Source organism: Cavia porcellus, unplaced genomic scaffold (assembly GCF_034190915.1).
Source record: "Cavia porcellus strain 051 isolate PalLab524CR breed Dunkin Hartley unplaced genomic scaffold, mCavPor4.1 scaffold_2, whole genome shotgun sequence".
Taxonomy (NCBI): Eukaryota; Metazoa; Chordata; class Mammalia; order Rodentia; family Caviidae; genus Cavia; species Cavia porcellus.
The window spans coordinates 255,895-400,073 of NW_026947485.1; the positions used below are offsets into that span (position 1 = coordinate 255,895).

Genomic DNA, 144,179 nt, shown 5'->3' on the forward strand with positions numbered 1-144,179 from the left:
ACCCTCTGGGAACTGGCACCAGGAATAAGAATTCATTGCCACGGTCTCTGGGGGTTGAGGACACCCTATCCAGAGTTGTTCTGAAGTGTCCTGTTTGCAGACACCTGCCACAGTGCTGTCTCCTTTGGCTCAGTAGCAGGTATTAGATGAGACTTCCATTCATCCTTAGTCTGTGTTATCTCCCTAAATATTGTGGTTGCCAAGTTCTCAGCTCTGTTTCCCATGGCTCAGTAGGAGGCATCAGATGAGACCTCCATTCATCACAACTCTCCTTTTCCCCAGCATACCTCAATAAAAAAATTTCTTTTCCACCACAGGCTGAAGACTGCAGGGACCAAATCATCAGTCACTCCTTTAGCTCTCCTAGAGAAGCTCTCCTTAAACACTGGGAAATATTAGGTTGCCAGTCTTTTAAGAAAAAAGTTGTCATTTTTATTATACTGAGGCTTGGATACATTGTCCTTTGGGGGACTAGGTACAGGGGTTCTCAGATGGCCATGACACAGAATGACTAAAACTAATAATAATGTGCTTATGTATAACAAATTAACCAAGAGAAAGGGGTCTGGTTACTTTTACAAGACATCATGTTTCAAGTGATACACAGGGCAGTTATTGTGACTTATCTGTATAGCATAGATATACATTTAAACTTCACACTGTACCCTATAATTAAAATGACATATTAATTAAAATGTAGAACACACACACAATTCAACTTGTCCTTATAGCAGAAAATTTCAAAGCCACTCGAATAACTAAAACTATTTCGGTGTGACATGAAATGGGAAGGACAGGTCAAGGAACACAGCACAGGCAATGAAGGAAACAGCTACAACGCATGTGTAGATCTGTGAGGAACTACACATCAATGACACATTTGAGATAATTAACATACGAAAACAATTGTTCTTTAATTCAGAGTCATGTATACAGTCATAGAACGGGCATTATCTGTGTATGCATAGAATTAATATCAATTACCTTGGATTTTTCATTCTCTTACATGAAGCAAAGAGTTCATCCTAATATGAACACTTTTCTAATAATTATGGAGTTTCTGTTATATACTTAGAACTGTTCTGTGAGCTTATGTCCTAGAATTTAAAAGAATTTTAAAACAACTTCATGATTCATGAAGTCTCAGAAATTTTCATTTAAACTGGCTCCAGGCATACTTTAAATTTTCTGTTATGGTCTGAGTCTGGATGTCCACCCAAAGCCTCATATTGAGGTAGGCTCCTAGAGACTGTGAATGACTCACAGTCCATTATGGGGATTAGGATTATGCTACACCCAACTGGGTGTGGCCTCCATACAATATAAGGGAAAGTCTTCTCTCCATGCTTCTTCCCTTTTGCTCCTGTTGCTTGTGCTGTTTTCCACCATCATGGACTATTGCCCTTTGCCATGTACCACTCTGCCTTGGAACCAGCTGATCATGGACTGAAACCTCCACAAACTGTGAGCTAAATAAATCCTTCCTTCCTTCCTTCATTTTGGGTGTCAGATGTTTTGTCTCAGCAATTAGAGAAAAGTAACCAAGACACTTTCTAAGGTCATTAATCAAATAGAAGAACATTAAGTTAAAATGACTCGAAAGGATTACTTAGAAGGAAACAATGGAACTGCATAATTAAAGAAAATGCTTCAGTATAATTACCATGAACTATTTTTACAAATTAACTTTGGAAGCAAAAGTATCAAAAAAAAAAAAAAACCTCTAAATACTCTGAAGATTATTTAATGAACTCTGACTAATTAGGTTCTCCATGAATAACAAGCCAAAAAGGTGGGAAGGCAGATAAAGCAGGAAAGGACTCTCAAGGGGATAAAATTATATTTTTTTCATAAATAAGTCTTTTAAAATTATCTTTAGTTAATCCCCTTTCTGCTGGGCATACTGGACATGCCTGTAATCCCAATATTTCAGAGACTGAGGTAGAAGGACTATTATAAATTCAAGGGCACACAAGGCTACATAATTCAAGGCCAGCCTAAACTACATAGTGACACCACCTCAAAAGAATTCTCTTTATTCTCCATAGGTGATATACAAAAACTTACACAAATACAGTGATTCTATATTTTCCTATGCCTGAATCTTATAAAATAGTAATACAGGGCTGGGGATTTAGCTCATTGGCCTCAGTACTTGCCTGGCATGTGTACCAAACAAACATATATATATATATATAGTAATACATACAATGTCAGATAACATAATATCAAACTTGTGTGTCCTTTATAGTCCCAAAGGGGTGAACTGTGGAAAAAAAAATTTTCAGTAGGTTAAAAATGTATAAACATGAATCAAGAAAGCAAAGGCTTTATTATTTCTATGCCCACTATATTTCCAATTACAAAAAGAATGAAAGAGTAAAATTGATTTATGGAAATAATGGTTTCAAAAGTATGTGAAGTTAAATGACTCTAGGACAAAGATTATGAGACATATCACTATACTGTTAACCCAGCAGTATAATTATTACCACCAGATATCTACAACCTTGAGTAAGGGAAGAATTTAATGTTCATGGTAGACTAACAGGCCATCCCATACTCAAAACTAGTAATACATTAGGAAACACTCATTTTTCTTCAGGAAAAAAATAAAGATTTCATAGGCTCAAACAATAATTCAAAATTCACTGAAATTTCTGCAGTAAATAGACATTTAATTAACTATTAAGAAGATTTGTTCTTTCAGTAAACTGAGTATAAGTTGTTCTTTATCTGGTTTACAAAAATGGAGCTAAAAACAGACATTTATATGAGCTTCAAGTTTTGATTAAAGATTCTGCCATAATCTTTGTATTTATAGTCTTTTTCCCATGCAAATTCTCCAGTGTCAGTAAAGGCTGAAATTTGACCAAGGCTGTGCCACATTTATTACATGTCTGTTTCTCTCTAAAACATATTCTTTGCTCAAGTTCTGCCACAACCATTCATTTGTGTTTCAATCATGTTGAGTTTTTTGGTGTCTAGTAAGACTAGAACTTAGATTAAAGGCTTTGCCACATCTGGTACATTTGTAGGGTTTCTCTCCAGTATGAATTCTCTCATGCTGCATAAGTGTGGAACTTCGAGTAAAGGCTTTGCCACATTCTTTACATTTGTGGGGTTTCTCTCCAGTGTGAATTTTCTCATGTTGAGTTAAGTTTGAGGAACTATGGAAAGTTTTGCTACATTCTTTACATTTGTAGGGTTTCTCTCCACTATGAATTACATGGTGTTTTTTAAGGGTTGAAGTTTGGTTAAAGGCTTTGCCACATTCTTTACATTTGTAGGGCTTCTCTCCAGTATGAATTCTTTGGTGTTGATTAAGGGCCGAGTTTTGATAAAAGACTCTGCCACAATCTTTACATTTGTAGGGTTTCTCTCCAGTATGAATTTTTTGGTGTTGATTAAGTGCTGAGTTTCGATAAAAGACTTTGCCACACTCCTTACATTGGAAAGGTTTCTCTCCAGTATGAATTCTCTGGTGCTTCGTAAGATTTGACCTTTGATTAAAAGCTTTGCCACATTCTTTACATTGGAAGGGTTTCTCTCCAGTATGAATTCTTTGGTGTTGATTAATAGTTGAGCAGTATTTAAAGGCTTTTCCACACTGTTCACATTTGTAAGGTTTCTCTCCACTATGAATTCTCTGGTGTCGAATCAGAGTTGAGCAATATTTAAAGACTCTGTCACAATCTTTACATGTGTAGAGTTTCTTAAGGGTTGAGCTTTGATAAAAGGTTTTGTCACTTTCTTTAAACTTGAGTTTCTCTCCAGTATCAATTCTCTGGTGTTTATGAAAGCCAGAATCATTAGCAAATGCTTTACCATGTTCTACACACTTACTAAGCTTGTGTTGAATATGGGTACTTTGATGGACAGTAAGTTTTGAGCACTGATCAAAGACTTTGCAACACTTATCACATTTGTAAGTACTTGTTTGAAAATGCATACACTGATGCTTACTAGGATTTGAATAATGGCTTATGTTTTTATAAATTTCACCACACTGGTAAAATTTCTGTCCAATATAAATATCCTGGTAATTATTTAAGGTAGCTCCCTCACAAAAGGCCTTCCCATGTTCATTATGTATGTCATGGGTTTCCATGAGATCTATATAAGAGTTTTGCTTACACATTAATGGATGTGTAAACACCTTGTACTTATCCAAACTGTATATTTTTGCACACAGTACACATACTTGTTGATTGTAGAATGAACTTTTCTTAAAGCATATGTCAAGTTGACAATATTTAGAACTTTGTTTATCCATTTTCAATCTCGTGTCTACAGAAATGTTTGCATGAAAATTTAATCCAAAACTATCTTTGAAATTGTTCAAATAGTTAACTGAATCACTGACTAGATCCATTTTTGCGTTTTCCAAGTTTTCTATGAAAGAAAGATTAATAATTGGATGTGAATGCTTACTTATACAAACATGTTGCCCATTCAAAGTAAGTGGCAAATATTTAAATATTTTCTGAGTTGTTATGTGTTCTTTATCACTTTTGGCAGTGATATTTTTATTATCTTTAGTTGTCACATATTGGTTATATCCATTAAAACGTGGGTTCTCCCCTTCATACTCACCAACAATTTCCCAGTCTTTTCTCAAGTATAATTTTTTAATGCCACAATCTCCATATTTTTGATGCATCACTTTTTGAAATGAATGTTTTATGCCTTGCTCTGCTGAAAATCCTTGGGCATAAGACATAGCTAAAAAAATTAAGACAACATGACATCCCACTTACTAGACTTGGGTCAATATATCTTATAGATATAATAAAATTACAACACATTCAGTATGTTAGTGGGATAACAGAATACTAGACACAAGGTCCTCACTTCCCCACAGATATAAAAACTGAGCAACAAAATGTTGATCGGATTACCTTTGTGAGAACTCTCAAAAACAATTAAAAGTTCATAGCACTACAGTTCAGCACGACTTTGAGGGTCACATACTTTTAGAAATGAAATTAACTAGTGAAAGTTAATCTTGCCAACCAAAATCTTCCTTCTCCTTATATAGCACTGGGTAGTTATGAGAAAACTTCCAACACTTTAATTCTCCATTAGGAAACATAGAGAATGTAACATACAGACACATTTCTGGCTTTCATAGGAGTTGTATTAAAACTGATTTCTATCCACCTTTAACCAGAGGGTGAGTGATCACAGGTATATTTTGCATGATAATTTGGGTCATATTGGACTAAATATAATATTAAGACTATTAAAACAAGGGCAGCAACATTGTCAACAAGTATAGAAAAGAATATAGTATTTTAAAAAATATACATTCCTTATTATCATATTACAGACATCTCTTAAATGTTTTATTATCTAAAATTTTGTTACCATTGACTGACATCATCCCAATTCCTTTAGCAAAAATGATAGGCCCTGATTAATTTATTTCACTGTATATGAAACAAACTTAGACTTCACATACAATTGAGATTATGTAGTAACTGACTGCCTTGGACACAGTTCATTATTATAATTTTTTTTTTTTTTTTTTGTCTTTTTGAGACAGGGTCTCTCTATGCAGTTCAGGCTGGCCTTGAGCTCACTTTGTAGCCTAGGCTGGTTTCAAACTCGCAATAATCCTCCTGCCTCAGCCTCCCAAGTGCTGGGATTACAGGCATGAGCCACCATGCCTGGCTATAAATTCTTATAAGTTTGCTTTTACTGCACCAAATAAGAAATTTATTTCTATTGCTGAATTATAATTCATGGTATATGAATAAATATGCTTTTATTTATTCATTCATTGAAAAGAACTTTCATTCCATATCATGCTTATTATGAATTTATGGTGCGCTGAACTTTGCATGATAGATATATCTTCAACAAAGTGACTTACTTTCCTTTAGCTACAGATCTTGTATTGTTGTGACATATGGTTGTTATCCTCTTTGTTGTTTCTGAGGTCAGACCCATCGACTTTTGCTTGTTAAGCAAATGTTCTACAATTGAACTATATTCCCAGTCATTTTTATAATAATTTTGAGCAATTTTCATATTGTTTTTCATGATGACTATATTAATATATGTAGGCTGATTCAGTACACAAATCACAACAAAAGCTAACCCACTATAACAAAGTGCAAGAGAAAACACTGGCCACTCAAAGAAAAACATAAGACAATAGAAATTGGCACAGAGGAAAAAAAGACACTTACGACTTATCCAAAGAATTCAAAACAATCATTTAAAAGATAATTAGCTGTGGGGCTGGGGATTTAGCTCAGCGACATAAGCACCTGCCTTGCAAGCAGGCGGTCGTGAGTTCGATCCTTGGTACCGATAAAAATGAAAAAGACAAAAAAAAAAAAAAAAAAAAAGATTATTAGCTGAACAAGAACACAGTAAACTAAAGAAAATCAGGAAACTGATAACAGATAAAAATTTAAATTAAAAACAAAGAGAAACAGTATAGTTGAGAATTCAAAACATAACAATGCCAAAGACATTCTTTGCTATGAGGAAGGAAAAAACATCTAAATTCAAGTAGCTCAATCATCACCAACAAGAATGAACATAAGGAACACACTAAAATTAAACTTTCAAAAGTCACAGTCAGATAATCAGAGCAACAGAAAAATGATGTGTTGCATGTAAACTTGCTAATGTTTGTTTACCAAATGATTTCTTTGTAGTCTTTGAAATCAAGAGAAATCAGAGAATATAAACAAAATGCTGATAAAAACAAAAGCTACCAAAAATATTGCATCAAGAAAAACAGCCCTATAAAAACAAAAGCAAATACAAGATAGACAAATGCTTAGAATGATTAACATCATTAGAAATAACATAGAAATGCTAAAGGGAGACCTCTGGAAAATTAAATAATGATACATAGTATCACAAATCATGAAATTTTAAATCTCTCAGAAGAATAAATATACACATATAGAATTCAGTAGCACTAAAATGAAGGTGAAAAAATATTTTCAAGTTTGCTATGTAATTGCAAAGGTAAAAGTACACAAAACACAATTTTAATATGTGTAAAGTGTAATGATAGCTGATTTCAATAATAAGCTGAAAAGAGATATACACATGGTATTTTTATACAGACTTTGAGTTCATTTGCTATGAGTTTAAAATGTTTTATAAGTTAAAATGCCTTTATATAATCCCAGTGAAATTAAATACCTACATAAGATGAAAAGAACAGGAAAATAATACTAATGAAATTAAATACCTACATAAAATGAAAAGAATAATAATGTGATTATAAGAAACAAAGAACCATAGCTAAAGCAATTAAAGGAAAACAACAATTTCTTTCTTTTTTTTTTTTTTTTGGTCTTTTTCCTTTTTTATCGGTACCGGGGATCGAACTCATGACTGCCTGCTTACAAGGCAGGCGCTCATGCCGCTGAGCTAAATCTCCAGCCCCAAGGAAAACAATTTCAAGAAATACAAAGATAATATAAAAACAGTATTAATTTCTTTGTTTTCAATAATTTGTTTACAAATAAATGAATTAAACATCACAATAAAAGTAATATATTCACTATTAGGTGTAAACTTTAAAAGTCCAAATATACTATGTCTAAAGAAGATCCTTTTTTTAAAAAAGATACTTTTTAGATGTGAGGATATAGAAAGTGAAAGAGTAACTATGATATTTTATACGCTATCCAAAAGAGAAGTGTCAAAAGTGATATTGAATAAAATATACTTTAAAATAAAACTATCTATGCTGAACCACAATTTAACTCTAAACATCAGAAGAAGCAAAGGCTGCTATATAAGATGCAACTGTCAGCACATGCCTATAATCTCAGCACTTGGGAAGCTAAGGCAGAAAGATTGCCAAGAGTTTGAGCCTAGCCTTGGCTAATAGGGAGTCCAGGTCAGCCTGAACTACATAGCCGGACCCAGTCTCAACAACAAAACAGATCAAATTGTCACTATTTTTGATATACAGGGTAAAACTAAAAAATTTAAAAAAAAAAAAAACTAACAAGGGAAATTAATCTAAAAATTGGAATACAGAAAATGAAATTATAAAAAAGAAAAACAAAATTTACCCCTTAAAACTCTCAAAAAAAACCTTAAAAATTATCCTAGGCAATGGAAATATCTTGATGTGATTATATATACTATGGTGAATAGCTATTTTGTTACAGTGACATTAAGTTTATGGCATAAAAATTTCATATTATAGCCATTCTAATTATTCATGAAGTACTCTTTTGACACGACTTTAATGAATATATGTCAACTGTATTAAAGAATCTTCTTTACGTCATTAATACACTGCAGTTGACTAGCATGGAGGTCTTAAAATTTGGGCAGTGTTTCTAAGGGGCCCACAAGCAGTGAGAAGTCATAAATGAAAGGGAAGCCTTTGGCTATCACCTCAGTGTCCCAGGAAGTCACTGAAGGCAAAGGAGAACCCTTAGAGGCTTTAATGAACACAAAGCAAGAAACGTCCTTTTACAGTATAAGGGATAAACTTCAGCCTCTGAACTATCATTTCTATTAAAACAGAGCTTCTTGATCTATAGCTTAAAATCTGAATTTCTCCCTAGGAAATGCTCTTATGTATTCTTTGATTAATTCTTACAAACCTGAATGCATAGCTGCTGCCTTCTGACATTTCACAATCCAGGGTTTTTTGCTTTGTTCCAGAAGGGTAATCAGGTATGGCTTAGAGACAGCTAGACCTGTTAATTGAAAACAGAATATGACACTTGCTTTATATTCTCCCAATAACTGACATTTCTTTCCCAGTACTATAGTTAAAAGAGAAGAAATCATTAAGATCCTCAAAAATTATTTCTTCTAATGTTTCCAAACAGACATTAGACAACATAGAAAGCATTTGTACATACTATGCTTCAGTTTCAACCACTACTATACAACACTGTAAGGCAGATTTGGGCTTTAAATTAGAGACAACAATATTTTCTGCCACAGAATTTCTACAATTATCACACTCTACCTAAAGGATGGATACAGGACATGAAAGAATACATGACATGCAAAATTTTGTATCTATACCAAGAGATCACCACGAGTTTTTTTCTTTGAAAGCAGGAACCTGAAACTCATTCATGCAAAGCTCCCAGGAGGCATTCTTTTAAAAAACAAAGTGAGAATTAAATATTGATTGTGAATTAGGAATTCTACAGGAAGTTAGGCTCACCCAGGAAGACCAAGTTTCTGTAATTCTCTAACATCACATCCCTATACAAATTCCGCTGAGCCGAATCCAGACATTCCCACTCCTCTAGAGAGAGATCAACAGTCACGTCCTTGAATGTCAACAGTTCCTGAAATATTAAAAAAAAAATCACATTTATTCTATGGTCATCAGCAGAGCTTTCTATTTTATCTAATATTAAACAAGAGTGAGGATTGCTATAGACATAGGTAAAATACTTAATTATTTGAATAGAAAATGTACTGTCTAATTTGTAGCTAATATATACAAAACCAGTGTAGGTACTATATTTTGACATAACATATACAAAACCATTGTAGGTACTACACTTTGATTAAATTTAAAATGCAAGGAAGTACATTTTGAGTTTTATATTTATATTTTATACAAGTTCAAGATTTTTCTCAGGTAAGAAAGTCTTCATGTTAGGTGAATACTTCTCAAATTTTAATATTAAACCATATATTGGAGATCTCATTTAAATGTACATTTCAATTCAGTTGTCTAGGAAATGCTATGGGTGTCAATATGTAGCAAGCTCACTTGTGATGCAAAGGTCAGTGGTTCAAAGAGAACACATTTTGGACAACTGAAAGGTAGAACATCATTGAAGAATTCATCGATTAATCTGACTGAAATGATTGTACCATATTAACATTTTAATATATTAGCAAGAACACTAGCCCCAGAACCCCCCCCACACACACACACCCTTTTTTTTGGTGCAAGCTATTTAGAAAATCCCACGAAGATACTTAATGATAGGGAAACAATTAAGTTTGTAAGAAAATGTGATAAGCAGGATTTTTACTAAGTAAATCTAGTTAAATATTCTGTAAAGAGATAAAGTTGTGCCAGGTTTGAATACACAGAGATAGAACATCAGCAAAGTCATATCAGTGACCACGAAAAACACTAAATAGATAACATGAGACAGAATCTTAACCTATTCCTGACAGAAATATCAATCTTGCATTAATTCCAATGTATGTGTGTGTACTATGGTCTATAGCCTCACATAGTATACATACAGTCTTTGCAAAGCATGATAGAGATTAACATTTTTTGTTCTCCTTTTTTCAAAACTTCTTTACCAATTTTTTTTCAAATGTGAGAAAATTTTAGAAACATTATTTGGAAACAAAAATAAAATGAACATTTTCCAACAAATTAAGTGTGTAATGCAGACTGAGCATACGCTGGTGGTTCACAGGAAATACATTGTGCCAGATGGTATGTGAAAGTGTTTTCAGCAGGATAAAAGAGAGCATATAAAGTAAAAACAGCCTTTATTCCAAGGACGTAGAGAGAACTCCATGACCGCTGGGGCCTGGCTTTCTCTGCCAGAAACGCAGGGCATGGGATATGCATATAATTTTCTACAGGGGTGGCGCTTAGGGGCTTAGGGCGTGCATTGCTGATGCGCGAGCAGCTGACTGGAATTTTCTTTGCGTGCAAACAGAAGCTGGGGAAGAAGCAGGAAGTGGTAGGCATTCCCACTTTGGCCTTCCGCTTTGTTAGACCACCACCATAATTTCTACGAGGCAAGAACCTTTCAGTGTGAGTTGTTGGATAGCAGGAAGTGCAACCTACTGAGCACTCTGCCAGATGGAAACTAAAGCTGAAGCACACTACACATTGTAAAAACTTCAGTGTGATACTGTACTGGGGCAGAGACCAGCTGAATGTGGTTTTGTAGTATCCTGTGCCCAGGATGCTTCAACTGGAACTAGTAGAAAGCTTGATACAACCACCTTTAACCCAAATATAGACCCATGGACACTGAAAACTGCCCCACTCCAAGGCATTTAGAGTACGTGGATTACTGGTCATTTATGACTCTGAGTGTCCTGGCTAGAGAACTGTGGTACCTGACAGCCAAAATCTGGATCTATCCCATGATAGGCAAGAGAGCATCTTCAAACCGGCTCCAAATTACCTGTCCTCCTCGCATTCCTATAGGCTAAAACACCCTGAGATATTGGGTATAAGTCAAGCCCCACCACTGTCACCTTCACCTTAGCCCTTGAAGTGATTCTGCCTACTTAAACATAAGCTAAGAAGGAATGTTCTGGATGAAACAGCATTCTATATTCCTCCTAATATTTGGCAGATTTTAATAGAAGTTCAGCAAATAAATAAGCCACGTTTTCAACACAAGAAAATCTTAGTCTTGTTCTCATTAGTTTTTCTTTCATTTCCATTGTGTTTTCTCTGTCCCATTCCTGTGTTTTGCCCAATTAATGTTTTTCCTGATTTTTTGGGTACTTTTTCATGTCATCTGTGTTCCTCTTTTTTTATTTTTAACTTATTCTGTCTCTTTTCTCTCTCGTTTTTAAAATATATTTTAGAAATAATTTTAATGTGATTATGCATCAGTTTTTAATCTACTCTAGTACTGTCATTTCTTTTCATGGATTTCTGGAATTTAGAAATCAATTTTATTAAGATTTTTAATTGGTTGACAGAAACCGCTTTTAGCTATTGATAGAATTATTACATTCTCCTCTTAAAACGTGTCTATGGATTGACCCTAGCACCTTGACCATGTTGAGTGGGAGCTTTGACACAGATATACCTGATAGATTCTGCCAGCCAGAGGGTTAAGCTATCTCTAACATGACATCCGTCCAACTTGGCACCAGGCCACAAGAAACAACTTATCTCTCCAACAGTAACTTCTGTGTTCTTTCTCTAGTTCCAGAGATAAACCTTCCACTTCCTTTATGCACATGTGCCAAGCCTCTCTAATCCCAAGATTCCACAACCCCACTCAAGTGCTCCACCCCTGCCCAATTCCATAAAGGCCATTCCCTAGCTCCCCATTTTTGAGTGTCCTTAAAGTCTCTTGCAGCCATCCCATGCCTGCAATAAAAGCTTTTTCTTATCTCTGTCTTTGTTGCTCAACTGCGCCAAAACACCTAACAATACCCACAAGGGACAGGACATTATAGGGAAAGATGCTTACTACAGGATCCTCACATTATATATAAGTGATATCCTTCCCAAGAGATGTGCAAATCTCAACTTAAAAGACAGTAAGACAATAAAACATCATCAAAAGACCATGACACCCTAATAACAATTCATAAATAATATAAGTATAGGAAATATCAAAGAGTTAAAGAAAGCTTGATTGCTACAATGACCAATGAATTCAAAGATAAAAATAAACAGCTATATGAATTAATTCAGACAATGCAAAGTAGCAGAGTTGAAAATCAACATAAAAAGATCAGTACCTTTTCTATACACCAGCAATGGAACTCACCAAGAAAAGGAAACAATTTCAGTCTCCACAGCAAAACCTACCACCTCCAAAAAAACTTAAATTATGAATCAACCTAAATAAGGAGGGAAAAGAGTTAAATGAAAATTATGGACTACTGAAGAAAGAAACTGAAGATGAAAAAGGCAGATGGAAAGATTTCCCATACACATGGATTAGCAAAATTAGTAATTTTTAAATAGGATTTTTACCAAAAGTGACCTAAAGACTTAATATATCCCTTTTCTAAAAAAGCAATTATGTTCTTCAAAGCACTAAAGAAAACAATCACAAAATTCACATGTACAACAGCCACAATAGTCAAAACAAACCTAAAAAAAAAAAGAGCACTGCTAAAAAGAATAGCACAGTATCTAATATAAATGTATACTTTATAGCCAGAGTAATAAGATCATCACTTTACTGGCATAAAAACAGACACATAGACCAATAGAGTAAAACAGATGACAGAGAAAAACAGCACTCAACTACAGCCACTTTAATTTTGACAAAGGATCCAACAATGTGGATTGGAGAAAAGATAACTTAATAAATGCTGAGAAAAACATATCCGTGTTTAGAAAACTGGATCCCAATTTCTCCCCACAGAAGAATCAAATCAAAACAGATAAAAAACCTGAAAATTTGAAACTGCTAGAAGAAAACATACAGCAAGGGCTTTGTGACTGGGACTCTAATCACATAAGAAATAACAGAAAGAATTTTAAGGAGGACTACATCAAAAGCTTTAAAAGCTTCTAAAAAGCAAAGGAAACAACAGAGTGGAGAGACAATCTACATAATGGAAGAAAATATTTGCTAACTATTCTTCTGATAGATGAATACACAGTATAAAGAACGTTTTTAGAAATAACAAAAAAATTTCCTAATCAATAAATAGGCAAATAAACTGAACAGACACTTTTCAAAATACAAATGGGAAATAAGTATTAAAAACAAGAAAAGTTTGACTCATCAGGAAAAGGCATATTCAGATTTTATCTAATTCTATTTACATTGGCTATCAAAAAATATAATAAATGTGGTAAGGATTTTAGGAAAAAGGAAATTTTATATACGGTTGATGGGAATGCAAATTACTACAATCACTATGCAAAACGCTAGGGATGTTCCTCAAAAAACTAAAACCTGAACAACAATCTGATGCAGTTATATAACATCTCGGTATTTTCCCAAAAGAATTAAAATCAATTTATTGTAGAAACCTGCATACTTATGTTTAAAAGAGCACAATTCTTAGCAGCTACACCATGGAAACAGTTCCTTATCAACTGATGAATGCATGAAGAAAATGACACATATGTACACGAGGGAGAATTGTTTAGTCATAAAGAATGAAATCATGACATTTGCAAAAAAACTGATGAAGATTACATAAAAACTAGACACAAAGAAAGTCTTATTTTCTCTCATATGTGTAATCTTTAAAAAAATATAACATGAAAGTATACGGGAAGAGAAAATATGGGGGAGGAGATTATAGGGCAAGCTGGGTAAATGGCTAAATTATAAAAGTATTTTATATACACAATGAATATGCCAGATGAAATTCACTATTCTGTGTGAACATGCACAAATAATAAAAAAAATTAACATTAACTCAACATAAAGACCTGAACTGAGTACACACCTGGGTGGTCTAGAACAGCACATGCACAAAAGATTAAGAAACAATAACCATAAATTTTGTTATAATATTTGTGGAGTAAGGATGGTAATAAGTTATTGAAAAACAAGGCAAAATAATGATTTTTTAGAAAAACATTATGAATCTGTAACATGAAAAAAGCAATACAGGTCTACTGTCACTTCAGGGTGCAGTGGGAGATGAGACAGGCAAGTATGCCAGCCCTGCATAGAGCCTATTATTTTTCTGGATAGGTGGATAGGTTCATAATTTAAGCAGTATAATACAGATAATTTTTTTTTATCCGTACCGGGGATTGAACTCACGACTGCCTGCTTGCAAGGCAGGTGCTTATGCCGCTGAGCTAAATCCCCAGCCCCCAGACAGTTAGTTTACTAAAAGACTATCTCTGCTTATTCAGATCATCATTCAACCCACCGACATATTCAATAAGGAAAATAATATCTTACACTCAAAATATGGAATAAAGTCTGTAAAATTATGGCCAAAGTGAAATTTCAAGGTACCAATGCTATAAAGCAAACTCAGATAAATAGCCTTTCACACCCATAGTTCACAAGAAAACTCATTTACAAAGTTGTATGTGCATAGCCCAAGGCTATGCACCACTATCAGTGGGGAGAGGTAGCCCAGTAAAATTCATACCTTAGAACAAAATGAGGAAAACCTGAGTAGCTGGGAAATTTAATTCTTTGAGTTCCACTACCATACATCATCACTCCACAGCGCATATGTAATTTGCCTCTTTCTTCCCTGGTCTCAGTTCTCACTGATCAAACATACACTTGAAGTCAGCTGAAGATTCTGACCTCTGGCAATGTTTCTGTAACCACTTGCAATATCAAATGTGTGTAGTTTGCTGAACATTAATAGATTCTCCTGCAATAATGGGCCTATCAATTCAATTTTGACATACAAGCCACAAGTTTAGGATTCAACTGATCAGCACTTTCCACATTTTCATGAGAACTGCAAGCCTCAGAGCATTATTTACATTCTCAGTAGCTGCCTGAAAGTCAGGGCCCCTATAAATCCCAAATTTAATATTTTTGTGGAAACTGCAATCAGGAAAGCTTTATCTTTACCAGTTTGTCATGAAATATTTACTCAATAAGCTCCCAAAATGTAAGATAGTGCATATTTCACATAAGGAAGGCTTCTGTTTGCAAACAATTTGGTTAGCAAACAAGATAGTTCTGCAAAAATTTTCAATACTGTGTGAAAAACATGGCTATAACCATCTTCCCCACACAGGGATCTTCCCTGAAACTGTAAAATAAATTTGAGTTCATAAACTGAGGCGCCACTGTGCATATCAATAAAATTTGCATGGAAAAATGACGAATGCATATAATCCCAAGAAAGGGCTATTGGCTGAAGAAATTTCCCTATCTTCTGTGTTCTGTTAGAGCAGTGCCCTGTGAGGAACACTTTCCCTGGATTGGGTGATTCATTTTTTTTTGAAACAGGATCTCACTTTATTGTTCAGGTTGACCTGCTGACCTTAAATTTGGTATGTAGCCTAGACTGGTCTTGAATTCATAGCAATCCTTTTGCCTCAGTCTCTCAGGTGCTGGGATTAGCAGCCACCACTCCCAGCTGACTTTTCTTATTACCCATGACAAATTCAGACTGATTCTAAATGTTCCAAATTTTTTCATGAAAATTACTAATTTCTCTTCTGTGGTCAGATCAAAATAGTTGATAACCAAATCTGAATTAAGTTTTTCTCCTTCCTCCTGAACTTCAATCACCCTCGTTCTGAAACAAAATATGCTTTTATGATCCTTCCTAAGAAGAGGCTGATGCCCAAGTCATCCCACACCTACCTGGTGTTTTATCCTTCTCTCTATCAAAGTAAACTCATTTCTCTGCCTAACCACTGAGGTACTTTCATATATTATACAGGCTGTCTCCCCTTTTCAGTAGAGTAATTCTTCACAATAAACCAGTATGTGTCTTTATAAAATAAACAGAAATACCCTGAAGAAACTAGGTATTGAAGGATTTTGCCTTAACATAAAAGTTATATTCAAAACATCCATAGCCAACACCATACTGAATAGAGAAAAACTAAAAATATTTCCTCTAAGGTAGGGAATGAAACAAGGAGTTTGCTATCACCACTGTTATGTATCATAGTACAGAAAGTATAGCCACAGCAATTAGGAATGAGAAATAAAAGTATAAATAGTAATCAAAGAAATTTCCAAACAACAGTCTTGCACATAGTAAACCCTAACAGCTCTACTGGAAATATTCAAATTTGAGAAATTCAGCAAAACAGCAGTGTACCATCACCATACAAAAACAGCATTTTTGGGCTTCCTGCTGTGCTCGGCCAGCTCCAGGGATCTTGGGGCCGCCTGCACCTTCGGTTCTGGAGGCTAGGCGGCTGGAGGTGAGTGTCCGCGCACTATCCTGAACCCCAGGAGTTTGGGATCATCACCCTCTCCTATCAGGGAACTTCCCGGATTCCTGCCGCACTCGGCCAGTACTGTGGGTCTTGGGCCTGCCTACACCATCTTCCCAGCTTCCTGACATGCTCAGCAGGATCCAGGGATCCTGGGCCTGCCTGTGCCCTCAATTCTGGAAATTGGGTGGCCAGAGGTGGGTGTCCCCACACCATCCAGAGCCCCGGGAATTAAAGATCATTGCTCCCACCAGCAAAAGAACTTCACAGATTCCTGCCACACTCGACTGGCTCCACAGGTCTTGGGCCTGCCTACCCGACCCCCAGTGACTCTCTCTCAATCCAGGGAATTGGGTGGCCAGAATCCCAGGAGCTGAGGGAATAGAAGAGGATTTCCAACAGGCCCAGGGGAGGCCTTAGAATAACAATTGAAACATGAAAATATAGGAAAATAACAAAACAAAAGACCAAAATACAATCTCAAACCTCCAGCCCATCCCAAGAAGCTTTAGGAGCTATGTACATATAAGAAAATATATGCCGTATACCTGAAATACCTGAACTAATAGCAATGGAAATAAGGAAGCAACTCCGGGAAGCTTTAAAGGAATTCAAACTAGAAATAACCTGCCAGGTAAAAGAAGAAATGATAAAAGTAATGAAAGAGATGCTGAACAACTCTAAAGAAGGCACAGTTAAAAAATTAGAGGAACAAAACAAAAAGATAGAATCCCTGGATGAACAATATAAGAAACGAAAAAACACATAAAGCAGATGCAAAGAGATACACAGAAAATCAAAAATTCCATTAAAAGTTGTAAAAATCATGTCAATGAAAGTGAAGATAGAATTTCAGACGTCGAAGACAAGATTGCAGCCAGTGAACAGGAAAGGAAAGGTCTTTTAAAAATAACAAGAAATCAGGAATTAACAATTTAACACCTGCAAGATGATTCAAAGAAAAGCAACATAAGATTGATAGGGATGAATGAAAAAGAAGGGGACAACATAAAGGGTGTCAAGAGGATATTTAGAGAAGTAGTAGCTGAAAATTTCCCAAACATGAGAACAGAAACCGACATCAGGATCATTGAAGCATATAAAACTCCAAATAGCCATAACCAAAATAGAACTACACCCAGACATATAATAATCACCATCCCAGAAATCCAACATAAAAATAGAATATTAAAAATTGTTAGAGACAGATCACCGATAAAGGAAAGCCTATAAGAATCACAGCAGACTTCTCAGCACAATCAATAAAGGCAAGAAGAGCACGGAGTGAAGTATTTAAGAACCTAAAGGAAAATTATTTCCAACCTAGGCTGATGTACCCTAAAAAATTGTCCCTCAAAAATCAATGGAGAAATAAGATACTTCCAAGACAAAGAAAAGCTGAAGAACTTCATGATCACCAAGCCAACCATGCAAAGAATACTGAAAGACAATTTAGATACACATGAGAAAAAACCACTAAACAAAGCACACAATTAAACACAATGGAAAGATGAAGATGCAGCAGCAGAAAGATAACATGTCAACAATAAACCAATATATAACAGTTATAACCATTAATGTAAATGGTCTCAATTCACCAATTGAAAGAAACAGACTGGCAGAATGGATCAAGAAACAACATCCAACTATACGCTATCTACAGAAACCCATCTAATCCAAAAGGATACTCACAGACGGAAATTCAAAGGATGGAAAACAATACTTCACGCAACAGGAACCCCCCGAAAAAAGCAGGGGTAGCAATTCTCTTTGCAGACAATGTGAATTTCAAGCAAAGAATGAACACAAAAGATAAAGAAGTTCATTATATACTGGTTAGGGGAAAACTTCAAGAAAAAGAGATACAATCTTAAATATATATGCACCAAATTCCAAAGCACACAGTTATATAAAGCAAGTACTAATAGAAATGAAAAATCAAATTAGCAATAACACAATTATAACAGGAGACCTTAACACACCATTGAAACCAAGGGACAGATCAACCAGAAAAAAAAAATCAGCAAAAAAATAACAGAACTGAATCACACCTGTGAATAAATGGACTTGATAGACAAATACAGAGTATTCCAACCAACAACATCAGAATACACATTCTTGTCAGCGGTACATGGGACATTCTCTAAAACAGACCATATACTAGCCCACAGAACATACTTAAATAAGTACAAATGAGTTGAAATTATCCCATGCATGTTATCGGATCATAGCGCCATGAAACTAGAAATTAATGATAGAAGAAACTGCAAAAACCCCACAAACACATAGAAATTGAATAACACACTCTTGAGCAATCAGTGGATCAAATGGAAATTAAAGAAGAAATTAAACAATATCTACAAGCAAACAAAAATACAGCTACAACTTAGCAGAATCTGTGGGATGCTAAGAAAGCTGTCCTCAGAGGAAAATTTATTGCGGAGTTCCCACAGCAGGAAAACAGAATAAATACAAATAAATAACCTAATGCTACACCTCAAATATCTAGGAAAAGAAGAGCAAATCAAGCCCAAAGCCAAAAGAAGGGAGGAAATTATAAAAATCAGAGCAGAAATTAATGCAAGAGAGACTAAGAAAACAATCCAAACAATCAACAAATCAAAGAGTTGGTTCTTTGAAACAATAAATCAAATTGATAAGCCCCTAGTCAATCTTATTTTTAAAAAGGGAAGAAAAAGCTCAAATTCATGCAACAAGGAATGAAACAGGTGAAATCACTACAGACTCTATACAAATACAGATCAACACCTATTTCAAAAACCTATACTCTCTAAGGTTTGATAACAAAGAAGAAATAGACTGATTCATAGAAACATATGAAGTACCAAAGTAGATGTAAAACTGCTGAATAACCCAATTTCTATTAATGAAATTAAAAATGTAATTAAGTCCTTACCTACAAAGAACACAGACGATTTACTGTGGAATTCTACAAGAAATACAAAAAGGCTTAATGCTGACACTCCTCAAACTCTTTAATGAAGCTGAAAGGGAAGCAACCCTTCCTAAGTCATTCCTTGAGGCAAATATTACTCTAGTACCAAAACCTGAGAAAGACCCAACTAAAAAAGAGAACTACAGACCAATCTCCCTAATGAACACAAATGCAAAAATCCTCAATAAAATATTGGCAAATAGGATGCAGCAAATCATCAAGAAGATTATACACCATGACCAAGTGGGAATCATCTCAGGCAGGCAGGGATGGTTTAACATACATAAATCAATAAATGTAATCCACCATATCAATAAAGCCAAAAGTAAGAATCACATGATCATTTCTATAGATGCAGAAAAAGCTTTTGATAAGGTCCAACACTCACTCATGATAAGAACCTTACAGAAAATTGGAATAGATGGTCTTTACCTCAATATAACAAAGGCCATCTATGACAAACCAACAGCCAGTAGCATACTAAATGGCCAAAAACTGAAGGCTTTCACCTTAAAATCAGGCACAAGACAAGGATGTCCCTTATCACTACTCCTGTTTAATATACTACTAGAAATGCTACCCTGATCAATTAGATAAGAGAGAGAAATAAAAGGGGTAAAGATAGGAAAAGAGGAAGTTAAATTATCATTATTTGCAGATGACATGATACTCTACATGGAAGACCCCCATAACTCCATTGAAAGACTCTTAGATATAATAAATAAATTCAGCACTGTAGCTGGACACAAAATCAATACTCAAAATTCAATAGCATTCCTATACATTAACAACAAAATCACTGACAGAGAAATAAGAGAAGCCACACCCTTCATACTAGCAACCAAAAAAATGAAATATTTATGAATTATTCTCATGAAACAAGTAAAAGATATATATAGGGAAAATTATAATAGACTGAAAAAAGATATTGAAGATGATCTCATAAAATGGAAAGACATCCCTTGCTCATGGATAAGAAGAATAAATATTGTGAAAATGGCCATTCTCCCAAACCTGTTACACAAATTCAATGCAATCCCAATAAAAATACCATCAACATACCTCATAGATCTCAAGAAATCACTCCTGAAATTCATCTGGAACCAGAAGAGACCTAGAATAGCAAAGACAGTTCTAAGCAGCAAAGGCAAGGCAAGAGGCATCACAATCCCTGACTACAAAGCAACTGCAGTAAAATCAAAATGGTACTGGAATAAAAACAGATCTGAAGATCAATGGAATACATTAGAAGATACAACCACAACTACAAACACACTCAACTACCTTATCTTTGATAAAGGGGCCAAACATGTTCACTGATAAAACGACAGTCTCTTTAATAAATGATGCTGGAAAAACTGGCTATCCATATGTCAAAAACTAAAACTATACCCATGCCTTTCACCATGCACTAAACTAAAATCTACATAGATCAAAGATCTGAATATCAAAACACAAACACTAATTCTGTTGGAAGACAAAGTAGGTAAAAATCTTGAAGACATAGGGGTAGGTAGAGAATTCATGAACAGGAATCAAACTGCATGGGAAACACTTCCCTGAATCAAGAACTGGGATCATGTCTTATTAAAAAGTTTCTGCACATCAAAAGAAATCTCCAGCATAGTGAAAAGAAAACTCACAAACTGGGAAAAATCTTAGTGAACTGTCCCTCAGACAAAGGACTGCTATCTAAAACATATAAAGAATTAAAAAAAATCAGACCCCCAAAATTCAAAGATCCAATGAAAAATGGGCATCTGAGATGAATATACAATTCTCAGATGAAGAAATACAAACGGTAAATAAATACATTAAAAAATGTTCATCATCACTTCTCATTACAGAAATGCAAATTAAAACCACAGAGATTTCATCTCACTCCTGAAAGAATGGCCAAGATCAAGAAAACCACCAACAAATGCTGGAGAGGCTGTGGGGAAAAAGGAACTCTCCTGCACTGTTGGTAGGAATGTAGACTGGTGCAACCTCTGTGGAGGTCAGTTCAGAGATTCCTTAAAAAGCTGGGATTGGAAGTCCCATTCGACCTAGCTATTCCACTTCTGGGTATATTCTCAGAAGAACTGAAAACATCATACTACACTGATATATGTGCATCCATGTTTACAGCAGCACAATTTGTAATAGTCAGATCTTGGAAACAACCTAAGTGTCCATCAACTGAGGAATGGATAAAAAAGCTGTATTTTTATACAATGGAGTACTACTCAGCTATAAAGAATGATCACATTGAGGTATTTATAAATGGGCACAACTTGAGAGCATACCCAAGCGAAATAAAGCAAACTCACATGTACAAATACCGAATAGTTTCCCTAGTATAAGAAATGGTAAGAATACATAAAAGTATGTGGTAATCATGATTCCCCATTATATTGCTTTAAAGCCTTATAATGTTTTCATTCATTAGTTAGAGTGGTTTTATTCTGTATTGTTTGATTTTATTGTCTGTGATGGTATGAACAGCTATTTTGAAGAAAATAAGACATTATGATAGCTGGTGCTGATTTAACATCATCTTGTTTTGAAGTCCCACCAAGCTTTTGTTCTTCTGTCTCCATCAGTTTTATCTTGTTGTATCTTATTGGATTTTATTAGATGTGATAGTATAAACAAAATTTTTTACAGACAAAGAGATAATATAGTAACCATTGTTCATTTTCTGTTAGTTGGTTCTGCACACCCTGTAATACTTTCATTCTCTTTGAATGGTTTTATACTGTCTTGCTATTTTTGATATTATAGTGTATGAAGGCATACTCAAATATTTCAAGGAAAGAGACAATATGGTAACTACTGTTATGTCAGGTTGTCTTGTGGTAAAACACTATGTTGCTTAAATTGCTCTATTCTGACCTGTTTTATCTTTTATTTTAATCTTTTTTTTTAATTTAAAAAAACAGCATTTTTTATACAAAAAGTTAATTAAAAAATCAGGAGAACAACACTGTTAAGTTTTCCTTGGTGAAGTAGAGAAGCAAGAGCAGAAAGAAAAAACAATGGAAAAAATGCTTATTGCAGGCACAGCAGAGGTGCAGAAGAGGGCAAGATCCCTCTGAGGCAGGCAACGAAGCAGCCGGGTTTCATTAGGTTTGACAGGGGATGGAGTTTGAAGGGGTGGGCAGAATGATGTGTTGGCAGTTGACTGAGGGAGGGCTAATGCCTGCAAAAAATGGGAAGTTCAATTTCGGCTTGGAAGAAGAACATGGAAGTCCACATGGAGGGACACACTGTCGCTCCAGGGTCCATGGCCATGTTGGGCAGGCACTACGCTGAGCCTTGCAGAGCTTCAAATGGGCAGAAGCCATCAAATATCTCTCAGAGTAACTTCAAAAAATAAAATAAATCTAACAAGGTGAAACATATCAACAATGTAAGTTTCAAAATGCTGAAGAAAGAAACTAAACATACCAAAAGTTGTAAAGAACTTCAGTGTTCATGAATTGGCAGAAATAATGTATTATATGTATTATAATATATAATAATATTCCAAAATCAATCTAAAGAATCAATGCAAGACCTATCAAAATACCAATGCATTTCTTCACAGAATTGAAAAAAAATGAATATTTAAATGGAAGCAAAGAAGAGCTTGAAAAGGCAAAGAAATTCTGAGCAAATAACAATGCTGGCAGTATCATATTTGATTTCACAATATACTATAGACCCATACAAAGAAAAAAAAAAGCATAGTATTCACATAAAAACAAACAAATAGAAAACTAAACAAGCCAGCCAATGGAATAGACTAGAGGACACAAAAGTAAACCTACAAAGCTACAGCCATCTGAGTGCCAACAGTGACAAAAATGTAATATTGGAGAAAAGACAAATTTTTTAACAAATGGTACTAATAAAACTATACATCCAACTTCAAGAGACTGAAACTAGACCTTTCTCTCACCCTTCACAAAAATCAACTAAAAATGAATCACATACTTAAGTGTAAATCTTCAAAATTTCCAAAATGCTAAAATAAAGCATAAGAGAAACACGTCAAGACACAGGCACAGACAAACACTTCCAGAATAGGAACCCCACAGCTGAGAAGATAATAGTAAGAATCAACAAATAGGATTGCACCAATTTAAAAAGTTTTCACACAGCAAAGGAAACAACAAAGTAACAGTAAAATCTTAGCTAGCTACACTTCAGAGGGCTAATATCTAGAATACGTAAAGAACTAAAAAAGATAAACATCAAAAAGCATTGCTGGGCATAGTAGTACAAGTCAGTAACCCTAGCACTTGCAAGGCTGAGACAGGAGGATTGTTGCAAGTTTGAGGCCAGGCTGGGGTACATAGTGTGTTCAGGAATAGTCTGAACTGTATAGTAAGATCCTGTCTCAAAAACAAACAAACAAACAAACAATCAAATAACCCAATCTATAAATATTTAAATGAACTGAATGAACACTTCTCAAAAAAAGTACACATGGCCAAAAATATGAGAAAATATTTAATATCTTTTGCCATTAGAAAAATGCACAACAAAATCATTTTGAAGTTTCCTCTCTCCCCAGTCAGAATTGTTACCATCAAGAAAACAAAACAAACAAAAAAAACTTTAATATTGGTAAAGATGTGAGGAAATCAGAATGTTTTTATATTGTTGGTGGCAATGCAAATTAGTACAACTACTATGGAAATATGAAAATTACTAAGAAAACTAAAAACAGAAGTACCATATGTTCCAGAAATGCCTTTCCTTGATATATACCCAAAAGAGTGTAAGTCAGCATTCTATACACATATATACATATTCATATTTGTCACAGAATAATTAATAATAGACAAGGTATGCAATAGCCTAGGCATATGGAAATGGGCAAATGGATAAAGAAAAACTGAAGTATATAGTTATAAATATGAGACTAAGATTGATATATAGATACAGATAACGATTCGTGTGTATATATACACGAATCGTTATCTGTATCTATAATGGATATAGTGATATTATAAAGAGAAATACTGAACCATAAAGAAAAATAAAGTGTCATTTGGGAGAAAGTTATTTTTGTTTTTGGTTTGGTTTTCGGATTTTGTTTTGTTTTGTTTTATTTTGAGACAGGATCTCACTAGGTAGTTCAGGCTGCCTTGAACCTTGAATTCATTATGTGGTCCAAGCTGACCCTGATTCATGGTAATAGCCTGCCTCAGCCTACTGAGTGCTAAAGTCACAGGTGTGTGGCACCATGCCCTGTGAGATATGTAAATTAAAACTACACTGAGATTACAACTTATCCAGAAAGAATGGTTAGCATCAACAATCTCAAATAGGGCTGAGGATTTAGCTCAGCAGCACAAGTGCCTGCCTGCAAGCATGAAGTCATGAGTTCGATCTCCTGGACCTAAAAAAAAAAAAAAAAAATCAAATAAATGCTGGGGGGGGGGCAGGAATCCTACATTGTTGGTGGGAATTAAACTAGTACAACCATTATGAAAATCAATATGGAGTTTCTTTAAAAAACTAAAACTAGAAATTCCATTCAATCCAAGTATTCCCTTTTTAGGTATCTTCCTAAAAGACATACTACAGTGACATAGCATACCCATGTTTATAGTAGCATAACTCATAACAGCTAAATCTTGCAAGTGGCTTACACATCCATCAACAGAAGAATGGATAAAAAGAATATGATACATATAGACAACAGAATTCCACTCTGCCCTAAGGAAAGATAAATTTGAGTCATTTGTAGGAAAATATATGTACCTTGAAACAATAGCATTAAGTGAAATAAATCCGACACACAAGTTTAAATATCATAATTCCTCTTATATTAATATATATAATATAAATACAAAATATGAACAAAGAGCACAATAAAAGACAGATAATAGGGATTAGGGAGATAAATTTTTTGGAAACAGGAAGGGAACCAGTGAATGGAGGGAGGGCTTAGAATCCTACAGTGCCTCACCACGGTTTAGTAACTACAGACAAGGAGTCTGTACCTCCCCCGCCTGAGGGAGAGGCCCATACTCTGGCCAGGTATCATTCTCTTGCCAAGGACCATACTCTTGTTTGGTTCTTTCTAAACAAAACAATAGTAGTATACTTAGAGAAAACCTGGGCCTCAACTAATAAGGTGCCAGCAAGTGAACAAAGAAATCAGTGACAGCGATGACAAACCTTTTCGAGCTTTCAATGATTACAAACAGCCCACGGCAGCATGTATGCCCTATGTTCACCACCAATGGTATAAAAGAACTCTCAAATACAGAATTTAAAACAATTGCTTTAAGTAAACACAATTAAAGGAAACAAAATGTTATAATACATTAAAACAAGATTTTCATAAAAAGATAGCAATTTAAAAAATCAGTTTTAGAGCAAAAAAACACTTAAATGGTATTTAGAATATTACTGAAGATGCCAATTTAAGAACAGATGAAATTTAAAAAGTATTTTAAAAGTATTAAAAAAGTTGCCTATCCTTAGCCAAACTCTGAAAGTTGTTTCAAACTTTCCAATAGCGTCCCAGTCATTAATAGCTTCTGGATAAAGCAATATTGCCAAAACCTTGCTTACTGTAGGCAGCAATAATGATTTTGGTCATTCAAAACAGAAACTTCCTATTTCTGCTCAGAAGGGTTAGTGAGAGGGTTCAGGTTACAGAGATCTTCTTTAAAGTGGAATTCCTACATTTGAAGCCCTCTTCCTCATGCTATGTAAGAATTATACTGTCTCAAAGAAAACAAGGCCATCAGCCAGGCATGATGGTGTACACCTATAATCCCAGCACTCAGGAGGGCTGAGACAGTAGGATTACAGAAACTTCAAGACCAGCCTGGGCTATATAATAAATTCAAAGCCAGCTGGAACTAAATAGCAAGAGCATGTCCCAAAAAAAGAAAGAAGCAAAAGAAAAGAATAGAATACCATCATCCAGTATCTCAATATCCTTGATAAAGATTCCTGTCCTTGGAGACTTAGATTTTATAAGTGGTAGGCAGGCTAGTTAGTGGAGAATGGGGTCAGAAATTCTACTTCTAGGAAATGAATCAAGAAATCCTATATTTGCAACTACCACATAGTAACTTAAATCAAGAAACATCACACAATTATTTCTCTGGGAATTCCACGGAATTTGGTACTATTATAGGTATGGTTATATGACACATGGATAAAATGAAGGTCATGCTAGTTTGTAACAAAACCTTTCAGGGACAGAGTTGAATGTGAACTCACACTGCACATCTCCCAGGATACAGCTTCTCTGCACAATCCTGGATCCCACCGCACCATCTGCAGAGCTTCTGGACCCAGCTCTTCACATCTGGAAGCACATTACCAGGAACAACTCATTAATTCATAGCACATCCACAGTTATGACTTCTCCACTGCCTGCTCAGTGAATCTTATGCTAATGTCACACTCTGGTGCCATATATCCACAGATTAAAGTAAAACCCCCTCAAAATTTTCTTCCCCCACTAGGTAGCGCCTGAAATCCCAGGGCACCTCTTTCACATTTTCAACCACATGCAGGAACAAAGAATACAACTTTGACTGTTGAGTTCCCAGGCAAGAACTACAGTGTCAGGAATTTGTAGATAGAAGGCTAATGGATATGTTAATTGTGTTGATTATGGGGTTGACTTCATAAATGTGTGATATAGCAAAAGAAAATGTGTATAGTATACTTAAATATATGCAGATTATTGTGTCAATTATACTTCAATAAATCCGTTTTTAAAAATAGCATGCATATAGGTTCAAAGGAAAGAACATCCTTAAATAGGTAATTTTTTAAAAAAAGAATTCAATACATAGTCATCAATCTCATAGCTACTTAGAAAACCCAAATTTTGTAATGGGAGAGTGAAGAGAACTTTCCATAAAAGAGCAAAATTTAATCATTTTGAAAATAAACATACTATATAGAGTACCAATAATGACAAATATTGTTTCTTTTAAAATACCAATGCAACTGAGTTGGACATGGTGGTGCATGCCTGCCATCCCAGCACTTTTAAGGCTGAGGCAGCATCACTGTGAATTCAAGGCCAATCTGGGCTACACAGTGAGTTCAAGGCCAGCCTAAACTACATAAAGACCCTATCTCAAAAAACCAAAAATAAAATAAAATACTAATGAAGCTGAAAGAATTCTGGTAAATTTAATTATGGAGAAGTATGTATTATTATGTAACTGTAACATATGTATGTGTATATATAATCATATCTCATTTAATGATGGGAATATGTTCTGGCAAAGGCATTGCCAGGCGACTCCTTCATTGTACAAACATGCCAAAGCGTACTTCCACAAACTCAGGAGGCAGAGTCCACTACACACCCAGGCTACATGTTCTAGCCACCAATGTATAAATCCATCACAAAACAAAATGCAACTCTGCAGCACATGACTGCATTTATAAACCGTATATACCTAAAGAGGAGGTGAATAAATACCTGCTGAACTAAGAAGACAACACTTATGCAGACCCTTTCCTTTTAGACACAGGTGACTGCTGGGGACTGTACTGTGGAATACAAATGGAACTCCCTTTTAAATGAAAGTTTCTGAGAAGACAGGCATCCATGTGGCAAGTAATGCTTCTGTATTCTTTCTTCATACCATATTATGAATAGTTTTCAGAGGTAAGAAATACACAAATATTAAAGGGAACTATAAGACATTCAGAAGCTGTTTTAGAAAAGTATTTCTTTTCAGACTCACAAATCAATATTAAATATAAAGTATTCATAAAGTAGACTACATAAAAATACAAATTCTATTCATCAAATGAAAAAAGAGTAAAAAGCCAGGTGTAGTAGTACATGATTATAATCCCAGCATTTGGGAGGTGAGACAGGAAGGCCCTCGTGCCTGGGCTACACAGTAAGTTCCAGGCTAGCAAGACTCTGTCTCAAAAGTAAGCAAATAAATAAATATTTTTTAAAAGTACAGAGACATGATACAGTTGGAAAAACTATCTGTTTTATATCTGACTAAACAATGTAAATAAGCAAGAAAGACCGGAAGCCCTGTTAAGAAAAGTAGGCAAGAGACTTCCAACAGTCACATTACATAGTTAATATTGGATGCTCAACAATTACCAAAAGTCTCAGTAGGTCTAAAAATTAGAAAAATGAAATGCAGTCACATCCAACAAACATAAAGAATATTCATAATGATATGGAACAATTGAACTCTCATGAACAGAGGATGAGAGCTGCTATTTTTAATCCACTTGGGGAAACAGTTTAACTGATGCACCCCCCCCCAAGAGGTGCAGATGTACAAAAATTAGTGCACAGGAGTATGGTGATAGCACAAAGGATATAGCAGTGCAAAGAAGTAAAATCTAGGGGATGTGCACAGGAGGACGCACATTCAGAAAGCAAGACATACTCAAATGTAATCTAGTCCTTTCCAGTCCAGTTTAACAAGTAAAATAAAACACTGTGAGTTTCATATGGAATGTCACATGTATGTATATTTAAAGATGAAGTACACAGAATTTATAAAAAATAAAAATTTACAAAAGCACATAGAAAAATCTGATTACACATACATCCGATGTAGATAATAAAACTCATAAGACATTTCCTCCCAGATTAATCAACACCATCCCATAAAAATTTCAAAGCGTTTAATTTGTAATGTAAGGGATGAAAACCTAAAATTTCTCAAATTCATGTGTAAGATTAAAATATATGAATACATATAATAAGCCAAGAAACTTCTGAACTGTAAGAGGTGGGAATGTACCTCAGCGTGCAGGCCCTGTGTCCAACCCCAATCCCCCCCTTAAATGTAGCTCTAAGTAGAATATGTGCCCAAAATGTGCAAGGTCTTTGGTTCTCTCATCACCAAAAATAAAGTAGAGAATATGGGTCTGGATCGAAGTTAAGGAATCTGTTGCCGGGGAAGGAGGACCTTAAATAGAAAGGAGCAGAGCTCAGAACGTGAGACCCTGCTTCCCACATATTTAGAAATCATAAAGGAAAATGACTAACCCTAGAAAGGTAGGAGCTGAGGAGCATAGGGTAGGGACTTAGGTAGGGACTGCAGCTGCTGTAACAGTAGACCACAGAGCTGCAGTACTCCCTAGGATCCTGCAGCCGTCACCAACCGCCGGGAGATGTGGGGCTGCAGATAAAGGACCAGCATCGCCACTGAGGGATGCGCGGCAGAACCTCGGGTTCTAGCTGCTGGCCTCGTCCCCACCCAGAAGGCAAAGAGGACTAAGTGCCGCGGGACGGTGGGGGAGGAGGGGACAGAAGCGGACACCCAGCGTGCGGGCCGCCGCCCACAGGGTCGGCAGGCAGCAGAGAAGTCCCCTCGGGGTCCACAGGACACTGGCCCGCCCTGCCCGAGGGTCCCTCACAGCCTCCCTCAGGTTCTCTCCCTGTCCCAAGGTACTACCGCACACTCGCCATCTCGGCTTCCAGGCTTTCCAGTGTTCTCTCTGCAGACCGACCCCTCACTTCTCAGGTCACAGGTCTATAGCTCCGGGAAGAGCTAAGCGAGCCTCCAGAGCAGAGACTGAGCGGAATGGACCACGGCAATATCGCGAGAAGAGAACGGGAGCTTGAAACCCCGCCCCCTTTACTCTGGCTGCTGCTGGACGAGGATTCAGTCCCCTCTTCTGCAGGCTCTGACAGGCACCATCCCACGGTTAAGGAAAGCCAGGAGAGAGGGGCCTTGGCAACGGCCCCCCACCCAGTTGGGAATGGAATCTAGTTCTGTGGTTAAAGATATTTTTTTAAGGAAGGATTTTCTCTATTTAGGAGGATCTGTCCAACCTGGGAAGAATTAAAAACTTGTATCTAACCTTTATGTAATGTCATATCAGAGCCAAGCATATGCCTGTGATCCCAACACTCTGGGATGCTGGAGAGTTCTAGCATTAGCACCTTGCGACTTAACAGAACTCAATCTGTCTCATAGTAAAACATGTAAAGAAGTGGGAATGGATCTCAGTGCAAAAGCCTTAGGCAGCGAAGAAGGCTTAATTCGTGGTACTGCCAGAAAAAAAAAAAAAAAAAAAAAAGAATCACAATAATGTAATGTATACATATGTGTGTATATATTACTCACAAATACAAAGAATATAATTATTTTTAACTTTCACTTATCTTTTCTAGTCTCTTCTGGAAGCTTGAGACTTAAAAGGAAAGCAGTGTAAAAATAGTTAATTTAGTTAGCTTATGAATAAGGCAGATAGTTAGGGAAAGGACCTGAGACAGAGTTAGGTAATCAGCCATATTGATGAGAACTGAAATGATACTACATAGTGTCTTAGAAGAATGAACTTCCTCCCTACTAAAAGGAGTTGCAATTTCTCCCTACTAAGCTCCTGAGTTTTGAGAAGCTTAAAATGAAAAATAACAATTTTTTTTAAACCCCAGCATCCTTTAAACACTACATGCTGAGTAACTGGGTTAGAGAGTCTGAGTTCCAATTGGCCATTTTAAATTCACAGAGCCTCTTGTCATAGGTGGCCACTAAAAACTAACTCCTGTGCTCCACTTATCATAAAAAGTTCTTGACCAATGGGGTCATATGGCAACTCCACTTTTCAGATTCCTCTCCTAGAGAAACCAGGTACCATTTTTTCTCCTCCTTATTTCCAATAAAAACTCTAATTTCCTCCTTCCAGTTTGTGACTTGATTCTTTCATTTTCATAAAACCATGAGCTCAGGTTGCACAAAAGTAACTGTTTGGCATTCTCCTAAGGCAGCAATGTCCAATGCAAATAAATTGTGAGGCAAAGGTGTAATTTTTAATTTGCTAGTATATTACAGGCAATTAAGACAGAAATTAATACACAACCAGAGAAGAAATGGGTTCTCAAGGAAGTCAGTGGAAAAAAATAATGTCAGAATTGTGACTGCAGACACATCTGAAGAAGGTCAGGCCTCAAGATAAAGATACAGTGTCCAGGTTTATGTGCCTCCCTAAGAGATAAACAGTAACTTCAGATTACATTGTAATTAGCACCACCTGACCCAGTAAGTACAGCTAGGTATCTGGTGAGTCACCAGAGCATCTGGACTCATCCCTTCCCAAAAATGTCTTTGTTTTTTCTTTTCTGATTGAGTGATTTGTACACAATCTAGAGCAGCACAGAATATTAAAAGAGAAGAGACAACTAGATAAGAAAAGAGTTTAATGAGGAGGGTATGGAGGGAGTCACCACAGAGAAGGCTGGGGTGGCTCTCTGCAGACAAAGGGCAGGTTCTGCCTGATATAGGCTCTGATGGGGGTAGGGCTCTCAGGACTGATGTGAGCTGATTTATTTTGTGAGAGTACAGGAGAATGGGTAAACCTTTACATGCCTGAGCTTTGGAAGACTTTTGTGAGGGAGAAGCCATAGGAGCTTCTGAGAAGAAAGAGGTATGCCTTATCAGGGCACAGTTTTGAACTATTGTCATGATGATTGTGCTGTCTCTCAGACAGGGGGATCTAACACTTTCCTGTGCCTTGCTATATGACTCATTTCCCTACAGGATTAGGGAAACAGCTATACTTGTAATTCTATAGGTAGATTGGGGTTTGATCCATTTTGTACATAAATTGTGACTTTGGTGCATAAATTACTCCTGAAAAAGGGCCTCAGAGACCACTTATTCAAGACCCCTCCTGAAAATCCAGGAACAATATTTCTCTCCTTATTTCCAATAAAACTCTCCTAACTTCTTCCTTTGGCTCACAAAATCATTCCTCAATGGTGTGGAACCATGAACTTGGTAAATCTGACATCTAACAGGTTGTGCCCCCCGCCAACACTCACACCATGAGTTAGCAGAGGCCACACCAGCCAGGGGAGAACAATGAAGAAAGTCATGACACATATATTCCCACCCTTCAACCACCACCCCCTCAGCCCTATGAGACAGCCAGCATGCAGGCAGGGAGAGAAGCAAAAACACCTCTCCTCTCCCTTCCACTCCCACTGTACACAACTAGCTATTTCAGAGGAATACAGACTGAGAAGATAACAACTGAAGTAAAGAAACAGCCTAATGCTTGTATTGTTTGACTTTGCAAGCCTAAAGCCAGTAGTCTGCACATCTAGAGGATACCAATGTGCAATATAGTAACTATGTTGGATTCCCTACTGTTTTATTTTTGAAATCCAATATTGGATTCTTACTGTTTAGTTTATTGTTATGTTCTCTTCCTTCTAGATAAATAAAACAAGTTGGGAATTATATTTCTCCTACAACATTTTGGAGGTTTCATCAAGATAATTGGAAGGAGGTAAGAGTTTTCGTTGTGGCCTTTAAATATTTTGACTGGATTCTTAGATTGTGATTTGTTTAGGCAATTAAAAATTGTCATCCATGTTTGCTTGTTGCTTATGGTTTTTTTGTTGGTTGCTTGCACTGTTATAAAGTTAAGAGTATGAAAGATTGTGATGTGGGTTTCTGTAATGGAATACTTTTGCAAACAGGGCTTTATATTATTTACTTGACTTGTTCGGTTGTTATGAGATGGGTTTATTACAAAAAAACTTTTAGAATGGTTTTAGGATGAAACGTTGCAGGAACATGTCTGAGGATTCAGCCAGATGATATGGGACAGGTTCACCGCTCTCAGTGATGTATGCCAGGAAACAGTAATGTACTTCTCTCTGAGATCCTGAAAATCTTTTTTCCCCCTTTCTAATAGAAGCCCCTAGAAAATGAGTGCTCATGTACAAGGGCACTGAAGACAAGCATTCCTTTATGAGCTGCATAACTAACCCCCATCCCTGGATTAGAAGAAAATCAGGATTCCTGCTCACACAGGAAGGCACATATGAGGGTTTTGACAGGAGTTTCTCATGTGATTGGCAAGACAGCTCCTCATTTGGAGACTAGTGGAAGGAACTGGCCTCTGGGTGACACCAAAAAGTGCTGCTTCCAAAAGCACACATATTTTTGAGCCCAAAGCAATGTAGTTTAAAAGAGGATCTTCAATCTGTCCTTTGATTTTTCTTCTCTCTCTCTCTTGCTCTTTCTCAGAAAAATAAAAGGCAGCTGATCAGGTTTGTTGATTATTTGAGTTAATTGTAGTTTTCTTTTTTGGAGACATGTTTTGCTAAGGACTAGAGACACACCTGGCAAAGGTCTTGATTATGAGAGATAGTGAGGATTTGATTCTTGCACCTTGCATAGGGTCACTCTTCTGTTCTGCCCCTCTCATGAGAAATAGCATATTATACAACAGTAGCTTTCTGTCCAAGAATTGTCTTGTCTGTGGCTGCTGAATTCCAAGACTAGGATTCCAGCATGGTGAATTTCCCTTTGCCTGTTGACAGTCATTTATCTCTGGACCATATTCTTTCTTGTTGTTTTGAAACAGGGTTTCACTATGTAGTTCAGGCTGACCTCAAACTCATGGTGGTCCTCCTGCCTCTCAGTGTTGGGATTATGGATTTGCACTGCCACATCTGACTTGAGCCATATTCTTAAACACTGGTCTATGTTTAATCTTTAAACTTTCAAAGAATAAATTTAAAAATTCCAGTCCAAATTCATCAGCCTTTCTGCCATTATTCAGGACCAGAAATTAACCCCTTTCATTTCCCACTCTCCTCAATAATGCTGCTCCACAGGGCAGATTGACTTGTTTTTATAGCACAGATGAGCTCGTTGACAACCAAAAAAAAGTACCTAGGGACATGTTTTAATTTTCTCATTATGTGACAAAATACTTGACACTCAAAGTTAAAATAGGAAAGGTTTATTTAGCTCACACTTTGTAAAGGTTTCAGTTCATAGATGACTGACTCCAGGGTAGGATAGCATGGCAGAGGAATTTTGCAAAGAAGAAATTGTTCATGGCAAGCAGAAGCCACAAAAGCAGCAAGCAACAAGAGATCAGCAACACACCTCTTTCTGTTCTTAATATTTTATCTAGGCTACCCATCTTTGGGGTAGGTAGCATTCATACCCTTACCCCTAACATTACATCCTTAATTGAAGCATCACATACTCACCTCTAAAAAGCCACACCTATAACTGCACAAGGGTTTGGGAGGACATCTAGATACAAGCATCACAGAACCTTATGAATCTGATAAGTTTTAAACAGAAACAGTTATTAAAGAATAGATAACAGCCTTTGTCCCCAAAGGAAACTACCTTCTTGGTATGATTTTTTTCTAGATCATCTTGCCAGGCTAGCAATTATTCTCAATGTATACACACTGAGAAGTTGAAAAAGGAAAAATTATACCTAAGTATGATCCAATAGTCACAGGATCACGAGGAAGGAGGCCCAGGTACGTGATAAGAGAAGATAAACTCTGGCCACATCACATCTCAAGTTTGCCGCCAGTGGCACTAGAAAGGGCTAAACTTTAAGATCACAGAACAAGAAGGATATAAAGAATGCTTTCTATCCCCTTATTTTTTTTTCAAAATGGGAAGAAACTGTCATAGGTAGATATATGCAGGAGAGTAGATTGGAGCGTGGCACGCTTTCTTTTCCCACCTTTTGGAATATATACTCAGCTTCAAATGTGTCACCTGACGTTATAACTTGTATCTAGATGTTTCTCCCCACCCCAAAGCCTATGTGATCATAGATGGGTTTTTTGATAGGTGGCTGGATCTATAGTGTGTGAAGCAATGATTCATGGTGCAATGCTAGGATTAAGGGTATGTGTTATTAAATCAGTCCCTGATTGGTTTGCCACCACCCTAATCCGGGTAGTCTAGGGAAGAAAGTTGCTTACAAAAAGGCCCTTTGTTGTTTTTCCTTTCTTCCACCACCATGAACAGTTGTCCCTCTGCCATGTGCCACCTGCTCAAGAGCCAACTGTTTATGGGCTGAAACCTCTACAAATCATGAGCTAGATAAACTTTTCTCCCTTTGAGTGTCAGGTATTTTGTTTCCACAATGAGAAAAAACTAAGTAGAACACCTAGTCACTTTCTATACCCAAATCTGGCCTGAGCTCTCCCCTGAAAATAGCATAGTTGACATTACCTTTAACAATCTGACCCATTAGCAGAAGCAATTACAAGTGCCTATCAATGATAAACAACTGCTTTGGCTATCAGGTGTGACTATAAAACACCCACGATTATCAGAACAACAGAGGGCCCTGAACAGCCTGTACAGCTGACTATTCCAGTATGATAAACTGTCAGCTTGGGTTTCTTCTTAAAAACAGTCTTTGCTTTCACAGGTGTAAAAGATTTTTTCCTTTCTTACTGTTATTATAAGAAATCTCTGTTAATTGATGATGTCTAAGAGAAATTTTGACAAAACTACTTACAGTTAATCTAAAAACTGTAGAAAGGTTTTTGTAGCTCAGCTTGGTCAATATATCTAGAATAGATTCTGACTTAGATGATCTTGTGTATGTTGTCCATCTGTCTGTTTTATGTGTTTTTATAACCAGTTAAAGCACTGCAGCTGTTTTGTTTAAGAAAAATATTTTTTGAGCTCAATAATTACTTTTTCTATGTTCTATTTTGTTCTTTTTGAGATTTCCATGGAAAAACTATCTGTAAAGGTTTTCAGAGTAGCTAAACTTATTTAAAATATTAAGAGATGAGGACTGAGAGTCTGAAGGCTTACATAGGACATACAAATAAAAACTTCAAGGTTTGATAGCATAGAAGTTACATATGAGTAGATTAATACATATAGTTTTTATGTGTTAACTTTCAGGTATATATTATACTCCAAAATTTCTACTTAAATTAGCTTATAGATAAACACTCAGAACATTATCTCAAATGTTTGGTTCACATACTTAACAGTAGACTAATATAAATCAGTTCATAAGAGTAAAGATGTCTTTAAAGTTGATAATGTATTTCCAACCAGGTCCTTAGGTAACCAAGTTAATATCAAAATACAGTTTTATAAATGCAATGTCTATTACTGTCTGTGTACCATAACAAGCATTTTTCTTGGTCAAAGATAATATATGTAGCTTTTTTAAAAAATGTTATGAAATATCTAAAGTAATCATTTTGGTTAAATTTAAAAGATCAAATTTTCTTTGTATGAAACAATATTTCTATGTGTGAAACAATATTTTTGGTTTTCTAAAACTATTGGAATGCTCTTGATCAGACTTATAAAACTAGACTTAGAAGCAAAGAGTCTGCTTTTACTAAAATAAATTTCTTGATTTTAATTAGGCTTTTATTTAAGAGTTAAACAGTATTTGAATGTCAACCTATAAAATGTTTTAAATAATCATTTCATGACTGGTTAAATGGATAATATGTATTTGAGCATAGATATGTATACATCTAAAAACACGCTATGCAGGAAGTATAAGCTTTAAAGAGCCAGGGCTATGAAAGTTTAATACATACAAAATAACTAATAAGTGCTCTCTTTTATACACCATATGTTTAGACCATAAGCATAGAAAGTGATCAAAATTTAACATCTCTTTAAATTTGGTCCCCGACTGTCTTCTCTCACCCAGAGGGCACACCACAGCTGCCCCGCCTGGAGTGGGGAGCTGGACCGAGCAGCAGGAACCTGCTCTGCCCTTGCTGATCGCCCTCTCTCATCCAGAAGGCACACCGCAGCTGTCCTGTCTGGAGGAGGGAGCTGGACTGAGCCACGGGAACCTGCTGCGGCCTTGCCTGAGACCTTCTTTCAGCCTGGAGAGCACCAGCAATAGCACTAGCCACCGCCTGGAGGAGGGAGCAGGCCTGCTGAGGAGGTTTAAGGCCTACCTAGGCCATAGGGGTGACCTTCTACCAGCCCGGGGAGCTTTGCCATCCAAGGAGGTGGCAACACTCAATCCCCGGGAGAGTATGAGATACTTGCTGTAGGGGGTTGGGGACCCGCTGGGCTTGTGGCCACACTAGATTGGACTTAGTGGGATTTGGGCCTGGCTGGACCACTCCAGGCAGCCTTCTTTCCATCATGGGAGCTTTGCTGCCAGAGCGGGGAGCTGTGCAGCTTGAGCAGGGAGCTATGCTACCAGAGGAGACCCAGGAGCACAGGACTTAAGAGACAATTTCCAATGTGCCCAAGGGAAAACTTTGGAACAACACTTGAAACACGGAAATATAGAAATAAGACAAAACGAAAGACCAAAATATAATCTCAAACCTCCAGCCCATCCAAAGAAAACCTAGGAGCCATGTACATAGAAGAAAATACATGCCATATGCCTGAAATACCTGATATAATAGTAACCAAAATAAAGAAGCAACTTCGTGAAGCCTTAAAGGAATTCAAACTAGAAATAATCTCACAGGTAAAAGAAGAAATGATAATAGAAATGAAGGAGTTGCAGAACATATCTAAAGAAGACACAGTTTAAAAATTAGAGGAACTAAACAAAAAGATAGAATCCCTGGATGAACAATATAAAAAACGAACAAAACACATAAAGCAGATGCAAAGAGATACACAGAAAATCAAAAATTCCATTGAAAGTTGTAAAAACCGCCTTAATGAAAGTGAAGATAAAATTTCAGGTGTCGAGGACAAGATTGCAGCCAGTGAACAAGAAAGAAAAGATCTTTTAAAAATAAAAAGAAGGGGCTGGGGATTTAGCTCAGCGGCATAAGCACCTGCCTTGCAAGCAGGCGGTCGTGAGTTCGATCCCCGGTACCGATAAAAATGAAAAAGACAAAAAAAATTTAAAAAATAAAAATAAAAAGAAATCAAGAATTAACAATTCAACAACTGCAAGATGATGCAAAGAAAAACAACATAAGGTTGATAGCGATAAATGAAAAAGAAGGTGACAACATAAAGGATGTCAAGAGAATATTTAGAGAAGTAATAGCTGAAAATTCCCCAAACATGAGATCGGAAACTGACATCAGGATCAGTGAAGCATATAAAACTCCAAATAGCCATAACCAAAATAGAACTACACCCAGACATATAATAATCACCATCCCAGAAATCCAACATAAAAATAGAATATTAAAAATTGTTAGAGAGAAGACACAGATCACCGATAAAGGAAAGCCTATAAGAATCACAGCAGACTTCTCAGCACAATCAATAAAGGCAAGAAGAGCACGGAGTGAAGTATTTCAGATCCTAAAGGAAAATTATTTCCAACCTAGGCTGATGTACCCTGAAAAACTGTCCCTCAAAATCGATGGAGAAATAAGATATTTCCATGACAAAGAACAGCTGGAGAACTTCATGATCACCAAGCCAACCCTGCAAAGAATACCGAAAGACAGTTTAGATACACATGAGAAAAAACCACTAAACAAAGCACACAATTAAACAGAATGGAAAGATAAAGATGCAACAGCAGAAAGATAACATGTCAATAATAAACCAGTATATAACAGTTATAACCATTAATGTAAATGGTCTCAATTCACCAATTGAAAGAAACAGACTGGCAGAATGGATCAAGAAACAAAATCCAACCATATCCTGTCTACAAGACATGAACGGAAATGAAGAGAACAAACTCATCATGAAAAGTGAGAGTGAGGGGACTTCCCTTCTACAGTAAATGATCAAGTAAAGAAAAACAGAGAACTTCTAAATTGATGCCAGAGAGGAAGTGAAAACAGACTCTGTAATTATGAAAGCTCTTCCAGCTGAACGGCCTCAATCCCTTAATAAAGGCTCAAAATATCACTGTAAGTAGTGTTTTCAAGATGTTAACTTTTATAATGAACTTCAGTCATCATCACAGGGCCAAATTATGTTCAGACAAGGAAGGGCAGGTTTAAAATATCTCTGTGTAAACAGTTATATTCTGTTCTGATTGTCACTCACATAGAGAGATAGTCATAAAACATTGCTGTTTTATTTAAAAGGTACATATGCTATATTCCCAGTTTGGAAAGAAAAAAAGTTTGCACAGATAGATAATGATCTAGAAGACATACACCTATCATCACAAATGTAAATGGGTTACTGGGGTATAGTTATTTTAGTTTTAGAAATTGTACATTCTAATTCTTAATACAATTAATATACTTTATTTTTTGGTCATGAAGGTACCAATATTTTCATTTTCATGCTGGCTGGCTGCTGCTTTTCAAGAGGCTGGATGCTGCTTTTCCCAACCTACACTGCTTACCAGTGAGAAGTGTCCCTGATGGTGGCTCTTCTTTCTATTTTAAAGCATGTATTGGAATATATAGAATCAGTTTGTGAAGGTTTCTGTCCATACTCTGCAAGCTCGAAGGAGGGTGGCATGACTGAAGGACATCTGCTCATGATAGCTGCGGTCAGACCAGGGCTGTTGTTACTTAACTTCAGAACATCTATTTTGGCAGAGACATTTTCTCTTTGTCAGATGCAGATGATGGTAGATATTTAAGTGTTGCCCGGTTTGTGATACATGAATGTCGCTGTGCTTGGAGAAGAGCTATACTGTATGTAGAGGTTTCTCTATACCCAGAGAGAACAGAATATTGTTCCTTCATTTCTGTTATTCTTACTTGAACATGCTATTAATTGGATTCCTAAAGCTACATTCTAGGCTTTTCCATCTCAGTTTATTTTCCTAATGAGAAAGATATGAAGGGAAACGTGTCATTTTGTGCGCTGTAAAACAGGTTGACCATATAACCTGTACACATGGGAGAAAGTTGCTGTTTTATAAGTAGGAAATTCTGCTTTTTAATGTTTAAAATCTCTATCTATCCATCCATATATTCAATTTATAATGGTATTTTATAACAAATCAACCATATTTCATAATCAATACTCTGTGAATTCTATGCATAGTAATACAAAATCATATAGTCCTGAGTAATAACACTGATAGGGAAACTATTTCTCTCAAGTGGCAGAGCTAACAAAATAGATTTGGAAGTTTTTCTGACCATAAATTCAGGAGAAAAGCAATAGACTGTTTGACAAATTAGATAAGAAAATGATTTTTGAGATCGGAGAAACTCACCTGGGTAATAAAATTTTATGTCACTGTTGGTAAATTTTGCTCTGTATTAAAAAACTTTTATTTGTTTCTCATTTACTTTAGATAATATAATAAAATAATCCTGTGTTGGACAAGCACACCTGCTATAGTGTGTTACTATTATACAGAGCAAAAATGTTTCTCTTCCTACATTTCTTTTATCTTCACATTTCAGGCATTGAAAATGTTATGGTTTCTGTGTAGGATTGGGGATAGATAAGTTATTGGTAAGATCAAAACTGACATTCTGTTTTCCTATGGGTTGCAACCCAAATGTTATCACTGCATTTTTAAATTTTGAATCAGCTATATTGAATAAGTTGAACTGGCTTCAATGAAAAAGAAAATATTTTACCATACATGTCTCTGCATTTACATAAACAAAATGCAAAACAGATAATGAAAATTTGGCATTTCAATTTCAGTAATGTTTCTTATTTTATTCCAAGTCACATGAAAATTGCTCAGCTTTTGAATATACTGAAAACTCTGATTCCCAAATAATGTTGTGATAATCATTCAATCAATTTTCTCAACTTAATCCATTACATTTGCTACTTAAGAATAAATTGATTTTCACTGTGTTGAAATACCTAGCTTTATCATTTATAGTATGTTTTTGTTATTGCAGTTGTATAGATATGCATATCTATTTAGAAAGATACGACAAATACTTAAATATGGACTGAAATAAAATGAATATTTTCTACATACTCTTCATTAAAAGCCTGTTTACTGAAAAGGCATATTTCTTTATACAGCACACACACATACACACATGCAAGCACATGCATGCACATACATACACCCATCAGCATACACATGGACACACTTGCATGTCCATGCACATGCATGCACACATGCATACATACACATCCATGGATACACACACACATGCACACACATATGCACATGCTTGTGCACCCATGCCCACGCACACACCCACATGCAAACAAACTGCACCAAGTTCTGTCTCAGGTGAGGAACACTGTACTATTTACTGAATCATATTTCTTAAAAGTGTAATTATTTATTCTGTGACAAAACAGTTATTGTATTCTGTTTTATTTGGAATCGTAAAACTGACAGTTTTTCAGAGAGGACACAAACCAGACACATCAAAGGAAATTTGGAGTTCAGTGATGTTCTTTTTTCTTATCCATCTCGAGCTGGTGTCAAGGTACTGTAAGAAATATTTGTGAGAATTCCTGACTCATGTTGATTGTTTAATCCTCACAAACAATAAAAGTCTGGGCTATGGAAGTACACAGGCCTGTATCCCAGCACACTGTGAGGCCAAGGCAGAAAGTTGGCGAATTCAAGATCAGCTTGGGCAATATATTGACTTAGGGAGACCCTGTTTCTAAAACAAATTTAGAAGGTGATGGGATGTGACTCAGTGCGCAGGTGGCCCTGGGTTCAGTTCTCAGCACTGCAATAAATATTAAAGGAGAAACTTAAATATTATGCTTTTTTCTTCAGTTGTTCAATGCCCTTACATGATACTTTGGGGGGTGGGAGGTTACTGGGGATCAAACCCATGACCTTGCATTTGCCAGGCAGGCACTTATGCCAACTGAGCTAAACCTCCAGCCTCACATTTTGATACATTTTGTTTCAAGTTTCAAGTTGAATTGAATTATTTAGGCTTTGTGGTAAGAAGTGATCTTTATCCTCACAGATCCTGAAGGGGCTCAGCCTGCAGCTTCAGAGTGGCCAGACAGTGGCCCTGGTTGAGAGCAGCAGCTATGGGAAGAGCACAACTGTGCAGCTGGTGCAGAGGGTCTATGAATCCACACAGGGCACAATGAGTGACTTGGAGTAACAAACCTGGTAAAGGAGCTGCCACATAGCAATCCACCTTTTAAGCAGCACCTTGGGCTGAGATATTCAGTGGGCCGACAGAGCCAGACTGACAGGGCAGCAGTCACCCCACTCAGGACCAACTGCCTGGGTCTCAGATGAGCCAGACAGAGTCCATACAGTAAATGTGGCCAGCTCTCATCTGGCACCAGGTGCCCCAGAACAGCAACAATCCAGCACAAATGCCAGAGTCCCCAGCTTTGAAGCAGGTAAGGGGGAAAGTTGGGAGGGCGTTTTAAATGACAAGCACATGGGGGTAGTCACAGCTTGGGGTCCATGTTTTGTCTTTTAAAATAATTCAAACTTACAGAAAATCAAGGGCAGGGAATGCACCTCTGCAGTTCATCTAGGTATTCTCATTGTTTATATTCAACCCACTTGCTTTATTACATTTTTTTCTGAGTGAATATAAATAACACATTCATTGGTTCAGAATATATTTCCTAAGGACATTCTCATATAACACCACAAAATAACTATTAAAATCAGTAAATTGACATTCATGCAATACAAGTCCACAGCCTATATTCAAAACTTCCTCAGTTGTTCAAAATTAAGGGCATTGCGTTCATGTAATATTAAACTGTAACTTAACAATTATGAAACAGAAGATTTTGAAGTTAAAAAAAACTTTAAAGATCATAAATAAGGCATTAAGGTAGAACAGAGAACAAAGAAATGAATACAAATTTTTCTATGATAGGTGACATTCTTTATTTAATTAATTTAATAAAATTAAGTATTCTTGGAAAAATCTGACATGATGCAGGAACACCAACCTTCTTCATTTACTTTAGTTACTATTTACCTCTAGTAAATATTCTTTATTTTGAAAAAAATGCCTAGTAAGAAAGTCCTGTTTTTAAATTGACTGAATAATATATATGTTATTTTTATAAAATATACATCAGCAGAAAAAAATCTTCAGAAATTTTATAACTCAAAAATATTCACTGTTCAGTTTATGGTTAACACTTTCCTTACCTTTGAAAAAACTGAAAAAATACCTAGCCGTATTGTTGCTTACTTCAACCTCTCCCTAAACCCCTTTGCAATATAAATTTTTTAAAAACTGAGATAAACAAAAGTAACACATTGGAGCAAAAACTTATGATATACAAATTACATTTAATATTTGAGATTAATGTTTACTATGACTCTGTGAATACAATCTGCTCATTACAGAACATGACCTTGTGAATATTTTGAGAATAATTGTAAATTTGTAAAATGTTTCAAGAAATGACCAGCTTCACTTGAAAATAGATACAAATGAAAACAGAGTTATGCTACCACCCTGCACATAATTAATTAGAAAAAAAACAAATTGGATAATAAAACCCAGTGTTAGTAAATGACAGTGAAACAGATATATTTATATAGTCTTAATGATATTATGTTATTAAAAATATTTTAAAACATCATTTGTTCAGCCTTAATTCAATAAGCAATAAATGGTTAAACACCTGTCTTTGTAGATAAGCAATTATAATCCAACAAGAAAAATAAATCCTACTCAATGTGGTAATTCTCTGCTTTTACAATGATTTTAGAAGGAAACCAAATTCAAAAAGTGGGAAACACTAAAGGAGCTTAAGGCATGTTAAAAATATCATTAGAAATTAAAAAAAGAAAATACTGTAATGAGATTAAAATGATGTGCAGAGTAGGCAGGCAAGTGGGACTTATTATTTAAATATGGAATCTATAATCAAAAATAATGAAACAGCAGAAGTATAACTGGGAATGTGGCTAAGCAGAGCACTTCTGTAGATGACACAAACCCCAGCAGCACAAAAAACAAATGGACAAATGCGTAACCCAAAAGAGTTAATGGAGAACGATTCTCCAGAATAAAACTATGTGTAAGAAAATAATTATCAGAAGACAGTAACAACTTTTAATTTTTATTCTTGCTCATTACTGTTTATTTTCAATTGTGATTTCTAGTTACTAAAGTAAGTTTAATAGTAGCTAAGATTTTTAATAATAGAGTCCTGCTAATTTAGCTATCAGATGGTTTAAACATTCACCAAAAATATTTCCCTTTCAGATCAGCATTTGGCCAGGATATCAGGGACTTTAATGTGAGATATCTGAGAGAAATAATTGGAGTGGCGAGTCAAGAGCCAATATGTTTTCTACCACGATTGCTGAAAACATCCACTATGGCTGTGGAAATGTCACCATGGATGAGATCAAGAGAGCTGTCAAGGAAGCCAGTGCCTGTCAGTTTACCACGAAATTGCCAGAGGTACAGGCTCTAACAGTTAGTCATCCTTGAAATCAGAATTCTGTCCCAAATAACTGATTTCAAAGGTTAAGCTAGTGCTTGAGATGCAAAGTTGTCCAACATGGCTAGATGAATCTTTGAATTACTCAATAGAGACTTAAGGAACATATTCTGATACATAGGTAATGTGAAATTGTAAGTGAAAGTATCTGTTAGTAGTTTTATAAGTCACTGTCCATCTATTTTATAATGATTTATGATAATTATGATAGTTGAAATTAAGCTCCAAGTTGAGTTCGTGTATTTCCTTTTCAATTTAAAATACTCCAGGGCTCTTCTGCCTTTCACTTTGCTTTCTGTTGCAGAAACTCAACACCCTGGTTGGAGAGCAAGGGGCGCAACTGAGAAGTGAGGAGGAGCAGAAACTGCCATGGCACATGCCCTGATTCGCAACCCCAGGATCCTGCTGGGGTTGAGGCCATGCATGCCCTGGACATGGAGAGTGAGGCCGAGGTTCAGGCTGCACTGGACAAGGTCCATGGACTCTGAGCACTGAAGGAGTAGCAGACCCAAACTTTATTGCAGATTCTTGTTGATGCTCGCAAACCAAAGGGCAGAGAAAGCATGAGACAAACAAAACCCCATGGACAGAAGAAGCTGTTGCGTGGGCTCTCTCGACCCTCTTTTCATGGGGTTGCATAGTCTGTGGAGGTGACTGGCCCTCGTTTACAGAGACCACTGGGCAGAGTCCAGGCCGAGGCCCTTCAGTGAACCACTCAGCTTGGTCTTTCTTTTTATTTTTTTTTTGTTTTATTTTGAAAGTAGTATAAATAGAAGCTTCGCAGCCACTACCACTAGTGCTGGTGGAGAGAGCTGCACTGTGGAGGAGGTTCAGGGCCTACCATACAGGCCACACCGCCAATGACCTCGCAGTCCAGGGAGCTTCACCGCTGCTGCTGCTGCTGCTGCCAGACGAGGGAGCTGTGCTGCAGAGGAGGTTTGGAGCCTGCCTGTACCATGTCAGTGACCTTCTCTCAGTAGAGGGAGCTTCACAACCCAAGGAGGTGGGTTCCTGTACACCATCCAAGCCCCAGGAGGGTTTGAGATCCTTGCTCTGGGTGATCGGGGCCTACTCCGCTTGCAGCCACACTGGACTAGGTTTGGCGGGGTTCAGGTCTGCCTGGACCGCACCTGGTGGCGTCTATCAGTTCGGGGAGCTTCGCTGCCAGAGTGGGGAGCTGCACTGCTGCAGGAGGCTTTGGGCCGGTCTAGGCCACATCTGGTAACCTTCTTTTAATCCGGGGGCTTCACTGCCCACATATACAGAGTGTTCCATCCAACAACATCAGAATATACATTCTTATCAGCAGCACATGGGACAGTCTCTAAAACAGACCACACACATGCTCACAGAACATATATAAATAAGTGTAAAAGAGTTAAAATTATCCCATACATGTTATCAGATCGTGGCACCATGAAACTACAAATTAATGATAAAACAAACTGCAAAAACCCCACAAATACATGGAAATTCAATAATACACTCTTGAGCAGAGGAAATTAAACAATACCTACAAGCAAACGAAAGTACAGCTACAACTTACCAGAATCTGTGGGATGCAATGAAAGCAGTCCTCAGAGGAAAATTTATTACACTGTGTTCCCATATCAGGAAAATAGAAAGAATACAAATAAACAACCTGATGCTACACCTCAGACATCTAGGAAAAGAAGAGCAAGTCAAGCCCATTGCTAAAAGACGAGAGGAAATTATAAAAATCAGAGCAGAAATTAATGCAATAAAGACTAAGAAAACAATCCAAAGAATCCATGAATCAAAGAGTTGGTTCTTTGAAAGAATAAATAAAATTGATAAGCCCCTAGCCAATCTAATTTTAAAAGGGAAATAAAAAGCTCAAATTCATGCAATAAGTAGAGAAAAAGGCAAAACCACTAGAGACTCTGTGGAAATACAGAAGAACATCAAACCTATTTCAAAAACGTGTACTCTCATAGGTTCAATAGCACAGAAGAAATGGACAGATTCCTAGAAACATATGAAGTAATCAAAGCTAGGTCAGGAAGATGTAAAACTGCTGAATAACCCAATTTCTATTAATGAGATTGAAAATATAATTCAGTCCTTACCTACAAAGAAGAGCCCAAGCCCAGACGGATTCACTGTGGAATTCTACAAGAAATACAAAGAAGACTTAATGCCGACACTCCTCAAACACTTCAATGAAATTGAAAGGGAAGCAATCCTTCCTAAGTCATTCCTTGAAGCAAAAATTACTCTAGTACCAAAATCTGAGAAAGACCCTACTAAAAAAGAGAACTACAGATCAATCTCCCTAATGAACACAGATGCAAAAATCCTCAATAAAATATTGGCAAACAGGATGTAGCAAATCATCAAGAGGATTATACACCATGACCAAGTGGGATTCATCCCAGGCATGCAGGGATGGTTCAACATACATAAATCAATAAATGTAATCCACCATATCAATAAAGCCAAAAGTAAGAATTACATGATCATTTCTACCGATGCAGAAAAAGCTTTTGATAAGGTCCAACACTCACTCATGATAAGAACTTTACAGAAAATTGGAATAGATGGTCTTTACCTCAATATGATAAAGGCCATCTATGACAAACCAACACCCAGCATCATATTAAATGGCCAAAAACTGAAGTCCTTTACCTTAAAATCAGGCACAAGTCAAGGATGCTCTTTATCACCGCTATTTCATATACTACTGGAAATACTAGCCAGAGCAATTAGACAAGAAAGAGAAATAAAATGGGTAAAGATAGGAAAAGAGGAAGTTAAATTATCATTATTTGCAGATGACATGATACTCTAAATGGAAGACCCTCAAAACTCCATTGAAAGACTTATATCAGCAATGTAGCTGGATGCAAAATCAATACTCAAAAATCAATAGCATCTCTATACACTAACAACAAAATCATGGAGAGAGAAATGAGAAACCATACCCTTCACAATAGCATCCAAAAAATGAAATATTTAGGAATTAATCTCACAAAAGAAGTAAAAGATCTATGCAGGGAAAATTATAATACCCTGAAAAAGAAATTGAAGACGATCTCAGAAAATGGAAAGACATCCCTTGCTCATGGATAGGAAGAATAAATATTGTGAAAATGGCCATTTTCCCAAAACTGTTATACAGATTCAATGCAATCCCAATAAAAATACCATCAACATACCTCATAGATCTCGAGAAATCACTCCTAAAAATCATCTAGAACCAGAAGAGACCTAGAATAGCAAAGACAGTTGTAAGCAGCAAAGGCAAGGCAGGAGGCATCACAATCCCTGACTTGAAGTTATACTACAAAGATACTGTAATAAAATCAACATATTACTGGAATAAAAACAGATCTGAAGATCAATGGAATAGATTAGAAGATACAACCACAACTGCAAGCACACTCAACCACTTTGTCTTCCATAAAGGGGCCAAACATGTTCACTGGAAAAATGACAGTCTCTTTAATAAATGATGCTGGGAAAACTGGCTATCCATATGTCAAAAACTAAAACTATACCCATGCCTATCACCATGCACTAAACTAAAATCTAAACGGATCAAAGATCTGAATATTAAAACAGAAACACTAAATCTATTGGAAGACAAAGTAAGTAAAAATCTCGAAGACATAGGGGTAGGGAGAGGATTAATAAACAGGAATCAAACCGCATGGAAAATAATTCCCAGAATCAATAAGTGGGATTACATCTTATTAAAAAGTTTCTGCAGGTCAAAAGAAATATCCAGCATAGCGAAAAGAAAAGCCACAAACTGGGAAAAAATCCTTAGTGAACTGTCCCTCAGACAAGACTTCTGTCTAAAACATATAAAGAATTAAAAAAAATCAGACCCCAAAATTCAAGGACCCAATCCAAAAATGGGCATCTGAGATGAATACACAATTCTCAGATGAAGAAATAAAAGTGGCAAATTAAAACATGAGAAAATGTTCATCATCATTAGTCATTAGAGAAATGCAAATTAAAACCACACTTAGATCCCATCTCACTCGTGAAAGAATGATCAGTATCAAGAAAACTACCAACAACAAATGCTGGAAAGGCTGTGGGGAAAAAGGAACTCTCCTACACTGTTGATGGGAGTGTAGACTGGTACAACCTTTGTGGAGGTCAGTTCAGAGCTTTCTTAAAAACCTGGGATTGGAAGTCCCACTCTACCCAGCTATTCCATTTCTAGCCATATTCCCAGAACTGAAAACATCATACTACACTGATATATGTGCACCCATGTTTATAGCAGCACAATTTGTAATAGTCAGATCTTGGAAACAACCTAAGTGTCCATCAACTGAGGAATGGATAAAAAAGGTGTGGTATTTTTATACAATGGAGTACTACTCAGCTATAAAGAATGATCACATTGAGATATTTATAAATAAATGGATGCAGCTTGAGACCATACTCATAAGTGAAATCAAACTCACATGTATAAATACCATATAGTCTCCCTTGTATAAGAAATTATAAGAGTACATAAGAGTTTATGGTAATCATGATTCCCTATTACATTGCTCTCAAGCCTTATAATGTTTTCATTCATTGGTTCAAATGGTTTTAATCTGCTTTGTTTGATTTTATTATCTGTGATGGTATGAACAGCTATTTTGATAAAAATAAGTCATTATAATAGTCAGTGCTGATTTAATATCATCTTACTCTGAAGTCCTGCCATACTTCTGCTCTTCTGTCTCTATGGGGTTTTTCATGTTGTATCTTATTCAATTTTATTATGTGTGATAGTATAAACAAATTTTCTATGGAAATGAGATAATATAGTAGCCATTGTTCATTTTCTGTTACTTGGTTCTGAATTCCCTGTAATACTTTCATTCCCTTTAATGGTTTTATACTATCTTGTTATGTTTGATATTATTATATATGAAGTTATGCTCAACTATTTCAAAAAAAGAGACATTATGGTAGTCACTGTAAATTACGGGTTGTCTTCTGGTGAAATACTGTGTTGCTTACATTGTACTGTTCTGATCTGCTGTTGTGTCCTGTTTTATCTTAATCTCTGTAAAATAAAAAAAGAAAGTAGTAAAAATACAACAGAACAAAGCCAATCAAGACAATACAATGAAACTGGTGCAGAACTTCACAGCAGGATACCGGGATGGTAGTAATAGGTACTATGGTATATCTCGTTATCTTCACAATAGTTGTCCAGTCAATTAGGTATAGTGAAATCAAACCAAAAACAGAACATTATAAAACCAATTGAGAGTACTGAATAGAGCAAAAGAAACATAACAAAACAGTGAAAAGAACCTTTGCCTTCAACAGAAGACAGAAGGAAATTTCCTATATTTGCTTTATTGCATATGGTCATCCTCCCAAGAGATGTTGAGACATCTATCCCCAGTATCTGGAGGCGGGGAGGGTGTTTGATTCTCAGCCTGCATGCAGTAGGCTCATGGGAGCCGCTGGTTCTCCTCCTGGCCTACACCGGGGGTGCTTAACATGAGAGCGAGCAAACCAGCTGCCTAAATCCCACCTTGGACGGATCTCGGGAGCCTTGGTCTTTTCTTGAACACAGGCTGGTTTGATCAAATGTAGTTGTGCTAAAACATACGAAGAAATTAATAGGAAAGTAGTTGAAACTGTCCAAGTATTTTTCAATGATATACATTTTAATGATGACATACTGTTCCTTTCTTTGGTATAATATACATTTAGAAGTTTAAGTTATTTTCCTTATGGTTACATTAATTTCACTAACTCAGTAGGAAATATTTAATTTATATAAAATACATACAAACAGATGAAGAAAAAAAATCCAGTTTCCCTGACATTGGTCCAGCTGAAAATAGTTAAAAATTCCTTGCTTACAGGCTGGAACATAATGTTTATCCATGAAAGTGATTGGATGCTTTTCTGGAAATAAAGTTCACTTTGCATGTTTGAAATGAGCAATACATTTTAAGGAGATCATTTAATGGGCTCAGGTGTCCTTCTTGGATACTTTTAAGTGTCTGACAAGCATCTTTATGAGACTGAAGCTTTGCAGGAAGAGCCTTAGCTGGTGCAGTCTCAGAGTCACAGCTGCTTCACTTTGCTTCTAAGACCTAACAGTGCTTCTCCACTGGATAGAGTGTTTTGCTGGTTTTTGGCTGTTTATTTTAAACATATCTTGTTTTCTGTTGTAAAGTAATATAATCTTAGACTTTAAAGTCTAAGCATTTAAAAAACATTCAAACGTGTATATCTTAGTAATTTTAAAGTCATCACAATTTAAACTCCACAAGTGATCACTGGCTATTGTTTAATATTTACTCTTCATCTTGTGAGCTTTAAGGAACTGGGCAGTGTCTCGAAATCCCTTTAACTATTCATGAGATGAGCACTTTTTCACATGTTCCACGGCATTTGTGTCACTTTCCTGTCTGTATGTATTTTTGCCTGTATTGGACTACTTTTCTATTGTGTTCCTCATAAAAGTCTCATTGATTTATACAAACTCTTTGTTAAAGAAGAAATCACAATTCTGTTGCATGTATTGGAGACATTTTTTGTTTTGTTTTATTGCTTTCAATTTCACTTTGTTGGTTGATTATCATAAAAAAGTTTTGAAGCTTTATAACATTAGATTATTAATTGTCTTCAGGATGTGGGGTTGTTATTAGAAAGGATAGTCATTCATATTTCCTTCCAGCATTGATTGTTTTCATTTTAGAAATTAAAACTTTGGACAGTTAAAATATATTTGCGAGTAAGAAATAAAGGCTATTCGTTGTGTGTGTCTTTTATCTCCTGTTGAAAAGCAACTGTCTTAAATCTGGAGCTTAACCACCTCTCTGCTAAAGCACCCAACACTAACTAAATGAGTACCTTAAAAAAGGCACAAAAGTACTGGGGGATAGGTGATGTTCACTTGATCATAGAAGAAAGCTAAGATCTGAATGGGCTTACCAAAGAACTGTCAGTTGAGGCTGACAACATGGATGAGATTATAGAGGGAGAAAAAGATAGGGGAGGTATTCACAAGAGGTGGTCTTGTTTGACTCGCCATGAGCTAGATTTCTACAGCTTGCAGCTTGCTTAGGAGTTAGAAAAGGTGAATAGTTTTTGAACTGGCTTTAGGAAAATGAACCTAGTAACGGTTTCAGGATAGACAGAAGTAAAAATTCAAAGGATAGGTTACTTGTCTAAACCATTAGCCTAGGTTAAGAGATAGCACAAAATCATTTCAGTACCGAGCAGTAAGGAATTCCACCAAGCAAAGCACATTGTGTGTGGCTTACAGCAATATGTAAGCGTGGGCAGTATTCTGTTAGGTGTCTAAAGTTTGGCTAGAAAGCTGATAGCACATGGGATGAATATAGACAAACCACTACGGGGGCCAAGGCAGCAGCCCTTGGGTTGAGTTTGCAGCAGAACTCGAAGGGGAAGCGAGAGGAGATTCTGCTACAGGACTGAGCCTGCATGTGGGGTCGCTTGGGCACAGCCGTGAGTCAAGGAAGAGTGCACAGAGGGCGAGCCGAGCTGCCGTCCCTGTCACCTGGGGTGCTGACCAAGGCTTTGCCTCCAGTTTTCTTGTGCATAGCTGTGAAAGTGAACCTTGGTAATGTTTCTATTTCTCTTTCTTCCCTTTCATGGTGCTTGTGACTTGTTCTTTAATTCTTGCACACTGAGCAGATTCCTGTGTTCCTGCTGGGGGGTGAAGTTTTGTCTTTACATTTCAGAAAACTCACATACTTGAGTGCTCCTAGTGTTCAAACTGGAATGAAACTGTCATTTTCAACTTTTTTTTTTTTTTTTTTTTACTTTACTTCTGTGGGTTGTTGGACTTTATAGTTTTCCAGCTAATCTTGACCAAAAGTTGTTATGGAATCTAAAAATTCTGACTCATGCGATATTCAAAATTGCTTTATGATTCTAAACTTGGAGGACACATCTATTTTGACACACATGCACACAATTTAACATTTTATTTTCCCTTCAGACATCAGGAAACCATATCCAGTCAGAATTTGAACCTGAACTAAACGAAGAAAAGACTAGTGTGGCTCCAAATGGCTGAAAATCTCAAATATTTAGGAATTCTACTAACAAAAGCCATAAAAGTTCACAAATGTATCATACTGACCTCAATGTAGAAACCACTGAACTTGTAAGTTCTTTTTCCACTTGAATTATGTTTTTTATTTATAGTTTTGTTCTTGAAATTCTTGGCTTTGCACATAATTTTCAGGCACAGATGATTCTTACTACGATTCCTCATATTCTTGAGGGAAAATCAGAATCTTTGGGCTGAGAGTTTAGCTCAGTGGCAGAGTACTTGCCTAGTCTGTATAAGGTTCTGCATTCCATCCCCAACACAGGCGCACACACACGCACACATACACACTTCAAATTTTAAATGCATTTGACAGTAAACTAAAATAAATTCCAAGTAAAATGGCTTTCCAATGTTCCAATTAGATCAAAAATGTACTTTTTATGCAAATATGCTTAATGTTAAAATTAAATGTTCCATTCATCTTTGAGATCTACAGGCTAGTTCAAAATGAATTGTCCTGGTACTGATATACTCTAAAGACAGGATGACTTGGATTGCCTGTACTAGGAGACTCAGAATAACATTAACTTAAGCAAATTGAGAGGTTTTACTTTTCTTTCACATTAAAAAAAAATATAAGAAGTGAAGAGCTCAGGTCTAAAGTAGTGGCTGCATGGTTAGCAGGGATGCAAGATCCTTTCCTGCTCATCTCCACTGTCTGGCACGTGTCTTTCAGCCTCAATCCAATTCAAGACTGTGTCTTCAGTTCTCACCAGGATATCTGTGTCCCAAACAACAGGAAGGGCAAGGATTCCCACTGGGAGTCCCACCCCCTACTTGTATGTAGTAGTTGTTTGCCATAACTTACACAATGGCCATAGCTAGCTCCTGGGAGTGTGGGATAGTGCATCATGTCGCTCTCTACATTGGCACTATGAATTAAAAGGGAATTCTCTCAGAAAAGAAGAGAAATGCCCAGAAAAAACAGTGATGAGATTGTACACTCTAAACATTCTTTACCTCAGGATGTTAACTGAAGTGAAATAATATTATATGAGAGGAATCCATCCCAAGAAAGGATATTTTCTCAAGATACAGTTTTAGTATACCTTGATGCTATTTGTTGATAAAAGCTGAATTAATTTATTGTTGTGCAGGCCTAAAGAGTCTAATCTTACTGAGAGTCACATACTTTTTCCTGCTTACAATATCATCTGCTGCAGGAATTGCCAGGGATTTATGATAGGTCTTATTTTTAGCATATTTACAGAAAGAATAATAGGTATATTATTATTGAATTTCATTTATCATAAGTAAGAAAAGCAACATATCTGCATTTGAGCTATGAAATTCTCCACTTTTCATTTTCTTATCTATTTCTAGACTTACTTTGCTAAATTTTACAATCCAGTATTTTTAGAGGAACACATGTCTTGAAGAATGCAGAGTAGAGAGGAGGTAGCACATACCACCACCCATAAGATTGTCCTACTGCCATGCTAGGGAATGAACACAGGCTGGAGGAGAAGGAGAACTGAAGTCTAAGCAGAGGGCCAGAGAACACCTGCCTATGCATTGAAGACCAGTGCTCAGAGGAAGAGCCCAGTTATCACCCTGTGTCTTCCAGATAATGTTAGCTAGAAAGGAAAAATTCCTCCCATACAAAGCAAATGGTTAAATTGAAAGACGAAAGAGGCTGAGTGGAACCTGTTTCTGTGTCCTCTGCTTCATAGACATAAATATAACCTAAATTACCTCATGTCTATGGGTTCCATATCCACCCTTGTCTCCAGTGTGATTCTAAACTGCCTCTATAGTTAGAATGTGCTTCCTCATGAGGCCCATGTCTTTGTGTTTGACCAGACACTTAGTTCAGCATTTGTCTAGAGTCTGGTATGTGCCAGGAATTAGGTTCATTTCTAAGAATACAAAGACATAGTCTTTTTGATTTAAAAAATGCATACTTCAAAAGAAACTATGCAGACAATACAACAGAATCACAAAACAAAACTAGGCAATATGAGAAGGCTGCTCAGGGAGGAGTGGTTAAAAGGGTGGGAGTTATCAGTGAGGTTTTTCGATTTGGTGACAAGTCACAGTAAAGACAGCACTGGTGAGATTCTAGGGAAAGGAGACCAAGTGCATATTTTTCAGGTGGTGGTGATACCCTATACTTGTAAGGACATTGTACACTTGTCACACGTATTGTCCTTGGACTCTGGTGTCATCCCTGTGAGAGAGGCCTGGCTATATCTCTCCACTGTGACAAAGAAAGACAGCCCACTTCCATGGCTCCCCCTGACTGTCACACCAGCCTGAGTCATGACCTCCAGAGTTAGGACTGGACTCCAGGATGGCTTGTGCGCAGACCTGGCCACCTCTTAATTTGCTGAGGTCAGAACAGAGACAGAAGGTGGCCTCCAAGTGGACCGCCCATGCAGGCTTATGCTGAGTCTGCTGCAGGTATTACCAAATTGTCTGACATGTCATCTTGCTCTCGAGGAGGTCTGCTCTTCATTCTGGAGGATGATGGTGAAGCCAATTACTGCAGACTCCAGTAATTGTCATGCTACTGTCTTGTTTTGATTTTTATGTCTTTTAGGATGCAAAGGTGCCATCAGTGTCTTTTTTGAAGGTCCTGAAGCTCAGTAAAACCGAATGGCCCTACTTGTGATTGGAGACAGCCTGTGCCATTGCCAATGGGGCACTGCAGCCAGCATTTTCCATCATATTTTCTGAGATGATCACAGTGAGTTTGAAAACATTATGTAACAGTTTCAGTTAAATCAGACCTTGCCCAACTTGCTCAGTCCTGGGGTTTAAGTAGCACAAATTAAACTAAACCAAAATCCTTAGTTCCCTTTGGAGGTCGGGCACAAGGAAAAGCAAGGTAGCCCCTGAGCTGTTCCAAGTTCTGGTGTCAGTGAGGTACACAGTGCAAAGTCAGGGAAGAGGCAGTCTAAGTGGCTCTCTTCCCTTGGGTCAAACTGGGTAAGACCATGACTCTCATCTGGGGAAATTTGCTGGCCATGTCCCTGGGGAGCGCTGTGGCAGCATGAGGGCTCATGGAGGAGCAAGCAATGACCCTGGACTCAGCACAGTCTGGCCTCACCCCCGAGTGTATGGCAAACAGGCAGGGCACGTTTCCTCTCTGTGCCTCAGTTTCTTCATCTGCAAGATGACGCTACATGTAAAATGTTGAGGATTAAGAGGGGATAGAGGTAACTATGTGGAAAGCATGTAAGAGTGCCTGGCTCACAGTCAGTACTCAAGTGACAGTTCCTGTATCTGCTTTAGCAGTCCTTCCAAAACCTGGGACACCTGATACCAAGAAACACACACTCTCCAGTCATTAAATTCACAGGGATGTTTACCTGAAAACAGGTGGCGGTGATACCCTGCAACTTCTATCTCTGCTGAAGAGAGAGGTTTTGTTGTACAACCAACTTAGCAAACCTCTGACGTCACTGGTGAAACTTTCTGGTTAAGAATGAATTATCCTCCATCATATTAAGAGCTTGTTATTCTTGTGGCATTAAATATTGGTCTATAATGAAGATCACAAGATGAAAAATTTGAAAATTTAGAAATCACCATCCAAATATTACTAAATTTCAAAATAAAGCATCCTGGAGGCTCTCTTGCAGTTCAGAGCTGTGTGGCTATGTTTACATTTAGGTAATGTTTAGTATAGCCAGTGCTGCCCTAAGCACCAGAGACAAAGCAGCACACAGACTAAGCCATGTTGTGCCCTCCAGCAGCAACCTACCAGGACTCCCACATAGTACACACCAGAAACAGATTTCCAGGCATCAAGGGATAACAAGTGCTTTGAAGGCAAGGCAGGAAGGTGTGGGAGCAGGGCTCAGGTCACTGGCCAGCAGGGATACTCAGTGGGGTCTAAGGGAGGAGAGAACAGAAGCAGAGGGACAAACACCACATTGAGGTTCATAATCCCCCAAGTCCTAGAGCCAGGAAGCAGCACTGGTTATCACGGGGGCTGGGGTAAGGGAAGACAGGTGGCTGGAGAGTCTGTGACACAGAGGGGCTTCCTGCCACTGAGCTGTGCACTTACAGTGGGGATGCAGTGACTTCAGTTGTATATATTTGACTGCAATTTTAAAACTTCACATATTCAAAGCCTAGTTTTAAAATATGACCCTCCCTGGCCCTGAATCAAGGCTGGCAGCTTCCTGACGTTGTTGGTTTCAAGCAGGAGCCTAAAGAGATGTCTTTCTATGGTCTGTTGGCCATTTCAGGATTTGGGCAGTGAAATGGTCAATTCATTAGAAAGAAACAGCTTGAAGCAACCCCTCCCCACCTGGTGAGCAGCTGTGAGTGTGGCAGGCTGCAGCAGCCCAGGATGGGAGCCACTGGCATTTGCTGGGACCCGTATTGTGCTGGGACCTGGAGGGGATGATGCAGTAAAGCTGCACAAGGGTAACATGTTCTCTCTGCTTTGTGTGGGTCTGGGGATCATTTCTTTCTTCACTTTTTTCCTTCAGATAAGCACCCATGATTTGCCTTCTCAGCAGCCTGCAGTTCAGTTAGGGAAATCAGGACCAAAAGGAGTTTCCAGAGCCTGGGCTGCAGAGACAGAGAGCAGACTTTGCTACAGGATGGGTGGGAACCATCCGCTATCCCAGGGTGTAGCCATCTGCAGCAGGAATGTCACCAGAGGGGGAAGGGGACAGAGCACTAGAGGACAGCAGGCCACTTAGACTTAGCTGGCTGCCTGCTGGGAAGTGCCACATAGCAGCACCATGGTTTGTTGTGACTCTGCAGCAATTTGGAACTGTGTAACTGGTGAACTATTGGAGAGAACACACATTTTGCATTCAGATTTGCAGATGTAGCCAAACATAGTTAGTTAAACTTGTTTCACCTGTTCTTTCCTACCTAATGAGACTTTTATCAGATTTCTTTTGCCTTATTGAACCCATGGGCATCAGGGATCCTGTAGTCCTCTCATTAAGTCAGCAAAATACTGTTTCCTGGTCATGCCAGGCTGCAATTCTTTTATCACTGCCAAGACAGTATACGGAAAGCAAAGCTTTCTCCTGAGAAGTCAGATCTTCTCGGGGCACTGAGGGAATCAGTCCAGCTCTGGACTGGTCAGATCAGGGAGTAAGCATTTTAGGGGTATAGGACCTGCACAGCTAGAGGAGAGAGGAGCTGTGCTTCTCTGCTTCTTGCCCCACAGGCTGTCAGAAAGAGGAATCCTAGGCAGGGAAAAAGAACAACCCACTGTCTCCCAGTCTGAGACAGGCAGAGAAAGCAAACTAGGGAGTAGAACTTAACCTGTCTCCTCACTCTCTGCACACCGCAGAAGATAGCATGCACCCCTGCACAGTTATGTGACTGGTACTTTCAACTCACAGATGTAGTTAAATATGGTATCTTTGTCACTGATGATACCCTTGAAAGTTTTAAAAAGTCAACCTGCTCAGAATGGTTTAGAAGCCCTAACTGCAGAGTTTTAGTTTTGTCTTACTCTAGCACATACTATACTGAAGAATCAGGAGTACATCCCTTTGTAGGTAGGACTTTGAATTGTACTCTGGTCTAGGCTGATATTGGAGTAGTTGGCTAGTGCAGAGTAATGTGAATTGAGAGTAAGGTGAATGTGTGCATCTGCATCAGGAATGACAACAAGAGCCTCTTTCTCACCCAGGGCGTCACATTTGGGAGAGCTGGTGAAATGCTCACCATGAGGCTGCCATCAATGGCTTTCAAGGCAATGCCGAGACAGGAGGGCATGGCCTAGGGGTTTGGGTGTCCTTCACTAGAAGCCTCTTCCTTTTCTGTGGCCTCTGATGTGCACACTTTCCCCAAGGCATCTGTGTCGGAACTGAACTGCATCCTGCAGGCTATCTCAATCCTCTCACTTCCAGACTTCATAGTCTTTTCATGGAAGTGGGCTTAATTTCAGCAGCCTTTTGTTCATCCTGCAGCTGTCTCCACCCAGGGGCCCTTTTGAGGACACAGGGCCTGGTCCATCCTCTGAGACTCCAAAGTACCTCTAAACAAAGTCTGTGGCTGATCATCTTACTGACTGACATGGGGGTTTTTTTCATGGTTACAGAAATTAAAAGGCAACAGCCTGAATTTGTAGACAAAAATTTTCACTGGAAAATCTGTTATAGGAAAAAATAAAGCTGACTGTCCCATAAGCAGCCAGGTAAGAGGAAAAAAACTGGCCATGTTACATGTGAGAGCCCATTCCTCCACCAACACAAAAACCCCTCAGGAAGGATGGGGCTTACTTTGGGGTCCTAAAGGAATGTCACTGTTTACAGTTTTTATTTTACTTTTGGTGCTGGGGATTGAACTCACAACCTTGCGCTTGCCAGGCAGGTGCTTATGCCACTTAGCTAAATCCCTGGTCCTGTTTACAGATTTTTAAAAGAGTGGCAGGGGTTTTGGATAGAATGAGCTCAGTTACTACTTAGGCATGAGTTTTCACATAGTCTAAATAGTGCTTTAAATTGTGCTATGGGCCCCTCTTGAAGGAGACATATTACAATAAATGATAATGACAGAGTCAGTTTTCAGTCCCATCAGTGGCCATCCTAGCTTACATCAGGCTCATACAGCATCCCACACATCTTATTTTCCTATCTCAAGCACAGCAACTCACTCAGCTTGTGGCTGATTTACTTCTCCTATTATGACCCATAAGTTACAGCTATCTGCCTGTCTCCCTCAGGCTGTCAAAAACCAGCTCTTCTACTTCTGCCTCCCTTTCTGCATCAACTTTGCCCACGCAGGCCAAAGATGCTCTCAATTGTGTAATGGCTTTTCCATCATATATGAGCTATCTTTCCACATTAACTGACTTGTTAATTCATTCAGAAATTACTGTGTACCAGAGTAATTGCACACTGTTAAATCCATCCTCTGCTTACTCCGTAATGAGTGCAGGAGAGGGAGGAAAACATTCAGCTATGATTTCCCTATTTTTCTAGAGGACCAGACTATCCACCCATGTGACAACTGATTACATTCCTACTCACACAGCAGTATATAGCAGGCATTATGTTTTGAGCAAGTCAGAGTTAAATCTTCACTATTGAAAACAATGCCTACCATTTTATCCACCCCATATCACCACTCTCCCTCAAAGGAGCTTCCCTAAGACAAATTACACAAAAGAGAGCTCTGGGCTCCAGTTAGCACAGGGACTTGTCCTGTCAAAGGCTGGTTTGGAAGAATACTTTTTGATTCTAACTGAAGAAACCTAAAAGCCATCAACAGAAACTTCAGGATACTGTTTTCTCTCCTTTGGCCATATTGGGGATTGAATCCAGGGACTTTTCACTGAGCTGCATCCCTGACTTGTTCTTATAAAAATTTTTTATTGTGAAGCAGGGTCTCAATATGTCCCTAAATTGCCCAGGCTGGGACTGAACTCGTTGATTCTCCTGCTTTAGGCTCCGAGAGTTCAAGGTTATAAGCATGCATCACCCTGCCCAGCTCTTTCAAAATACTTCTGAGAGAGCCCTAAGTCTTAACATTCTTTATCATTTCAGAAATTAAAAAGCCACTTCTAATGAAGGTCTGTTCCATTTTAGATTGCAACTGAAGCAATAGAAAACATTAGGACAGTTGTATCCTTAACCCAGGAAAGAAAATTTGAATCAATGTATGTTGACAAATGGATGGGCCTGACTGGTGATGGGTATGATTGCTGAGAACACAGAGGTTTCCCAGGGTGGAATTATGTTCCCCAAAGATAATAAAACTTCTGCACAAATAATATGGCTACGAGGTCATCCTTTCACAGTAGTTATCATATTGAAAATAACCACAGGGCTAGACATTTTCATCTCTTTTTTAAAATATATAGAAGAAGGGAAAGGAGCAGGGCCGTAGAAGGTAGAGAGATTAGATGTGAACAAAATCATAGAGTACACATCTGTCTGTCTGCAAAGCAGTAAGGGTTGTCCAAGTAAGGGTTGTGCATGTGTTATCTGATCTGTTATAATAAACTCATTAATCTGTATCACTTATTTTAAAAGGAGTGAATAAAATGCAATAAGAAGTAAGATTAGGTTCATAAAGGCTAAGGCTACGGAGGATTCCGTAGGAGCTGATCACTGGTGCAGGCAGCACACGCCATCTGGTGTGTAGGATGAGAGAAGCACTCAAACTCTTATTTTCTTTATTTTCTCTTTGCTATGGGTGTGTGTGTACATATGCCATCACGTGTGACTTTATGGCTTATTTTGAACTTTAAAGAATTCATGAGAAATCAAAAGCTGAAGCAAATAATAAACTTGGCATAATTTAAAGATTCAGTTGCCTTGTAAATTGTTCAGTAATGGTGAGTATTGTGAAACTATGGTCACAGCACCCAAGTTACAGTATCCAAATGAGTAATGCTGATTTTTTTCTTGTCAATTATCTTCCTTCTGATTTGAGAGTAAATAAATTATGAACCTTTTGGTGGGTTTAGAAGCCTAATAAAAGTATAGCATGGCACCTGATTAGAAATTGTGCTAAACAAACTATACCCAGGGCCAGTAGGCTCTCACTTGGGGAAGGATTTCTGGCATGCATTACATAAATGTAATAGTCCAAGTTTTGAGAAACACATCTAATCATAGGAGACCAGGTCATGATAGCAAAAGCTATTGCAGTGAGATGTTTCAAGCTTTACTTCTGTGACACCCTGGGTGTTTTTGATACAACAGCTATGTTTGCATCAGGGGCTTAAACATTTGAGTCATCAGTTGTAGCTTGGAGTAGGGATACTAGAAATATTTGCACAGCCACTGTGAGCTCAGCATCTGTGTTGTTTCACTGTGCTCAGTTCACAAAACTGTTCTGCATAACAGTGATTATCTCTGTGGTACACACCATAAAATAGATGCCTCTTGGGATGAATCACTTCTAAAACTAACATAACTGAAGGGAGAATTGAAGCCCAGATTAGAGGTTGCGCTCTTTGTACTTTGAGCTTGCGAAAATAATCATAAAGTGTAACTACAGCTGTGTGTGTAACTCCAGCAAAGCACAGTGAGTTTCACCATCATGTAGAATGTAGGTGAAATAAATAATGGGGGGAGGGGAGGTGACGGAGTGAGGGGAGAGTGGCCAGGCAGGGAGCGACCATGGTCAGATCTGTGTCCCTGTCAAACCCTGAGCTGAAGGTGATCAATATGGCTCACTAACATGTGCTAATGAGTGGGAAAGGAAGTTGATGATGCCCATGGACTCAGAAGAGGGATAAACAGTGTGCCACTTATCAGCAGCCAAACCATGGCCTGAGCAAGGATGGAGCACCTTCCCCACCTTTCATCTTTTGTTGATACCAAGCTACTGTGTAGGCTGCCCAATAAGTGTGCGCTCATAGGTGCCCCTTTAATCTGGGGACCCACTGCTGTGCACTCACACCCAGGAGTAGGCCTCACATTGTGTGGTCGGTCTAAGGCCAGCTTCCTGAGGTTGTGCTGCTTTTCTTAGTCTGTAGAATTACCAGCAGTGTAGAAGAAGCCTTTTTCTCTGCATTCTCACCAGCATTTTGTTGTTGCTTCACATATTTGATGGTCATTTGTATTTCTTCTTTTCAGAAATGCCTATTAAGATCATTGGTCCATTTTAACACGGGATGGCCCATTTTTAAATTAAACTTCTTGAGTTCTTCCCTATCTTGTCAGATTAGACAGATGACCGGTTGGCAAAAACATATTACTACTCTATGGGCTGTCTCTTCACCTTGTCAGTTGTTTTCCTTGTGATGCAGAATCTTTTTAATTCAGTGTAATTCCATCTGTCTACTTTTGCTTTTGTTTCCTGTATTGTTTGGGGTATTATCCAGAAAAGTATTGCCTGCACCACTGTCTTGAAGTTTCTCCCCAGTGTTTTCTTCTAGTGGCTTCAGAGTCCCAGTCCTTCCTCTTGGCCTCTGAGCCATCATGAGTTAGTTCGTGTACAAAATGAGAGAGAGTCTTCTGCCTGCAGATGTCCCCTTATGCCAGCACCGTTATCATAGTTAACATGCATAGAATTGCTTTCATGATTTCTTTCTCAGTCAATTAACTATTGGTTCTTAGTACAGCTACTGAATTGGGGGAGGGGTGTGTGTGTGTGTTACTAAGGATTTATCAAGTCTGATACTCTTGGTGAAGACCTTTGTTTCTCTGTGTATGGAATCATGCAAACAAGGATAACTTGACTTCCTCCTTTTTCTGAAATTTTCTTTAAAGAAAGACTAAGCAAAACAGAAAATAGGTAGAAATAATACATACATTCATAGAAAAAAAAACCAGTAAGAAATCACTAGTTGATGTTTACATATTGTCGTTTTACAAATAGTTGTTCAAGGTACAAGAGTGGAATATGTAAAGTGGGAATTCAAACAGCCAGACTGCAAACAGTTCTGTTGAACTGTCCAACAAAAACTTAGTAACATGGTTGTCACTTAAACACTATACACTTAAACATACATGCAGTTATCCATATCTTCATTTATGTTTAGATTAAACAAATTAAAGCAGGTTAAAATCATTCTGAACAAAGATAATAGTATTGCTGGATTTCACATCATGACACTCTGTGATCAGCACTGGGTACTATAGTGCCTTTTTAAAAATTTAATTTAAAGAAAGACTAAACAAAACACAAAACGGGTAGAAATAATACATAATTTCAAAGAAAAAATAAACAGTAAGAAATCACTAGTTGATGATTATAGATTGTCTTCTTACAAATAGTTATTCAAGATACTAAAGTGGAGCATATGAAGTGGGGATTCAAACAGTGAGATTGCAACCAATTCTGTTCAGCTATCCAACAAAAACTGAAAAATATGGTTATCAATCCTATACACTTAAACATACATGCAGTTATCCATATTTTCAACTATGCTGACATTGAATAAACCCAAGCAGGCTAATATCACTCTGAACAAAGAATAATACTATAGCTGGGTTTCACATTTTGACTCTCCAGGATTAGCACTGGGTATTTTAGTGTCTCTTTTTCTTCAAAGTATCTGTTAATTTCATCATGTGTCATGAGATCTGTTCTCATAAACTGTTTACAGATTCTACACATGCATGAGTCTTAACATGTATTTCTATCCTTTCTATATTAGAGGGAGAAACAAAACAAAGTATGGCAAAACAAAACACATTCCTATAAACACATGAAACAAGATAAATATATAAGACCATTGTACAAAGAGTTCTACCATAGTTCCTGTGTTGTCTCTTGTTATCTCCAATAGAATTGTCTATATCATCAGACATAGTATAATTGAATATATAAGTACATAACAGTGTTAATAAAAACACAACTTTGTATATAGTATAGAACTTCAAAAACCGGCAGTTATCAAACCAGAATGTGTATCATAGAGTCTTGCCATCTTCAGTGTAGTTGCCTATACTCTCAGACTTGATATTATCAATCATATCAGTGTTGAATAAAGTCTTCTCTGCCTCATTTCTGTTATGCTCTTGTTTACCATCAGTTATTTGCTTATCTTCTTCATTCTGTTTTCTGCTCCATTCATTGAGGCCTCTCTGTCACTGTTCCTGGAATCCTAATATTTTTCTCTCTCTCTAGAATGCCCTGCGTAGTATTCTCTGTAGACTTGGACTGGTGGTTGTGAATTTCCCAAGTTCCTCTTTGTCTTGGAAGCCTCTTGTTTCTCCATTAATTTCTAGAGACTGTTTAGCAGGGTATATCAATCTGGGCTGGAGGTTATTTTCTTTCAGGGCTTGGAATATTTTGCTCCAGGCTCTTGTTGACTTGATGGTTTGTGTCAAGAAGTCTGCCGTTATTCTGATGGGCATTCCTCTAAGGTTTTCTGGTTCTTGTTTCTAACAGCTTTTAATATTCTGTTCTTATATTGAATTTCTGGGATCTTGATTATTATATGCCTGGGTGTAGCTCTGGTTTGGTTGTAGGTGGGCTGGAGTTCTGTATGCCTCATATATCAGAATATCATTTCCTTTTCTTATGTTTGGGAAGTTTTCCTTAATTATTTCTGTGACAAACTTTTGTAGTTCCTTTGTTTGTACCCCAGCTTCTTCATTCACATTCTTTATTCTCAAGTTATAGATCCTTTTGTTATCTAAAGAGTACACTGCCTTGACACACTTTGAACCTTGTCTTGACTCTGAATGATTTTCTTACAAATGAAACTACCAGCTGTGCAGGGAGGGCCCTGCACTGTATAATGAAGGACTGTTTTGGCTGTGAGCCCCCCTAACTTTCCTTGTTCCCTGCAGAAATACAAGACTCGAATGGGTGGCAAGGGCACTCAACTCTCAGGAGGTCAGAAACAGAGGATTGCAATTGCCTAGGCACTGATCAGGCAGCCACAAATTCTGCTGCTGGACGAGGCTACCTCAGTGCTGGACACAGAGAGTAAAAAGGTTTGGCTCCACTGTATCAGCAAGTCAGTGTCCAGAGGCTGCCGCTGCTGTCCTTGGCCATGAAAAACAAAAGAAGGGAACTCAGGGCAGGGGGAGAAGGGTAAGCATTACATGTTAGCCAGTGGTTATTTATTCTGTGTTTTCTTCCAAATTTTCTAAAATTACCATGTTTTACTTTCATACATTGAAAACAAGCATTCAGAAGACAAAAGCAAAATTTTTTTTAAAAAAACCTACTTATATAATTTTCAGGCTGGGTCTGTTCTCCAGTTTCTCTGCAGGTGGTCCAGGAAGCCCTAGACCAAGCCAGAAAAGGCTGCACTTGCCTCATGATTGCATAATACCTGGCCACCATCCACAGTGGAGACGTCATCCTGGCCACCATCCACAGTGGAGACGTCATCCTGGTGATTCAGAACAACCAGGTCAGGGAGCAGGGCACCCACCAGCAGCTGCTGGCACAGAGAGGCATCTACTTCTCAGTGGTCAGTATCCAGGCTGGCACATAGAACTCATGATCTCTTGTTGCAGTGTATTTCAACAAAAATAAATTCAAATCACTCTATAACTTTCTGCTTGTAAAAGAATATGGGGGAACCTCCTGGACAACTGCCTTGAAAGAAGAGCAACTATCTCCATTTTGGGTAAACCTGGCCCTATCTCCAAGTACTGATATGTACAGAGCAGTCTGGGCTATTTCCTTATCCCTTCAATTGGCTTTAAGCAATGTAAATCGATCCAATGTGTAGTCTTTGAAGCAAGGTAATAGTGTTACCCACCCGTGACTCCCTCAAAAAACATGTGAGCTGGGCAGGATGGAGAGCAAGCTTCACGCTGTTGATCGGGGCCTAGCATCAAGACAAGAGGCTATGACTTCCCAGGGCAGAAAAGATTACACATCAGAGTTGAAGCACCAAACCCAAATATTAGATGCTACCTCAGTTGTGTTACGCAGATTACTCTCTCTGCACTTCTTTCCCTCTTATATCAGAGAGGTGACCTCAGGCCTCCTACCCAGCCCAGCTCACATATTTCCTGCCACTCTCATTGTCTCTCCTCCTCAAGCCACTCTCCTCATGGAAAATTAATAAAACCCCGATTGGGCTCTGGTTTGTGGCCTTTGTTCCAGTGAACCTTCATCCTGACTGAACTTAGGACCCCTTGATTGCCCATAACTATATACATGTCTAGTGTCTTTATTCTCATTTGGGTTGCACTGAAAGTGGTGGATTGTAGTTAACTTGCTGAAATCCCAATAACTTTTCCTGGAACTACAAATATAAACTTCCCAGACTGTGACAAGATCCAGGAAGGGGCTCTCTATAAAAGAAGTCTCTAGTTTAAATCCTAAAATACAGGCTTCTCTTATTCCACATCAGTTTACAACATTCAGTTGGTGTTTGAAATGCAGCAACCAAAACTTCTTGAGACTTAGAGGTCTGTCTTGAAGAAGAATAAAAGTAGCAGTTCACGCTGAGTTACCATGAGAGTGAGAGGGAAGAGGGATTTCAAGTGCACACAGGTGAGGAACAATGGACACCTCAGAACCAGGGAAAACAGTGATTGTCCTGAACAGGGATATAAATCCTAGGATTATCTGGGAACAAGTTTAACAAATACAAAGGAAAAATTAATTGTTCAATAGCCTAATCTTTTCCTTTTAAATTTCTAACTAATATGTTGTGGAGTAGAAGATTCTACATCATTTTCAATTATGTTAATTTCACATATTAATGAGGCTCAGTGTGGTAGTACAGAGCAGGGACCAAATCTAATGTCCCCCTCACAAACACACTTCCCAAACTCTACTAGTCCCTATTCTACTTTAAAGTCAACTTTTTCCAGTTTCCAACTGTGAAAGAAAACAAACTCTTGTCAGCGTCTACTCATTGCACTTACATAAGGTCCCCCAGCTCCAACCAGTTTACTGCAAGGGAAAGGACTTCGCTCTTAGTTATGGCTGACTAATACACCATTGTCTATAGACACCACCTTTTCTTCATCCACTTATCTGTTATGGGCACCTAAGATGCTGTACCTTAGCTATTGTGAGAACTTCCCTAACAAATATGGTGTGCGGGTATCACTTTGGTAGGCCATTTTCATTTTCTGTGGCTATGTGCCCAGAAGTCAGCCAGCTGAATCACAAGGTATATTACCTGTGGCATCTCCATGTTGGTTTCCATAGTGGCTACACTAATTTACATTTCTATCAACCAGAAATAAGAGGGTTTTTTTCCACACATCTGTGATAACATTTGTTATTTGGGGTTTTTTTGTTTTGTTTTGTTTATTACTTTTCATTTTTTTAGTTGTTCTTTTTTTTATACTAGCCATTCTAACTGGAAGGATATGGTTTTTTGTCATTGTTTTGATTTGCATTTTCCTGATAGCTAATGATGCTGAGCATTTTCTCAAAATATTTTGACAATTTGTATTTTGAGAAGTGTATATTCAACTCATTTGCCCATTTTAATAGGATTGATTTTTAATTAAGATTTTTGAATTTGTTACACAGTTTGAATTTTAATTGATTAGATGAACAGCTGGCAAATGTTTTCTTCCACACTGTAGATTGTGTCTTCACTCTGTCAGTTCTCATGCTGTGCATCTTTTTAGATTGTTGTAATCTTGTCGATTTTTGCTTTTCTTTCCTGTGTCTTTGGGGTCTTGTCAGGAAATCACTGCCAATTTCAAGTCTAGAAGTATTTTCTTATGTTTTCTCCTAGTTCTTTAAGAATTCAGAGTTCCAGGTCCTCTCTCTAGGCTTTGAGACACTGATTTGTGTACGAAGTGAGAGACAGGATCCAGTTCCCATCTCTACCTGTGGATGTCCTGTTTTCCCAGCACGGTTATTGAAGAGATTGTTCTTTATCCACTCTATTTCTGTCAACTTTGTCCAGAATAAGTTGGCTGTAGATGTGTATGGTTTTCTGGCAATATGCTGTTTTAGTTCAGGCTTTAGTCTTAAAATTAGTGTATGTATTTTTTTTTAAAAAGCTACTGATTTTTTTGTATGCGGATTTTGTATCCTATGTTATGGTTTATGTCTGGCATCTCCCCAAAGCCTCTTTCTCATTTATGAGGCTTTTTAGAGGTGATTGGATCATAGATACTTATCATAATTCGTTCACTGATGAATTGATAGCCAAATGTGATGGCAGAGTACACCTGGTTGGAGGAGACCGTCTCTGGGAGTGTGACCTTAAAGGGTCTATAGCCCTCCTCTCTTCCTTCCGTGATCTCTCTCTGCTTCCTGTCTGCCATACCACGAGCTGCTTCTCTTCTGCCAGGCCCCTCTGCCTTGCCATCCTGTCTTGGAACCAGCTAACTGTGGACTGAAACGTCTATAAACTGCGAGCCAAAATAAACCTTTCCTTCTTTAAGTTATGGGTGTTGAGTATTGTGTTTTAGGAATAAGTAAGTACCTAACACATGCTACTTTGATAACTTTTTAAATCAGTTCTGATAGTATTTTAGTGGAGACTTCAAGCTTTTCTATGTATCGAATCATACCAACTGCCAACATAATTTGACTTCCTCCTTTCCTCTTTGTATGTATGTATTTTATTTTTTGTTTAACTGCTCTGATTAACACTTCTAACACTGTACTGACCAAGAGTAGAAACCTTTTTCCTATTTGCTTTCAATTCTTCCCCATTCAGTATGATGGTGGCTGTGTGTTTGTCGTATACAGTTTTTATTACCTTGAAGTATGACTCTTATATATATAATTTGATCGGGAATGTTAGCATGAAGGGATGTTGAATTTTATCAAATACATTTTCTGCATCTATTGAATGATCAGATAAGTTATAACCTTCAGTTTTCAATGTATTATGTTTTGATGTATTAGTACGTTTGCAATACATAATCAATACATTCATCATCGGGAGCTGGTACATAGCTCATTTTAGTCTTTTTACATCCTCTTCCCCAGCTCCCCACCCCACCCCCCACATCCTGCTCCCATGTGCACAAGATCCACCTGTTTCCTATCATCTATCTTTTATTTTGCTCCTCATACTTAAGGATTTTCCATATAAGAAAAACCATATAATATTTAAGCTTGAGCATCTGATTTAGCATTATGGTCTCAAAGTACATCCATTTTCCTACAAATAATTTACATTTATCCTACTTCACAGCCGAGCAGTTTCTCACTGTGTCTGTACACCACATTCTTAATCTGTTGTTCATATATTGATGAATGAACATACAGGATATTTCCATGAGTTGTGGTTGTATAAACATAGGTATGGTTGTATAATTTAATTTTTTCCTTTTAACTGTTTGGGGAAGACACCCAGAAAAGGCATAACTGGGTCAACTGGAATTTCTATTTTTAATTTTTTGAAGAATCTTCATACTTATTCCCATACTGGTTGTACTAGTTTATATTCCCAACATCCATGTAGAAGAATTTCTTTCTCCTAAAAACTCACTAGCATTTTTGAGTGATCTTCTAATATCACCTTTATTCCTATGTTGGTTTCTTTTTGACTCATCTAGCAGGTATTGGATCCAGTTTTCACAGTGTCTGTCTTTAGGGTATCATTACATTTATGGTCTACTACATCCCCCTATCCTCAATTTCTGACAGCTTGTCCTCAGATTGGTCAAAACTGCTAGCCATGTATTGTTTAATTTTTCATAGCTTGTATTTCTGCTTGCTTTTTTATAATTTCTAATTCTCTACCAACTGGTCATTCATATCTCCTGTATTTCTACAGTCTGTAGTGATTTTGCCCTTTTCACTCCCTATTGCATGAATTTGAGCTTTTTCTTCTCTTTTTTATATAATGTTGGCTAGGGGCTTATCGATTTTATTTATTCTTTCAAAGAATCAACTCTTTGATATTTAGCTCAATTAATTTAGTGTTTCTTCTTTAATTTTGTCAAACATTTCATTAATAAAATCCTTTATCTTTTTAATAAAATCTTCTTGAAGCTCACCAAACACCTTATGAAGTTACTTAAATTTCTACTTTGGACACTCTTTCAAACTTTTTTTTTTTTTTTTTTTTTTTTGTACCAGGAATCAGACTCACAACCTAATACTTACCAGGCAGGTGCTGTGCCACTGAGCTATATCCCCAGCTCTTCTAACATTTTGACCGTTTGGTTTTTGAGTTTTTGCTTATAAAATACTTTAGTGTCCATGAGGTCAGCTTTTAAAGGGCTAACAGATTTTAAAGGCATTTTGTTGCCATGCTTTGTTGTATCTCTGTTGTTTCTGTGCTGCACACAGGGTAGAAAAATTCTTTTCCTGCTGTGTAGATCTCTTTAGTTAGCATTTGTCTCCCTGTGACATGTTCTTGTATTTAGTAGTTTTTGTGTTTGTATCCCTCTTCAGCCTACACTCGGCATGTTTGAGGGTCTTATTGGAGTCCAATTTGTTTTTGGGCACTTGATCCCTAGTCCGACACAGAAAAGAGCAAATGAACAGCAGTGCTGCTGAGACACAAAGCAGCCCAGATATTAGCATATAGTAAAAGCCAGCTAACAGAAATAACTATGCTACCACTGGAAATGGAGCAGAAATCCGCAATAATAGAGTCAGAGACTCTCCTTATGGTATTAAATACCATAAGAACCAAAGCTCTGAGTATAGAACCATTATCAATAGAAAAGAGTTGTGATGACACAAAGACAAACCAAATATTGATATACAGTATCTATTAAATACAACAACTGTTCTACTATGGGCAATAGAAAAAAATTCAGCAATAGTAGAATTTAATCAACTAAGTATTTAAAAATTAATAAAACTTAATTGTAATAAAAATGGAGGATATGTAAACAAGGAAAAATGAAAATAGCTAAATTTGAAAAAAAATGTGAAGGAGGAGAGAAAAGTCAGACAAAGAATCCAACTGAAACGTAAAAGAGTTATTGATCAGGGTAAAGCAATAAAATAAATGTAAGAAAAAGAATAGAAGAGCAGAACAAAAGAAAGAAGGAAGGAAGGAAGGAAGGAAGGAAGGAAGGAAGGAAGGAAGGAAGGAAGACAAAAAGGCAAAAATCAAAGTAAAAGAAACAAATCCTCTGTGTGTCTGAGTGAATGGTTTCCTTCCAGGGTCTGCAGTATCAGAACCCAGCAAGTATGGCGGAGGCATCTGAGTCACAACAAAGGCATAGTTTGTTTCCACACCCACTCGGTGTCTGTTTGTGTGCCCATGCGCTGGGTTTGGCTTGCCTTTCCTGTTGTAAAGAGTAAAGGGTGTGGTTTCTGTCTCAGGTCTGTATTCACTCCAGCTGCTCCTATGGTTCGTACCCCTCTGTGGGCCCTAAGCCACTGCGATCCCCATCTTGCTTTATGGCCTGCAGGCTTGTGAGGCCCCCACCTTGCTCCCCAGGACTCTCTGGTGCATCCCAGGACATGGTTCACATCCAAGCAGAGGCAAGTTTCTGATCACATTGGCAAATAGAAAAAGCAAACAACCTCCAAGTTCTATGCTGGACTCAGGCAGCAAGGGAGCTGGGATCAAGCAGTTCACTGAAATTAAGGCCAGCACTGTTACCCTCACTGTTAGCCCTTTGAAAGCTGACCTCATGGACACTAAAGTATTTTATAAGCAAAAACTCAAAAACCAAATAGTCAAAATGTTAGAAGAGCTGGGGATATAGCTCAGTGGCACATATTAGGACTGGCTTCTCACCATAAAGGTGAGACCACTGTGTCCTTCCCAGCCTGAGCTCCCTGCATAAGCTTCTCAGGGGTGCCTGTCCCCTCTTCAAGGCTGTCTCCCACCCAGTTGCTATGGAACGGTGACCCCAGAAATCTTCAAGTGTACTTGCTGTGAATTCTGGTTCCTGGAGTAGTGAAGTCTTAAATCTTTCACAAAATGACTCCTGATATCATGCCCAATGCAGCAGGCACTACAGCAAATTTCTTCTCTAAATCTAGCTTGTCATGTGAAAGGAGTCACTTTCAAAGTAGCACTCCACACTGCATTTGCAGATTACAATAACTGTGGACTTTTCTTGGAGCTAGAGCTGCCAGTCTGCTGTTTCATCCTGGGGCTGCTGACTCTGTGCTCAACTGTGTCAGCAGAGACATGGTTCTCCTGGGAGCTGGGTGAATATTCCAGACTGCTCTGTTCTAGTCTGTCCTCATCTTACCCCATTTCTCTGTGAGCTGTAGCTTCCTTGTCAACTCTTTCTTGATTTCCAGAGCTCTTTTTTCTTTTTACGAAGTCACTGATTTCCAGGTGCCCGGATTCCAATTCCTGGAGAGGCTATGACATGCTACCTGCCTTTTCTCCAATTTTTTAAAATTCCCCCTGTATTATTTCTCAAAAAGCATATGTTGAATCCTCCTTGTATCCGTAGGATGGAATCAGCTTGATCATGGGCATGATCTTTGATGATTTAAAAGTTTGGTAAAACTCAGCAGCAAACACATCTTGTCCCAGGCTTTGCTTTGTTGGAAGACATTTTTATTAGTGTTTTAATCTCATTATTCAATATTGATCAGGTCAGGAAATTTATGCCTTCTTGCTTACTGTTAGTGGTCATTTGACTCAAGTAAGCTGTCTCTTTCTTTTAGATTTTCTAGTTGGTTAGCATAAGTTTCCTTCACAATAGTCTCTAATAATGGCCGGGGATATAGCTCAGCAGCACAGCACCTGCCTGGTAAGCCTCATGAGTTTCATTCCTGGTACAAAAAAAAAAAAATCTTTAATGATCTTTTATATTTTTATGTTATTAGTTGTAATGTCTTTTCTCACTCTTTGAGTATTTTCCCTGATATTTTGATTAGTTTCATTAAATATTGGTAGATAGTTTTTTAAGAACCAACTCTGCCTCATTGACCTTTACTATTAGTTTTCGTCTTGTTTTGTTTGGTTTCCTACTTCATTTGTTTTGGCGCTTGTTTCCTAATTTGCTAATTTCATTTGGTTTGTTTTTACTTTTCTATGTCCTTGACTTAAATCATGTTTATTTGAAAACTATTTTATTGATGTTGACATTTACTGTTTTAAACCTTCCTCTTAGTGCTGCTTTTTCTATGGCCCACAAGTTGTGATTTGTTGTATTTCCATTTTCATTTGTTTCAACAAATTTTTAAATTTCCCTCAGACTTACTCAATGCCTATTGTCTGTTCACAAGTGTACCCAGTCTCTATGTATTTATATAATTTTGAAAATTCTTTGTTGTTAATGTCCTGTTTTATTTGTGATCAGAAAAACTACAGGATTTTAAATTTTTTTAATTTGTTAAGTGACCTAATTCAGTGGTATTTTGGTTCATAAATGCTTTTGCTTATGAAGTTTGTTTTGCAAACAGAAGCATTTGGCAAAGTTTTTTGTTTGTTTGCAAACTCTGCATTGGGCGACAAACACAGCCATGGCCATCTTTCCCACATGGACATGAATGTGGCCATCTTTTCCAGAATCATGGAAGGAGTGTCTGTGAACTGAGATACCACTGTATACCTAGCGTGCTCTAGAGTAAACTCAGTGTGCTAAAAAAATCTGCTGGATGGAACATTGTATATGTATCCGTTAAGTCCATTTGCTTTGTGGTATACTTTCTGGTGTTTGATTTTTAAAAAAATTATGACTAGGATATTTTAAAAGACCTGTTTTTCAAGGTCAGACATTTTCTTCTGCTTGACCTGTTTGTTATTGAAGTTTTTAACTGTTTTGTGAGCTCATTTCCAAGATATCTTTTTGGTTCTTTTTCAAAATAACTCTTTGCTGAGTTTCTTGTTCACACATTTTCCTAATTTCATTGACTTATTTATGTGTTCTCTTCAGTGAACCTTTTTATAACAATTTTAAATGGTTTACCAAACTTTTCATCCACATCAATTCTTTAGGCTGTTGCTAGCATTACATTGACTGTGGAACTGCTTGTTAGGTGATGGAAACCAGTTGAAAGGAGGGGATTGTGGGGGTGTAATCTCGGGGACTATATTTGTTCTCTTGGACCTGCCACTCTGGGTCTTTCCGTTTCTTTCTTCCTGGTTGTCATGAGGTGAGCAGCTTTCCTCCATCAAGCCCTTCATTATGCTGTTTCTGCCTTGCCATAGGCCTAAAGGAAATAGAGGTAGCTAACCAGGGACTGAAACTTCTGAAACCATGAACCAAGATAAAAATTGCCTCTTTTAACCTGAAGGTGTTTTGATATAGGAATGGAAACTAACACGTGTTCTTTTTTTCAGATTTGTGTGTTTAGATCTGCATATCTGGCTATCTCTACCACTTCTGTGGAATGGCCTTAGTAAGCAGTTGCCCCTGAAGATGTTTTAGGGTGTTGGCTGATAAAGCTGTGTTGGCTCTACTTCCAAGAAGGCATGTTATAGTAGTCTCTGCTGCTTCTGACACTGTGATGAGCGACTTTGGGCACAATGCCAATGGTGATAAACCCAGAGACCCAGCATCTCTGCAGGCCACTCAATCAGGACTCTGGTAGTCCTAGCAGATATGGTACAGACAGCAGTGGCATGGGGAGTTCACATTCACAATGGAAATGATGGCCCCTGTCAGATGCATAGTTGGTGCTGACTGCTATGATGCTCTGCCTCCAGAACTTGCCTAGCAGCACCTGCAATGGTGAAGGCCTGTCTAATCAACGGTGTGAGCCCATGGTGGGGGAGCAGGGACCACCGTGTTCCTCACTGCTGCTGGGCCGGCAGTGACTATGCAGCATCGGACCCTCAGCTAGAGCTCTGCTTGCCCTGACCACAAATGCCCCAGGCAGGATATCAGCAGGAATAATGGTTTTCTCCCGCCTGTTATGGTTTAGGTTTAGAATGTCCCCCTTACGATATTGTGTTTGGAAGGTAACTGGATCTTTATAGGGGTGCTCTATTCATTAGGGGGTTAATCACACCACAATATTTTTCCATAATTTTCCACAGCAATATCAGTTTTAATCGCTGTAACTGGTGGTTTAGCTCAGTAAACTACCAAGACCAAGTTTTTCCATTGGTAATAAAACACAATTTACCAAAGAATTTTTGGACTGAATTTCAGATTCAGCAACAGGATGGCAGTATATGTTACTACAGGGGTCAAACAGTGTCAACCTATTCATGTGTGATTATTCCCACACTGGCTGTGGGCTGCAAATTCCAATTCATCAGGTCTGGGCTCAGACTATTTTTAGAGAGTGATCTAGCAATGTCAAGCCTCAACAAAAAAAAGGCTTCTCTGCCAGGCAGCACTCATCCACTCAACTCCCGCACATTATGTAAGACCAATCAGGTAATCCAATAGCCCAGGCTATACAGTCTACACACTGTACCAGGGAGGAGAAAGTTCAGACTTTACCTTCTCTTACCATTCTTTACAGCATGTATGAGAGATGCATCATGGGCCACAGTATTTTCTGTGTATTTTCCTGAGTATTTTCACAAAGGATCCAGTCAAATACTTCCTGAGTATTTTCACAAAGGTTCCAGTCAAATACTTCTCAGTAAGGGGCCTCGTCCAGTGCAGCAAATTTAACCATCAGTTATGATAATGATTACTAATTTCCATAAACCAGTCTTTTGAAAGTCAGAGCAGGTAAGAATGTTCAAAGGGGATACAATCAGTACATTAAATATACTGCAATCTGTGCATTAAAATGTGTTAAGTACTGTGAAAATCGCCACCAGTAAATCACACCCTCTGCCCACTCCTAACAAAATAACTTTGCTCATCTCAAGTGATGAGTTTTTCCTCCACCCCTTGGACTAAGACATCCCCAACAGAATATAGCAGAAATAACTTGATTGCATGTGACCTCAGATGCTAAGAAACTGTGATTCCTACCTGCATCTCTCAGAACACTCCAAGGCCAAGTCTGCATGCCCAGCTTTGAACACTCCATGAACACAGATCACAGTGGGAGAATTCTGGCCACTGAGTCCCAGACAGTGGACAAGGACGTCTGAGACCTGCTAGCTTCAGTCCTGGCACCTGAGGATTACTGGTATATAAATAAACTAAGACGAAAGCAGCAGAATTTTTTAGTACAGTCAACGGACAAAACCATAAGGAAGGGCAAATTGTCAGATGCCAGCTGTTTTGTTTGCAGTGCCTGGCATGGAACCCAGGGCCACAGGTGTGCAGATCAAGCACAGCCTGCGAGCTCCATCCTAGCCTGACCTTGCCTTGGGAGTGGTGTACTGCAGAGCAACACGACAGGATGAGAAAGTACCGAGAAAGCAGAGGAATAAGTCATTTATTCAAACAGAAAATAAGAAACTACATGATTGAAATTCTGAGAGCAGACACAATATTTAATGGTAAATAGCAAAACAAACTGTAAGATCTTGAGACTGATTCAACATTTAACTACTAAAAGTCACTAACCATGTTTAATTTTTTTTATTAAATTTTTTTAACATTTTTTTACATTCACAAAACTAATTACAATGCAGTTAAGATTGTGAGTCTCTGTACTATAACCTAATTTCATGTGTTCACAATAGAAACTGTTTTAGATCAACAATAAATTGCAATGTATTTTCCCCAGAAACAATCCATTGTCTCAGACCCTTGTGGTGAGCCTGGAGGGCATGGATTTGGGAAATGAGCATCTAGTCAAGTATTTTGTACTCTTCAGCAATTAGAAAATGTTAACATGCTCAAAGATGAACTCTACAGCAATATTTATAACATCTATGACTGTAAACAATATTAAAAACTACAGTAAAATTTGAATTATTATAGATTTGCATCGTTAAGGCTTAAACATTGCATAGTTATACATTCACCTAATTCTCATCACTGTTGCATTAGTGAAAGTTTAAAAGTACTCTACTTTCTATGGCAGAATAAATTTAGCAAGTGTGATTTTACTGATTTCTACATTTATTAAGTTTCCTCTAGGTCGACATTCTGTTCCTCCTTTCATGATCCTTTGCCGAGCGCCGAGTCCCTAAAGACGAGCAGTGTTCATCAGCTGCATCATGTCATGGAAAGCAACAAAAATCTGCTCAACGAGTTTTTTTGCATCAGTCTCCAGACAAGACTTCCAGGCTGAGCAGGCCACAATGAATCTGTGAAGCACAAGTCATGAGTGATTACACAGAGCCCCAACTGTGACGGCAGGCAGAGCTAGGAACTTCACTCCACCTCAGCTGTAGACCTTGGTGACAAGTGAGATCTGAGATTTTGCTGATGTTAGACACATGGAACAAGAGACCACTAGAAGACTAAGAGGGTATTTATAGATAATGTCATAGAATTACTGTCATTTCCTGGACAGTAGCCTGAGGACAATAAGGAATAAAAGATTAGAGGCCAAGAGTGCTCTGGAAGAAGAAAATCAAAATCCCTCCTAAAAAATGTCACTGGAGTGGGCTGTACTACGAAACGATGTTACTGTTAATGTTACTGATTGAAATAAAATCTGAACTAGTCTTAAAGAAAACAGTATAATATTTGAACAACATTTTATAAAAAACAAAAATTAGGTTGGGGATATACCTCAACAGCACAGCACCTACCTGGCAAGTGTGAGGTCATGAGTTTGATTCCTGGCACCAAAAACACAACAAAACAAAACAAAAAACTAGACACTGATAAGAAGCGAGAAAAGCTATTTCTGGAAGAAGCAAAGCAAAAGTATCACTGGGGACCAAGCCACACCTTCTGCCATCTCCTCCTGTATCCCTTTATGGAAAAATACCAAATCTGGCCAGTGACCAAGAAACAAAAGAACAGTAGAAAAGCCTTGCTTCTGGTGCCTCAGAGAAGAAAACTTGGCATCTAGCCTTTATGGAACCAGCCTTCCCCTTGCCTGACACTCAAAAGTTTTAAAGAAGTACAGGAATACAGCTCAGAGGCAAAATACACAGGGTAGTGCCACCAGTAAGACTGAAAAGGACACAAAATTACATCCTCGGCATGGGCTTTGAACTAAGTAGAGTCAAATGGAAGCCCGCTCTGGTTGAGTACAGAACGATGGTGCCCAGGCTACCGTGCACATGTGGCAAGTGCGTGAACACACAGAATCCTGCAGGAGTCCTGCCTGGCTTCTATCTAGTGAACAGTTATCAATTTTCCAGCTGTACTGTTTATGGGATTTGCAAATATTTAGGTAGCATCTAAATGTTTCTTTGCACAGATTAACAATTTCTGTTTAAGCATTAAATTTTTAAAAATGTAGTTATCTTTCTAAATTACATAAATTGTTTTTCCTATTTTCACAGACTATTCGCAGAAAAAAACAATGTCAATAAACAATGAAAAATACTTCATTTCTTGAATAAAGGAGTTATCTTTGCATATCACATTAATAAAAACATTTTATAAAACCTACAAGTGGTAATAGTGTGATGAAACGAAAGCAGATGCATTTATAACGTGAAAGATGATGTGCAACATGGGGAAGCAAGATGGACGCAGTTAGGTAAATTACTAAAGACTGGAAATTACTCCCTACTCAGTGCCATAAATCCTCCACAGGGAAGACTGGAAATTAACTCTGAAAATATGTCAAAGCATAGTTAACAGCATTGAGAACTGGTTGAATAGTAAAAAGGAAATCAACAAAATGAGGATTTAAAATCATACATATACAATCGATATACATTATCTACTAGAAGCATCATACAATAATAATCTTGCACCTGCGTGGACAAGCATATAACTTTTCCTGTACTTTTTTATACTTTACAAATTTTTAAAATGACAATGTGGATCCTTGAGGTTTTTGTTTGTTTTGGTACCAGGAATTAATCTCAGGACCTTGAGCTTGTCAGGCAGATGCATGTGCCACTGAGATATATCTCCGGCCCTTGAGTTATGAACTCAGTTCATTCCAAGGGCTGATTGTAAGTCAGGCTGTCAGCCGAGGCTCAGACTCCTCTACAAAGCCTCAAAGTTGCTCTCCTGTAGACAAGCAGACCTCAGGGTCCTTAGCAAGGCACTGGCCCAGGACTTCTCAACCCACACAAGAAAGGATATTGTAATGATGCTTCCAGACCTCGTTAGGGGTTAAATCTGTATCTGAGACCATCTATAGAAGCACAAGCAACCAGCATTTGGGTCACCACTCAAGACATTAGCTGTAAGTTAAAACTTAAATTCCAGTCATAACCCAAGCTGTTTGTAACTTGACGGTCCACTGATTACATTTAAATGCTACTTAAGAAATTTTCTTTTGGGGCTGGGGATATAGCTCAGTGGCATAAGTACTTGCCTTGGAAGCAGGCAGTCGTGGGTTCGTTCCCTGGTACCGATAAAAAGGAAAAAGACAAAAAAAAAGAAATTTTCTTTTAATCACATAATTTTCAAGCTTACGAACAGAAGGGGAAAAAGACCCTCCAACAATTTCTAGGTGTTCTGCTTGAAAACTATTGTGGCTATATCTGCAGCAATGTCACACAGACATGCACCTCTGAATCTAGGATTCACAAACTCAGGCACCTAGCCTCCTACAGAAACAACCTTTCCAAAGGGGACAGTGAGCGCCTCACCAAACCAGCGTACATTGCACAGGTCTTGGTTCCTCTTTACAACCTCAAACCAGTTCCCCTGGTCTTCTTCACCCCCAGGAAATGCACCACCAGAACTGGCAACCCCTTGGGAAGCCCACCTGGCTCTAATTCCACAAACTGTCCATGCCTTCTACTTCTGCACATCACTATCAGCAGCTTTGCCAGAGACTTCATCCCTGTCCTTCCTGCCATGGCTGGAGGCAACCTGCCCTCCAAAGCTCAGGGCAGAATGAATGGCCCCATGTGCCCAAGACGGGTAGGACCTTTAAGAAGAGACAAGATCGCCAGGAAGGACCACAGGTTACAAAGCCAGGCAGTGTGACACTGGAAGCTGCCCATGTTGTGTCTTCCTCTGTGCCCACAAGTCGCCACCAAATGGGCTGCCTGATCTGAAGGCAAAATCAACTTCTTCCTTATCAATTACCAACTTCCGTCTGTCAACAGCAAATGGACAAAGACGTTTCCTTATCTAGTTTTACCACATTACTGTCCACTCAATGTGCACTCAGGGAGCAGCCCCAAATCCTCTTACATGTAAGTAAAACAAGTTATTGATGGGCTTAACACATGTAAAATGCTTCCCAGTATTCCCAGTAGAAAATCCAAAAGTCCTTACTATTCCACAAGGGTCTACTTAAAATTTACCACACCAACAAAAACAGTGTCTCCAGGAGGTTTTTGTTTTTTCTTTTAAGCTCTCTAGATGACTCTGATGTGCATTCAGAGCTGACAATATGGTCCTCTCTCCAAACTCCTCTGTCATTCTCCCCTTGACTGCCAATGACAGCTCTCCTGCCTTTCTGCCTCATGTGTACCAATGCCTAACCTATCCCAGAACCTGCACAGAACTTCTGTTAACATAGATATTCTGACATATTTACTGGGTACGACATATGTACAAGGCGGTCTTACGTAACTGGGGATATAACAGACCCAGTTCCTATGTGGTTTATTTATATCCAAGGGAAGGAAAACAGATAATGCACTACATATGTGTGCATACATGTGCACACATGCATATGCTCACACAGGACAGTTATCAGTGCTGTAAAGAAAGGCACGGGGAGAGAAGAGAAATGCTGTTCCAAAAGGTGACAGAGAGCCTTTCGACAAGTAATGTTTGAACAGACACCTGCATGAAGTTAGACTGTGGTCCCTGCATGTGTCTCCAGAAAGGCAGAAGATTCCTCAGTGCAATGCCAAGAGGAGCTTGCTGCCCAAGACACTGTGAGGCTGGAGCAGAGGGAAAAGTCGAGTTGCAGGGATCAGAAAAGTGACCAGAGTGTGAGCTGGGGGGTCCTCCCAGGAAGATTTCACTTTCCTGGGAAATAGAAAGCCCCTGAGGGTTCTCAGAAGACCAGCATCCCTTAAGTTCTGTTTTTGGAAGGCACATTAGGGCTTCTGTGCAGAAGTGTGGAGGGACGGAACCTGCTGCTATGGCCTAAAAGGGAGAGGATGCTGGCTTGGCTCAGAGCTGGTAGATGACAGGAAGCAGCAGTCAGAGATGCCTCCTTTTCAAGCAGAGGGATTAGTTACTCTTTCCTGTGCTGCAGCTTTGCCCTCATGCCTCAGAGCCTGCCCTGGCTCTATAGGGCCAGCCCTGCTCACCACCCTACCAGTGAGCTCTATCACATGGCAACCTGCTTACTTCTCTACAGCCTTCCTCCTTGTTCAGGATCACCACACCTGTTTGTTTGTGTCTGCCTTTTATCTCCCAGTCCAAAACAGTCTGCAGGAGAGGAGACCTTGTCTATCATTCTCTGCACCCACAGCAACACCCAGTATACCAAATCCCCACTGAGGATTTCCTCAATGGGTGACGACAAGTTTGTCTGAATCTTTAGAGGTGGACTTTTTTGTAGGCATGTGTGGCTGGAACTGTCTGTTATACAACACAGAGGTCACTACTTTTCAGCAAAGTGTGAAAATGTTCATTTCCACTCTACAATGATGATTTTAGACTTTTGACTCTATTTATGAAAAAATAGCCTAACCTTTATTTGAGTTTTAATTTTGTATATTAATATGCACAGACTGAAAGCTATGGGAAGGCACAATCCACTGGCATAGCTAAGTGCACCACTCACACCAGATAGGGGAATCAGCGTTGATTCTGAAACGCTGATACTGATGATTAAATGTTTTAAACAGGAAAAGTATAAAACACTATATTTAAAAGTGAAATATGTCATGCATGCTCTCATTCTAATTTCTCGCACTCTATCTGAGGTGCCTCCAGCATCATGCTCTGCTATGTGGAGCCCATGGATACAGGGGGTGGAAGATGTTTACAAATCTTATCGGAACAAAACCATAAAATGCCAGGGAGAATCAAAATAAACAAACGTTTAAATTCAAAACTGCAAAAGACACATTGCCATGAATCCCTCTCAAATCCTTCTCCGTGCTTTGATCACACTCATCCCATCATTGGTGCCACTTTCTGTAGCAGTTTTGGAAAGTCCTCTCTCCTAAGTGTCTTTATGAGGCATCATCAAAAATGCGGTAAACACTGCTACTGAGTGCCATCAATGGCAAAGCAGTCTTGTAATAACATGACGGGGTGTTTTCCTCCATCTCACTCATTGGATTGGCACATTCGACTTCTAGGTCTTCCCTAAAGTCAAAACGACCATAAAAGGTAAATGTCAGCTATGACAGCACAACTAAACACTCGAGAAAGGAGACTTCAGAAGTATTTCAGAAAATGGCAGGAATGATAGGCTAAGTGTGTGTTAAGTGAGACGGAGATTTTGTGGAGAGATTCATAGCAGTATATCCTTTATAGTAATATAATTTTTAAAAATTGAAACATTCACTGTAGTTTTTTATCACAACTCATATGTTGAAGAATGTACTGATTTTGAGGCTGAACATATGATCACTGGAACAACTTGAAAAGGTCTTTTGCATTAAGACCTCTAAAGAACTGATTTCATAAGTGTCTCAAAAGCAAGAAAGAGAAATATAATACATATCATAACTACAATCCTGGTGTAGAAAAACATTCAGGTGACAAACGTGGTACCTTTCTGAGCCCATACAGTAAGCACCACAGAGCAGCCTCACCTGTCATCTCTGATGTGGTAGAAAAAGCCGTATCCATTGTGCACCATGGGAACCACCACTCCCTGGATTCGTAAGTAGCCAACCAGACTTGTTGAGAGGACAAAATTCCCACCTCCTCCACTGCATGGCATAAAGAAAAGTGGCATTTCAGGCCTACAGATGCTTAAACTGTTCCTGAAGCAACTTCAGCACTGGCACAAATGTGAACCCCTATACTGTGTTACCTTCTGGAGAAAAGTGGGTCTGTGAAGAGCTCCGGGACAGGGAGACCTTCCTCCTTCGCTATGAGTGAAAGACCTAAAAGGTGACGGTCAAACCCTGCAATAAAACCCCACATCCAAAGTCAGAAAAAGTTCTCAACATGACTTTTTTAAAAGTCAGAATAATTCCAGCATACATACCTTTCCCTGCAGAACATTCTTTCATCATTTTATTATGCTTTGCAAAAGCTTGTAGCATCTTTTGCTGCTGCTCAAAAAGCTGTATTAAAAATCAAGATGATCAAATTTCAATACACATCAAAAACCAAATTCCAACAACAAACTGCAAAAAAACCTAACTAAACCACAAAAGCCTAAGCTCATTATAACTAGGATTTGGGAAATCTGGTAGAGAAAGATTTCTGTAGCACACGCTGCCATGCCTTTACTCAGCTCTACAGCCTTTCCTTCCTGATATGCCTGCTTTCTGATTTTTTTTTTTCTGGAAAAACTAAAATGACAGCAAAATCCAAAACAATGGTAAGAAGGAAATACACTATTGTCTAAATACTTTAAAAACAGAAATCGCAAAACAAAACATATATGCCTGTTTTGGTCCCACTGATTTCACAGAGAACCAGAATCTACGATTTCAGAAACATTTGGCCTCATGAAGAAAAGCTTCCAAGATCCTGCCATCACTAGTGCCACTCTACTTGCAGACGAGTGGGGCCTGAGGACCCACGGATGAAGACACGCACAGAAAGTGACACAAACAGGTCTCTTTTTCAGGCATGTTTCTTTTGCTGCTGCTTTTTCAGCTTTACTGACACAATGTCCAGGTATACAACCTGATATTCAGGCCAACATGTACACTGTAAAACAGTTACCCCAGCAGGCAGCAGACCATGACCTCACAGAGTTACCACTGCTTTTTCCCCTCGACGGCTTGTTTCTTAAGTCTTTCCAAACACACACTTCACTGGCAAATGAACACGTGCGTGCTTTGGAAACTTCATAAAACAAAAAGCCTCGAAGTATTTCAATGACCCAGGATTCCTTGAGAACAACAAAACTAGTCTGGGAGCATCTCCTCTGTGGTACTCACACTGGCAGAAGGGTCTTGCATGGCCTGGCACCACCTGACGGCCTCCATGGTACATGAGCGCACTGTCTCTGTGCGGCCATGATAGAAGTATCTCGTCATTGCTGTCTCATAGCAGCAGCCAGGGCTATGAAAATACAAAGAGCATATCGTAAAGAAAACGCTAATTTTCCCTAATTAAAATTGATATCGACACATAACGGGAGGTAAGAATGTGTACAGAAGGGGAATGGTTATGCCTAAACCTTGTGATTAGTGTGTTAAGCAGAATTTGTGTCTTCAGGATTGACCACCTTGGTAGTCTTGCTTAATACATTTTGGCTTGGATTTTGGGTGACACAAAAGAAAGTATGCTTAGTGCAACATTATGAAGAAACTAAAGAAAACATGGACAAAGGACAAAGAGTCCGTGGTAAGGGTTGAAGAGTGAAGAGCCCTAGAGAGCGCCTCAAAACTGCCTGTATCGTGTTGGAAGCCCTTTGGGTAACCCTGAGACTGCCCCACCTCTGCAGAGTTTTTGTCAGCGCTCTCAATTAAGGAGGACATCTCAGCAGAAATCAGCACAAACTAACTGATTATCTTCCTCTTTCTTCTCATCTTTTCAAAGCCTTTTTTCAGTCTCTCTTTGGGCCCTTGTCAGACATGGTATTTTAGAGTGCATCCTGTATATTGTGGAGCATTGTAGCATCAAGAAACACAATTTGTTTGAGTTCTGATATGTAGCATGATTTTCCTGAATAACATACTTTAAAAATAAAGGACAACTGTATTTATGTTTTTCTTGCATTGTAATTTCTAAGTACTTATCATTTTGTAGAACATGTGTGAAATTAAGATAGTCTCTTAAGAGTACCTGAGCCTTGTATGAAGTGATGTTTCCTTTTCTTGGGTCTATTAATGACTGACACTAACTGTCAATAACTGACACTAACACTGACAGTAACTACTTTATACTAACTCAAGTTTATTAATGGCTAGCTCTAAAATATCATGGAGTATAATTAAAATATATATTCTTCCCATTTAAAAAAAAGGAAGAGAATACTAAAGTCATCACAAATACAGTGAACCAATAAAAATGGCTTTATTCAGAGACTGAGACCTTGAACTCAGACTGAAGCCAAGACTTCCATTTAAGACTAAAGCCTGGCAGAGCCTGGTACTGTCACTTTGCTGGTCGTGCACAGAGGCCTGTGCAGATCCCACGATCGCTGCCCCTGGTTTTCTGCTATGGAGGGATCTGATGTGACCCAAACAAACGGAACAACCTTGGGAAGCACGAAGGTGAATAACCACACTTCCAGGTAACAAAATGACTACACAGCTCCAGTGATAAAGAGAGTCTGATACAAAGGGAGACACAACCGACGAGACATAAAAATCCAAAAACCTTCTCACACCTTTGGCCAGCTGATTCTGTTGAGTTAGGGAAGCAGAAGCCAGCAGCCTACAGCACAGCTGGGCCCCTAGTGATCAGCTCCATGTGTCAGTGTCAGCTTGATTAGGGAGGGAAGCTACAGGGCACGCCTGCAAGGTGCTTCCAGAAGACAGGCACTCTCCCAGCCTGTGGGGGGCCTGGGTGGAACAGAGGCTGCCATGGGAGCAAACATCCCTGTTCCTGGCCTCCCAGACAGGATTCCTTACAGCCTCACACCAGTGAAGCAGATTCTCAGGAACCTGGACTCAGGCCCAATTAGATTATCAGTTTTCCTCAGCTCATAGGCAGATTAGGGGACTTCTCCGTTCCCACACTCATATGCACCAATTCCCATCACAAACCTCAACCAACTCTCTCCCAATATGCATACATGGTTCTGATCTCTGGAGAGTTCTAATACAAACCCTTTGCTGATGCCATATATAAAAATTAACTCAAATGGATTGAAGACCCACAAATCTGGTGAATATTTAAATTTTTAAAACATTTATTACAGTAAAAGGCACAGTGCTATCAATCCTTGAACTATTTCCCTTCCCTTCAATTTTACATCATCATCTTTGCTGCTTTCGGTGACCGCTCTGGAGTCCTCTTTGCCTGAGTATCTTTAGTTATACTGTCATGGGAGCCTCAATGTCCGAAACGGATCAAAACGTTTATCTTTCATGGTCATTTTGACTTTGAAGAAGAGCCAGAAGTCACATAGTGCCAGATTTGGTGAACAAGTAGATGAGGACACAGCATCATGTCTTTACAAGCTCACCTGACGGCACTCGGCAAATACATTTACCGTACTTTTTTTTATCACATCTTATAAAGACACAAAAGAGGATTCCAGAACTGCTTCAGAAAGTGGCAAGAACAAGGGGACAGGTGCATTCAAAGTGAGAGCACGTATTCTGAGGAGGACTGATGGCAAAGTGCCTTTTGCTGCAATAAATTTTCTTTATTCACCACACGTTTTGATCATTGTCTGTAAGTGTTGGCAATAACTTCAAGCAATTGGAACATATGTACAGAGTTAGTGGAAATACAAAATGGCACAGCTATATGGAAAGCAGTGCAACAATTCTCAAAAAGTTAAACATAAAATTATACAATGCAGGGCCGAGGGTATAGCTCAGAGACACAGCACCTGCCTGGAAAGTGCAAGGTCCTGGGTTTGCTTCCCAGTACCAAAAAAATAAACAGAAAAATAAAAAATTATACAATGCAGCAATTTCACTTCTCAAAAGAATTGAAAACAGGTCTCAAACAGGTATCTGTATGTGACTGTTTATAGTAGCATTGTTCACAAAAGTCAAAAGGAGAAAACAATCTAAATGTTTATCACTTATAGCAGGCTAGATATAAAAGCAAAACCAAGGGGCTCCCACTCTTTCTTGGATTCTAGAAAGTCACAACAAAATGTCTTTCTTTTTCCAAAAATGAGGAAATCCTGGGTCATCTACAGTCATCTACACAATCTAGTTTGTACAAGCTCATTAGAAAACTGAGGTGCAAGGGAGCCACACAGTCCACAGAAGACAACAGGGCCCGGTGCCTAATGGAGAGGGAGAAAACACTGGGGCGCAAGGCTGCAGCTGCTGGGGCTAATGCACATCCCGGGGCTCGAGAGTCGAAACCCAGAAAGGGACAGCTCTCACCGCCCATGGAGTCTGTAATAGGCCAGCTGCAGTGCAAGCTGGATGAATGTGTCGGGGTGCAGTGAGTGCTTCTTGGTCAGCTTCTTGCCAAAAGAGGTGAAGGCAGGTGCTACAATTTGCAGATCAGACGCCTATAAGACACAGATGGTGACAGGGACAGTGAGAATCACCACAGGGGACTCAAAGTGGACCACCACTGCATTAGACCCATTATCAGACAAGTAACTAAAGTTTTGAAGTCATGATTTTAAAATGTTTTCCACAGACCCACCAAAGTTTTATACAGTGGACCCTTGACTTACAAACTCAATTTGTTTGCGAGGGCTGGCTGTTGCTCAAATTGGTTATAACTCGGGACCATTTTTCCCATAAGAAATCATGGAAATATCCACAATGCATCCCAAACTGCCCAAAGCACTCCTTAATCTCATGATTTAAAAAAAGGCTGTAAAATGTGCATAATTTACCAGAAACACCAGTAATTCTCCTAGCATATTCACCAAGAAGTTTACAAAATGTGCCTTGTTTACCAGAAACAACAATTTCATTCTGTACTCACCATTTGAGTTGACATCTTTGGCTTGCAGGAAAGGGGGATGAAATGCAAGGGTTAATAATTTGGAGGGATTTCCAACAACACCATCAGGAAATCCGGCTCTCTGGTATACTGTCTCTCCTTGTGAAAATCTGTAGCTCACTAGGACCTGCTTCTGACTCAGTAGGTCTCAACCTTTTCAGAACTGAAAGCTGGTCTAAGGTTGTCTGTCATTCCTTTCACACTGTTCTGTAGTATGACATGACATTGTCATTCAGCAAGTGAATGCAGCAATTGGCTTTTTCTGTCTGGGTAGGTCTTCTCTACAAATGTCTGTAGCACTGTCCAATTTTTTCAGGATTTCCTATTTCAAAAGAATTCTGCTGCTGCTAAAACACCCTCTCCTCTTCAGAAAGCTCCTCAGCTCTCACTCTGTTGCTCAGACAAAAGTTGCTGAAGTTCCTCAGTAGACAACTCCTCTAAGTGTTCCTCTGCCGGTTCCTCAGCATCACTGCTGTTTACCTGCAGGCCTGTTGACGCTACTACAGTGACAATGTCATCAACCACACAATCCAAAGAAGGCTCAGGTTCCTCAACACAGCCTTCAAGGTCTCCCATCTGTATGATTTTAGGCCACGCTTTCTTCGAGGCAGGTCTCGGTGTCCTTAGAGACACACTGGCCCAGCATTTCACACCCCACCTCACACAGGAAAGGATCTGTAATGTTTCTCCCAGAACTCCATTTAGAGTTAAGCCTGTGTTCTGAGACCATCTGGAAGCACTTCAGGAACAGTTCCTTGGTGTAGAGTTTATTAAAGTTAGCTGTAACCTATTGGTCCACAGGCTGCAGCACAGGAATTAGTTATATTAGATGGGAGGCACTAAACTGAGAGCAGCGGAGCTCTTTAGCCAACTCTTCTTCCAAATCTCATGGTAACCAGGGGTACTGTCAATGATCAAGAAAGCCTTGAATGGTAAACCTCTGCTTCCAGATATCTCCTAACAGTATGACAGAAAGCCTTCCTGATCTACTCAAGGAGAAATACTTGTTACCAAGGCTTCTGTGTTAGACCTCCATATGGGCCCTAGCCTATTCTTCATGACTTCATATTTTCTAAACACTCCAGGGGTTACAGAGTGATAAATGAAGGGAAGCTTTATCCTGAGGTCACCACTTACATTGGCACATGGCAATAAGGTTAGCCTGTCCTTCATAGGCTCTTGGCCTGGCATTTTCTTTTCTTCCTGGGTAATGTATGTTCTCCCAAGCATTTTCTTTCAGAAAAGGCCAGCTTCATCACAGTTGAAAACTTGATGAGAGCAAAAGCAATTTCTCTGTGTCATCATTTTGAAATCATGTATGTTATTTTCAGCAACCCTTTCACCAGCACTGGCTGCTGCATCCTAATTCTTGCTTTAACATTACGAAACTTCTCTTACTGGCACAAAATGTTTTACCATTATCACTCACTGATGGACTGTCCTTTACAACATCTGCATTCATAGCTCAGCTTTTTCAAATTATAGTCTCAGACAGGCTATAACCTGCCATCATCTCTTTTTATCACACTTATCATAGTCTTTCTACCTAATCTAACACTTTGATCATGACTCAGTAATTTGAGTAACACCTTTAGCAACACTAGCTTCCTTATACAAGTATTTTCTCTAAGATTGTTGAGGGTGGATTTTTGACTCGCTGTACATATTGGTGAGACTGGTCACGTCAATGTCACTCTTCTATTTCTCCACAATTTCTTTTTTCAATTGTGATTGTTTTCTTTATCTTCCCTTCCTCCCGTAAATTCTTTTCTAGATTTGGGGGGGGGGCATTTTGATAGAGGTAATTATAGCAATTATACAAAGCACTGATCAAAATTATATCCACAAACACACACGTCTGGGTTCAGATTGACACATACACTTTTCTGGCATCAGGAGTTTCTGCTTACAACCACACATGTGGCTGACATTTAGGTCACAACTCAAGACTCTGGCTATAAATTAAACCTAAAATTCCAGTTGTAACCGAAGTTGTTCCTATGGGAGGTTGGTTGTAATTTAAGGGTTCACTGTATATAGCTGGTAAAAGAAAAAACATCCATCACCATCTAAGAGAAAAGTGAAATATCTACCTCTTGAAGAAACTGGGCTTTAGCTTGCTTGATGTCATTTAATATCTTCTCATCCACAGTGAACAGGAGCTCCTCTGGAAGTGGTATATCCCGTACTTTTTCTGAACCCTGAAAACAGGGAAGACTTAAAAATATTTTCTCTGTGAAATGTTAGGAGGAAAGGAAACAGCTGTTCTACGTACCATCCATCTTCCTTCAGTCTCTATAATCCTCTCATCCACGTAATGGGCGATGTTCACCATGACCATGGCATCAAAAGGTGCATGCTAAAACAGCACACCAAGAGCTCAGATAGTTGTTAGACTAAAACCTTAGCAACATACAGGTAAAGGACAGAAAGGCACAGACAGAATCCTCAGATGCCTTGCTTCCTACAATAAAGATCCAGCAATCCTAGAAACTGTAATGTTATTTAAGATACAACGTTCACAGCTGGAGGCAGTCACTAGGGCCATTGGGTTCAGGGGTGGGTGAGTGTGTAAGGAAAAACAAATCACCAGAGAAACTAACTGTGTAAAGAAACACAAACAATGGGAGAAATGAAGTATGTTATTCTCTCTGGAATTCAAAGTAGATGTATGCATGTAATGCTGATCTGAAAAGCAGGTGGGGAGGGCAGATCATCTGAGGGCATTCAGGACCCTGAACTTCTTCAAGTGAAGATGGCCACCCTAAGGCAAGGAAAGCCCAAGAATGCAGATCCAACTTCTGAGAAGTTGCTGACCCTTTTCAATGTAATTCTAACAGTATCACAAGCAGCTAAGTTGGAGAGAAATTAATGTACAGTCAGAGAGAGGCGAGGCTCTCAAGAAAGTCAATGGAAATCAAAGATATCAGAGCTGTGGTTGGAACTGCATCTGAAGAAGACCAAGCCGCAAAACACAGTCTCAATGGCCTGACTTGTGTGCTTCCTTATGGGAGGAGAAGAACTGTACAGTAATTATTACCACCAAGTCCATTAAGTCTAGATGTGCATTAGACACTGCTGGGAGCTCCTGAGTTGGTGATCGTTCACATTTGTGGAGCCAAAAGCACAAGGGCCAGAACAGGAGTGTGCCAAGGACATGAAGCACCTGAGAAATGCCCTTAGGGCATAGAGTGCTAGAGGTGAACAAAGGGCTGAGAAGTGAGCTAGTTAAGCGAAGGGACATGGTATGACAAGTGTATAAATAAACGCAATGTGGTAGTTGAGCAGTCTCCCCATCCAGAGGAAGGGCTTCACCTGACCCCAGCTTTCTGTCTCTGTCTTAATTTCTTCATCATCTTATCATTTTTCCCCTCAGGAATTTAGAAAGCTCTCATGGTAGACACAAAAGACACCTAAGAGGGTAACCCATCCTTTCCCAAGAATGTTCTCATTTTAGAAGCTACAGATAAGCCAAGGTGGATGAAGTCAGCCATAGGCCCTTGCTATGTATCCCTCTTTACTACTGGATCAAATTAGCTACATAACTCACTACCATCTTATTGGCTGATTATAGTTCAGCCTATGCTATACCCACACTGTGACTTTACTGTATAAATTACCCGATAAATGTTCTTGGTGGCAACCCACTCAGGACCCCTCCTGAGCAGCCATTCCTTAATCTCCAATAAATCTTTCATATGCTTAACCTCCTCTATCCTGTGGAATTCATTTTTCAATTTCAGGGGACACAAACTCTGCACAGCTGAAGCTAGCAGGCTGGGAGTTACACTTCTTCTCTGGCAACACTACAAGCACCCAAAGCAGAGCTGACTGTAAGTGTCTCACAGGGTAGACTGTGAGGGAGGCTGTGCCAGACGCGAGCTGCTGCTGTGAGCAAGGAGCACTTGAGGAGGCCACAGGTCCCTGCCAGCCTGGGCGCTCCCAGAGAATCTCAGGTGTCACCATGGGTACTGCTCTACCTGAGACAGCAGCATCAGTGTCTCATTGTTCTTCTGGAACCAGGGAGAAGAGGAGGCTGAAGGATATTAGTCTCTCTGGCAGATAGGAGAGAGGCTGGAGCTGTCAACCACTTCCCAGGGGGTACTTCTCACAGAAAAGGTGAGCAGGAACTGGAATGACGACAGTCAAAGAGACCCAGACGATGGACTAGAGACACCAAGGCAACTAATTAGAGGTTCTGTGTCAACAGTGAACTCAAAGGGAGGATAAAGAAAATGATCTTCCAAACAACTCACCACAATTCCTTGTCATGCCACGAGCTGCTCTAACAGACACCTACCCTAGCATCTGCTTATCAACCAGGCCACATACTTCTGGAACAGCAGCATTTGCTGTCCTTCAAGCAATTGCCACATTCTGGGGATGTGATCCTGGGCCAGGCTAAGGTGAGCACCTGATTCTCAGGACAGACAGGTGAGTCACACAGACTAATCATAGCCAGATACAAGGGCTGTTTCAGGACTTTTGCTGGCACCACTGGAAAAAGGAAGCAGGCTATTTCCCTGGCGGTCAGTAGGCTAAGAGACCTCTGAAGACCCGAGACTGAAGGCAACATCATGTTAGGCTGTCTACGGAATGGGAGAGAGATTCTAATCAGAGCCTCTGGACACTGGAAGTCAGCTTTATTCATACGTAGGTACACATCTATGCCAACAAATACCTTCCTCAGCGAGTACCAGTTTGATTTAAATTTCCATCATTTAAAACTGAAAATGGATTTAAAAATAAGCCACTGAACCCTTTTTTTCTGATTTTTTTTCTTGATTTATAAATCTTCTGAATCTAAGACAAAGCTAGTAAAGACCAAGAGAAGAGACAGAATAAAATGGGGAAAAGTTCTTTTTATTTTTTCATAAAGATCTACACTGGTACATAACTGCTGGATATTTTAATACTCATTATCTAAACAGTGTCCCAAAGGTTATGTGTCATCTTAAGAAAATAGTTAGGTAATTACTAGGTGAATCTAAAAATATATTCATTTATATTTCCTTAGGCATAGAAATAATGTTGTATGATACCTTTTAAAATAGTTGAGGTACTATGCAAGCAGATAATGGTGGATTTTAATAAAGCTAAAGTTAGATGTAATTTTTTTAGCAGATATACATCAAGCTGTGGGTCCTACTACAAAAGAAAATAACTTGACCTATGCTCTACATCACTGAGAATTCATAAGTGGACTTCTCAATATATAATGCTTTTAAGCTAAAAAAAAAAATATCTATTTATCTGTAGTACAGCATACCCTAAGTACTTGTGAACTACTGCCAACAAGTTTACCTAAAAGGAAAATAAAAAAGACTTTTTGATAGTTTACTTACATCACAGTTACAGCCAAAGACTCCATTAGAAAAGGAAATCAAGTTATAGGATTTGTCTCCCCAGCGTACTGTTGGATCTCCAGTAAGAACCATGGTAAGTATCTGAAAGAAATTGGTATTTTCCATGTTAAAAGGGCACCTGAGTTTGATTCCAGCACTAACCCTTCCCACCTCCCAAAAGCAAGCAGGGAATAGGGCTCATTAATACTGGTATAAGTATTTACATTTTAAACACGTCATTCTCCCTTTTTCAAATCAACCAAATATAATAAAATGATGATATCATTATACTCAAAATACTGGCCCCAACTTTAGTTATTTCTCCAGTCTCAACAAAAATCTTTCTAGAAAAGAGAAACCTAGTACATGTCTCATAGATGTTTATAAAACATGCAATTGAAAACAGAAGCCTTCTGTAATTTGAATAGTATGAGGCATAGGTGAGCTTAGTCACTTAAAAGTTAAAAGGTAAATCTGCACTTCATTCAATCTATTTGTCAAACTAGATTTTGGTCCATTAATGACTTATGAAATAAATTTTGTATATGACAATTAATACTCTTGAAAAAAGAATAAAATAGAATATGATGAGCACAAACACCACAGACAGTAAAAGCAAGCACTGATTTATGAAACATATTAAATATGGTATGTGCATGCCTGCACACCATGTGTGGACACCAGGGAAGTGAAAATATACAGTGTGTTAATACACACACACACACACACACACACACACACACACACACATATACAATGTGTTTACATACATTTTTTTTTTGAGTGTGTACCAGGAGTCGAACTCATGACCTTGTGCTTGACAGGCAGGCACTTGTGCCACTGAGCTAAATCCCCAGCTCTTTATATAAAGTTATTACACTAAGACCTACACAGCCATTAACCTCCCTCAAAATACTCCCTAACCTGCTCTGAACACACTAACCATTCATGCCACTTTCTAAATCAGTTCTGGAAATCCTGTGTCTCTATGAGGTATGATCAAAAATAAGCTGAATACTACTGTCGAGTGTCATTCAAGAGAAAACCAGACTTGTAAACATATGACACTGTGTCTTCACCTATCTTATTCGCTGGATCTGGCACTGTGTGACTTCCAGCTCTTCTCCAAAGTCAACATAGCCATGGGAGCTAAATGCTTTGAATCAGTTCAGGACATTGGAGGAGCCATGAGCGCACAACTAAAGACAGTCAGGAAATAGGACTCCAGAGCAGCTTCAGAAAGTCATAAGGACAATGGGATGAGTGTGCTGGAAGTAGAGGGTAGGACTCTAAGGGGGATTAATAAATAGCAAAGTACTCTTTATTGTAATGTTTTTCAAAAATGTAAACATTCATCGTATTTTCCTATCAATCTTGTACATAGTGCGCTACAATCTAATTGCATCTCTAAGAACAGATGAAGTTAAAAAAAAAAGTTTAACAATTCTGCATTAAAATATTCTTAAGCATTCTGTCCCTCAATGCAAAAAACATACCTAAAAAAGTTGCTTTTTAGTTATAAAATTTTTAATTCTGAATTATTTCTTCCATCATTTACAGTGAGGAATCCATTAGGAAATAATTCTAAGTATTTTCAAAAGACTGGTGCCAATGTAAGGCCTGCTTGATTTCTCAGGATATGAAAAGACTAGGCTATAGTGTTTTCAAAAAAGGTCGCACTGACCCTGAAACTTACTGAAGCCTGTGTTCAATGGCTTCCTTACCAGGGAGACAGATTCTGATGACAGACTGAGGAGCCAGCAAGGGACATGAGCACAATCACAGACAGGAAGAGGAGGCGGTGCCCCAGGTCCCACGCACACCTTCTCTATGTGCAGCCGGTGAGAAGGCCGACACACTGCCATGGACAGGCAAGCAACAGTCATACGTCTTTACAGCAGGTACAGACTACCAGACTGTGTGGCCAGGACTCACAAAGCACAACTCATTTATATGTAAGAGTCAGTTTGATTCATGTATATTTTATAGTTGAGAAAAATTCTAAAAGCATAACTATAAAACATAGAAAAAAACTCTCATGTTCAATACACAGAAGAGTCCTCCAGAACAGCCCGTAAGATGCTGCCAGAGCAAGACGGTCACCTGGGAGTAATCTTCCGGGGTAACAAGAGCACTGTTGTCCTCCAAGGAGTACACGAATAAACTGCTCTGAATTCTTTCTAATGAAGCCAAGTTCTCTGGATCAAGACCAATCAGATATGCTCGTGCCTAAAGGGTAAGGAGATCATGATTAAATGTTACAATTTAAATATAGTATGTCCAGAAAATCTCAAGAGTTTGTCAGAGAACAGGTTTATTAGGAAGAGCATGATTACTACCTTGGCCCACTGAGTTCTCTCCTCAGTGGTCAGCGCAGCGACTCCAAAGCCAGGGGGCTCTTGGTGACACTTCTCATGGATGTATGACAGGTGTCTGAGAAGATGCAAGAGGACTCGGAAAGAGCACAGGCAGTGGGATCCACATTGGCCTTTCACAGGTCCCGTGGATTCATATTCAGATATCTTCACATTCTCCGCAGAGAAGCAGATTATGACCTCAACAGCAACCTACTTATTTCCTTCCTACACTTCATCGTTTTTTTAAAGTGATTATATATTTCTGCTTTCAATACTTCCCACTCACTCTTAGACTGCAATTTGGTTTTTGAACTACAGCAGTCTGGAGAGGGCGGCTGGGTTCAAACCCAGGGCCTAGCACATGGCAAGCATGTTCACTACCACTGAGCTACCCCTCAGCCCCGTGAATGAGCACTGGGTCACCCATGACGTTCCCCAGAGCTCCATCTCAGTTGTACTTACTCAGCATACAGGGCTTCATACAGGCAGTGTTGGACTTGTTTTTGTTTCTGTACCACTGCAGCACTGTGGTCCTCCTAGCCTCCCTGACCCATGGGTGGCCTTTGCTGATCATATGCCTTCTTTTCACTGCCAGATGTGTCCTTTCCCAGATTGTCACTGACCTTCCTGGACTCTTAATAATCTCATCCACTACTTTCATACTTCCCTTATCACCTTTATGCAGTGATTCCAATTCTCTATTAGCCAAACAAAATAGGTCACAAGTTAAAATGAGCCCATGAATCTCAAGTGTTCAATTTCACCAAGAATGGCTTTCGGTAGTCTGTTTAGTAACTCTGATCTAATACAACCCGTGAAATTTGGACAAATCCAATATAAAAATACAACACACACACAAATCACAAACGCAAAAGACCTAGAAGAAAAGCTTACCTATAGTAATGTATTATTTCCAAAAAAGATGTATTTACACACATGCACACAATAGATACATGTGTGTGTTCTTCTGTCACATGGAGGACTAAACATACAAAACAAGCAGCAGTGATAGCTTCCTGGGTAAGGATGGGACTGGTCTTGCCTGCACTACTTTCTATTTCTCCATGTAGAAGAGATTTATGTACATTTAGTAGAACTAAAAATTAAGTTAAAAATATAGAACTAAAAAACATGTACAAGTCTTTCCAGCTTTCTGTGCCCTTATAGACAGGTAATTCTGAACCTTTATTTTTAACTTCAACTCAAGCTTGAGACCTAACGAGTCTCAAAGAAATTGTGTGAAAACCTGAGTAGCTCCGGTGGGGTAAGTAGACACCCTTCATGTAGTGCCTCAAAGACAAACACTCGGCCCCGGCAAAGTACCGCGATGTGGCTTGGGGATTGCCCCTCGCTCTCTAGGAAAAAACAGAGAACACAAGAATGGAACACCCCAGAGAAGAGAAGTAAAGCTGCACACATCCCAGAGTAATCACTCCACTAGTCATTATTGTGTGTTCATCAACTGTATCACATAATGAGAACCTCAGGGGACAGGAAAAGTCAGTCAGTGGGCACCAGGCTACCATCACCACGCGGTGAGTTGTGGCATGCTGGCATGCTCTCCTGCTCACAGATGAGTGAGGAGAGTTAACAGGGACAAGTGTGAACGAGACCACCATAAAGAAACAATAGGTGTGTGAAGAAGCTGGCAGCTTTAACCTGTAAACAATTTATACATGGACATAGCACTGCCTGGTGGCCCATTGTACATGCTGGTGTTGCATATCACTTTAAAAACAAACTCAATATAAAAATTGCCAAGTTAACCTTGTTAGTGTCACATCTAGAAATCCACTAGCATTTAAAGCACCTGTACATTCTGAGCATCAATCAGACAAACTGCAAACCACTCCAGGTTTCCCAGTTTTCTTTCAGACTGGAATGGGAAGGGGAGAAGAGGCCTGCAGGGATCCTGAGGGACATCTACACAAAAGGACACATTTCTCTAACTTTATTTTAATGTTAACTGCTCATCAGATAATTTTACTGCAGCAATGTCTCGGAATGATTCCTCAAGAAAGCAGTTTCCAATACAAAAGGGTATTATACACATGGATATCAAGAGGAAAGAATTTTGCCCAGTACACAGTTATACATAAGGCTCTGACAATACCTGGTAAATCATTGATAACAGATTTTATGATTTTCTTGGTACCTCATTAGCTCCCCAAAAACTACGTGTATGCTATAAACTTCAGACTACTCTGATTCAGTCCCTTGTTTTAAATACTCCTCCCTTTGCCCAAGGTCTCATAAGGAGGGATTAAACACACATCTAGTTCTCTAGGCATAGTCTCCTTACTGAGATGAGCCTCTTAAACCCCAACACCTTGCATTTAGCCCTCTCTCTCAAAAGCCCACAGTTTCTACACTTTTTGTCTTATCAAGGATAGACTCCATACTCAATGTTAAAGTTCCTCCTGGGGAAAAATCCTTAAATCCTTACCCTCTTTTCCTCTACACCTGGCCCTGAATCTTACTGAAGAAATAAATACATCATCCAGTCTAATTTTATTTTTTTTATGGTTCTAGAAATGGAATCCAGAGTCTCTAGCATGTTAGGCAAGCACTTTTAACACTCAGCTACATTCCTAGCCCTAGGAATTCATGAACATATATCTCAAAAAAGATGTTATGGTTGAGATCTGCACTATCCCCCCAAAGGTTTATATTCAGAAGTGCAACTTTGGAAGGTAGCTGAATCGTGAGGGTCTCTACTCATCAGTGGACTATCCATTCAGGAGTTCGCAGCTAAATGTGAGGTTGGGAGGGAGGATCTGGCTGAAGAGGTGGTGCTCTGCAGGCCGATCTTCTCCCAGGCTCCCCCTTCTCTTCCTGCTTCCTGGCTGCCATGAGATGAGCAGATTTCCCCTGCAAGCACTTTCATCATGTTACTGTCTTACAGCCAGCCAACCATAGAACCAAATTAAATGTCTCCTCCTGTAAGCTATCGGTGTTGGAAGGTGAACGGTGACCAATACAGGGGCATTCAGCAGGGTTCAGCAAACCCACAACCCACAGTATGCATACTTTTCCTACTTCCCACAGTGACTATTCTAAGCCTCTATCCACAAAGCTTCCAGCACACTTCACTAAGGAAGCCCAAGCCTTCATCTCCTACAACAAAACTGGCTAATCTGTCCAACACATTGCGTACCTTCTGTGTTCCCTCCTACCCTCTCTTCCTTCTCTCTGGCACAGACAACCCCTCCACTACTTCTGCTTTTGACCCTCTCAGCTTTTATCTTTTAATCACTCTGGCTGAGATCTTCTTTTGCAAGATAATTTTCCTTTTCTCATAGAGTATCATCCCGATAACATAAAATCAGCTATCTTTTTTTTTTCTTTCTTTCTTCTTTTTTTCCCCCAGTACCAGAGACTGAATTTACAACCTTATGCTTGCCAGGCAGGTGCTCAAACCACTGAGCTAAATCCCAGGCACCATTAGCTATCTTCTTAACCAAAGTTTAAATGTCCCATCACACATTAAGAGTTTGTTTGTTTGTTTTGGCTAGCATTATTTGTAAATGTCACCACTTCACTGATTGTTATCTGTTCTGAATGGGCTTCCTTCTCCAGTATTCACTGACACTGCATGTGTCCAGGTAGCCACTAGCCAAGTCATATTGTCAAATCCAAGGCTCTATTTGACTTCTAAGGCACTGGATAGAACATCTTCCTTCTCTGGAGTCCAGGAGACAGCTGTCCTTGTCTGCTTCCTCCCTCCCTTAGTTTCTTTGGCTGACTACTCCTCTGACTTGGCAAATACTGTACTGGATTGTAGGAAGTATCAGTACTGGTTCCCCAGGTCATCTTTATTTGTACATTCCAAAGGGATCTTAGCTATTGGAAGAGCTTTACAAGTAAATCCTATGCCTGCTAGTAATGAATCCTAACTCTGAAACTGCAGTTGCAGTCCTTGTAAGAACTTCAAACTTTAAATCCAACTTCCCTCTTCTATTTCTACTTGAAGATCTACCAGGCATTTTACATTCAACATAATCTAAGGGATCTCTTGCTTTTGTACCCTAAAACATATCTCAATCTTTCCCTCTGCCTGAGTCTACATTCTCAAATTTATAAGTCAATCTGAACTCATGAGTCATCTATCCCACTAGTTCGGTGTTCAAATTTTTAAGTCAGCATCTTAAAATCTTGCCCAGGCTGACCTCAAACTTATGAGATAATGCAACCCTCCTGCCTCAGCCCTTGAAGTAGCTTAGAGCATAGGTGCCCACCTCATGCCCAGCTACAAGCCAAATATGTTAAAGTCATTCTGCTTCTATTTTTCTCTCATATCTCTCCATCAACCTTATTCTGTAACCCCAAATCCAACATAACCCAGAGTCTAATTTTCAGCACCTCCAAGCCATACCTACTACAAGCCATTAATATGACTTACGTAGAGTGCTGAAACAACCTTCTGACTTTGCAGTCTTTTGTCTCATTCCAAAAATTCCATTTGCTAAATAGCAGGCAGAATGCTCTTTTAGGAATCTTAGCTTGATCTCTTCACTCCCTTTCTCAAAATCCATTAATAGCTCCAATAAACCCTTTCTTGGTTTACAAAACACTGTGACCCAGCCTCTAGCCACCCTTTCAGTCAGCCCCCTCCCTCCTGCCTGTGTGGTTCACACTCCTTCAGCCTTGAAATGCTCCAGAGTCATTCCGGCCAGGGGCATTCTGCCCTCCACACACATCAGAAACAACAACAAAACAACTAAATGCAACGTGAAAGAACTGTGCAAGTCCATCTTGTTTAGATGCTCAGAGATATCCTTGGCTACTTCATCTAAAGCATAAATGCAGGCATGCATCTTCTCGAATTCTCCATGCAGTATTCATCAGCACCTTTGAGATTCTTCACATTTTACTTATTACCTTAGCTTCATCCCTGCCTACACCTCATCACAGAGCTGGAGGGTCAAAAATGTAATAACCACAACAGCATAAAGCACTGTAATCAAAAATGTATCACTGAATTAATGAACACCCACTTTGCACACTGCAACTCAAAGGAGTAACTCCAAGGAGGAACACGCTATGTAATAAAGACTGAATTCCAATCCAAGTCTACTGACAGTGGTTTCTTAACTGATATGCGTATTTTCTTTCTTTGCTGGTCGTACTCCATTTGTTTTCTCCTGTCACCCTTCATAGTTGGGCATTAAACAAACCCATTTTCCTAATCTTTTCTTTTTAGTTCTTTCATTTACAATGTTGAGGTAAACATGTCAACTGAGGGACATCAAGCAGCTCCAGGACCCAAAGAGATGTACACCCAGAAGTTGAATTCTATATGAAATAAACTTACAACCTTTAGACCATGGCTGACAATAAAACTTCTAAAAATCTGATGAAAAAATTCATCCATAATTATAAAGTAATTAGAAGCTGTCATTAAATTCCTAAAACATAGAAATTCTTGAAGTAGCCAGAAACTAGTAGTTACCATAGCAAAATTTTCCATTTCAAGATATGCTAGGACACCAAGCAGAAAGTGCCATAAACTGACAGTAAAAGGAAAATATGATGAGGCAATCTAAAGTCATGTGCCCCTAAGAAGCATGACTCCAGCCCTCCCCCAAGAAAAGAAAGAATAAAACATTCATAAAGGGATAGTGGCACAATGTGCACACTCTAGTGAGCAGTCACAATCACACAATCAGAGGAGCGTGCAGACCACATGCTCTGTGACTTCCTCAGCACTCTGCTTCATCAGCTACTCCTCAGATGTCCTGTGTAAGCAGTAGTCTGTGTTGAACCATGTGAATCAGGGTTTAGAACACAATTCCCATGTTTTCTCCACACTACCAGAATGTATTACAGAAAAAGATCCAAGAAAGCCTCTGATTTATCATTAGGTTAGGTTACTGATTAAAAATAGTTAGTAAGAAATATTCTTCAAAATTGTGTTCCAGGATGTTGTAGTAGAGATCACTAGAGAATACCTAAACAACCCCAATGACTTTACAAAACAAAAAACAAAAAAAATACTGCTTTTTACTTACCAGTCTTAAAGTAATTCATAATGTAATCTCTATTAACTCCTGGAACCTTGCAGGTAGAAAACAGCATTCGAAATTGATTCATATCTAGAGGGGTACTTCCAACTTTATGAACTGGCATTTTTTCCCTGTTAAGAAAAGTTTTGAGCAACAAGTCATTACAAAACTGACAAACCAGACATTCACAACTGTAGTCTTCTCCAAAGTAAATTAAACTCAACACTCTACCAACTAAGACTTCAGGTAAACCCATCACTGAATTCACATTAAGTGTCCTTACTGTCTCAGCCGCTGCCAGTAGTTCAAGTTATGCCAAAGTATTATACTTCCTCTTTCTAACTGTACACCTTCCTTTGGAGGCCAGTAGTGTTCAAAATGGGCTGAAGGACCTGCAAAGTTGACGTTCAGCTGTGACGGCACCCGAACATCCAGGTAGGCCACATTTAGCCACCACTCTTCCAGCTGAAAGACAGTGAGAAAGCTCTTCTTAGTGTCTGAAGGCATGACTGCTGGCAAAGCAAGCAAGCAAGCAAGCTGCTTGTACTATTCTTCAACACTCAAAAACACATTTTCTTGTTTTAAATCACAGATATTTAAAGATGCGACTATGTTTCTTCTTTCCTTCTGTAAGATCTTAAATATTGTTGAAATTGTAACTATCCCATGAAGTATTCAAGTGTTTCCTCAGAGTACCTGGGGTACATAAAACAGATATTAAACTCTCACCTAATGATAAAGCTAAGGCATTTGTAATTTTGCTTTAAAAACAGTAAGTGAAATACTAATTCATAAATACAAAAATTTGTCAGGAGGCTTAAAATTAACTTAGATTTTTCAAAGACACTGCTTTCACAATATGCAACTAAATTTCATGCATAAGCAGATCTTATTACCCAGAGTTCTTTTTGAAGAAATTTCACGAACTATAATTACTAATTCAGAAAAAAGACATAAACAAAAAAGAAACAGGCAAAACAATTTCTTTACTTTTACTCCACTTTAAATCACACAGTACTCAAAACTGAGAATGAAGAAATGTAGAAGTGGAAAATTTTAATATTCCATCATAGATAAAAATGGCTCACTTAAAAGATCATAAAACCTTTTATGGGAAAAATGTCAAAACATTTACTGCCACTACTTCTAGACCACACAATGCTTTTTAATTATAAAAACTCATCTCTACTTCATGTACTCCTGTAGAGAAGAGGTTGGCCTGAGACCCTCAATCATTACCACAGCAGCTTTCCTCAGATGAAGCACATAATACCCTGTTTCCACTCCCATTTTGCAGGGCCTTTTTCTCCCAGGAAGTGTTTAAGTACTTCCATGCTACCTCTGTATCTTCATGTTTTGGGCTTTGTCCAGGCTACCATCATCTGAATGAAATGTTTTACTCTAACATGGTCCTGGGGAACCAGACAGGGCAGGTGCCAAAATACAGATTTCTGAGCCCCAAGCCAGGCATGCTGACCGGAACCAGGAAGTGCACATTTTATCTCACATCTCTCAGGTAAGACACAGGCCCAGATCGTCAGAGACTCCCCAGTGAAGTGACTCATTCTTTGGGGTGACCATAATGACAATAATCTCTGCAGAGATTTTACAGCAATAATTTAGAAACAAGAACTATATATATTTTAATTTTCCTCCTTGAAACAACAATGATTTTTCAATTATAAGTATATTAAAATAAGTACCCAATTTCTTTTTCCTTTTGCCCTTTCAAGTAATTTCTGGTGCAATTTTCCTCCAATTCCATTTTTAAATTTTTTAACTATTTCTTCAGTTTTCTTATATTCTTCTTCATTTGCAAATGGCTTTACTGTAAAGAAATAAATGTGATTAAAGGAACTAGACTTCAAATATCATCAGCTGCCTCAATTTACTATACAAATCAGCAACTCAGATACATAAAACACTGTGCTAAATATTACTTGAGTGCAATAGCGTTTACAACACAAAATGACTGAAAAACAATGCAAAATATTGTTTAAAAAGTTTAAACAGTGAATATTATATAATTTAATAATTTCATGAAATTTTAAAATCATTCTAGGTGATAGTTAAAATTACATGGTGATATACTGTCTAAGTACTAGGCAACTTTTCAACCATAAATTTAACCACATAATGTAAAATACACATTATTAAATTAATGAACCCTATTTTACACCCTGGCTGAGGACACTGTGTCCTCTGCACCTTATCTAAGGTAATAAAGACTGAATTGGAAGCCAGTTTGCTTGCCATCAGTTTCAGAGAGATAAAAGTATCTTTCTGCTTGTGTTCAAATCAGACTCTAACCATTATACATGTAATACAATTTGGGTGTAAATATAAGTTTAAATCCTACCCAGAGGCTCATGGCCAAAAATGGTTTCCTACCAAAAAATGAACAATAACAATAACAAAAAAAATCTAAGCTTCTAATCCCTGAAAATCAAGCTACAAAATTAATTAGAAACCATGAGATGTTAATCTCTTCCTTTTGTTTGATCTTTGTCCTTTAAAATCTTATCTGGAAAAGAATTTAAATTGTAGAGGTTATTGTAAATTGCTGGATCAAAGAAAGTACAAGTAAAGTGAGTACTCAAGAACAAGAAGTAATCAGAGAAAATTTTAGAAAAAGCAGTAAGAATTCTTGACAGTAGGTAAGAAGAGAATAGTAAATTTTAAAAAAATCAGAGTGCTTCCAGGTATAAGTTAATCAAACACATTTATCTCTACTCCTAAAAATATGACACACTGACAGGAAAGTAATGAAAAGGGAAAAATCACAAGGACACGGAAAAGTTAAAGACTAGAGAACAGCAGTTAAGTTAAGCTAACATTTTAAAAATTAGAAATTGCTTGGGAAAATGGTGACTGGTTTGGCAGGACAGAAAAATGAAACCTCTGAGACCTGAAGGAGGGAGTGGGACAATCCTGAGCGACCAAGAAAGGCTCGAGAATGCCAGGGCAGGGCTCTTCAGCAACCAGGGAGAAATGAAAGCCAAAACCAGAGCATGCCTGGGGAAGCTCGGGTGGCAGATGCTGCCTCACTCCACCCAGAAAGCCAGAACCACCGGTGTTAAACTAGACCAGACAGCACGTGGCTCTAGTTACTTGGTGAGGGGTGACAGCGACATCCTATACTGCATACTTCTCTCTAGAGCCAAGGAAGAGAAACGCCTTAAATGGCAGTCAGATGAAGGACTGAGAAGGAAAATGTGGTGCATACACATCCTCCGTGGAAAACTATCCAGCCAGAAAAGACTGACGAAACCGTCATTTGCAACATAGATGGGTGAGTGTCATTATGTTAAGTGAAAGACAAGCACTGCTTGATTACACTCACATGCAGAATCTGAAAGGATGGATCTCACAGAGGTGAAGAGTGAAGGAAGTTCCCAGAGGCTGGGGAAAGGCCAGCAGGAGGGATGGAAAGGCTGAGCAGTGGGCACACTGAGTCAGCGAGGAGGAGGCTTCGGTGTGCTATTACACAGCATGTGACTGTAGCTAACGATTATGTCCTGCCTATCTCAAAAGCTAAAAGACCTTGAACATCTTCACCATGATAAAATGACATGTTTGAAACTGATATGTTTACCCTATTTTAAACATCACAATACATACATGCATCAAAACATACTACTGGTCCCATTAACATATACAATATTTATGTTTTTAGGTATCAGTTTAGAGGTTAACAGATTTTAAAAAGTATACACCCCAAACAATGAGGCTCATTCAGTCCCCTCCTCTCACTTCGGAAAACACTAGCTTATGTCCTTCAGGCAAGAAATAAGAGGATTCCTCATTGGGGAAACGGATTGGTTGTGTAGAAAAGAGTAGTAGGATGTGGGAATGCCCTAGCATTATTGCTTGGTCTGCCCACTGGTCAAGTTCAACCTGGCACAGAGGCCTCAGTTAGCTTCTGGGGATCTCACTGTGAAAGACAAAAGCATGAAGACCAACAGATATCTGAGGAATTTCTCTTGAGTGACAGAGCACAATGTACAAAAAGATTTAGTGATATCCAAGAGCAAACAGGTCAAAAGGGCAAAAGTACAGCTTGGATTAAATAAAGACAGTATCTGCCAGTGGCCAGACCCAGCATGGCGGGAAAGCTGTAGACCTTCAGGAGGTTTTGCCTCAAAATCAGAGCAGCACCCACATCTCACAAGGAACAAATGGCACCTTCAAAGTTCTTAAGAAAATTCATTCCAATGCAGAATTCTACAATTAGCTAAACAATCAGGTAAACACATCTTTAGTTCTCACTTTTTTCTCCCAATATCCTTTTCTCAGGTTGTACTAAAGATTAAGCAAAATAAGAAAACCAAAAAAAAAAGTCAGCCCTAAATCCTGCAAACAGACTCCAGCACAGGCAAGAGGGGACAAGACCTGCCAGGATTGTGGCACAGGGAAGCTTCAGATAACAGCAAGGAGTACCAGAAGACTCTGAAAGAAGACATGAAGCAGAGAAGAATTTATGTACTTAAATATATTCAGGGCTCTGGCACAAAAAAACCTTTAAACTGTGTTAAAATGTTTTGGAATGAACTCCTGAACACAAAGTAAACTAAGTAAATGAAAAAGCAGAGAACACCGCAAAGGGTAATCAGAGTAAAGCGTGTAACGTGCATAATGTAGAACCACACATCCTGAGAGACAGGGTAAGTGTTAAGATCAGATGAAAGGCGGAGAACTCAAGTGACTGACGATCTAATTCCAAATGGCGATTTTGTAACTGTATCGAGAGAATGGAAAGGAAATGTGTGTCAGGCTGTAGGTAAGACAGGGATAAGAGGGCTAGGGCACTTAGGAAAGCTAAATCCGTATCTTTTTAAGGAATTTCTATTATCTACAGCTAAAAGACCTAAAGATTGTAGGGATAAAAATCCGACTTTAAGTGTGGAGACAGACAATATAAGAAACAATCTGAAGGTTATCATCTGAAGAGTAGGATTACAGGGCAGCAGGGAGCCAGGAGATGGACTTGACTTTACCTTGGCGACCCAGTAATATTGCCACACTTTTCAAACTACAGAAGAAATTTTAAGTGGGGGAGAACAAAAGGTTTCAGGTATTTTAGTGCACTTTATTATGAGCCTAGTAGCAACAGCACTTAGACCTTTATCAGCTTTCAACAGCATCATAGTTCCCTAAGTGCTAACAGTATTAACGTGTACTAAAAATCACAAACATACCTGAGTCAAGGTATTTTTTTAATGATTCTTCAAGGGAAGGAACAGGCAGTGCTGGAAGAGAATCCTGGTACTGAAATGTTCGTTCCTCGGGTGATTTAGCCAATTGATTTTCCATGGTACTATCACAACAAGAAAACAGAGAGAACACTTGCACATGCCAGGTTCACTTCACTAAGTCAGCATTGAGGGACTTCCCTTTAGCCAGGACTTGATCCCAGGTCTTACACGATTAACAAACTTATCAGACACAGAAAACCAAATTTAAGGGGGGAAAAAAGTGCAGACTCCAAGGTCAAAGTTACTAGTGAAACCAGTACAGTCATCATTTATGAGTACCTACCATGTGCAAGCACTGCAGAATGTTACAGAAAACATGCATTACCTCTGAAAACTTCGTACCATCTCTGAGATGACATTCTTTGCAATTTCACATGTGAAGAAAACAAAACTCAGGTTTTGTGATTTGTCTAATACCCAGAACTCAAATCATCGGTCAAGACTATAATCTTTCCCTGCACAAAAAAAACCAATGTGGCAGGAGTGAGGGATATTACCAAAGACTTGACAAAAAGTTGGATGTGATGTGTAGAAAAGGATTAGGGTCTGAGGAGGACTCAGAAGGCCAGATGAAGATGCATGGAGGAGCTGGATAACTGCAGGGTGATGGATTACAGAACAGGCTCAGATGGAGAGAGATCTACTCAGAATGATTTCAAGTACCCCAAAGCAAATGTGAATAGTTTGCACTCCTGTATTCTCTCCAAAGACATCAAACTAACCCAAAATATGAATAAGGTATCGGAGTGCTAAATAAAAAAGGTTTCTCAAAAGGCATTTATAAATTAAATTATACATTAAAATAACTGAGAAAACAAGAATGTTAATTATTGAATAAGAATTTCTTAGCCCCATGTTTCTTTTTAACAATTCTACTCACAGTTTATAAAATTAAACAGATCAAAAACAAAGGAATGGCAGAGATGATTTTATTTTACTTATTACTATTTTACTTTTTGGTACCAGGGATCAAACTCACAATCTTGCGCCTGACAGGCAGATACTGTTATGCTGAGCTGCATCCCTGGTCAGAGATAGTTTTTAGCTAACAACATTCCTCCCTTTATTTCCTAACAGAACCCAGGGTGTTCTGGGAACCCAGTATGGTGGCACCCCACCACCAGCTCCATTTTCCCTAACCCTCCAAAGCCCAGCTGGCCCTGTGCTGTGCAGATGACCCTTTGTCATGTAGCTGGAAAAGGCTGCATGTGTTCCTCTCACTTCCTCCTCTTCCTCATGTTCCAGGTGGGTTAACTGGAACAGTACCTGAGACCCATTTACACAAGCCTTAAATTTAGGGCTGCCCCACTATTCTGGACTCCAGATATATTTAAAACGAAATTAAACATGTAGGGTACAATGGCCCATGCCTGTCATCCCAGCTACTTAGGAGGCTGAGGCAGGAGCATTGCTTGGGTCCAGGAATTGAAGGTCAGTCTAAATAACAGAAAAAAAACCAACCAACCCCCTGCAAAAAAACCACAACTCTTTATAAGCCCCAAATCCCTCCATTTTTATTTTATTCAAGCAACTATACATTCAGCTTTCTGTTATGAGAAACTTAGTCCACGCCACTAAGACACAGACAATTCAAAAATGAAGTGCAACAACCACCTGCTTGCTCCTCATCTTCTATCTAATGTCCCTGGCTGCATTCCACTGTGAATATCCAAAAACATGGCCTTGGACCTAATGGAAATGTAGATCTGGGTTCAAATGCAGACTCAGCCACTTAGCAGTCATATGGCCATAGGCAACTGACTGAATTTCCTTATCTTAGAACAGTCAAGTAACTGTCCGCATCTCAACTTATACACACATTACAAAAGTAATTCAGCTTGATTTAAATACCATATGGTAACTCTCATTTGAGGTAAAGCACGAACAAACAGAATAATACACAATGGATAAAAAGAGTCAAGGGGATCTCTTGCAAGAGGGAAGTGGTCCAAGGGAAAAGGCTGAGAGATGAGGAGGGGAAGGGGAAATAAGAATAAAGACAAGCCAGATACAGACCTAACAGCCTCAATGATATAAATACTATATGCAAAACATTAGCTAAGATTAGTATCAATATGAAAACTGGGATAGGGAATTAAGAGACTAGGGGAGGGGAGGGAGAAGAATCTAAAAAAAAAGAAACAAGCTGTAGTATGTACATGTACCCAGTCCTCCCAAGAACTGTAAATTGCATGCACTGTAAACATGTACTAATAAGAAAAGTTAAATTTTAATAAAAATCCAGCTTCGTTAAATTTTAATAAAAATCCAGCTTGGAACAACCATATAATGGCAGGCAGAATTTCTAAGACTGACCTATGATCCCTGCTCCTGTGATTTTCATCCGCAGAACAGACTTTAAAAAGGGATGTCGTCCAGCTGGACCCAGTCTTATCACTTGGGCCCTCAGGAGAAGAGATCCTTGCCTATTTCGACAGTAACCGACCAAGTCTGCCCACAAGGAGCAAGAGCTGAGCTAGGAGGATTCTCGCCCTTCACTGCCTGCGAAAGAGCCCTGACCTACAAAGGCTATTCAGCCTTGGGAGATTTCGTGCAGTCTCCGCTAAACTCACTCAGGCTTCCAATCGACAAAACTTGTGAGATAATAAATCTGTGCTGTTTTCAGTGCTGTGCTAATTTGCTGCGGTGGCGACAAGCACAGCGCATACTTATAAGCTATTCTCTGTATACCTCCATGCCACTTAATAGTCGCTAGGAAGCCGGGCGCAAGAGCACTAACGTCATGCCGCTTTACTGTTTATCAACGGGTATTAAAAACAAGAATTTTCAGATTTATTCCTAAGAGTGGTCTGGAATGCAACCACAATGGTGGTTAAGTCATGCAAACACCTCTCTAGCACAGACACTGACAGCACTGTTTTCCTGGAAGTCTAACCAGGGGGCAGGACGCCCACTCACGGAAGGAGGGGAAGACCCCGGCACCGAGGAGAGCAACGAACCGACGCCGAGGGCAGGCGGCCGCAGGCAGTGGCGTAAAGTACTGCCAGCGCCCGGAGATGAGAGCGGGCGAGAGGCTGCGGAGGAAGCGGCTTAACAAACACCCAGAATAGCTAGGAAGAGCAGCGCGAGGCCCCGACCTGCAGGGAGCCCCGCCTCCCGCTCCACCGACCACCCGCCGGCTGGGCCGAGCTCAGCGCCTCCTACCCCGGCGGCCCGGCACCCGGGTCCCGGGGAGGCAGCGCGGCGGGTCAGGGCGCGGGCCCGAGGCCGCCACGCTCCGCCGGACCCTGCGCCCCGTGCGGCCCACTGCGGGTCAGGGGAGCGAGGGCAGCCTCCGCAGCCCGCCGGTCCTCACCGGCCGCAGCTTGCTGGCCTACGTTCTGCTCAGCCGCGAAGCGCGAACTGGACAGGAAGCCTTGAGGCGCCCGCCCCGTACTTAAAGCTGCGGAGCGCGATTGGGCGGGAAGCCGTGAGGCTCCCGCCCCATACTTAAGGCCCCGGCGCGTGATTGGACGGACAGCCACAAGGGTCCCACCTCGTACTAGCGGCGCTTGGCCTGGATCCTGGGGTGCAGCCGTGAGAGGACCACCGGGTGCAGAAAGCCTCACTCGGTGCGCCTAACGGCGCGCCCCGCAAGAGTTTCGACGGAATCTTCTACGCGCCCTGGCCCCCAACTTCTCGAGCTGAGCTCCACACGCCAGAGTCCTCGCCGAGCCGGCCTGACGCTCGCCTGGAGGCCTGGAGGAGCAGGGATGGACGGACCTTCCCTAGAGCCTGTTTACAGTCAGCTCCCGGCGGAGTTTCGTCGAAGTTTTCTGAAGCCGTTCCTTCGCTCTCCCCGCCGTTTCGTTCTGTCTCTGTAGCCGCGAGTCCTCTGTCCGCGGCCCACGCCGGCTCTTGCTGGCTGCAAACGCGCGCGGAGGGCCAGGCTTACGGGGAGCTGTCTGTGAAGGGGCGGGCTGGAGCCTGCGGGGGCCCCGGTCCGCAGCCTCAGGTCGGAATTCCCAAAGGTCCAGCCTAAGAGAGTTCGATTAAGCGGTGGTGAAATTAGTCGTAGTAACTACTTGAGGTTGTAAAGAACTTTTCATCTTAGTACAGAGATTGTGTTCTGAATAGCGTTAGTATTTGCTTACAATATAAATTAAGTTCTTAAATAGTGGCGTCTAGAACTTTCGCTGTACTTCTTTTCTTTCTAGTGATTTTTGCCACCTCTTAAAAAGTGTTTGCAGGTTTAATACCTGCTACCAAATGGCGCAGACTTTAGGGTCACTTGGCGCCACTCTTTCTCCTAATCTTGATATTTATAAATGGAGATGCAGTATTTCTAAAGACTGAAGAAAATGAGTTGAAACGTTGATTTGAGTGTGTAGGGGGAAAAGTAATGTTTTAAAAATGTACTGGTAAGCAAATGTACCAATAATCATACAGAAGAGCAGATATCTTAAAATGATTTGTGTTTTTCAAAATGTGTGATATATATTATAGTGGCAGGTTCCAAATTTATGTTGCACTCAGGTTAAATTTGAACTAGTTTGCATTTCTTAGAGTGGGTTGGGGGACCTTGGTTGTTGAAAGTGTTTCATGCATTTAAAATGTATCTGGGCCAAGATTAGTATTGACTAAGTCAAAATATTTTCCTGGAAGAAAACTCATGATGACTAGAACTAGTTTAAGTTGCCATAAAAATCTGTCATCTTTGTTTTTGTGTAACTCCTTCCTGATATCACAAACTGAAAGGAGCTTTATGTTCCCAAAGATAGCTTACAGCCAATTCTTGAGACTCTATTGAGTAACCACATGTAGCAAGTAGCCTTAATCTTTGAGATACATCTCCAACCTAGATTTATCCTGATGTATAAAATGAACATGTTGAAATAATTATGTGCTCTTTCTTATTTTTAACGGGAGGTGGACAGTAGAGCGTCATTTTGGAAAGCAGCCAACCACAGACTAAAGTATGCTGGATGGAAAGAGATAAACTCAGTATTAAAAATTAACTTCATGGGGCTGGGAATTTAGCTCAACGGCATAAGCACCTGCCTTGCAAGCAGGCAGTCGTGAGTTTGATCCCTGGTACCAATAAAAACGAAAAAGACAAAAAAAAAAAAAAAATTAACTTCACTATCTCTGGGGCCCCCAGAAAATTTTAATTCCACTACCAGGAGCAGATGAACAGCAATTAACGCAAAGAGACTCAGCATTAATGATGGCTCTAAATTGCCATTGATGATGTTTATTGTAATGACAGTTCACCCCCAAAATTTTCAAGGAAAAGTTAAGAAACATAATGTTTTTTCATCTCTGAAAAATTGTTAAACAGAACATAACATTTAAAAAAGTTTAATAGGTTTATTGAGATATAATTTACATACCAAAAAGTTCACCCTTTTTAAAATGTAGTATAAGCTGCACATACTGGCACATGCCTGTAACCTCAGCACTCAGGAGACTGAGGCAGGAGGACTGTTTCAAGTTTGGGACTAGCCTCAGCTACAAAGTGAGCTCAAGGCCAGCTGAACTGCATAGCGAGACCCTGTCTCAAAAAGATAAAAAAAATGAATTTTTAAAATGTATAAATATAATTTGTAGTACAGTTTAACAATTTAGTATGTAGTATAAGTCGTTTTTATTAGATTCATAACTATGCAATCACTATGATCTAATTTAGACCACTTTGCCATTCCCAAAAGAAACATACCTATTAGCAGTCCCTTTGTCAAATATCAATGTTCTATATTGATACTTTTATATATTTATTGTTTATTTCTGAACTTTGAGTTTTATTTTCCTTCATGTCTCTCCAGACCAGCACCACGCTGTCTTGATAATTGCAGGTTTTTAGTTTTGAGCCTTCCAGATTTGTTTTTCTTTTCCAAAATTGTTTTCATTATTGTGCATCCCTTGCTTTTCTAGGGACATATCATCTTACATCATAACTATAGACACAAGGTTTATTTTCTACTTAGTGCATAAATACTGGCTTTTAATGTACATTATGCTGTATGAAAGCAATCTAATTTACTTAGTGAACTGGAAATATCAGTGCTCTTTTTTTATTTCCCATGTCTCCCAGCAGTATCTTCATTTACACTGTTATTGTGAGACTTAAAAACATGTCCAAAAGTGTAAAGTTCAATGTGCACATTAATAGCTCTAGGTTTATAATCTACATATTGTATGATGTGCCTTATAATGGTATTCAAGGACTTTTTCAGTATAATATGTAGTTATCCAAGAAAATAAAGGAAATTATACCCTCAAAAGGAAACTAGTTTTATTCAGTTTATTTTTTTTTATTAGTACCAGGGATCAAACTCACGACTGCCTGCTTGTAAGGCAGGCACCTGTGCCGCTGAGCTAAATTCCCAGCCCCACTCAGTTTATTTTAAATTACCATTATATATCCCCCACCGTGACCATTAATTGAAGTATAGTACAAACCCTTCTGTTTGCAAACAATTCCTTTCACAAGAAGCATTAAGCAAAATCATGCTTCCATTCATAATTTCCGAATCTGGCCACAAACACAAATGCAGACAATCTTCCCCAAAATCATAAAACAAATTAAGTTCATAAACCAAATTACCACCACATATCAACTTCAGTGGATTAAGAGATGCCTAGCAGATTAATGAACACAGGTCTGGGTGTGCTTGGAGGTGTTTCCAAAGGTGATTGGCAGGTAGGCTAGCAAACTGAGTGGGGGAATTCCATCTTGAGTATGGGTGTCACCAACCAATAGGCTTGCAGCATGAATGGAATCAAAGGGAAGAAGGAGGTTGGCCTGGTGAAAAAACTTCATCTTGTTTGTGCGGGTGTGACTTTTTCTGCTGTGGCCTGTGGACATCTGACTCTGCCCTGTTCAGCTTAACAACACAGACTTACACCAGGGACTCTCCAGGGAGCTTCTAGGCCTTTGGGGCTGCATCCTTGATCCCTCTTGGACTGAGCAGCTCTGCATCCTCAGTCTCTCCAATGCACAGAAGGCCACTATAGACACTCCCATCTCTGATCCCGTGAACCCTCTGAATAAATCCATTTGCATAACTTTAGGTGCAATTGATTGTATTCCAGAGTACCCCATTTCATCCCTGCACCCCAGAAAGAGGGTTATGGTCAGTCCTCTAATAAAGCATCAGTGAGGCCAAATCAACAGGCTATATGTTCATAGGCAGATATGATCATGAGTGCAAGTTTGAAAATGATCCCAGTAAATGATTCCAGCTGATCTTCCTTGCCAATGTTTGCACCCGCCTTTTGTTGTTTTACTAAATCAGCATCTCAACCGATTGTTGTACAGGCTGCACTCAAACTTACAACCTCACAAGATTCTTCCTCAGCTTCCCTGAAGCCAGGACCACATCTAGGCATCTACTCATAATCCTACCTTGAACCTACCTTTTAAAATGTTTAGTAATATTTTTCAATTTTTATGTGTGCTTAAAATTGTTGTAGCACTAAAACATTTCCAGTTTATTAATCAGCTTTCATGAAAACGTTAATTTTAAGAATGACTTACAATTTGTTGCTTTTCTAGTGGAGCCAGTTGGTGTGGGGGTGTCAGGGACTAAACTCAGGGCCTCCTGCACCTTAAGCAAATTCTACCATTGAGCTACATTTTCAGCCAGTGAATTTTTTTCTTATTTTTCCACTATATTTTACTCCGTGCCTCATAATTTCATATATGCCTAATATATTTTGCCTATTAAAGTGCATATACATTTTCTTTGAAGTATACTGAGGCTGCTGCATTATTTAGTATATCTGGGTATTTAATCATCACTTTGCTTTTTGTTCCGTCCTTACATTGTCAGAAATGATGTCATAAGCCAAAGTAACTCCTTCATGGCTTTATACAGAAGATACCATGTTTGTCTTGCTTCATTTTCTGTTAACTGAATACTGCAGACTGAATGGTTTATAAAGAAAATAAATTTATTATAAATTTATTACAATTCTGGAGCCTGGGAAGTCCAAAGATGAGGAGCTAGTTCAGGTGAGAGGCTCCTTGCTGGTAGGGATACAGCAGTCCCAACACAGAGCCCAGCATCACAAGGGAGGCAGAGCAAACTGGCTGGAAAGAGCTGCCTCTGACAGTCACTCACTTGATGAGCTGCCATCCCTTTGATGAATCTCCTGCCTTTAGAGATAACTTGAATGATGCATGAAGTTTGAGGGGACACATTCATACCGTGTCACTTGTGTTCTATCATGGCACCTTTAGGAATTTGTGCCTCCTTTAGTGCATGCTAGGATACTGGATGTCTACATGAGGATCTGAAATGTTGCATGTGCCCTCTGTAACATCATGGAGATAGAAAGTTGTCATAGTTTCAAATGATGTGTCATAGTCACATCATTTATAGTTTCATTCTTGATAATAATTGTGCTATGAGACAAAGGTACATAAGCATAATTCAATGCTTTGTCCAGTTATTAATATCAAGAAGTTGAAGGATTTTCATTTCTGTTGCAAAGACCAGGCTCTAGAATCCAGTCTTTCCACCTCATAATAGAATCCTTTTGCTACCATGTCAAGTTCATTTAAAAAATGTATTAATTTATTAGGAACTTGGATTACATACAATATACAAATAAGATACCAATTTTAGTGACATTGAACATAATTCCTTTTCAAATTCCCTTTTCTGGCTATTTTTCTAACACTAACCTTAAGGCTACTGTTATAGGTTAGGTTCATGTGTTGGAGCTTTGGTCCCCAAAGCAGTGATTTTCAGCAGCAGGCAGGTCTTTTGGGAAGTGACTGGTTAACCTACTGGCTTCACAAGGCAGTTTTGGGAGGTGGTGGAGGAAGGATCTTACCACCAGCCCCTCACTTTTCTCACTGCTTCCTGGCTGCACTAAAATGAGAAGCCTTGCTCTGCTGAGCCCTGCTGCCATGATGTCCTGTTCAGCACAAGCTCAAAAATAATGAAACCATGAGCCAAAGTGCTTCCTTACTCCTTAAGCCAATTTTCTCCAGTATTTTGTCACAGTAACAGAAAGCTAATTGGCACAATTACTGTGATTCTTTGAAGAGGCAGTTTCTGCTTTTCCTTTGTTCTCCTCCCTTTGGTAGTGAGTAATGGACCCAGGGCTACCCACAAGGAAAGCATGTATTCAGCCCCTGAGCCACATCTCTACCCAGGACAGCTTTATTTTTCATTAGCACCTGTGTGGAGCTGTATGTCCTGTTGAAATTTTCCATAAACTTATTTCCCTTATGTGACATTCCTGCATAGCATTTACTTCAGTTCTGTACATGAAATATTTTTAAATGTTCTTGTTTTAATTCTCATGGGTGTGAGTTCCTGTTATGGTTGATAGCATTGTGTCAATTTGAGATATGGTTGATATAATTATGTCAATTTGAGAAGTTTAGAAGTTTAACTAAGAGACTCAGCAGGGAGTCAGGACCCTTATTTTTTAATATCCTCATCCTGCGCCAGAGGAAAGCACAGAGATTTTGTACTACATCTGCCCTGAGTGGGGGGGGGGGGTGTTCATCAATATAAGGGAAAAAGACTTGCTCTTCGCCTCTTTTGCTCTGGCTGCTTTTGCTGGCTGCTGAGTTGAAGTGTTACCCCTATGCCATGCCACCCTGTCTTGGAGCCAGTTGACTACTTACTAAAACATCCACAAATAGTGAGCTAAATAAACCTTTCTTTCCTTCATTTGGAGTGTTGAGTATTTTGTCCCAGCAATGAGAGAACCAAAACAGTTCCTTTACATTTTTCTCTGAATTCATAGACCTCTAAAACCACCTCTGTTTTATTGTTGTTCTTACTTCTGATCACATCAACTACCATGAGGAAACTCAGTAGGTGTATCCAGACTTCTCAGCCACAGCTCCATGCTGTCTGCTGCTATCAACTGGTCATGAAGTTTTTGGAGAGCATGTTCAATAAATGTGCAAATCTGGAGTTTAAAAGAAAACTCAAATGAGACTACAAGGAAAACACAGTGATCCTAAGAAACTCCACAGAATAAAGAATTCCTCAAGAGGAATAAGGATGTAGCTCAGTGGTAGAGTGTCTGCCCAGGTTATGCAAAGGTCTAGTTTCAATGGTTCACTCTCAAAGCTTAAAAAAAAAGTGCAGTGTGAGGAGTAAATAAAACAAAGAATTCTGTGAAAGTGTTAAAGCAGCTTTTTAAGTTCAGCTAGGATAAACTTAAATTTTCAAAAGGAATTGAAATTTTACATAAAGAGACAGTAGGACAGTGGTGCAGCATACAGACTCATGTAGTAACTGAGAGCCAGCTGGAAGCAGCTTGCCTAGTTCTGATGTGTACTGATGTGAGATGCTTGGGACACGCAAGGGCACTGGCATCACTGATGGTGAAAATTAAAACTGATGCAGCAGCATGAACTCTCAGGCAAATTTTTAATCCAGGAAGAGCAAGGGAAGTGGCTTCATCTTGAGAAGGAGAAGAGCTTAAGGGGACACAGCTGACCGAGATCAGACTGACCTGCTCACACAAGAACGGGAATGGCTCTCACGGCACCACGGGGTGGGGAGGAGCCAGAGACTGTACATTGGGTCACCCGTGAGGCAGTTTTGGAAGATTTCTTCCTCAAGTTTTAGCATATTTCCTCTTAGGATGAGATCTTGTCCTGGGAAATCTCATGGGCCCCCTGCCCTCACAACACACTTGATTCTTGTGGTCAAGAAGAGCTGAAGGGACTTCTGGGAGAACATGGCGGACAGATAGCAGCAGCTACGGAGGCTCTCTGAAACACCCAGCTTAGAATTCAGGAATGGTGCTGAGTAAGGAATCATAAGCAAGAGGAGATATGCCCCGGTGACCCAAGAACAAACTAGGCTGAGAGAAACCAACTGGGAATGCAATCCTGGTGCTATAACAGGAACAGATAAAGCCTCAGCGTGGAAGCTAGAGCCCGCGCCATTGGAAGCCACGATTTGGGTTTCCCGCCACTGCTGCTGCGTCTCCATCAGTTCGTCAGGGAGAGAGACGTGCGGAAGCTCTGAGAACAGGAATCCGTGAACGGAGTTGAGAGTGGGATGGGCGGGGAGGCGTGCATCCACCTCCAGTGAGTGAGGGAAAACTGGGACTCTTCCACGGTCTAGGAGATTCCAACAGAGGACATTCTGGGACCGGGCAGACTTGCGGGAACAGGGCGCTTGAGTGACTTCAGTCACCAATCCCCCTCTCAAGCGGGATTGGTGAGCAGTGCCTAGCCCACGTGACGCTGCTGGCTGACACCCAGTAAGCTAGCACAGCCCAGGTCCCAGCTCCTGAAGGTGACCTGGAGGGGTGGGCCCCGCATAGGCTGCCTGGTCTGCAACTTCCTGGTGTGCTGCAGTGGGCGGGAACACCTAGCCGGCGCAATTCAGACTGTGACTGACAGGGAAGAAAGCTGGGCCTCCTATATACGCTTGCATATATAAGGAACAAAGAATATGGAAAGAGGCAGCAACAAAAAAGGGTCCTCGGCCCCCAATCCTGAGAAAGAGGCAACAGCAGACACAGCACCAATAGACATAAAGCGCTATCTCGAGAGCCTCATAGACAAGTTCAGGAATGAAGTTATTAATGATCTGAAGCTAGACATAAGCAGAATAGTTAGAGAAATGCTAAGCACCACCCAAGAAAAAACAGATGGTGGAATGGAAGAACAGAAAAAGAGGGGAGAATTGTTTAATGGAGAAAATAGAGAAAGCATAGAATATGTGAAGCAGGTTCAAAGAGAATACCAGGAAACTAAAAAAGTCTATCAAAAACTAGCATAACAGCTTGAAAGAAACTAAGGACAGATTATCTGAACTGGAGGGCAGATTTGTAATATGGGAGCATGAAATGAAAAACTTAAAAATAACAAAGAAATAAACATCAATAATACGAAGACTAGAAGATGATAAGAGGGTCTATAACTTAAGAATTAAGAACATAAAAGAAGAAGTAGGGACACAAACAAATGAACTACAAAAGCTACTCACAGAAATAATCCAGGAGAATTTTCCTAATTTAGCAAAAGGTAAAGATACTCAGTTGTATGAAGCATACAGGACCCCAGCCACCTACAACCCAAACAGAGCAACACCCAGGCATATAATAATTAAAATTCCAGAAATCCAATACAAGAACAGAATACTAAAAGCCATCAGAGACAAGAAACAGATCACTTACAAGGGAACACCCATCAGAATTACAGCAGACTTCTCGGCACAAACCATCAAATCACGAAGAGCGTGGGGGGAAATAATTCAAGCTTTGAAAGATAATAATCTCCAGCCAAGATTGATATATCCTGCACAACTATCCCTGGAAATTGATGGAAAAACAAGGTGCTTCCAGGATAAAGAGGAACTAGGGGAATATGCAACCACCAATTCAACTCTACAGAGAATACTGAAAGATATTCTAAAAAAGAAAAATACGAAGAATCCAGAAGTAGCGGCAGAGAGGCCACAATCAATGGAGCAGAAAACAAAATGAAGAAGACAAACTGACAACTAATGACAGAAAAAAGAGCTCAACAGAAATGAGGCAGAGAAGATTGGATGATAGGAACAGCTATTTTGGAGAAAATGACGTCTTAAGAGATAATACTGATTTAGTATCATCTTGTTTTGAAGTCTCATCAAGCTTTTGTGCTTCTGTCTCTATTGGTCTAAACAGGTGGTATCTTATTGGATTTTATTATATATGATAGTATAAGCAAAACCTTTTATACACAAGGAGATTATACAGAAACCATGGTTTATTTTCTGTTAGTTGATTCTAAATACCCTGTAATACTGTCATTCTCTTGAATGGTTTTACATTGTTTTGATATATTTGATGCTACAGTATATGAAGTTATGCTCAAAGATTTCAAGGAAAGAGACAATATGCTAACTACTTTTATGTCGGGGATAATCTTGTGGTGAAACTATTTTGTTTAAATGGTTATGTTTTGATCTGCACTGATTTGCTGTTATGCCCTCTTTTATCTCAATCTCCATTTTATTATTTACTTTTTTATCCTTTTAATTAAGGGAAAAATAAATTAAAAATAGCAGGATATATTATAGTAACCCACTTTGACTTTCCATTATCTTGATTTAAAGCCCTGTATTGCTCTCACCATCTTGTTTTGACTGATGTTCCTCTATTCTGTTTTGCTTGATAGTACCAGGTTCGAAAGTTTAGACAACAGCTGTGAAGATAGTGGGATTCATTATGATGCCCATTCTGGTTGACTATTATCTACTTTTGAAGACCTATAATGTCTCCAGTGTTTTGGTTTTGTTGGTTTTGTTCTTTACTGTTTTGTTCAATTTTATTATAACTAATGATATAGGCAATTCTATTAGAGATAGTGGGAGGCATTATGGTAACCATTGTTGATCACCTAGTATTATGCTTTTACATTATCTATTATGTCCACCCTTTTGATTTGACTGACTGTTCTGTTATGTCACATTTGGTTCTACTCTCTTCCAAAAAAGTAATAAGAACTGTGGGAGCAACAAAACCCAAAATGTGTAATTGTCATTGTACAAAAGAGAGGAAAAGAAAGTGCTCTAAACAATATAACTGCATGTATATTTAAGTGTATAAGATAGATAATGATATTACTGAGTTTTGTTGGATCATTGAACAGAACTGTTTGCAGTCTCACTGTTGGAATGTCCACTTTATAAGCTTTAATTTTGTAACTTGAACAATTGTTTCTGAGATGACAAAATGTAACCCATTAGCTAGTGATTTCCTACTGTTTATTTTTTTCTGTAAATCTGTATAACTTGTACCCTTTCTCTGCTTTTTTTTTCTTTTTCTCCTTAAATAAAATTTAAAAAAAAGAAGAGCTAAAGGGGAGAGGCACCCAAATATTGTTAACAGGAAGAACAGGGAAAAAGACATGGATCCACCTTCAAGGGGCAACAGGTTATGGACTGAAAAGCACCGTCTCACATCCCATGAGATTCTGCCCTAAGGGGGACAGCTGTCAGGACATCTGACTGTGACTGGGATCATTGCTGATTATCAGGACTATGAGACAAACTGCTGGCACCCCGGCTAAAACCAAGAATTACCCAGGACAGCATCCCACAAGGAAGAATTATCTGGCCCCAAACATAAGCAGTGCTAGCTTAGAAATCGTAGTCTAAAGGAAGTGATTCAGTCCTGTTGCCTGACCTTTTGGCCCAAACTCTGACTCTCTGCAAAGGCAAGATGAGTCTTTAAATCTATTGTAATTCAACACCACCAATATTTATTTTGAATGACAAGATAATTTTGTCTTCTTCCATGTGTCTGTTTTGGTGGGGATTAAACTTCACATGTGTGAGCTACATTCCTCACACTGAAAATTTCAGTGCAGAGGAAATAAACACTGTACCTTACCAATGATTGCAACTATTTTAATTTCAGGAGCTGGGTTCCTCTACTTCCCTAGTTCTCTATGATCATGTTGATGCTCCTAACAGAATGGCACTGCAGATTTCCTTCACTAGTTTTAAAATATCACTGTGAGCTACCAAATATGTATCCAGCTCCTACCAAATGTGTAATGTTCCACAAAGACTGCAGAAGATTTTAAAACTACCATCTTTGCTAGTGGTTTGCTTGTTTTCTCTGGTGCTAAGGAGTTGATTCACTGGTTTATATTAATATTTTTGCCTTCTGTTTATGTGGGAGATCCTTTTTCTTAAAGCTGTATGAAATCTGGGGTCTGTCATTAGGGCTTGCAAACAGTACCAGAATACAGCAGCTGAGGAATACATCCCAGCAGCCCACACACTGTCCTGGCCATTCATCCTCTTTTTCTGTCAAAGTGCCAAGAGGACTGTTCTCTGAGTCTCTCACCACAGAGGGATGCTGTTGTTATGAAATCTCGTTAGACGGCAAAGAAATGCAGTGCACGTCACAGCAACTTGACTGATTCCCATGCCCCTGCACTCCAGCCACTGCCTGCAGTGCCTCCGGGCTGCCGGCCAGACCTGTCACCAGGGACCGGGAGTGACTGGGTGCCCACCAGTTGCCCCTGCCCCTGACACCACTTTGATGTGTACTGACACCTGACACCCTGACACCACCAACCCTGAGGAGAGGTGATGCAAAGTAATATAGTACAGGCCACAGCACTTGACTGATCCGGAGTGGGGGGCCCAGCATACATTGTCCCTGTCTGCAACTCATTAGCACACTGCAGTGGGAAGGGTCATCTAGCCAATGCACTTCAGAAGAATTGTAACCAACAAAGAAAGAAACTGGGGCCTCCTGGAAGAAGCGAAAAAGATGGGAAGAGGAAGCAACAACAAAAGGTCCCCAGGTCCCAACCCTGAGAACATTGACCCAGGACAGGTAAATACAAAGGAAAACGAGAACAGAAAACGTTCAATATCAGACACAGCGCCAGTGGACATAAAGAGATATATTCGGGACCTCATAGATGAGTTCAAAAGTGAAATATTTAGCCAAATAAAGCAAGATACAAGAAAATTAATTAAAGAGATGCTAAGCACCCCTCAAGCAGACACAGATGGAAGAAGGGAGGAACTCAAACAAAGGAGAAAACCATTTGATGAAGAATACAAAAAAAATAGAATATATGAAGCAGATTCAAAGAGATCACCAGGAAATTAAAAACTCTATGGAAAGATGTCAAATCAGCTTGAAAGAAACTAAGGATAGATTATCCAAACTGGAGGACAATTTTGCAATGTGGGAGTATGAAAGGGAAAACTTTTTAAAAATAACAAGGAAACAAACAGTAATAATATAAAGGCTATAAGATGACAAAAGGATCTATAACTTGAGAATAAAGAATGTGAATGAAGAAGCTGGGGTACAAACAAAGGAACTACAAAAGTTATTCATAGAAATAATTAAGGAAAACTTCCCAAACATAGAAAAAGGAAATTATATTCTGATATATGAGGCATACAGAACTCCAGCCACCTACAACCAAAACAGAGCTACACCCAAGCATATAATAATCAAGATCCCAGAAATTCAATATAAGAACAAAATATTAAAAAGTGTTAGAGACAAGAAACAGATAACCTATAGAGGAATGCCCATCAGAATAATGGCAGACTTCTTGACAAACCATCAAGTCAAGAAGAACCTGGAGCAAAATATTCTAAGCTCTGAAAGAAAATAACCTCCAACCCAGATTGATACCCTGCTAAACTGTCTCTAGAAATTAATGGAGGAAAAAGATGCTGCCAAGACAAAGAGGAACTTGGGAAATTCGCAACCACCAATCCAAGTCTACAAAGAATACTATGCAGGGCATTCTAGAGAGAGAGAAAAGTACTAGGATTCCAGGAACAGTGACAGAGAGGCCTCAATGAATGGAGCAGGAAACAGAATAAAGCAAATAAGCAAACAACTGATGGTAAACAAGAGCATAACAGAAATAAGGCAGAGAAGATTTTATTCAAAACTGATATGATTGATAGTATCAAGTCTGAGAGTATAAGCAACTACACTGAAGATAACAAGACTCTACGATACACATTCTGGTTTGATAACTGCCGGTTTTTGAAGTTCTATACTATATACAAAGTTGTGTTTTTATTAATACTGTTATGTACTGATATATTCAATTATACTATGTCTGATGATATAGACAATTCTATTGGAGATAACAAGAGACAACACAGGAACCATGGTAGAACTCTTTGTACAACGGTCTTATATGTTTATTTTGTTTCATGTGTTTATAGGAATATGTTTTGTTTTGCCATGTTTTGTTTTGTTTCTCCCTCTAATATAGAAAGGATAGAAATACATATTAAGACTCATGCATGTGTAGAATCTGTAAACAGTTTATGAGAACAGATCTTATGAGACATGATGAAATGAACGGATACTTTGAAGAAAAAGAGACACTAAAATACTCAGTGCTGATCCAGGATTGTCAAAATGTGAAACCCAGCAATAGTGTTATTCTTTGTTCAGAATGATATTAGCCTGCTTGGGTTTATTCAATGTCAACATAATTGAAGATATGGATAACTGCATGTATGTTTTAAGTGTATAGGATTGACAACCATGTTACTAAGTTTTTGTTGGATAGCTGAACAGAACTGGTTGCAATCTCACTGTTTGAATCCCCACTTCATATGCTCCACTTTAGTATCTTGAATAACTATTTGTAAGAAGACAATCTGTAATCATCAACTAGTGATTTCTTACTGTTTATTTTTTCTTTGAAATTATGTATTATTTCTACCCATTTTGTTTTTAGTCTTTCTTTAAATTAAATTTTTTAAAAAGGCACTATAGTACCCAGTGCTGATCACAGAGTGTCATGATGTGAAATCCAGCAATACTATTATCTTTGTTCAGAATGATTTTAACCTGCTTTAGTTTGTTTAACCTAAACATAAATGAAGATATGGATAATTGCATGTATATTTAAGTGTATAGGATTGACAACCATGTTACTAAGTTTTTGGACAGTTCAACAGAACTGTTTGCAGTCTAGCTGTTTGAATTCCCACTTTACATATTCCACTCTTGTACCTTGAACAACTATTTGTAAAACAACAATATGTAAACATTAACTAGTGATTTCTTACTGTTTATTTTTTTCTATGAATGTATGTATTATTTCTACCTATTTTCTGTTTTGCTTAGTCTTTCTCTAAATAAAATTTTAAAAAAAGAAAGCTCATTAGCCAGGAACAATTAATCACAGAGAATAAAGAAATGCAAGGTTTCTGTGTCCAGAGCACCCTGCCAGCCAGAGTTTTAACTGGCTCCGAAGCCACCTCTGACAGATGACCTTGGAGACTCCACCAGGGGATGCTGAGATGCCTTGTCCCTCCACAGCTCGTCTCACCGCCCTCCTGTCCAAGGGTCCATGCCTCTTGGTGATGTGAAGACTTTTGAACTCGCCCATCTGGTCCTACCGAGAGGCCGGGAATTTGTGCAGTTTCTGTACTGTGAATTTCCTGCCTGTGGGTTGACATGTTACTCTCCTGTTAATCTGCTGTGGTCCTTGTGAAGCCTATCAGGTTAACCTGTCATTGGGAACTTTACCTTTTCCTCACCTTTGCCCAGCATTCTACATTCTGAAGAGAAGCCACACCTGAATGATTCAGGTATCACCTGCTGAAGTCAGCTGTGTCAGGAAAAAAAGAACAAAAGACAACATTGGCCTGTGAGTCAGCCTTCTGCTGTGCGCATGTGTGCATGCCTGTGTACGTGGAGGGAGGGGGCTATGCAGTGGGTTGCTGAGAGAATCAGCACAAAGAGGCAAACTTTACTTTGGTCACAGCTTCTGAAGCTCTGGCTCATTGTCAGCTGGCCCCACTGTTCTGGGCTCCGTGTTCACCTCGTGGCAGGGAGCAGGTAGTGGAGTGAAGCAGCCCCCTTGTGACAGCGGGGAAAGAGGAAAGGGAAGGACAGACTGCAAGAGGAGGCAGCAGGGGCCAAAACTTACTACTAGGGCATACATCCCCACTAATATGTTTCCTCCACCTAGGCACCTCTTCTTAAATCTCCCCGCTTGCCAGTACCCCATGAAGCTGTGAATCCATATACCCTAGAATATTCCATGATGGGGGCTTAGTTACCCCCAAAGTCCCCACCTCTGAGCATTACTGCACTGGAGAACACCTCTTCGCCCTGGAAGTGTCTGGGAGACACTGAAAATCCGAACCAGAGAGTCAGTCAGCAGACCTCCTCACAGCAATGTTTGTTTCGATCTGCAAACCCAGAACACGGGGAGACCTTCAGAGAACTCAGAGTGTGTGTCCATGAGGTAGACCACCTGTCTGTGTTGAAAGCACACCTCCTTGAACTTCCAGTTGGTACTTTCTGCTTGCGGGTGTTGGCTAATGGTTTAGGATTGCAGGCATGCCCTCTTTCAGTCAGCCTTGGCTTACTGTAGGAAAATTCTTTCTCTCCCTCTCATCTGTGAGTTCCTGCCCTGTGGTGAAGAGACCAGTCCTTGGGTGGAGACAAATTCATTCCCGCAGAACTCGAGAGTCTTCTCTATGAAAATGCTGAGAACTTGTCCCTTACATCACTTACTATGTCTACTGTGATGCTTTCATTAAAGCTTTGGTTTATGTTTGAGTTCAGGGAAATGTCTATCTCTTGTTTACTGCTAGTGAGATTTAAGCAACTTATTGAATTTCCTCTAAACTACAGCTGCCAACAATATGTCACATGAACAGTGTGCTTTATCCTGTCTATATTGCTTTTGCTGTAAGCCATTTCAAATCCTGTGTAATCAGAGAAGATCAAGAAAGAAGGAGAAACTGAGAAACAGGAAAAAAGGTATGCAATTAAAAAGCAGAGAAATAAATGTCTATGCATGGGCAATGTGATGTACTTTGTCTTTTCCAGAGTGATGGGGGGTTAATGGGCCTGGCATACCTGTAACACAGCACTACAAAACAGGCGAGACCAGAAGCTGCAATATCAGAGAAACTTGGAAACAGGTGGGCTAAAAGCAACATGCCCAGAGGGGAGGAGAGCAGCAAAGGCAGTGGTGAAACTACTAGGTAAACATATGAGCTCAGGGCTGGAGTTCATGCTGGGTGTGTGCACACAGTGGGGAGAGGTGGGATCACTGATGAGAGGCCTGGTAGCCGAGACAGGGAAACAAACACGAAAGTTTAAAGCAGGAAATACAACTCCACATTTGAAATGTAAGGGTGCACTCCATGCTCTGAGGCCCAGATGCAAAGTTCCTGCCTCGCTCTGTGATCACCACCCCTTCTGTAGAGTGCTGGGCAGTGGAAGGGTCTGCAAGCTCCCAGCGTTTCAGACAGGACCAGAGGGAGAGCCATGCAGAGACCCACACAACATCACTATGCATCACCATGGAGGGAGAGAATCTGCAGCCTGCAGGGACACCCCAAGGCCCTGCAGTCCTGCATTGCACAGAAAAAGAGGGCGCCCACCCAGTGCTCATGTTCATGATGATCCTCTCCCTAGGGAAGGGCAGCATGGAAGTAATGTTCCACGCCCCCAAGCACTGTCTCTGCTGCCCTGGAAGAGAGTGGGTCTCACCCCTGAATCTCTCACACTCAATAGTCACCAACTGGAGACTGGAAACACAGCCACTCACAGGACACAGTAGAGTTCCCAAGGAGATAGCTCTGATGCCATGCCCTTGGCAGGCACTTTCTTAGCAGCCATCTTTCGGCAGGTGGGATATGGGCTCCCTGTCATCAGTACTTTTCAGGAAAACACAGACACTGAAAGGTGGGTACCTTTGTCCATATGCAGGAGAGTGAGTGTAATGATCCAAACATTGTATATTTAATGCTTATGTTTATTACTTGGTCCAGAATGCCGTGGAGGAAGCCCTTTATTCATTACAAGCTATAAGAAAAAAATTAAAGGCTCTTAAAGTTTTCCTCTGAAAAACAGATATTTGATAATTTCATGAGATTTTTGCAGTAAAACTTCAAATAATGTACTCTTAGATCAATAAAAATAGCATTGAAACACTAAAATCATTTTAAAAGTTTTAAGATATGGTCTCATTTTATTGTTCATAAACTAGTGCAACAATTTTTACTCACCTTTTTTTGGGTGGTGCTAAGGACTAAGCCCACAGCCTTGCACATGCTAGGCAAGGCCTTTATTACTAAGCTACAACCCAGCATTTATAAAAATTTTACTTTGAAACTGAGTCTTAAAGAGTCTGGCCAAACTTATGATCCTCCTGCCTCAGCTCCCAGCATGGATGAGTTCACAGTTGTCACCATGGTGTTCACCACAGTGGCTAGCTTCAACACTCTAGTCTTCCTTTAACTGCAACAAACACATTTCATACAGTGTTGAGAATCCCCAAGCTACTCCCTGAGCTTTCCCTGGGCTCCACACTTAATCGTGATCTACAGAACTATTCAGACCTTAGGACTGTCCTTCTCTGAATAGAATCTGCAGGTGAAATCTTAATATTCTTGAGTCAATAATTCACCATTTCACTGGATTTCAGAGCAGCCCTGGAGGCCTCCAGAGTTCACAGAAGGACTCCTCTGTCCTGAACAGTACGTGTGGCAAAGGCAAGTAGGCCTGACAGCCACTCAGAGAAGACCTAGAAATCTTTTCTCCCCAACATACACAAGCTCCTGCACTAGCATTACAGACCAAGGTCTGTTAAAGTCTGTGCCTAGATTCCCAATCCCCCAAGAGGGTGCACAGCAAAGGCTCAAAGGAATGAGACAAGTGACATGACCTTTAGGACTCCAGGAGGACTAAAATCCTCTGCAGAGTTCATAGCCGGCCAAGCCACTGACGCTGGGTGGCCCATATTTAATCAGAACAATCAAGGTATTGAGTGGAAAACACAAAACCTAAGCAGGATCTTGGGAGGGGTTCAAGGACTCCTCAGAGCAACAGATGATGCTAATTAGGGAAAACGATCCAGAAAGTCTCCAGGTGGCCTTAGCTGTGGCCTATCTTGCCCCCTGAGGTGTCTCCTTGTTCTCAGTTCAGCCTTGCTCAGGCCACACCAGTCCTGCATGTGTATTCAGCATCAGTGGCTCCAAAAAAGACCGTCCTCGGGGTTCCCTGGATACAGATGGTCACTCTGTTCTCCCCGACCCTTTCATACTCTACAGCCTTGAGCTTTACAATGTGTCCCAAAGCCAGCTGCCTGCCACAGTGAGTCCCTTGCTGGGCATTGACTGGGTCTTAGTGAAGGTCTGACTTACCACCCCCATACCAAGCAGAAAACACAATGACTCTGCTGTCTCTGGAGCAACTTTCCCCTCTTTCCAATGCAGATTTCTACCATAATCTGTCCTATGGGTTCCTCTTCCCTCTACCCATCTCCTTGCTAGCAGCCCTGCCTCTGCAGCCTCTGCAACTCTCCCTGGCTTGTCTCCAACCTGTCCTTCTACCACCATTAGGCTGGCACCAGGCTGCCACCTCAGCCTGAGACCCTGTGCAACTGCGTTTAGCAGCTGGCACTAGGCTCCATAACATGATTTTTAATTCCACCACCAGAAATCAGTTTTCTTCTTAGTGTTCCGAATACTTTGGATTCTGTGTTGGTTGATGGGGTCTGTGCTTAGACACTCCCAGCCCCAAATGATGCATGGTGAAGGCCCAAAGGAAGGGACTAGCGGCACAATCTTTAGTCTTCTGGAGGAAGACTAAAACCCTCTGCAAGCTCCTAACTCTACTAGCCAGCAGGCCCACTGAGCTTGGGAGGTGGATGTTTAATGAGAACAAGCAAGGTGTTGAATGAAAAACGCAGGAAACCTGAGTAGGATCGTGGGAGGGGTTCAAGGACCCCTCAGCACAACTGATGATGCTAATTAAGGAGAACTATACAGAAAGTCTCCAGGTGGCTTCAGCTGTGGCCTATCTTGCCCCCTGAGATGTCTCCTCATTCTCAGTTCAATCACGTCCGGGCCACGCCACAGGCCTGCACATGTACTCAGCCTCAATGCTTTCCAACAGTTTATGTGTACAGAGTATGCCTCTTTTTCTTTGTTTCACAGAAGCTGTTTGCGAGTAGCCAAAGAGATCAAGTTTTGTACAAATGCGTATTTATGGAGCACTGCTCTTTGCCCAGCACTGTCTTGGATACATTACAAATCAAGAAGTCAGCTCTGAGTTTTGCAGTTTTCTGTATCGATGCTGAGGTGGTAGCCGCATAGTATTCTTAAATTTTGTGATAAAAGGTGCGTAATATAAAAAACATCATACACTGCCCAAGTGTCTGTTGTAGAGTGCTTGTGATGTTTTATTTATACAAATATAAACACTGTGCTTATGCATTTTTTCATTACTTATATAATCCTCAATTTAATGCTATCCTTTGAGCTAATATTTATTTTTAAATAAAACTCAAACTTGGGAGTGTATCATGTTATTTTATTTTTTATTTTTAATAGTGTCTCACTATGTAGCACAGGTTGGCCTACAGCTTCCAGGTTCCAAGCCATCCTCCTGCCTTAGTCTCCCAAGTATCTAGGACCACAGGCATGTATTGCACCTTGCTTATGTATCATTTTATCAGACACATATTGCATGTCCTAAGACAATGCCCAGCTAAAATGAGGGCTGCTTAAATTTTTGCTTATAAACAAAAAGACACTGGATAAGAACTGTTGTCTTTGGGAGGCATATTTTTATTTCTTTACACTCTTCTCCATTTCCAATGACAACATACGTAATACATATTTTATGTACATGTACATTTTATGTACATACTTTATGCATATATACATGTTTGTGTATATCTATCTGTATCCATGCCTATATTTGGAGAGCCTCATATCTTACAATCCTGTGTTCCATCAGAATGGTTAGGTGCCACTGTTCCTACAAGAAGTCAAACATCAGAAGCCTAGAAATAGTAAATGCCTCGTTTAGAATTAGAGAGCCAGAAAATGATGGATAAGAGACCATAACCAAGGTTCCTCTAGCTGCTGATCTCATGAAAATAGCAGGTGGAATTTCAGGACCACCCTTTCCAGCAATAGAATGCACAACTTTGGTATCCTAGAAATTGAAATGAAGTGTGCATGTGTCTACCATCCCTAAACAATTTGAAAGGTATTATCTGTGTGTGTGTATTATATCTAAGTGTCCTGTACAGCAAAATGTAGGTACTAGACCTCAGCACTGAGTTCGTGTTTTAGTCCTCAAGTAACAAAGAAAGTTTCTTTTATTTGAAAGCCCCATTTAACAATTTAATGCTTTGTTTTTTAAAAAATTCTGTCACAGGCTCCTGTATAAAGTTAGGAAACCTCCCTTAGAAAAATAAAAAATGAACATAAACACACAAAATGTAAAAAAAATCAGAAGTTTCACAGATCCTCTGATGCTCATTCATTTAACCCTAAACATGTCTTGAAGCATGGGCTGCAGTTTTCTTCAGAACACCTGGGCTGCTTGTGTAATGTTCAGATCCTACTGTGCCCAGACTCTGTGGGACCAGGAATCTACCTCTGTAACAAGACAGACTTCCTACACCTCCCAAAAAATGCACTGCAAAGCAAAAGAGTACAGCATGATCCAAATACCTCACCCCCAGGTGCCCCCTCAAAGGAATTAAAGTCAGCATACTGTCCACGTTTGCTGCAGTACCATTCAGATGGCCAAGTTATCGAACCAGCCCCTGTGCCCATGCAGCACATGAATGGAGAAAGAAACGGTAGAAAAAATGGAGATTTGTTTGGCTACAATGAGGAGTGAAATCATGTCATTTATAGGAAAGCAGAATTGAAGATCCATATGTTATGTACAATCAGCAAGACACAGACACATTACATGTGTGTTCTTTTATGCATAGGAAACAGAGGTGACATGAAAGTGACAGCAGACAGGAGGGAGGTACTGGGTGACCCAGATTGAAGTGTGATAGATGCATATATGAAGATGCCATGATGGTACCCATTACGCCATGAAATCGAATGCACTGGGAAAGTGACAGAGAATATCAGTGCTAGCCTAGAACCGGGAATCTGAGCAGGACCTCGACGAGCAGACAGAAAGAGAAGTGGCGGCGAAGGAGAGGAGGGGTGGGACAGACGGGAAGGACCACGGTGCAGTGGTGTGTGGACTCATAACGGTCTGTCTGGGGACTACAAGGAATCACATCGAGACAGGGAGATGACCTCTGGGGAAACCATGAGCCAGGAAACCACAGTGCAGGACGCTTCCACCCTTCCAGGAGCCGCTGTCTGCAACCTTCTGCCATCAGGCCCTTCTGCTTCCTCCATCTGCAATCTCTAGTCCTGGTAACTACCTACCTGTTGCTCCTCTGTTGTTTCAAAAATGTCACATAAATGGAATCACACAGTTTAAGACACTTTGAAATTGACTTTTTTAAAGACAGGATTTTTTTTTCCTTAGGGAAAGAGTCTCACTATGTTGCCCAGGTTGGCCTTAACCTTGCAATTCTCCTGCCTCAACTTCCACAGCAACTAGGATTACAAATGTGTGCTACTGCACCTAGTGAAACTGGCTTATTTTACTCACCAACATGCTTTTGATTTCAGGTCTCACAGTTTGTTTAGCCGCTCATCTATTGAGAGGCATTTTGGTTGTTTATGTTTACAAGTAAAACATATTAACATTCATGTATAAATTTCTGTAAAGGCACAGGATTTGATTTCTCTGGGATGATGCTGAGTGTGCTTGTCAAGCTGTCTGCTAAGGATATGTTTAGTTTTCCCCAAAATACCATCAATTACTTTCTAGAGCTCTGCCATGTTACTTTTCTAAAAAAAAAAAAAAAAAAAATGTGTGAGAAGTGTGGTTTTCCTGTGTCATTATAGCATTTGGTATTAACTTTTAATTTTTGGTTATGAAATAGAATATAGTGGTCTAATTATGGTGTTTCCTTCATGATTAAGATGTTAAAAATCTTAATGTTTATTGGCCTTAGATATATTGTCTGGCATTTTTACTACTGAATTTTAAGGATTAGTTGTTTGTTTTCAGTATTGAGGAATCAACCCAGGGCCTTGTACTGGGTTACATGCCAGCCCTTTTAAAAGATTTAATTTTTCTAAATTTTGAGACAAGGTCTTGCTAAGTTGCACAGGCTGGCCTTGAAATTGTGAGCTTTGTACCTCAGTCTCCCCAGTAATGAAGACTTCCAGGGCAGGCCACTCTACCATGTAAGAGAGATCATACAGAATCTACCAAAAAAATGTATGTATCAGAAAAAGGAAAACTTGTATAAATGTTTTAATACTAAATTTAATGAGACAACAGGAAATTAATATAAATTGCCTTGGTCTCTACAGCTACAGAAAGTGCTCAAACTAGTGGCCATCTCCTTACAAACATTTACTGCCAAAGTGTGGATACATTTTTGGCAACTCTATATGTGTTGTGTGTGTGTGCCTGCGTGCACGTGCGTGCATGCATGTTGCTAGCGTTTGAACCCAGGGCCTCACAAGTGCTAGGCAAACACTCTAACATGCTACAAAACAAATGAACAACAGTAAAAAAAAAAAAAAAAAAAAAGCACAAGTGCATACCATTTTTGCATGGAAAATACAACCCATTTAAATGAACAAAACAAACTGACAAAAACCAGCCCCAAGGAAGCCCAGGTACTGGACTTTCGAGATGAGGAGGACTTGTTGAGAACTTAGTATTTTCTTGTTTTATTTATTATAAAGTGGTAACTCTGGCATTTCCTTTTTATCTTTGAGTTTGTAATGGTCTTCTTATGCAGTGACCTTCCTAACTTTTCTCCTGGTCAGGGCCGGTCCCTGACATGTGGTCCAGTTCCTGGTGCACAGCTCACGTTTGGACCCACGCTATCCTGACTGCCAGGCTCTCAGCAATGCCCTCCTCCCTTGTGACCTGGCACCCCTGCCTTGTGACGCTGGCTCAGCGCTGGGCTAGGCATGCCCTGAGCCCTGGGGCAGCCCGAAGGGAAACTCTGAGGTCTTTTCACGTCTATCTGCACATGAATCCTGTGGGCCTGTGTGTTGCTTTTTAAATACTCCTGGATACTTTGTACTTTTGAATGCCCAAAATTTCCAAAAACATTCTCTCCCTGACCTTTGCTCCCACAGTGTGAGTTGCCTCAACAGTCTTTGGGGTTGTTTGACTGTCATTTAATGTTTTTGAGCAATGTCTACGGTTTTTCTAGCCAGGTGTGTTCCAAACTAGGCAAAACAGACAAAAGCGACTGCATCTGTCCTTCAGCAGCTCGCAGGGACTGGGAGTGAGACCCCCTGTACCCTCGGAATCAGGGGCTAAGGCCAGCACCTGGGAGCTGGGCTGCTGTCTCCTTGTTGGGAAGGTAAGGGCGAGCAGAACAACCCTGGCCTCCGTGCTGCTTTTAAACTGCTTTCTCTTTATTCATGTTTTCTTGGTTGCTGTTTTCTGGAGTTCTGACAAGGTTAAATCTGATTGCTGTGGTTGTCTCTAGATGTTTCTGCTGGTGGGCAGAGGTTGGAGCTGCCTTGATTTCAGTGCCAAAGTGACCCTTCCAAAGCCTGCTTCTCACCTTAGGATCTATTTTCTCACTGCTAGTAATATTGCTAAGCCAGTGTATGTCAGTTATTACTGCAGTATAATTTTTCTATCTGTTTGCTACCTTTTTGCACATGTTTTAATATGATTCTTATAAAAGTTACACAAATGAGTTTCTATGATTCAGTTTAATGATTTCTGTCTTAATAACTGGAACATTTAGTTCTTTTACATACAGTGGGAGGCTTCTATGTCTGATTTGAACTTACAGTCATTATGTAGTATTCTAATTATCCCTCAACATCCATGTTTCAGTTTCTTCTTTTTGTGTTACATTTTATCACTCTGCTCTTTTTTCTACTATTTTTAAAGTAGCATTCTCTTTATGTAATTTCTAATATCACACTAGAAATTAAGATACAAAGCTTAGTATGTTATACATAGTGAAGGACCAGAAATTTAAAGGTTAAAAACAAGATGCTGTTTCTCAGCTAGAAACAGCACTGGGCCTCGTGACTCAGTCCTAACTCAGCCCTGCAAGAAGATCAAAGAAAATATCTGCAGCTGTGATATGCTCAGGCTGTGCGGTGCCAGGAAACTCAGAGATAGAGCCTGCCGATTACGCTAATCAGGGTTGTAGAAACATGTCAAACTCGAGCCGTACAGAAACCAGGTGTCCTAAAGATAAGTTGTGCAAAACAAAGACAGTTAATTAACTCTGACCCACTGGTCATCCCTTATGAGCTGACCAACCACAAATAGGTAAACTGCTGACTATCCCGCTCTAACTGCTGTGATTGGCTTCTGTAAAAAAATGCTTACATTGTGGTTTTTTCCCCCTTAAAAACACCAGCCTTGCCCCAACTCGGGGTTCTCCGTTTCCACCTGTTTGGAGAACCCCGTGCACACGGAACAATAAAGACCCCTTTGTTCTTACATAAGAGCGGAGCCTTTGGGAGTCTCCTTTGCGGCACCAGTCATACAATAGCATGAAGACCTTCAGAATTTATCTTAGCAGCAATTGATTTGTCAAATTCATTTTTTTATTACTTCATATTCTTTTTGCAAATAAAAGATTATTTACTTAGATTAAATTAGTTCTATCTCTCACAGTACACATCTGCTGTAACCTGTGTAGCCAGCAGGGTTCTGAGAGGGAATGACAGGAGATTAAGAAAAAACTAGACACGTACTGAAAGGAAAGGTGGGACCTGACCTCTCTGATGAGGCAGAGACAGCCCAGCGTGGTCTGTGTATTTATTCACACACAGTAAAGAGGGGCAAAGTACGCGATGGGGCTGAAAATGCAAGGTCTCGGTGTTTTGCTGAGAACAGTGAAAATGAAGCATTCTCAGAGCTGTCTGTGTTATAGTAACAGGGAGGAGCACCAAGACCAGACACCTGCTGGCCTGGCCTCGCTCTACGCCCAACAGCTTTTCACGTGCTTGCCTCTGGCATGGTTGATCTGCAGCTCAGCTACTCCCCACACACAGCCATGTCAGAAGCTGTTCAAACACATCCAGAGTCCAGAGGAAAATCTTTTAAATGGAAGAAAAATTCTGTTCACTTTCCCAATCTTTTGCCAAATAAAAGGAGCAAATTGACAATGAAGTTCAGTAGCACTGATAAAAAATGTGCACTTTGGTCATGCAAACTAGGATGCAAATTCCACCACACAAGAGTAAATGTTCTGGGGCTGCTGTGGCAAAAAGACTCACTTTGCCTTGTGGCCAAAGGTTAGGGATAGGAAAAGCTATTTTAGGCACTTGGAACCTAAAAGCAGTCAAGGATGACCATATTTATATCAGACAAAACAGATTTTAAGTTTTAAAAAAATTGTAAAAAGAGACAAGGTCATTACATCATAATAAGGAATTAATTCATCAAGAGCACATAGTAACTCTAAATATCTCTGTACCATGTTTGGAGCTAAATTAAAAAGAATTCTTAATATATAAGGCATTTAGACTCTATAACAGCAAGAAACAATCAAACAAAACTCCAAAGTAGTCTGATTTTAATATGAGTGAAGATCTGAAAAGACATTTCCTAGGAGAAAGCAGCCAAAAGAAATATGAAAAATAATGCTCATCACTGGTGATCACCAGGGAAATGCAGCCAAAAACTCCAGGAGGTATCATCACCCCATCCCCTCAGGGTGGCTGTTCTAGAACAACAGCTCACTGCTAGCAGGTATGGAGGGAGCAGTCCGTTCACCGCTGGTGGGAACACAAACTGTTGAGGCTGTGCAGAGAACAGAGGGACGATTCCTCCAAACATGGAACTACAGCGTGGCAGCACTGCTGAGTACCCACGCAAAACGCGACATCCACCTGTACCTCTGTACCCACGCAGCCCTGTTCACAACCGCTAACCAAGCAAAGCAATCCATGCAGATGCACGGATAAGGAAAGTGTGCTGCATGGACACAGTGCTGTATTCTTCCGTTTTTAAAGTGAAGAGGATATTCTGTCATTTACAACAACACAGATGGTCCCGAGGATGTCATGCTAGAAGAAACAAGCCAGACGAGACAGGCGAATACTGCACATCTCACTCTCACACCGACTCTAAACCTGCTCCACTCTTGAAGCCAAGAGTGAAATGGGAACTCTAGGAGAGAGCAGTGGGAGAGTAGGGGATTTGGAGCCACTGTAAAGCTGCAAAGTGCTCTTAGCAAGGGGTCAGAGATCTGTTGCACAGCAAGGTGGAGACAGTTGATAATCATGTATTATAGAGTTCAAACTTGCTGAAAGAGTCCATGTGAAATATTCTCACAATGAAGAGTGTGAGGAGACTGCGATGTGAATTTGATTCAGTCATTTCACAATACAAAGATATATAGCAAAGCATCACATGGACTCATATACACACAGTTATTTCTCAATTTAATGTAAAATGTTAAAAGGAAAAGTATTTTTTCTTAATGCCCCCCCCAGCACTTCCTGTCAGGTCCCACATTTCCACAGAAGGAGACAGGGATGTGCTTATATCCCACACAGTTCCTGGAAACCTTTCTATGAATCTCATTTTAAAGGTTCCTCTTGTGTTCTCAATTAACTTCCAAAGCATCCCCTAAAATATAGCTCTTTCCTAAAACCCTGCCATCTCTTCTCTGTAGCAGAGACCTGGGCTCTATGCCCCTAACCCTGGCTATCCTTCCAGGAAGCAGGTGTACTACTCTGCCTCCCATCAACCCTCTCCAGGCTGGGAACGTGAGTTGTAAAGTCTTGTGCTGCTCTGTCCCTTTTCCATTCATTGTTCTATAACTTTCACTCAAAAATGCCTTTCTCCACTGAGTTTATTAATTCCTTATTCTGACTTCAGGCACTCCCACAGCAGGGCACTAGACAGAGATCTTGGTAATTGCATGTTTTGTGTATCTATGTTAAATTTATGTGTTGCTTAGCTCCTATGAAACCTTACTCCTGGTGTGTCTGTGGGGTGCCCAGGTGAGATCTGAGTGGGGGCTCAGAAAAGCAGACACTCTCCCTCTGACTGGCACTTCTCAGCCAAGAAAAGGGCAAGAGAACAAGGCAGGGGAAGGAACTGGCCCCTTGACCTGGGCAAGGCTGGGTGTGTGGAGTGGACAGCATCTGCTCCACAGGTGCTCCAACCTCTGGGGTCAGACTAGAATTCCTCCACCAGCCTCCCTGTGTCTTCCACATCCAGAGGGGGATCCTGAGGTTATAAGCTTCCTCGGCCTCCAGAGTCACAAGTCAGTTCTGTATAGTCAGTCTCCCTCCTCTTCTCTTTTCCCATCTGTGTACACACACACACACACACACACACACACACACACACTATTGCATTATTGTTTTTCTGCAGAAAACAGAGACCAGGAGTCATGAATTCCTCCATGTTTTCTTCTTGCCTCCCATGGAGAAGAGCATCCTGTGCGTTTTCCGCCAGTGTTACCGATGTATTCTTCACTCACCATCTCTCCACTGCTCTTCTTGTCCCCTTTACCTTTAATCTCTATGTCTTTCCTTGCTGGATTCTTCTGTGTGCCCACACTGGTCTTGTCCTGCACATAGTGAAACACAGCCCAAACTCTTTTTGTGAATCATGCTTTGCCCTCCTGTGATTTACCTTTCTTTCTGCATGTACTTTCTTTCCTTTTTCTCAGCACTGGGCTCTGAACCCAGGGCTGTGTACATGCAAAGTGTCTACCACTAAGCTACATTGAGGGCCTTTTAATTTTTACCTTGAGACAGGATCGTGCTAAGTTGCTAGGGCCACTGTCAAACTTGCAGTCCTCCTGCCTCAGCCTCTTGAGTAGCTGGAATTACCAGCATGTGTCACTATGCCTGGCACATGTACATTTCTTGAAAGAATAGACTGCCTTCATTTGTCTCTGACAGCATCTACCTCCACAGGCTGTATTTCTAAGACTGTCTATGCAAATGCCACCAGTAGCCTATGTCATTCCCAGAGTTGCAGGACTGCAGTGCCCTGGTCGCCCCAGTACCTTCTTCCTGGACTCTTCCACCATCCTTATGATTTTTTCTCCTCTCTTTTCTCGTGATCTCCTGGTTTCTCTCTCTGCTTCACATTCTGCCCCCACGAGGTCTGTCATCATCACCTGTCAACAGCCACCTCTTCCTCTCTCTCCCCAGTCACCCTCTCTGGGCCTCTTCCACCTCTAACTGCACCCTCACTCCAGCCAACCCTCGGCTCCTGCCAGGACTGCCTTCTCAGTGCCCTAGGATTACCAAACTCTCCCTAAGTGGAGACTTGGTCTGCCGGGTCCAGGAGTGTTCAGGCACACAGTGCTGGTGCACAAGCATCGCGCACCTTGCCTTCCACGCCCATACCACTATCCTGGGGGCCTGAAGTGCTGAGGGACATACTGCTTGGGCACTTTCTCTCACCAAACACCCAAGATAAACTTGACAAAGGAAAGGTTGGTTTTGGCTCCATGTTCAAGGCCTTCACCCAGGTAGTTCAGCCCTTAGTGGAACCAGAGCTTGGCAGGGACACAGAGGGGCCAGGCCAGGCCCCAGTGACCCACACGGGTGCACCCTACCCCAACTTTCTCTCTCCATACCCCCAAACCCACCACTTCCTGACATCACAGTATATTCTGCTCAAAGGCAGAAAAGACTACATCCCTCATTGCAAAGCTTAAGAAAGCGACTTGAGCCAGGCACAGGGGCCCATGGTTGCCACGCCTATAATCCCACACTCAGGACTGAGAGGGTCCCAGCTTCGAGTCCAGCCTAGGTTACATAGTGAGTTCAAGGCAGGCCAGGACTACATAGTAAGATCTCATCGCAATAAACAAAGCAAAAACCGGTGAGAAAGTGAGTCACTTACGTGTCTAACTTAGTCTGCTGAGTAGTGTTTGCCTATCCTGTGTGAGAGCCCTAGGCTCTCTCCTAGTACCATACACGCACACACACCACTTTCTCCTGCAGGCTCAGGCCTGGTCTGTCCACCATCTGAGGCTCAGCCTTGCGTGGAACAAGAGAACTACCTCCCTGGGGCCTCGCGAGAGGGCCTTCCTCTCCCGGTTACGAGACCCACCCGAGCTCTTCCCAAGCCCTGCGCAGTGTCTTTCCGCAGCAGAGCGTGCCCCACGGTCTGTTACCTAAGCCAGGTCCCAGAGAAACCCTTACTGTCGTTTGTTTTCAGTTTGGACACAGCCTACCTGAGCTCCCGGGGCTCATCCAGCCTCGCCTGGAGGACCTCTGCAGAGGTCACGCGGGCGCTCCTGATAACCCTGACCCCCAGGGCAGAAAACCCTCTGCGGGAGGGTGTGTCCCGCGAGGCTCTGCCCCTTCCTGCTTCCCCGTAGCTCCCGCGAAGGTTGCTGGGCTCCCGCCCTCTAGCTTAGAAGTCGGCTTCCCATCTGCAAAGCTTGGCTGACCTTATCCTTCGCACCCCACACTCCGAGTCCCTGCGGTGATTTACCTGAAGGAAAGCAAAGAGTGTGCTGCCCTGCGCCTGGAGACGTCCAGCGGCGCCCCATATTTCAGAGCCTGCAGGGGAAGGCACGAATGTGAAAGCAAGAAAGGCTATTCAGAGCAACTTTGAAAACCTAACCTCTGCGGCAAGGAAACTGCGATTGCTGGTTTAAAGGAAACCGATTGAAGCGGTCCCAGAGCTTCCCTCCCAGGACTGTGACCTGGCGACACCTCGCGGCAGGCGTGGGCGCTGCGCCCCACACAGTCCGGGCGGCAGGACGCGGACCCGCCCCGCCAGGCGGCCCTGGGGCTCGTCGGAAAGGGGGCGACTTGCAGCCAGCCACCGGGGCGGGCCTCCGACCGCGCCGTCCCCCGCGGAGTGACCGGGTCTCCCTGGCGCAGAGCTGCCGCGACAGCAACGCCAAAGAAGCCGGCACCCGCAGGACGCACGAGTAAGGGCAAGGCCGTCAGGCCAGGGCCTCCTTTTAACTGTGGCGCGGTTGCAGCTATTGTAATGCACGCACTCTGTACAATTCCTCACTTACAGGCAGATTCATTTAACTAACGACGTAGTCCTGGGGACGGAGCTCAGTCACTAAACGAGGAATGTCTATATAAAAGTTATTAAACTCAAAGCTTTAAAAAGTAGTTTTTCTGGGCTGGAGATTTAGCTCAGAGGTGTAAGCGCCTGCTTGGCAAAAAATAAATAAATAAATAAATAAATAAATAAATAAATAAAAGTAGTTTTTCTTTCCTTTCTTTATATATTGAAACACTGTCAGGCTGGCCTTGAACTCACTATGTAGCCACGGCTATCTTTCTGCCTCAGACTCTTGAATGCTAGGATTACAGGCATGTGCCACTATGCCCAGCAAAAATCTAGTTTTTTCTTAACTAATTTCAACAAGGAAATCCTTTTTTGTTTTTGTTTTGGTACCCCAACCATTTTTTAATTTTTTGACACAGAGTCTCGCTAAGGATTCAGCCTGCCAAATAGCTAAGACTGTAGACGTGTACCACCACATCGAACTGAAATGTTGGGTCTGTGAAAAATCCGCATATGAATAAAACGATTGTACAAACCTTATAAAGATCAAGTATTCTTAATGTTTTCCTAACAGTTTAAATTCCACTGAATGAGTAACCCCTTTAGAAATTTTTTTTTACACTTTTTTTTTTTCTTTTTACTGGTACCGGGGATCGAACTCACGACTGCCTGCTTGCAAGGCAGGCGCTTATGCCGCTGAGCTAAACCTCCAGCCCCGGTTTTGAAAATTTTTAAAATTAAATTACCTTAAGCCAGGGGTTCTCAGACTTGGAGAGTTTAAGTACTCCAATTCCTAGTCACTCGCTATACCCCTAAAGTTTTGGATGTCGCAGGTACGGTATGGGACCCGAAATATGCAAGGGAGCGCGCATGTTCCAGATCCTGAAGCTTCCAGTCTGGAAGCGGTGCTTTGAAAGCCGCGACCCCCATCACATAAAGCCATGCCTTGCACCTTGGCACCATGCCACCCTGAGAGCGCCAAAGGCACTTGCTCCACCGCTAAACGAAAGCACTGCCCACACAGGGTACCTGGCTTGCTTTCTTTTTTCTTTCTTTCTTGCTTTGTTTTATTTTATTTCATTTTTTATAGCGGGAATTGAATTCGGGACCTTGCCATTGCCAGGCAGACACTGTGCCAGTGCTTTGTTGAGACATAGACAAGATATTTTTTCTAGTGTTCAACTCTTGTAGGTTAAGTTCTCTTAAATTCAGTTTACAAACTCAAATCCTTCTGCATATGCTAAGTGTGGAAGTTTAAAAATGTAATACGATTTATACATTTCAGATAAAAATCACATCTACTATATCAGATTCTCCCAAGTTATCTTTTAAATAAAATATCCAAGGTTTTTGCCAACTTTATAGTCAAAGTTATAATCTCTGTTGCGCTAAGTTTACCATAGGCAGAGTTTCTGGACCACAAAGTAATTATTTATATGAAAGGGTGACTCTGAAACAAAAATACTAAGAAAATAAAGTGAGTTTTATTTCCAAACTTTTGCAAAGGATTCAGATTTGAGATAAAAATGTTCACCGAATTTTAAAGAATACAACCACTGTAAGAAAAGTTACTGAGTTTACCTGCAGCAGGAGATAGCATAAGCTCCACACTATTATTATACATATTTCAAGGCTAAATTTGATTTTGCTAGAAAATCTGTTTATCTAGTGTTAGAGGTAGGGCCTTGTAAAATTTTTTCAGGTATAGTGGCACACTGCTGCAATCCCAGCACTTTGGGAGGCTGAGGCAAGATTACAAATTCCAGCCCAACTTGGGCAACTTAGTGAGACCCTGTCTCAAAATGAAAAAATTAAAGAAAAAGGAACCAGGAATGTGACAACACCCTGAGTTTGAACCTCAGTGCCATAAAAATGAAACAGTTTCTAACAGAAAAACATAGTACTTTGTCTTTCTCTGACGTGTAATGCGGCAGCAGGACAGGGTTCTGCTCATCTCTGCTTGCTGATGGTGAGTAGGTACCTAGATGTGGGCCGAGCATCATGTTGCAGGTTGACATGCTAAACTCTTCTGGTGTTGGTGGTTTTGCCTTAATATTTCCTGGATATTTTAATTGGTAATTGACAAAGAGTCACCATACATATTACAGGGCACAGCAGCACTTCCCCACACATATGCTGTGTGTAACAATTAGAGCAGGATAGCCAAGCTCTTTCCTGTGGCTGGGTCTGGCCAACAAAGAAACCAGGGGCTGAAACCGAAGTCAGCAGGCAGGGCTGAGTTTCGAGCTCCACAGTGGTGTGAAGCTACAGAGCTCTCTGGGTCCCCTCACAGGAAGGTTTTGTCCTTGTCCTGATCTTCTTTAGCCTGTGGTTTTATTCAATAGATGCTGTACCCTGTACCTTCAGATTGCTGCAAATTCCTTCAACATGGCTTCAGCTCATCCCTACTTAGTTCTATGTTCCTTTCCTATTTTGAGAAATCTGCACCTATACCATTTTTTGCCACATTCTGTATTAATTCTGTAGAATTAATAATCAAAAGTCCCAGGTTTCACTGCAGCCAAATCATAAAGGAAACAGTCTGAGCTGAGCATGGTGGCACATATATGTAATCTTAACTCTTGAGAGGCTGAGGCAGGGCCAGCCCGGGCAACAGAGTGCATTCAAAGCCAGCCTAGACTACGTAATGAGACCCTGTCTGGAAAAACAACAACAAAATAATCTCAGCATAGCTCCAGCAAAATGGTAACCAATCCTGTTTTGTCTCTTGGAAAAAATTTACTTCATTTATAATAGTGTTTAAGAAGTATTATCAATAAATCTATGTCAAAACACAAGACTAAAGTTAGAAATTATTTATAGTGCCATAGCTGTCACTCCAATGTTCACGTGGCATTTTTCTTGAGAGCTTTCTTCAGTCCAGGAGAGTTGTTACATCAAAAGGACCGCAGCGTATTTCCAGCATGACATTCAAGTATAGTAAGTATGTTGCCCAGTGGTGAGGAAGGTCTTGTGTGGCTGTTCTGATAATAAGGATAAAAAGGAGCTCATGACCAGCTGCTAATATGCCCAGAAAAAAAGTGAAAAAGAAATCAACTGAAGCACGAATTTTTTTCTTATCAAAAGACAGAGGGGCTGGTAGTTAAACTTGCTGGGCAGATCGAAGTTGCTTCTCTTTAAGCCAAAGACTGCATATATTAAAAAACAAACATAAAACATTTGCAATAACACTGAATTCTACCATTTGTAAATAGCTAATAAAACCCACTTTATAAGGAAAGTAGGCAGTTTTCAGGTGACTTAGAACATAATTAATTACCACACATTACTTTCTTAGGGAACCTAGAAAAACATGCAAAATAATCATGTCATGCATTAAAATTAAAGAAACCAGATTGCTTCTTGTATGTGAGAAAATCCCTGTCCTGGGTCACGAGCAAAGGACGAGAAGACCTTGCAAAGTGAAGCTCCTGTCACTGTGTTTCTGCATCTTTCTCTGTGTGCCCATGAAAAGCAGCCACATGCCACAAGGTTTGAGTCACTGATTTGGCCAGAAAAGGTTCGGCCCACTTCATTGCACACTGAAGCAGGTTCTCACTACAAGAATGATGGGCTACTTTTAGTTGTGGGACTGAGGAGCATAACAAAAATAACAAAACATGAGCTAAAAATGGAGATAAATGAATCAGCATCCCTGTTCTCTTTTTGCAATTAATACTGACTGTGAATGAAGAGATGAACGTGGCAGCTAAAGGCCCATGACTCCTGCACTTCTGACAGCCAAGTGGAGAGGCTGCTGGAGGATGCACTCTCTCTCTGTCAGCACCTCTGACTTTCTGTGTGTGTGTCTGCATGCCTGTGTGGTGCTCGGAAGGAACCAGGGTCTTGCATACCCTAGGCAAGTATGTATCCACTGAGCTCTTCTTTTTTCTAGCAGCATGAGGTTCAACATTAAGTTGTCTATTTGAGCCCACTTTGATTTCTTGATATGGGTACTCACTGCATAAATTTCTCTTGTAAAACAGCTTTCATTGAGCCCTTCAGGATCTGGCACATTATATTGTCATTATCATTTAATTGTAGAAAGTTTTTCTTTAATTGCATCTGTGTCATTGTTGAGGAGGGCATTAATTTCCATGTGTTTATGAAGTTTTTGTAGTTTCTTTTCCCATTGATTCCCAATTTCATTGCATTATGGTCTAATGATATTCATGGGATAATTTCAATTGCTTTGCATTTACTTAAGTGTGTTCTATGAGCTAGTATGTGGTCTATTTTGGAGAACATACCATGTGCAGCTGAAAAGAATATATTCTGATGTTGAAGGGTGGAACACTTGGTAGACATCTAAGTTCATTTGTTCAAAAGTTTGGTTCAGTTCTTATAAATCATTGTTGATTTTTTAGCTAGTTGATCTATTTATAACAGTGAGGTCTCTCATCACAATTGTATTCGTGCTTGTTTGATTTTTCATATTAACACTTGTTTCATGTAGTTGGGTGCACTGGTATTTGTTGCATATATATTTATGA

General features: G+C 39.7%; 3 protein-coding genes and 1 non-coding gene across 24 annotated transcripts; 2 read left to right on the top strand and 2 right to left on the bottom strand.

The window, feature by feature from the left end:
- Positions 1–409: 409 nt before the first annotated feature.
- Positions 410–30,041, bottom strand: LOC100723178 (zinc finger protein 737-like). Of its 5 annotated transcripts, XM_063237089.1 has the most exons (7): positions 29,906–30,038; positions 26,721–26,808; positions 20,565–20,616; positions 9,179–9,305; positions 8,601–8,696; positions 4,597–4,725; positions 410–4,395 (listed from the first exon to the last, which is right to left on the bottom strand). In XM_063237089.1, exons 4-7 carry the CDS (start codon positions 9,210–9,212, stop codon positions 2,960–2,962), a joined length of 1,695 nt encoding a protein of 564 aa, XP_063093159.1. In that variant the 5' UTR covers positions 9,213–9,305; positions 20,565–20,616; positions 26,721–26,808; positions 29,906–30,038; the 3' UTR covers positions 410–2,959. The 5 variants fall into 5 exon arrangements, with proteins under 5 accessions (XP_063093159.1, XP_013007940.1, XP_013007941.1 ...); XM_013152486.3 differs by lacking the exon at positions 20,565–20,616 and having other exon boundaries at positions 29,906–30,041; XM_013152487.3 differs by lacking the exon at positions 20,565–20,616 and having other exon boundaries at positions 29,917–30,038.
- On the top strand, positions 30,035–65,451 carry LOC100722900 (uncharacterized). The gene is given in 12 exon segments (XM_063234437.1): positions 30,035–30,144; positions 36,930–37,159; positions 41,420–41,550; positions 42,052–42,181; positions 44,292–44,366; positions 44,369–44,487; positions 44,832–44,889; positions 44,892–44,933; positions 44,936–45,000; positions 45,405–45,748; positions 64,768–64,942; positions 65,224–65,451. Coding segments are annotated over 12 exon segments (1,707 nt in total).
- LOC111756886 (small nucleolar RNA SNORA2/SNORA34 family) lies at positions 56,719–56,855 on the top strand. Its single transcript, XR_002791273.1, has one exon. It is a non-coding gene; the product is annotated as a small nucleolar RNA SNORA2/SNORA34 family (small nucleolar RNA).
- A 10,656-nt stretch (positions 65,452–76,107) lies between the features above and the next one.
- On the bottom strand, positions 76,108–139,466 carry Crot (carnitine O-octanoyltransferase). 17 transcript variants are annotated; one of them, XM_063237113.1, is made up of 20 exons: positions 139,147–139,466; positions 137,168–137,257; positions 106,330–106,448; positions 102,835–102,959; positions 101,415–101,596; positions 101,138–101,262; positions 96,373–96,481; positions 95,109–95,202; positions 94,873–94,998; positions 92,770–92,871; positions 89,700–89,783; positions 89,518–89,625; positions 87,407–87,427; positions 86,848–86,978; positions 83,767–83,890; positions 82,860–82,938; positions 82,683–82,776; positions 82,459–82,578; positions 79,092–79,121; positions 76,108–76,944 (listed from the first exon to the last, which is right to left on the bottom strand). In XM_063237113.1, exons 3-20 carry the CDS (start codon positions 106,442–106,444, stop codon positions 76,824–76,826), a joined length of 1,890 nt encoding a protein of 629 aa, XP_063093183.1. In that variant the 5' UTR covers positions 106,445–106,448; positions 137,168–137,257; positions 139,147–139,466; the 3' UTR covers positions 76,108–76,823. The 17 variants fall into 17 exon arrangements, 15 of the variants coding, with proteins under 15 accessions (XP_063093183.1, XP_063093175.1, XP_063093191.1 ...); XM_063237105.1 differs by lacking the exon at positions 139,147–139,466 and adding an exon at positions 138,884–139,009; XM_063237121.1 differs by lacking the exons at positions 137,168–137,257; positions 139,147–139,466 and adding an exon at positions 138,884–139,011.
- Positions 139,467–144,179: the final 4,713 nt, after the last annotated feature.

Bases quoted from the DNA above. Each gene is read 5' to 3' on its own strand.
- LOC100723178 (XM_013152486.3), bottom strand. The intron at 4,726-8,600 runs GTTTGTAAGAAT...TAATTTTTTTAG, and splicing joins GGCAGCAGCTATGCATTCAG to CTATGTCTTATGCCCAAGGA. The intron at 4,396-4,596 runs GTGAGTATGAAG...TTTCTTTCATAG, and splicing joins AAAAGACTGGGAAATTGTTG to AAAACTTGGAAAACGCAAAA.
- Crot (XM_063237113.1), bottom strand. From the start codon at position 106,444: ATGGAAAATCAATTGGCTAAATCACCCGAGGAACGAACATTTCAGTAC. The intron at 101,263-101,414 runs GTAAGGACACTT...TTTTCTTAACAG, and splicing joins TACTGGCAGCGGCTGAGACA to GGAAAAAATGCCAGTTCATA. The intron at 83,891-86,847 runs GTGAGAGCTGTC...GTATTTTCATAG, and splicing joins TATTACAGACTCCATGGGCG to CCCTGGCTGCTGCTATGAGA.